At 42.9% G+C, this 121,896-nt stretch overlaps 1 protein-coding gene and 2 non-coding genes across 3 annotated transcripts; 1 reads left to right on the forward strand and 2 right to left on the reverse strand.

Annotated features, from left to right (window-relative positions):
* Window positions 1-28,962: 28,962 nt before the first annotated feature.
* Trnap-cgg (transfer RNA proline (anticodon CGG)) lies at window positions 28,963-29,037 on the reverse strand. Its single transcript has one exon. It is a non-coding gene; the product is annotated as a tRNA-Pro (tRNA).
* Window positions 29,038-54,183: 25,146 nt separating this feature from the next.
* LOC126474206 (facilitated trehalose transporter Tret1-like) lies at window positions 54,184-106,606 on the forward strand. Its single transcript, XM_050101670.1, has 5 exons — window positions 54,184-54,498; window positions 72,399-72,668; window positions 80,891-81,274; window positions 89,082-89,190; window positions 106,314-106,606. Exons 1-5 carry the CDS (start codon window positions 54,184-54,186, stop codon window positions 106,604-106,606), a joined length of 1,371 nt encoding a protein of 456 aa, XP_049957627.1.
* Window positions 106,607-109,001: 2,395 nt separating this feature from the next.
* Window positions 109,002-109,076, reverse strand: Trnaa-ugc (transfer RNA alanine (anticodon UGC)). The gene has a single exon. It is a non-coding gene; the product is annotated as a tRNA-Ala (tRNA).
* Window positions 109,077-121,896: the final 12,820 nt, after the last annotated feature.

A 121,896-nucleotide genomic window follows, 5' to 3' on the forward strand; every position in this document is an offset into this window, starting at 1 on the left:
TAGATTTACTTGTTCCGTGCATTCTACTTTGAATCAGTTTTCTTTTGTATGTATGACTCTACTCTTGTTCTTTACAGAAGTGTATAATCTGTATCTCATTAAACCATGTAAAGACTAGTAAATAGCAGTTAGGCCGATCTGCGTTTCTATATGCTCGTTACGATACGGGCACCACACTATTTCAATTCAGACATAAAGGCATACCCTACATCACGCATGAAACGTCTGCACGCGGTAGAGCAAGAAAACCCGTAATCGTGCAAAATCACTCCTGAGTTAAGTCAAAGCAAAGAAAAGCTCAAACATGGAGCATCACTGGACAGTGTACCTACAATCCACTTCAATAAAACGTTCGTCCACCAGATTCTACTAGTGTTTTACTCTACCTAAAGCTATCAGAATAACGCCTCGAATAGGTTCTGAAGTTTCTTAGAAAAATTACACAAGAACAAATAAGTACTTTTAGAATACTGCTTCAATGTAAAACGTTTACACAAAGAAAATTTCTTTGGTGCTCGCCATAAGAACTTACGTCATTTGTAACCATGGGCCTTTAGCAGTTTAGTCAGCACTACTCTGCATAGTAAAACTTATATATTAGAATGTACAACCATAGTCATACTAGTCTTCAACGTAAAGTCATAGTAGTCACTAAAGACAGTCTAACTCACGCCTCTTTTTCATAGAGCACAGTGGTCACGTATTACTCATACAAGTTGCTCCTATTGCTCAGTGTCCACATTGGTTGTACAGTAATACCATGGAAACAATAAACCTTTTTTCACATTCAAGTCTCGCTTCTCATCACAGTTGGTTTCACGATGTCGTAAATAAATAGTGAAACTGAGACTGATATCTCAGAACATAAGTCCATGTCTTTTCTTACTAAACAAAATAATAGAGGTAGAGAATAGACGTTTAGATATCACACTGCTCCTTACTCTTTCATATAAACAATTCTACTTCTTCAGTATACCGCCAATAATGACTTTTCACAGAATGTATAGTTATATGTAGAAAAACGTGAAGTTATTCGTAATAAATAGATATTTTTACGATGTTCCTCGTCTTGAAAACTTGGTGGCTAATTGCGTAAATATCTGTTCAGATCCTGGCGGGAATGTAAACGCTTAATTTTCTCTGATATTGCCAAAGCCAAAAAATTACTGCCAACGTTATGCACACTAACGATATTATACGGACAGGGCAGCGGAGCAGTTGCCATTTGTTATTGCGTTCATGCACTGCAGAATATTTCGGATGTGACCTCAGCAAAATTATTTGTCCGACAATGTATGACTGAACTCGTCCTAACGCTTTATCGTGTGTTTTCTTTCGAATTCCGGCGTGTCCTGCCAGGGAAATTAGTGTGTCTCTTACCTTTCCTTGTAGAGCGACTTCCTCTTTCGACAGACGTGGCAGTGGGTTTACCTAATCGTTTGTTTCTTTGTTGTTGCTCAGCAACTCAGCAGGCGTGTTCGGTGTGGTGTTAATTGGCAGTTTATTTACTATTTGCTCAAGAGATTGTATAAACTCTACCCAGCGTGTGTGTTACGTAATTGCACATGTTTTTATCAATCGGTTAAATTCCCTACAACTGACTTCGACGGGGTTAGATAACATTCCATGATAACATTCTGCTAATCTCGCGACATACAGCCTCACGTTTCGACCACGGGATGCGGTACGATTTCCTACAAAAATTATCATGTGGGGCCACGTCCATATCGTAGACGTAAGTGTTTGTTACTCCAGGTTTTTCATCGAATATGTATAAATGTGCCATTAGTAATTCTATCAGCTGTTGTTGTTATTGTTGCTCATCAAGATGTGGTGATTTAAGTACATCATCAAGCACATTAGTGTTGTCAGTATAATTACTAGAACATGAACCCGATGTATCTTCTACAGGTGCACTCTTAGTCTTTAAAAATCGTACTTCTATTCCTTGATAGCGTTTACCAGGTTTAACCGGAACTCATATTAAGTCGACTCCAACATGTTCACTCCCACTTAGAAGCAGCACTTATCTTGGCAGAAGCCTACCGTTGCGTCCTTATCCCTCAAAAACTCAATGCGTATCAAATAGTCAGCTACAAAATTCTTTAAAATTAGCAGTGGGGGTATAGTCAGAGCATTACCTATAGACCATTTACTTGAGTTTGCCATTTGACAGGCTGCGACCTTGAACCAAAAGCTCCTATTATCCGACAGTTCTGTACCATGCATGTTGGTACTTTGTTTATGTCTTTAATTCTATTAAATTGATTTTGTGATATGACAGTCACAGAAGCAAGGGCTCTAGAACTGTTCCTACAGTTGCACTTATAGCCGGCCGGGGTGGCCGATCGGTTATAGGCGCTACAGTCTGGAACAGCGCGACCGCTACGGTTGCAGGTTCGAATCCTGCCTCGGGCATGGATGTGTGTGATGTACAAAAAAAAAAACTAGAAACCCTCCTCGATTGCGAAAAAGCACCTAGTGTTAACCTAGGTTTCGGCGTATATAACTACACCTTCTTCAGAACAATAAAACCCACAGGTGCCGAAGAAGACCTATGTCAATGATTAAAAGAACACCATAGCTGTACATTCTTCTTCATGTGCCGTCTCCTCTAAGAAGGTTGGCTGTCATCATGGCAATTTCTGATCTTGATTTGGCTGATCTAAGGAGTTCTGACGTTGAACAGTTGTACCAATTTTTTAAATTGTCAATCCAGGATGTCCGTCTTCTACCCCTCGTTCTCTTCCCACAAATTTTCCCTTCTAGTATTATTTGCAATATTTTGTAATTTACTCCCCTAATAACATGGCCTAAATATTGTAGCTTCCTTACTTTAATAGTTTTAATTAATTCTTTTTCCTTTCCCATTCTTCTTAGGACATCTTGATTAGTAATCCTCGACACCCAACTAATTCTAAGTATTCTTCTATATGCGCACATTTCAAAAGCTTCTAAACTGTTCATGTCCTTCTTTTTCAATGTCCACGCTTCCATTCCGTATAATAATTTTGAGAATACATAGCATCTTAGCAACCTCATTTTTGTGTTTAAACAAATGTCTCTCGAACAGAATGCATTTTTCATCTTATTAAAGATACTTCTGGCCTGTCCTATTCTCGATTTAATTTCTTCTGAGCTTTCAATCTCCTCATTTACAATTGTTCCGAGATATTTAAATTTACGTACTTGATCGACTCTTTCCCTATTGATTGTAAGATTTTCTTGTTGGTGTGTTTTAGATATCACCATGAACTTAGTATTGCTTACGTTAAGAGTCAAGCCAAATTCTTCACTTTTTTCTGCGACTTTGTCAAGAAGTAATTGTAGATCTTTGAGGTTTCCAGCTAGTAGTGCAGTGTCATCAGCAAACCTAACATTGTTAATGTTTAGCCCATTCACTTTAATGCCAGCTATTTCATCTGATAGAGCTGCCTGGATTATGTCTTCTGAATATATATTAAACAATAAGGGTGAGAGGACGCAACCTTGTCTCACACCCCTCTTTATTTCTATATCATTCGATAACTCATTTTCTACCTTCACGGTTGCGGTTTGATTGTAGTAGAGGTTATATATAATGCGGATGTCTTTCTTATCAAGTGTTTTCTTTTCTAACAATTCTATGAGATGATCATGACGAACTTTGTGAAATGCTTTATTATAATCCAGGAAGCACACATATAGTGGCTGGTTAACCTCCATACATTGTTGCGCTAATATGTTAAAAGCAAACAATGCTTCTCTTATACCGAGGGAACTTCTAAAACCGAATTGTGTTTCACTTATACCTTCTTCTACTTTTTTGTATATTCGTTGGTGTATAACTTTTAGAAATATCTTTAAGGTGTGACTCATTAAGCTTATTGTACGGTGATCATTACAAGTTTTGGCATTAGCCTTTTTGGGTAATGTAACAAAGGTAGATGTCAACCAATCCCTAGGAATAATTCCCGAATTATAAATATCATTAAACAATTGTACAAATATATCTATATGGTCTATTCCTATGAGTTTCAGGATGTCATTTGGTATCTTATCCGGTCCAGGGGCTTTTCCTGTCTTTGATTTGTTGATAACATGTAATATTTCTTCTTTCGATATGCTTGGTCCTCGTTCTCCGATCATGTTATCATAAAATTTTTGATCTTTTCTTGTATCTTCAAATAGTTCTTTGACATATTCTGTCCACCTGTCCAGTTTACCTTTAACATCAGGAATTATTTTGTCATTTTTATCTAACAATAAACTTGTACTTTTCTTTTTATTAAGTCCAGCTAAATCATTAACTTTTTTGTGTAAGTTGAAACTATCATGTCTTGTTTCATAACTCTCAATTTCAGAGCATTGTTCCTTGTACCATTCTTCTTTTGCTCGCCGTGTTTCTTTTCGTATTTCTGCATGTAATCTTTTATACTCACTTTCATCTCTATTTTTAAGTATTCTTCTTTGTTCCATCAATTGTAATATCTTCTCTGTCATCCACTTCTTTTTCATGTTGTCGTGTTTGGTCGCCATTGTGTTTTTACATGCATTATTTAATGTGTCTTTTATAAGTTCCCATTTGCCATCAATGTCTTCTGTTTGATTATTCTTTATCCTAACTAATTCCTTATTAATCTCTTCAGAAGTCTTTTGTTTAGTCAAGGGGTCTCTTAGAATAGTTGTATTTATATAGTCCTTCTTTTGTTTCTTTTGTATGGCTTTCAGTTTCACATGGAACTTTGCTACTAAAAGGTTATGATCAGAAAACATATCAGCTCCTGGATATGTTTTCACACCATGAATAGAATTTTTGTACCTCTTGTTTATAAGTATGAAATCAATTTGATTTCTGCAAACTTCTTCATTACAGTCTCTTGGTGATTTCCAAGTATAAAGTCTTCGTTTAGGGAGTTTAAAAAATGTGTTTGTAATAGACAGATTGTTTTCCTGGCAAAATTGTGACAGCAAATCTCCTCTTTCATTTCTTGTTCCTAAACCAAAAGGTCCAATAAGATCACCTTCACTTCCTTCACCTATTTTGGCATTAAAATCTCCCATGATGATAATAATGTCTCTGCTTTTTGAGGTTCCTATTGCTTGTGTTAATTCTTCATAAAATTTTCCTATTTCTTCTTGGTCTTTGTCGGCTGTTGGAGCATAGATTTGGATTAAATTAATATTTGTTTGTTTCGTTTGTAAATGTAGACTGATTATCTGAGATTGGTAAAATGCTTTTGACAGATTTACTAGCATACTCATCTAAAATTATTCCTACCCCATTCCTGTGCTGGCTATCAGAATTTCCCGAGTAATATACTTTCATGTTGTCAATGGTCATTTCTCCTGAGTCAGGCCATCTTGTTTCACTTACACCCAAAATGTTAATTTTTAGGCGTTTCATTTCTTGTATAACATTATTTACTTTGCCTGGTTGGTATAATGATCTTACATTCCAAGTTGCTATTGTTGCATTATTTTTGTATTTACTTGTGGCATTGTTCAAGGCTCTCCCCCCCAGAGATCCGAGTGGGGGAGTTGAAACTCCGGATAATTTGACATTGAACCCTGCCATGATGAGTTTTCCTGGGGATATCCATTGGATCTTTAATGCTGTGGTTTCCCGTTGCCTTCAGCATCCTATGCCGTTGACCACCCTTGGTGATTCTTCCGTCTTTAGGAGTGATTTCTCACTCCAAGGACAAGAGGGTGCCCTTGCTCTACCAGCTCATCCGCCCTCTAGAAGGTCGTTGACTTAGTAGAGGGTTCTCCTTATCCCGGGAGAAACTCGGTCGCCAGAGCCTCGTTAGCGTAGCAGGGGATACCACGTGCCGGAGAGGTTGACATTTGTGTGGGAGAGGCTATTGGTGACGCATCCCACACCTTACACCTGTACATTAATAAACGAAAAAAGGGGAACACAAACAGTACATGTGTACAAAGTCTAAACCGTTACTTAACTTAATGGTGTAACCTCCACCTCACACCGGCCTATGTTCGATGGGTCATGACCCGCCATAAACTGCAGCTACCAAGGTGTAGTTATCTACGCCGAAACCTAGTTTAACACTAGGTGCTTTTTCGCAATCGAGGCGAGTTTCTAGTTTTTTTTCATATATTAACCAACGATTGGTGACGCGCTGCGATGTTGAAGGTTCTTAAATTGTGTGTGATGGCCTTAGGTTAGTTAGGTTTAAGTAGTTCTAAGTTCTAGGGGACTGATGACCTCAGAAGTTAAGTCCCATAGTGCTCAGAGCCATTTTTTTGCACTTATAGATGCTTGCACCATAACTTACATATGTGCGAATTTGTAAGCTGATCATTATACAATTCTTCTCAGATTACCTTCATTATAGCGCAACATGTAACATTGCACCCACCCTGCAATTCGACCAACATCATGATGCTTCATGAGATCGAAATTAGGCGTCTATGCAAATGGTTACTATTGCAATTCTCCGTCACGTAGAGCGGCCACCGGTGTGCAGTAGTATTCTTGGCGTTTGGTGTTGTTACCAGGCCAGGCAGGGTATATTAGGATGCGAATAGAGTCACGCGTTGAGTGTGATCGCAGTGGAGGACAGAGCGATATCCCGAACACTTACGAGTCAGCATAATCAGCAGCTTAAATCTAACTAGCCTAAGGATATCCGCAGCTCGTGGTCTTACGGTAGCGTTCTTGCTTCCCGCGCGCGGGGTTCCAGGTTCGATTCCCGACTGGGTCAGGGATTTTTTCCCTGCCTCGAGATGACTGGGTACTGTTGTGTCGTCTTCATCACCATCATTCATCCCCATTACGGTCGGAGGAAGACAATGGCAAACCACCTCCTCTAGGACCTTGCCTAGTACGGCGGTGCGGGTCCCCCGCATCGTCCCCTACGCTCCTCAGAGTATGGGACCTGATTCATCATCATCAATCAGCAGCTCACAAAGTTTGAACGGAGCAACATTTTGGGTCTCCTTTTGTCAGGCTGGTCAAATCTTGCAATATTCAAATCTCAGCCATTTTCACATGTGACGGTAGCTCGATGTCGGACTGCATGGGAACGTGAAGGTAGTGAAGTGGAACAAACGATGTACAGTTTGTGAGATACATAGGCGAGCGAGTGTGCCGGGACTTATCCCAGTTCACTGCTAGTAGCACCACGTCACCTTAATGCGTCTGCGCGTAGCGCACAAGTATTGTACCACAATTAAATATAAAATTAAAAGCCCAAATTTCTTTTTCAATCGTTATCAACATGTACTTTAATGTGATAAAGGTTTAAATGTCTCTAAGCCCTATGTGACTTAACATCTGAGGTCATCAGTCCCCTAGGCTTAGTACTACTTAAATCTAACTAGCCTAAGGACATCACCCACATCCATGTCCGAGGTAGGGATCGAACCTGCGACCGTAGCAGCAGCGCAGTTCCGGACTGAAGCGCCTAGAACCGCTCGGCCACAGCGGCGGGCCTTAAATGTCAAGTCTTGAAGTAATTAAATCAATAGTTTTCATAAAAACACCGTTTTAAGAAAGAAAAGTGGCACTAAATAATAAAGCTATAAAGCCAGAATTTAGTCATAATGTGCCAATGCATGTCAATAATAAATGGTGCAAGATTCAACAGGATAGAATAAACGTTATAGTAGGGAATCCACGTTTGTAAGAAAAATTGAAGGCGCTAAATATTACACTTAAAAATGTAAAAATTTGTATGATGCTTCAGTTCAACCTAAGAATAATAACTAAGAGACCACGTTAAGCTACCTCTGTTTTCGAATAATTTAATGAAAACCAGATTTGTAACTAAATCATACCCATTTGTAGTAAATTAAGTTCCCGTAATGTTAATGCTAGAAAAATTTGGTTACAGTTCATTAGAAAACTTATTAAGTCATAGAACTATAACAAATTTTAGGACCGAAATATTCTCGTAATTTTAATGCTAGAAAAATTTGGTTACAGCACATGAGAAAACTTATTAAGTAATAGAGCTTTAACAAATTTTAGGACCGAAATATTAATAACAACAAATACAAGGTCTTTTAAAGTTATAGTTCAGAGGTAACGATCTACTGTTAGCTCCACTATAAAGATTCTAGAAGGCAAAGCTGAAACCTTTTTTGTAATTTCAAACAACTTACCAGAATTATGTAAATTTAGGAAGATTCTAAATTAATTCATAACTTGGTTATTAAAGATTATGTGTGCGAGAAGGTGGTCGTTGTGAGGCTGCTGCCGTGTGCATAAGGCAGTTGACAGCAGATGTTAACTTGGCTGTCCGCTGCGGCGCATATATCAATACAGCCCGAGAGGCAGGAAGAAGGTTCACTTCGCACTCAGCCACTATAAGATCTGTGTCTGTTAAACGCCGGATTGCGCTCTGCCTCGCATGACGTCAGAGACGGACTGTGACAAAATGCGTATTTTCCGTAATAGCTGATAGTGAACTCGCGCGGAGTGTACATCGTCCTGGACCGCTTAGATCTGTGCTAAAGTACCTGTTAGTGTGCCGTCCGTGATAATTCTTCAAATGCGCGTGGCAAGTGGAGGCTATTATTTCTACTTTTGTGGCGAGCATTTATTTACAATATTTATTGGAGTAATAGAACTCAGGGCGAAAGACAATTTGGTAGGAACGTACCATAGAGGTTGCCTCTGAACTGATAATAGTGCTGTTTACGATAGAAAGATTTACAGTCAATTGAACATAGTGACTTGCAAATTGTTGTGCGTGAGATAGTTTACTAAATATAAATATGAACTGGAACTCTATACCTTCATTTATAATCGTAGTCCTGATCCCATTAAGCAGAAATGGAATTAAAACATTTCTTTCTTTGGGCTGGACAAGAATGTGGACATGCAGACTGGAAACTATTGTCAGAATGTTCTCCATCGCTTTCTGGCTGACCACAAAAGTAGTTGCCAGGCTCGCATGAGAAAGACGGCGAACTACAAACACTAACTAACTACATAAACTAACAACAAAACACGTTACAAATTGTACCCACCGCCCCACAGTAGGCATACTTGGGGTCAGGGTTCCTCTAGACCGTCACAGGACAGCATCACCGTACAATGCACCTGTAAGTAGGCTGTTTATGTTTTCTTATTGGCAACGTTACATAGCGCTCTGTATGAAAATCACTGGCTGTGCTGTGTGCAGTCTGTGGCTAGTTTGCATTGTTGTCTGCCATTGTAGTGTTGGGCAGCTGGATGTGAACAGCGTGTAGCGTTGCGCAGTTGGAGGTGAGCCACCAGCAGTAGTGGATGTCGGGAGAGAGATGGCGGGGTTTTGAAATTTGTAAGACTGGATGTCATGAATTGCTATATATATTATGACTATTGAGGTAAATACATTGTTTCTTCTCTATTAAAATCTTTCATTTGCTAACTATGCCTATCAGCAATTAGTGCCTTCCGTAGTTTGAATCTTTCATTTAGCTGGCAGTAGTGGCGCTCGCTGTATTGCAGTAGTTCGAGTAATGAAGATTTTTGTGAGGTAAGTGATTTGTGAAAGGTATAGGTTAATGTTAGTCAGGGCCATTCTTTTGTTGGGATTATTGAAAGTCAGACTGCGTTGCACTAAAAAAAATATTGTGTGACAGTTTAAGCACAGTCATGTATAATTGTTCAAAGGGGACGTTTCATATGGCGACCCTGCCAGGATACCTCACTGGAATCTTCTGATTTTTTTCTTGTAGTTTGTGTAATTAGTGTAGCTTTAGTTTATTGCTAGTGCGTAATTGTAGAGAGAATCTCCTTTGTGGTGCAGTCTTTCATTGTTGTACAGTAAAACAGTTGCAGCATGCATGTAAATTTGCACCAAGTATTTCGCATCTCCGCTTGCAATTAACTAGATATTTTTTTCAGTGCTATGTTAATGTGTTCTCTTATTTTTGCTCTTCAAACTGTGCTTTTCTGTGTTATTGTGTGAAATATTGTGACAATAATGGCGTGTGAAAAACGTAACACTAGGCTCCAAAGTAAAATGAGAAATAATAGTGACGACGAGCGTAGCTTATCAGCACCACTGTGTAATGAATTAACAGACATTCAAAGTAGTAATTTGGTAATTGTGCATAGGGAAATGGAGCGGTCGGCAAATAATGGTGTAGACAGTGAAACAATTAGTGAACAGGGAAGCATTATTGATCGATCGGTCGGCAACAGCACGCCTCAGGATTCCGAAATGACAGGACACAATATTGCAAATACTGTAGACTCAGGTTTTGGGTTCTCACCGTTTTCTCAAATGAGTCAAGACACATTTTCTGCTTGTCAAAATGTGAATGTTGCCAGTGCAAATTCACTGCCGAAAAGCACTGAAGAACATGTTTCAGACACCAGTGCATTGTTATTACAGTTAATGCAACAAATTGTACAAAGGCTACAAAAGTTAGACACAATGGAACAAAATCTTCAAAAGTTAGACCCAATGCTTGAACAAAATCAGAAGCAAATGGGACAAAATCTTCAAAAGTTAGATGCAATGGAACAAAATCTTCACACCATGCTTGAACAAACACATGAAGATTTAACTACTGAGTTACATAAAATCGAATCGAAATGTCAAAAAGTCTGTAACGACGTAAAAACACGAATTTGTGAGCATTTCCAACCTATTTTTTCGCGTCATGAAAATGCATTACAGAATCACGAAGCAGCCATAAAGGAACTGCAAACTATTGTTCATGAAAATCACGACATCTTGCAAGCTAAAATTGACTCAGCTGCATCTACCGATTCGGTTATGCAGCTTGCAAAAACTCAGGAAAACTTAAAAGACACAGTAGATACGATTTCAACACAAATGGACACTCTGAAACTTGGTTCAGAAAAACACACAGAGGAAATAATTTCACTAACGGATAAAGTAGCCGAACTTTCAGATCAGTTCATTAACTTATCTACAAAGGTAGATGATGATCTGAATGACACAAGACCTGTAGCCTTTACGGACACTGAAGAGTATGAACAAATTAGAAAATTCAAACAAAATCAAAATCAAATCAATACACAGTATAAAAGAGAAATCCGGGAAGTACAAGATCAGTTGGCACAAGTAATACAAGAATTACATATTTCAGAGGACACACACGCTCCAGTGATCCTCAGGGGGGTACACGTTTACTTTGTGTACCATGTGTTTGGCAAGCACAAGGAGCCTTAGCTAATATGGTATTTGCTTATACAACTTTACACATCGGTACCATATTTCTCTAACACACAAATTACACAGCTATCTGATCATTTAACTGAGAGATAAACATTTTTTTTACTACATCAGTGAGACATGTTTACGCAATTACACAGTTCGGTAACTTCACACTTATGAAATTGTATTTTGTCTGTACTTTATGAACTGTTCATATTTTTCGGAAGCATTGTGATACTATGAGAGCTTTGAACGATGTATTTGGTATGAGATCATGATTTTTAAAGTATGTTGGAGGTAGATGACACTGTTGAAATGAGCAGAGGTTTTTTATTTAGGTTTTGACATTATTTCAGAAAGCTACGACATTTTTGAGATTTGGCTGAGGTGTTATGATGTTATGATTATGATGACAATGTGTATTAAGCTGTTGAGGTATGTTTATGATTAATAAGCTGATATTATATGAGGAATTTGATTATGCTATGTACTTATTATGATGAAATATTGAAGAAGTGTCGAAAAATATGTATATGTGTAATAAGATAATGAATAATGAGTAGTGGTTAGGGACTCTGACTTGTGACAAAGGATGTTGGAAACCTAGAATCATAGTTTAAGAGTTATGAAATGTGTGTAAATGTACGAATATTTCACAATGCCAACTAAAACTTTTTGAACACTGTTATATTCATAGAATTTTGTTTCTACACATTTGCAACGCAAATTCTCGACCCATGAAATTTTGTATATGAGACTGCCACTGTAGTGCAAACTGGTGTTGTAAATATTTTGGTAAGAAAGTTAAGTGACCTTCACATAATGCGTCGTAGGCACGACGCATTACGTGGGTAGCTGTGCGACAGTCGCCTGGAAAAAAGCCATTAGTGTGTGCCTTTCAGAGGCACAGGTGGAGAAGAAAAAAAAAAAGGCCATTATCCTCGCTATTGACATTCCTTTGTAGAAAGCATTGTAAAGACGACACCCTCAAACTTGAAAACATGATTACACTGTAGAGTTCTTAATTTATGATATTTACTGAAGTGAAATGATGAGAAACATTTCATGTCTACTGTCTTGCTAGTTGGAAGATTGTTTACTGCATTATGAAATGCCATATGGCTAGTGAATGACGTTTCACGCCTTCCTTTGCCTATTTTGTTTAATATCTAGTTCCTAGGTGCACTGCAGCATTGGTTAAAATAAAATTTTGTAGATGTACTAATATAAATATTTTATGCCTACATATCCAGTAAATAATAACTTTACAAGCTACTTCAAAAAAACGAGGGAGCACAAAAAGACATTTCCCTTCACAGGAATTGCATAAATAATTTCTTAACTATTTGGTAACTTGTCTGCTAGAGTAAGTAATCGTGATGCATCACTCTAGTGTTAAGATGTGACATAGGTATTAAACATGGCCATTTTTACTGTAATATTTTTTTCTGCTTGAGCTTTCTCATGTTTAGATATAAGTTATTGCATTTGCTGCAGCTGTTTGCCAGGCATAGTGCTACTAAATTTCACTTTGTATTACTCTGTTAAGCTAGTTTTACTACTGATTTATTTTTCTTGTTGCTGCACATTGGCTCATATTAGTTGTAATGTTGTATTGCTTGGGAAATTTAGATTTACTACAGCTTGCTTTGACAATTTCCATTTTTTTATTGCTGTTTGTATTAATTGTTTTATGCTGCTGCATTGCCTCGTCCCTTAGTTTAGCATCTGAGCTCAGTAGATTTAAGTTAGCTTAAGAGAGGGTAGACTATATAAGAGAATGAGTTGCGATGAATTGGAAGAAATGCATTGAGAAGTTTTACAAAAAAAGTACAGAAAGCAGGTATAGATAGCACTTTTTGAAATAATGAAGAATGAAGGGAGATCTCCAAGAAGTAAAGAAAGTTTTGTTTGCAAGATACTGCAGTAAAACAAACCCTGTCCTTTCCCTTTCTGTTATTCCACTATGTGTTTGTGTACTCTTGTATATTTGTGTTCTTCCTGTCTTTATGTGTTTAGCTGACGAGAGTTATGTTGTAGAAATTTTCTAATACTATGTTATTTACTTTGTAAAGATGTTTAGACATTATTTATTCTATTTTGTTTTAAAGCTCATGTGTGAAGTTGATGTTTCAAAAGTTATTCTGATCTTTATGCATGTACTTATGTCATAATTCCTGTAACACTGATGTATCTGTTTATTTCTATTCTTTTGTAAAGCCTGTACTACTACAGATTTATCTGTATTGTTATGTTCTTTAATGATGTATTTTGTACCTTTGTAATTGTATTCTTATGTTATAAAATTGTAATTGACACCAGTTCATCATATTATTAACTTGTAAGTTCCATTTCACTGCACACGTTTCTGTGGTCATAGTATATGGACAATATGTGAGAAGTAGGGACTGTTAGTGTTTGCACGTGTGTTAATAATTCTGCAAGGGACTGGATAACAGCATTGCTGGTTCTAAGGACATTTCAGAAAATTTTTGTGAGTGCATAAGTGGTGTTTTATGGACTTGCTATATTCTCCGCAAGACTATTCAATGGTGATTGTGCACCTGCACAGTCACAACAGATGGCTGCTGGCCATCTCTACAAGGACTACAGTGGGTCTGCATCTTTGATGACCCACCAATACCATTATTTCTACAAGGACTACAGTGGGTCTACACCTTTGCTGACTCACCAATACCATTATTTCTACAAGGACTGCAGTGGGTCTGCACCTCTGGTGGTCCACCAATACCACAATCTCTACCAGGACTACAGAGGGTCTGCACCTCTGGTGGCCCACCAATACCGTAATCTTTACCAGGACTACAGTGGGTCTACTCTGTGATGACCTTCCTACCAATATTCTTCAAACCTTCGAATGACTCTGCTGTGGGTTTGCTCTGTTGTGGCCCATTACTGTCTGCATGTCGAGAGTCACCACTGTCTTTCCTTTGGAAGGACAACACTACTTCTTCAAGACTGCATGGAAATCCACTACTTCCGTGTGCATTTTCTTTTACTGCTCAGACTTTGAGAAAAACACTGCAATTTTACTGTGATGAATGATCAGGACTGTCTTTATGGACTGTGAGAAAATTTTAGCTTTTGACCAACATTGTATCAATAAGTGTGTGCATTTGATACCTTTGTTATTGTAATTATGAAAAATTTTATCCAATTATTACTGGCCACTGCCCAAAACAATTTGTAAAATTTTTTGTGGGGAGCATGGGGGCTATGTAAGTAGGCTGTTTATGTTTTCTTATTGGTAACGCCACGTAGCGCTCTGTATGAAAATCACTGGCTGTGCTGTGTGCAGTCTGTGGCTAGTTTGCATTGTTGTCTGCCATTGTAGTGTTGGGCGGCTGGATGTGAACAGCGTGTAGCGTTGCGCAGTTGGAGGTGAGCCGCCAGCGGTGGTGGATGTGGGGAGAGAGATGGCGGAGTTTTGAAATTTGTAAGACTGGATGTCATGAATTGCTATATATATTATGACTATTGAGGTAAATACATTGTTTCTTCTCTATTAAAATCTTTCATTTGCTAACTATGCCTATCAGTAGTTAGTGCCTTCCGTAGTTTGAATCTTTTATTTAGCTGGCAGTAGTGGCACTCGCTGTATTGCAGAAGTTCGAGTAACGAAGATTTTTGTGAGGTAAGTGATTTGTGAAAGGTATAGGTTAATGTTAGTCAGGGCCATTCTTTTGTAGGGATTATTGAAAGTCAGATTGCGTTGCGCTAAAAAATATTGTGTGTCAGATTAAGCACAGTCATGTATAATTGTTCAAAGGGGACGTTTCACACCTAGCACATTATACACTCCTGGCCATTAAATTTGCTACACCACGAAGATGACGTGCTGCAGACGCGAAATTTAACCGACAGGAAAAAGATGCTGGGATATGCAAATGATTAGTTTTTCAGAGCATTCACAAAAGGTTGGCGCCGGCGGCAACACCTACAACGTGCTGACATGAGAAAAGTTTCCGACCGATTTCTTATACACAAACAGCAGTTGACCGGCGTTGCCTGGTGAAACGTTGTTGTGATGCCTCGTGTAAGAAGGAGAAATGTGTACCATCACGTTTCAGACTTCGATAAAGGTCGGATTGTAGCCTATCGCGATTGCGGTTTATAGTATCGCGACATTGCTGCTCGCGTTGATCGAGATCCAGTGACTGTTAGCAGAATATGGAATCGGTGGGTTCAGGAGGGTAATACGGATCCCAACGGCCTGGTATCACTAGCAGTCGAGATGACAGGCATCTTATCGGCATGGCTGTAACGGATCGTGCAGCCACATCGCGATCCCTGAGTCAACAGATGGGGACGTTTGCAAGACAACAACCATATGCACGAATAGTTCGACGACGTTTGCAGCAGCATGGACTATCAGCTCGGAGACCATGGCTGCGATTACCCTTGACGCTGCATCAAAGACAGGAGCGCCTGCGATGGTGTACTCAGCGACGAACCTGGGTGCACGAATGGCAAAACGGCATTTTTTCGGATGAATCTGGGTTCTATTTACAGCATCTTAATGGTCGCATCCGTGTTTGGCGACATCGCGGTGAACGCACATTGGAAGCGTGTATTCGTCATCGCCATACTGGCGTATCACCCGGTGTGAAGGTATGGGGTGCCATTGGTTACACGTCTCGGTCACCTCTTGTTCGCATTGAGGGCACTTTGAAAAGTGGACGTTACATTTCAGATGTGTCACGACCCGTGGTTCTACCCTTCATTCGATCCCTGCGAAACCCTACATTTCAGCAGGATAATGCACGACCGTATGTAACAGGTCCTGTACGGGCCCTTCTGGGTACAGAAAATGTTCGACTGCTGCCCTGACCAGAACATTCTCCAGATGTCTCACCAATTGAAAACGTCTGGTCAATGGTGGCCGAGCAACTGGCTCGTCACAATACGTGTTGAAGCTGCATGGGCAGCTGTACCTGTACACGCCATCGAAACTCTGTTTGACTCAATGTCCAGGCGTATCAAGGGCGTTATTACGGACAGAGGTGGTTGTTCTGGGTACTGATTTCTCAGGATCTATGCACTCAAATTGCTTGAAAATGTAATGACATGTCAGTATAATACAGGGTGATTCAAAAAGAATACCACAACTTTAAAAATATGTATTTCATGAAAGAAACATAATATAACTTTCTGTTATACATCATTACAAAGAGTATTTAAAAAGGTTTTTTTTCACTCAAAAACAAGTTCAGAGATGTTCAATATGGCCCCCTCCAGACACTCGAGCAATATCAACCCGATACTCCAACTCGTTCCACACTCTCTGTAGCATATCAGGCGTAACAATTTTGATAGCTGCTGTTATTTCTCGTTTCAAATCATCAATGGTGGCTGGGAGAGGTGGCCGAAACACCATATCCTTAACATACCCCCATAAGAACAAATCGCAGGGGGTAAGATCAGAGCTTCTTTGAGGCCAGTGATGAAGTGCTCTGTCACGGGCTGCCTGGCGGACGATCCATCGCCTCGGGTAGTTGACGTTCAGGTAGTTACGGACAGATAAGTGCCAATGTGGACTCTCCATACAGTTGATTGTGGAATTTGCAGCTCTCTGCTAGCTCTGCGAGTCGATATTCCTGGGCTGCGAACAAATGCTTGCTGGATGCGTGCTACATTTTCATCACTCATTCGCGGCCGTCCAGAACTTTTCCCTTTGCACAAACACCCATTCTCTGTAAACTGTTTATACCAACGCTTAATACGCCACCTATCAGGAGTTTTAACACCATACTTCATTCGAAATGCACGCTGAACAACTGTCGTCGATTCACTTCTGCCGTACTCAATAACACAAAAAGCTTTCTGTTGAGCGGTCGCCATCTTAGCATCAACTGACGCTGACGCCTAGTCAACAGCGCCTCAAGCGAACAAATGTACAACTAAATGAAACTTTATAGCTCCCTTAATTCGCCGACAGATAGTGCTTAGCTCTGCCTTTTGTCGTTGCAGAGTTTTAAATTCCTAAAGTTGTGGTATTCTTTTTGAATCACCCTGTATATCTGTCAAATGAATACCAATTCATTACCTGCAATTCTTCTTGGTGAAGCAATTTTAATGGCCGGAGTGGCCGAGCGGTTCTAGGCGCTTCAGTCTGGAACCGCGTTGCTGCTACGGTCGCAGGTTCGAATCCTGCCTCGGGCATGGATGTGTGTGATGTCCTTAGGTTAGTTAGGTTTAAGTAGTTGTAAGGCTAGGGGACTGATGACCTCAGATGTTAAGTCCCATAGTGGTTAGAGCCATTTAGTAGTGTAGTTGCCAGGCTCTAATGAGAAAGACGGTGAACTACAAGAACAAAACACGTTACAAATTGTACCTGTCGCCTCACAGTAGGCATACTTGGGGTCAGGGTTCCTCTAGACCGTCACGGGACAGGATTATCGTACAGTGCACCAAGCTTATTGTAACTGCTTCATATCTGCGCATGCCTTTAGAGCACAAGTACTGGACTCCCCGCAACATGCAGTGTTGTTTCACAGCAATGGTCGTAATTAGCGGCAGCCGGATTAGGGGATTAGCGCCCCATGCGTAGCGACCCTCAACACAGCACATATGACTGCGTTTTGACAGACTCCGTGAGTGGGAAGCAAGGAGTGCTGGTGAACGGCGTCGAACTGTGTTCAGCGACGTGATGGTTCTGTACTCTTTGTATGGACATCGTCAGCTAGTATGCCGGCGACTTGGAGAGAGGTCACATTCTTCCAATGTTTTGGAGAGGCACAGAAGTGTTGCTTCTGGAGTCACGCTGTTTGGACTTCAGGCCACGGTGGTAGTGGATTAGGAAAGTGTGACTATACGATGGTGCGTCATCTATGTCCTCTACTCTTATCTCTCATGCGGCAGCATCATGTGCTCCTCCACACGTGGCATGTGTCTCTATGAACTGCCGGCATCATGTTGAGGTACGCCTATGGCCAGCAAGAACTCCAGCTCTGTAACTCATACAACATGTGTGGAACCAGCTAGAAAGTCAACTCCATCCTACCTATCCAAGATATCCACTATATCAAGGACCAGTTACAACATTAGTGGGCCAGCTTGCCTCAGGAGAGAATACAACGATTTTATGACACTCTTTCCAACCAGATCAGTGCATGCATCCAAGTCATACTAATAACTGGGGTCATAGTATCAAGTTATTCGTAAATATGACTCGATTTTGTAACCCTTTAATGATCATTTAGTTTTCTCCTCCCCTGTGGATGCGCCACTTTGTTGTCAGACAGCGTGTTTTTGGTGTAAAGCGTTCACACATCTATTGTTTTTTACAATAACTCCTTCAAGTAGTATTTACACACATCAAAAAAAGTTTTGCATCACTCCGGCTCCCAGATCTCCTGAAGATAGACGTTGCCTGTGACTTTTACAGCCCCTTTCACTGTTCAGAGATGTCACTAAACACTCCCCAAGATGTAAACAACGATGCATGAGCAGCGCCTACTAGACGGAGGGGGTCCGACACCCTATCACTTCGAGTCGTTCCACAAGGAAGGAGGTACATGGTTCGTGTTGTCTGTAGTTCAACCATGCCTAGACGGTCAATACCGCGGTTCGATCGCTTCCGCATTATTACTTTGTGCCAGGAAGGGCTGTCATCAAGGGAAGCGTGCAGACGTCTCAGAGTGAACCAAAGCGACGTTGTTCGGACATGGAGGAGATACAGAGAGACAGGAACTGTCGATGAAATGCCTCGCTCAGGCCGCCTAAGGGCTACTACTGCAGTGGATGACCACTACCTACGGATTATGGCTCGGAGTAAACCTGACACCAACGCCACCATGTTGAATAATGCTTTTCGTGCAGCCACAGGACGTCGTGTTACGACTCAAACTGCGCGCAATAGGCTGCATGATGCGCAACTTCATTCCCTACATCCAAGGCGAAGTCCATCTTTGCAAATACGACACCAAGCAGCGCGGTACAGATGGGTCCAACAACTAGACGAATGGACCGCTCAGGATTGGCATCACGTTCTCTTCACCAATGAGTGTCGCATATGCCTTCAACCAGACAGTCGTCGGAGACGTGTTTGGAGGCTCAACGCCCAGTGAGTGCTGCGAGGTGGAGGTTCCCAGCTGTTTTGGGGTGGCATTATGTGGGGCCGACGTACGCCGATGGTGGTCATGGAAGGCGCCGTAACGGCTGTATGATAGTGAATGCTGTCTTCCGACCTATAGTGCAAATATATCAGCAGCACAGTGGCGAGGCATTCGCATTCATGGACGACAATTCGCGCCCCCATCGTGCACACCTTGTGAATGACCTCCTTCAGGATAACGACATCGCTCGACTAGAGTGGCCAGCATGTTCTCCAGACATGAACCCCATCGAAAATGTCTGGGATAGATTGAAAAGCAAAATTTTCTACATGGCTGCATGTTCAGAGTCCAGGAATAATTACAATTGAAAGAAAACAGCCCTCGGTCACTATTTTTAACGAATTAACTGGGTTTCAACACTGCTAGGAGTGTCTTCCTCAGAATTTAAATCAAAGAATGGTCTATAACATGGTCACAGAATCATGACTAAAAACATACGATACAGAGTATAAGTACAGAATCATCGTGAAAGACTGGCAGTACTTATATGTCATTTATAAAATAATAAATATGCCGAAAGGGCATTAGTCACAAAGATATTTAAGATAAAAAATTGTGATGGTAAGCCACTGAGGGCTGGTCGTTACTTACATGGTTACAGGTTGCAAACAATTTTTTATCTTAAATATCTTTGTGACTAATGCCCTTTTGGAATATTTATTATTTTATAAATGACATATAAGTACTGCCAGTCTTTCACGATGATTCTGTACTTATACTCTGTATTATACGTTTTTAGTCACAATTCTGTGACCATGTTATAGACCATTCTTTGATTTAAATTCTGAGGAAGACACTTCTAGTAGTGTTGAAACCCGGTTAATTCGTTAAAAATAGTGACCGTGAGCTGTTTTATTTCAATTGTAGATTGAAAAAGGCTCTTTATGGACGATGTGACCCACCATCCACTCCGAGAAATCTACACCGGATCGCCGTTGAGGAGTGTGAAAATCTGGACCAACAGTGCCTTGATAAACTTGTGGATAGTATGCCGCGACGAATACAGGCATCCATCGATGGAAAAGGACCTACTACTGGGTATTACAGGTATCGGTGCTCAAAAATGGTTCAAATGGCTCTGAGCACTATGGGACTTAACAGCTGAGGTCATCAGTCCCCTAGAACTTAGAACTACTTAAACCTAACTAACCTAAGGACATCACACACATCCATGCCCGAGGCAGGATTCGAATCTGCGACCGTAGCGGTCACGCGGTTCCAGACTGAAGCGCCTAGAACCGCTCGGTCACACCGGCCGGCCGGTACCGGTGTGTAGACCCATCTGGACCACCACCTCTGAAGGTCTCACTGTATGCTGGTACAACATGCAATGTGTGGTTTTCATGAGCAATAAAAAGGGTGGAAATTGCGTTTATGTGATCTCTATTCCAATTTTCTGTGCAGGTTCCGGAACTCTCGGAACCGAGGTGATGCAAAACTTTTTTTGATGTGTCTAGTACAGGTCACAAATACTTGGGCTATATTTTACGACAGCTCGCGCAAATGTTTTTCAAGTAACTCCCTTTATAGGATGATTTCACTTACCCAGTAGCAAACCAGTGAGCCGAAGTCTGCCAATTGCTTTACTTCTGACTGAGCATATGTTCTCTTGTATCCCTACAAACTGTTACAACCTGGTATTCATATGAGCTGACCAATCCCATTTGTGACTTACTGATTTTCCAGTCAAGAGGTACCAGTTTTCTTCATTTTGTGAAGTACACAATTTTTCATTTGTCAACATTTAAAGCAATTTGCCAATCTTCGCAATACTTTGAATACTTATCAGGATATGACTGAACATTTGTGGAGCTTTTTTGAGACAGTACTTTGTTACTGATAACTGCATCCTTTGAGAACATTGTCAGGTTTCTATTAACATAGTCCACCAGATCATTAACATGCAACATGAACAGCAAGGGTTCCAACATACTTGCTTGAGGCACGACTGAAGTTAACTTCTGTATCTGATGGAGACTTCATCCGACAAATCATGCTGCGTCCTCCCTACGAAGAAATTCTCAGTTCAGTTGCAGATGTAATCTTATACCCCATACGATGGTATTTTCGTAAATAAACGTACCGAGTCAGGTATTTGGAAGTCAAGAAATATTGTATGTGTCTGATTTCCGTCGTCCAGAATGGCTTTCAGGATCTCATTTGAGAAACGCAGGAGTTGGCTGTGTTGAACTTTCATCTTCTTTTACTTCTTAGTCACTTTTCTGTATTTAAATCACCCGTCATAGTTATCTCTCATTTATAGATGTTAAGATCCATTACGCAGATTTGATTATCAGCTTTATCACTGAAATTCAGGATGTCTACACTACTGTTTCTATGGTCTTCCACTTGTTTGTTTTAGATACTTACCACAAACAATTTTGTAATCGCTTTCCGCTTCTGTATTACAGCAAAATTTGGATTGGATGCGATGAAAGTAAATTCGATGTCAGAAAATTATTTCTTGCACTAAATGAAATCAGATATCTACTAAGTATCTATTAAGTTTCCCAGTTTGTTTAGTTTGGAAATGATCATTGTTGTTAGTCTAGAAAATTAATACATTCACTGTCCATCCATCTATATCTACATCTACATCCATACTCCGAAAGCCACCTGACGGTGTGTGGCGGAGGGTACTTTGTGTATCTCTATCGGTTCTCCCTTCTATTCCAGTCTCTTATTGTTCGTGGAAAGAAAGACTGTCGGTATGTCTCTGTGTGGGATCTAATCTCTCTGATTTTATCCTCATGTTCGCTTCGCGAGATATACGTAGGAGGGGCAATATACTGCTTGACTCCTCGGTGAAGGTATGTTCTCGAAACTTCAACAAAAGCCCGTACAGAGCTACTGAGCGTCTCTCCTGCAGAGTCTTCCACTGGAGTTTATCTATCATCTCCGTAACGATTTCGCGATTACTATATGATCCTGTAACGAAGCGCGCTGCTCTCCGTTGGATCTTCTCTATCTCTTCTACCAACCCTATCTGGTACGGATCCCACACTGGTGAGCAATATTGAAGCAGTGGGCGAAGAAGTGTACTGTAACCTACTTCCTTTGTTTTCGGATTACATTTCCTTAGGATTCTTTCCATGAATCTCAGTCTGGCATCTGCTTTACCGACGATAAACTTTATATGATCATTCCATTTTAAATCACTCCTAATGTCTACTCCCAGATAATTCATGGAATTAACTGCTTCCAATTGCTGACCTACTATATTGTAGCTAACCTGGGAGCCTGGGAACCTGGGAACCCGTGTCTATGGTCCTCTGAGTCTCGTGGACGAATAGCGCGAGCTGGGTTTCACACGATCGTCTTTTTCGAAGCCCATGCTGATTCCTACAGAGTAGATTTCTAGCCTCCAGAAAAGTCATTATACTCGAACGTAATAAGTGTTCCAAAATTCTGCAACCGATAGACGTTAGAGATATAGGTCTATAGTTCTGCACATCTGTTCGACTGTGATAATAGATAAAACCAGTCTGTATGAACAAATATGACAATGATTATTTCAATGTATGAAGTATTAGCAAAGATTACGTTCTTTTCTTTGCCGTTCTCTGGCATTTCTAATTTATGGTAAGTAATTATCTTCCGACTTAAAGTGTTATCGAACGGTATTAAGTTGTTTGATGCTTTTTCGTCGTCATAGTTAGAATTTAATGAATACCTCATTAGCCTTGAACAGTTAGTGCAAATACCAGCTATTGTTCAGTCCTGCGCAAGGACGGAATTAACTGATTATCTTGGCTTTTGAGATACGGCAGATACCGTTTCTCTCGTTTATATACACTGAGTTGTAGTTGTTCGGTGAAAATCTGAAGAGACACCTGTTGACTGTTGTCAGACAGAGCCGGTGCAGACGCTACAAACTTTTACATCTCGTCATGCTGCTTGGGGGCCTACGGAGACAGCTCCTTGCTGTTGCAAGTAGTAAGTAAACACATATTTTCGTCATTTGTATTACTAATACTTTTGTATTCTAATTCGCGCTTGTTCAACAAGTTCGTGTTCCTTAACATAACTTCTCGATTTTAACTCTAATAACCGAAAAAATATCTTATTAAATTGTCAACAGATGACTTCTTAACCATCTTGCACTGTATTTTAATAGTTATTTTCTACCTTGTAGCATCCCGCAAAGCATGGGCCCAACCGATATTTCACTGCTCCTGACCAACCTGCCCTTTTTTCTCCTCTCTGGGAATATTCTCTGACGACACAGAATCGTCTTAACTGACGGAAACCTACACTATGTGATCAAAAGTATCCGGACACCTGGCTGAAAATGACGTACAAGCTCGTGGCGCCCTCCATCGGTAATGCTGGAATTCAGTATGGTGTTGGCCCACCCTTAGCCTTGATGACAGCTTCCACTCTCGCAGGCATCAGATGCTGGAAGGTTTCTTGGGGAACGGCAGCCCATTCTTCACGGAGTGCTGCACTGAGGAGAGGTATCGATGTCGGTCGGTGAGGCCTGGCACAAAGTCGTCGTTCCAAAACATCCTAAAGGTGTTCTACAGGATTCAGGTCAGGATTCTGTGCAAGCCAGTCCATTACAGGGATGTTATTGTCGTGTAACCACTCCGCCACAGGCCGTGTTTATGAACCGGTGCTCGATGGTGTTGAAAGATGCAATCGCCATCCCCGAATTGCTCTCCAACAGTGGGAAGCAAGAAGGTGTTTACAACATCAGTGTAGGCCTGTGTTGTGATAGTGCCACGCAAAACAACAAGACGTGCAAGCCCCCTCCATGAAAAACACCAGCACACCATAACACCACCGCATCCGAATTTTACTTTTGGCAGTACACACGCTCGCAGATGATGTTCACCGGGCATTCGCCATACCCACACCCTGCCATCGGATCGCCACATCTTGTACCGTGAGTCGTCACTCCTCACAAAGTTTTTCCACTGTTCAATCGTCCAATGTTTATGCTCCTTACACCAAGCGAGGCGTCCTTTGGGATTTATCGATGTGATATGTGGCTCATGAGCAGCCACTCGACCATGAAATCCAAGTTTTCTCACCTCCCGCCTAACTGTCATAGTACTTGCAGTGGATTCTGATGCAGTTTGGAATTCTTGTGTGGTGGTCTAGATAGATGGCTGCCTAGTACACATTACGACCCTCTTCAACTGTCGGCGGTCTCTGTCAGTCAACAGACGAGGTCGGCTTGGACACTTTTGTGCTGTACGTGTCCTTTCACGCTTCCACTTCACTATCTCATTGGAAGCAGTAGACCTAGGGATGTTTAGTAGTGTGGAAATCTCTCGAACAAGCTTCGACACAAGTGATACCCAATCAGCTGACCACGTTCGAAGCCCGTGAGTTCCGCGCTCTCACACGATGACCAATGACTACTGAGGTCGCTGATTGGTGTATCTGGCGGTAGGGGACAGCACAATGCACCTAATATGAAAAACGTATGTTTTTGGGGGTATGAAGACTGGCGTCTTTTGGTTTTTGAACTGTTTATGTTTTCCAGGTACCCTGGGGAACTTTGTCGCTTTTTTTAATCATAAATATATAATATCCGTTCCAAATCTCTGACGCCAGAATCAGTATCTCTGGAATCACTGACGTCATCATCATCATTCTTGGAAATCCTTCCCCTCCTCTCTCATTTCCCAGAATTCTGTCCACACTCCCCCTCTCCCCTCTCACCACGAACATGGCCAACAGCGTTATGCATATCATGCTCTCAGCCAAGGGCCTTAGGACTCTTGTGCACTAATGTTTCACCGAATGGCGCACGTATTCAGCCCCTCACCCTTGAGCAATTTTAATTTTTATAATTCGATTGCGTCAATGTCATAATTTGTGTTTGTGGTTCGAGGATGAAGGGTCCTTCTACCACTGGGAAATGTGCTCTCCATTGTAGCACAGTGCCTGAGTATTTGTTATAACAAAGTAGTGCATTATTATTAGGTGAATTTTGTCGTTCGCGGTAGTAATAATAATAATGACTGGGGGCTAGGACCTCCCGTCGGGTAGACCGTTCGCCTGGCGCAGGTCTTTCGAGTTGACGCCACTACGGTGACCTGCGCGTCGATGGCGATGAAATGATGATGATTAGGACAACGCAACACCCAGACCACTTAGCTACCGGGGGCGGACATTTGCAGTAATGAGATAGCGAGATACTTCGACACCACAATGTGTGTGATGCCGTAGCATATCCCGCAATATGTTAGCCTAGTGGCACCAAATCCAGAGAGAGGATCTGTGCCCAAAAGTATCTGAAATATCTGACAGTGTCGCACTGGCATCGTATTGGTGTCATGACAGCGTCACACACAGCGTTATGCTGGCGTTGCTTACATCACACCACCGTTACGCCAGCATCACACTGGCTTTGTGTTGGCATCACATTAGCCAAGTTCATAACGCATTGCTGAGGCCCTTGATTAACTGAGTGCTCACAAACACCTCTATTATTTATCAACCATGCACAGCTCCTCCCCATTAGAATCATGTGCTCTGTAGTTAGGGTATCACACTGGTTTTCCAAATACGCAGAGATTAAAAAATGGTGAAGTAAGATACTTCGCCATTGCAGTTTGTGTGACATAATAGCATATTCCACAAAATGTACGTCGAGTGGCATAAAATCTAGAAACTGGTAGTACTGGCTGTACAACTGGTAACCTGGTAGGACGCCAAATCTGCAAATTCGTAAAACTGGCTGCAACGATGGTAATTTTGTAGGACTCCAAACGCAGAAATTGACGGTTTGGAAGGACACCAAATCCGAAAAATGGCGAACTGGTAGGACAGCCCAAATTTCAGGTGTACCAGCCAATTAGGTTCCTTTCGGCGTATGCTGATGCATTAGCTCCATACTTAACAATCATATACAACCGTTCGCTCGACGAAAGATTCGGACCCAAAGACTGGAGAGTTGCACAGGTCACACCAATATTCAAGAAAGGTAGTGGGAGTAATCCACTAAATTAACGTCGATATGCAGCAGGATTTTAGAACATATATTGTGTTTGAACATAATGAATTACCTAGAAGAAAACAGTCTATTGACACACAGTCAACATGGGTTTAGAAAACATCGTTCCTGTGAAACACAACTAGCTCTTTATTCACATGAAGTGCTGAGTGCTGTTGACAAGTGATTTCAGATCGATTCCGTATTTCTGGATTTTCGGAAGGCTTTTGACACTGTGCCACACAAGCGGCTCGTAGTGAAATTGCGTGCTTATGGAATATCGTCTCAGCTATGTGACTGGATCTGTGATTTCCTGCCAGAGAGGTCACAGTTCGTTGTAATTGACGGAAAGTCATCGGGTAAAACAGAAGTGATTTCTGGCGTTCCCCATGATAGTGTTATAGGCCCTTTGCTGTTCCTTATCTATATAAACGATTTGGGAGACAATCTGAGCAGCCGTCTTCGGTTGTTTGCAGATGACGCTGTCGTCATCAGAAGATCAAAACAAATTGCAAAACGATTTAGAAGAAATATCGGAATGATGCGAAAAGTGGCAGTTGACCTTAAATAACGAAAAGTGTGAGGTCATCTACATGAGTGCTAAAAGGAACGCGTTAAACTTCGGTTACACGATGAATCAGTGTAATCTAAAAACCGTAAATTCAAGTAACTACCTAGGTATTACAATTACGAACAATTTAAATTGGAAAGAACACATAGAAAATGTTGTGAGTAAGGCTAACCAAAGACTGCGTTTCATTGGCAGGACACTTAGAAAATGTAACAGACCTACTAAGGAGACCGCCTACACTACGCATGTTCGTCCTCTTTTAGAATACTGTTAAGCGGTGTGGGATTCTTACCAGATAGGACTGACTGAGTACATCGAAAAAGTTCAAAGAAAGGCAGCACGTTTCGTATCAGCGCGAAATGTGGGAGAGAGTGTCACAGAAATGATACAGGATTTGGGCTGGAAATCATTAAAAGAAAGGCGTTTTTCGTAGCGACGGAATCTTCTCACGAGATTCCAATCACTAACTTTCTCCTCAGAATGCGAAAACATTTTGTTGACACAAACTTACATAAGGAGGAACGATCACCAAGACAAAATAAGGGAAATCAGAGCTCGTACAGAAAGATATAGGTGTTCATTCTTCCCGCGCGTTATACGAGATTGGAATAATAGAGAATTGTGAAGGAGGTTCGATGAACCCTCTGCCACGCACTTAAATGTGATTGTCAGTGTGTCCATGTAAAAAAAAAATGAGTTGATGGATGTTTATCTGACTACCACTTAATCGAAAAGAAAAAAAAGTCGCTGTGAATATTATTACGTTAGATACTGTAACACTTCTGCTACTAAATGTATCTGGATTTTCTCTTTTGATGCTAGTCAATTGTCAGGATGAGCATTACTGCAATGGGCATTTAATTCTAAAGCATTATGTCAGGGTGAAAATACTAAATAAACTAATTTTTCTCTCTTAACAACATGTGGGCAGGGTGGGTTCTTCCTTGGCTCGGGTATGAGGTAGAATGAAACAGCATTTTTACATAAGATCACTTTTATTGAAAGTTTGGTACAACTGTTTCCTTATTGGATCTTCTGGCTCGGAGAACGGCAGCTGTGTCCTTTGTGAAGTCTTCTGCTGCGGCAGCGGCGGCAGCGGCGGCGTCTGATTACGCGTGGCGGTGTGTATCTCGTGTCACCGTTTCGCCCAGTTGACTGGAGACGCGCCTCGTGCGGTGGTCCGTTTAATTATTGCGAGCGCAGTCGTGCATCGGATGGTGATAACTTGGATGTGGCGTCCCAGTGTTTGTTTCTCTTCTCTAAGCGGCGGCGTGTGTTGTGCGTCGGCCAGCGGAGCGGCGCGGCGGGGGAAGGCCAGTGTCCCGGACTCGAACAACGGACTCCCGCTTGCCACTCTTCGGCTGTCAGACCTTCATCCCAGCTCACAGGTGACTGCTGATGTGAGGCCGTCTCCTTCCCGTCCTCACGAGTCACCCGGGTACGTAAAAATCAGACTTCAAATACCTTTTAACTTCTGTCTTCTGGCGCCGAGGCTGCTGCTTGGTATTCCATTACGGCGGCGGACTTGGTGCGTCTGTGTATGATGTAGTCTCTTCTTGCATGACGGTCTTCAGCACCGAAACTGACCGAAAACTACTGCTACTCTTGTCGGGCCCAATGCGTCTCGCGTATTTATTCACTTCATTTCACTGGAGGTGAACGACTTCACGGTCATTGCCTCTTCTGTCTCGTTGGAAAGCTTCTCGAAGAATCTTCATAACGTCGGTCATTGGCTCTTTGAATGTAGGTCAGGGTCTTTGATCACATGTGACAATTGAGAAACACGTGAGCCGGTCGGGCGATGCCCTGACGGCTGAATCGACAGCGTCCGCTTATGTGGGGAGGGCGATGGCTTCACCTGAAAGTGCTGACTTCATGGTCATTGGCTCTTCTGTCACTAGTGCTCTGCTCGCTGTTTGCCCGTGTGTAGCTCTTCTAAACTAAACTAAGTTTTTCATTTATTTTCTAATTTCTACTTGACTTCACATTGATTTCACTAATTTATTCACCTTTCTTAAGTACCACTCAACATTCCTCCACTCTTCGGAGAAATTCGCCCTCGAATTTACCACTCAACAATATGTTTATACTGCACGTGTTTGTCATGTCACAGCATCTTCCACAAAAATGGTGCGAAATATTAACGTATGATGAAACTTCCTGGCAGATTAAAACTGTGTGCCCGACCGAGACTCGAACTCGGGACCTTTGCCTTCCGCGGGCAAGTGCTCTACCAACTGAGCTACCGAAGCACGATTCACGGCCGGTACTCACAACTTTACTTCTGCCAGTACCTCGTCTCCTACCTTCCAAACTTTACAGAAGCTCTCCTGCGAAACTTGCAGAACTAGCACTCCTGAAAGAAAGGATATTGCGGAGACACGGCTTAGCCACAGCCTGGGGGATGTTTCCAGAATTCTGGAAACATCCCCCAGGCTGTGGCTAAGCCGTGTCTCCGCAATATCCTTTCTTTCAGGAGTGCTAGTTCTGCAAGTTTCGCAGGAGAGCTTCTGTAAAGTTTGGAAGGTAGGAGACGAAGTACTGGCAGAAGTAAAGTTGTGAGTACCGGCCGTGAGTCGTGCTTCGGTAGCTCAGTTGGTAGAGCACTTGCCCGCGAAAGGCAAAGGTCCCGAGTTCGAGTCTCGGTCGGGCACACAGTTTTAATCTGCCAGGAAGTTTCATATCAGCGCACACTCCGCTGCAGAGTGAAAATTCTCATTCTATTAACGTATGATACTGTGACATTACGGTGTGAATTCTACAAACAATACTAGTCCTCAAGCTCAGGATTGGGCAACCTTTGGTGACCTGTGTGTCAGATTCACGTACTAATTTACGTTCACGGGCAGCCTCGTCACGACGCGACAGCAACGCTCCTAGTGAATAAAGTCACACCATAGTGTCTGTGACATTAATGTTTATGAGGTAATGCACTGATACAAAGGGCACTCCTTTCCAGACACGCCAGCTCAACAAATTAATCCTTAAAACACATATTTTTAAGAAAACAATCATTTTATGTTCACCCAGAATTTCTTGCTCGGGCCGAATTGAAGCCAATCGCAGGCCATCGGTTGCCCACGTGTGCTGTAGGTGAATTGTGTGTGACTAAACCTAAAACTGGTAGCCAATATCACCATAATTCATGGCATTTGTATCTTAATAACACAGCACCAGAGTATTAGACTTTTTTGTAAACACTATACACGTATCTGCTATAAGTACCAGACTGGACAGTACATTTGCATTCAATATTCGGGTGCTGTGAAACGGCCTTAGCGATCACGTATGTAAAAGCATTTGTTTGGCTAAAATGTTGATTACGTGGCGACAAATTCAAATTCGCATTTTTTGCAGGTCCTTACACACATGCATTTCTGTCAAGTCAGTCTTTGCAGGAAGTACCAAGTACTTTTACAAGCCCCATCTTTTCAGGATGAACACACTATCTGCTGGGCCTGCATAAATATTGTATTAAAGCAGCATCAAAAACTGGTTCAAATGGCTCTGAGCACTATGAGACTTAACATCTGAGGCCATGCCTCGGGCATGGATGTGTGTGATTTCCTTCGGTTAGACAGGTTTAAGTATTTCTAAGTTCTAGGGGACTGATGACCTCAGATGTTAAGTCCCATAGTGATCAGAGCCATTTGAACCATTTTGAGTACACCGGAAAAGGTGTCAACACAGCCACACGCCACCCTTATCGAGAGTGACCAACAGCAAAAAGTAGTGGAATAGACCAAAATGTAAGCGTTAGAAATTGGTATAATTAGGTACCTGACGTTAAGATAACACATCTCCGTTTGAGCAATTCCATGGCTGCCTTTAACATAATTAGGAGCACTGCCTCCAGTATAAAGTGCTCTAGAAAAGAAGGGAAACTTTCACTACTTACTGAAGAGTTAATACGTTGTCTGTAAGCACTACAAAGTATGACGACCACACATCTTTCTTCCACCATGTATTCATGCATTAATATGACACCTATATACATCATCACACAGTAAAGCGATCTCTATATCAAAAATGTTTCACGTATCTATAACGTTTTTGATGATTGTGACTCTCTGGTAAATTATTATTGTCCTGTGGCTGCAGAGTACTGGAATAATGTGCATCCCACATCTACATATGTACCACCACCGATTCTTAATTCACAGCTATAAATTAACATAGAGAGACTGTGCAGTTGTCACACAGCTGGTCATCCATATGCTGAGTGCATTTCACGAGGTGCAGCATCTCCCCTCTTACCTCGGCTAGCTGCTGCACCACACGCACATGTCCCTAGCCTTGACATCCGTATCAGACACCACATGCGGATGGTACACATCTTGATGCAGTGCACTCTCATTCCACTGTGTAGAGTACAACTGTTTGTATAGATGCTTTGGTAGTATTTCTGCGTTAAATAATTTAATGTGTAGATAACAGAGCATAGTTTTATAACCTGTTATAGGTCCTGAAACTTCCTGGAAGATTAAAACTGTGTGTCGGACCGAGACTCGAACTCGGGACCTGTTTACCTGGAATTGTGTACTTTTACACAACTCAACCTTCATCTTTTATGTATTTACATTAACTCTCCAGAAGGTGTTACTTTAGTTCCCACTTGAGTCTGTCGTATTTTTATACTTGCAGGACAAATATACCAAGGCGTTTTAGTATAGCAATGTAATCTGAATGGTTAATGCTTTCTTGCTGATGATGATTATTCCAATTGGTAGTAAAAATCTGTAGACCAAGGTGGTAACACTTCTGCTCACATGTTCTTCCTGTTATGTGGTTGTACTTGCGATCCAATTACATTATTGTGTGTGTGTGTGTGTGTGTGTGTGTGTGTGTGTGTGTGTGTGTGTGTGTGTGTATGTGCTGTGATATGCATACCAGTCAGGGCCGCTTTTCGTTTTATGGAGTTATTCCACTTGAGGCTGAATCCAAATATTTTACGAGTCCAAATTCTCGTTACTTGCAACTCGTATGTGCTGGTAAAGAAAACCACAGCATGTGGAATCCGAATACAAAGTATCTTAAAAAGTCACTCTACATTACCAATAAAACAACTTAAAGTAAGAAGACATGGTGCATATCAGCGAGCTTTTTTTCCGTATATTCTTATGTATAGAAAAGAAGATGAGCAAACAGATAAATGCCTACCTCTTTAACTCAGAACACAGTCTTTTAGCTGGGATCAGAATGAATTGTGTATTTCACCATGTCCAAAGATCAACAAACAGTATTTAAAATCTGCTCCGTGGTACTCTAAGCCAATCACTTCCATGTAGTATCAATTAGCAAATAACTATAAGAACAGCTGCTGCATCGTGTTTAACAGTGTACTGCAATTTGTTTGGTGCGGTTATAAGAACACCCAAAAATTGACTGGCGTTCAAGTAAGCCTTCCAAACACGCAACGAGCAAAGCATGTAAGTTACCTACCTCAGCAAACAATTTTAACTATCTACTTGTAAACCACATGGAGTATCTTAACAGGGGCTTAAGTATTATTGAGAAGTGCAATTTTAAACAGGCAAAATGTATTTTTTTCAGTCCAGGATATTATTCTCCAGGGTACCATTAAATATGGGAATTTCCGAATTGGGATTGATTCCTATAAATAATGTTATTCTATAGGTGTTAAGAACATGAACCAATGTGTCAAACAGACTTAAACCATTTGCCTGTGTAAGAAATTATTCCCACACGTATGATTAATGTGTTATGCTATGCAAACGAACAAGAAAACAGAATATGGTGAACATGAAAGTCAAGAAGGAAATCTGGAGAATATGGCGAAGACTACTGCCGTAGAGGAAGAATATAAACTACAAATGGAAAAAGAAGACTCTATTTCAGATGCACAAGCAAGGTTTACTTATTGCTGTAAACACAGAATATGGAGAAATTTGAATGCAACTGGGGAATACATGATATTAGCATTTACTGTAAATAGCAATGCTAAGTGACCATACATTGGAGTACTGGACGAACAATATCGGAATCAAGACTGCTTACCACATTAACGTATATACGAGATTTCGTATATAAAGCCCCAGTCACATCTGGATCTGCTTAAGAAGTACGGCTACACTGCTTTTAAATGTGGTGGACTTGATATTTTGCTCCTAGAAGTATAACAACCATTTGCATAGTTTAAAATCAATAGAATAACAGCTTTTAACGGTGAATCGTTTGCGAAAATTGTTAACTTGCTTTTAACTGTGAATCATTTGCTAAAATTAACAACTTAAATTTGCAAACGAAATTCCTCAAGAACGAGATATAAAAGAGCTGGCAGCGTACAGACGGGTCGATGTAGAGGGTTTTAACAACAGCATCATGCAAGAGATAAGAGGTAAAATAACATACCTTCTTGTCAAATTACTGGCTGGAGAATGAAATATATGATTGAGATGTACATTTACATTATAAGCTAAAAATAAATCTGAGTGTTGTTAAAACTACACCAAACAAAAATAAGTAAAAAATCGTTTTCACATGTTGACTCTCTCCATTTGCACATAAAACTAATCAGCAGCTGTCAGCCATCCTTTCATACTCTAAAGAACGAAGAAAAACGTACTTTGGCGAGTTACGGCAGGTTTTGTGACATTAAGGTGCTAGCACAACCATTTTAAGGAGAACATCTAACTCAGTTGTGCTGATTTGTGTGCAAGATGTCGGTTGCAGGGAGAGAGGCATAGGTTACAGGCAAAGGAAACTGTTTGGGCGTTTCCTCCAGGCTCTACGCACAGAGGTGATGAACAATCAATTCTGGGGATGTGTAGCAATAGTGCATCTCGTTCTTAGAGCAGATAGTTGTGGCGTTATTACTGAAAAATACCCAATACTTCACTGTTAAATGTATTAATTAAGATACCAAACTTGGATCCAACGATATTATGAACTACGAAACCATTACTTATAATAATAATAATTGCTACCATTTTTAAGTTAGATAGCTCCTCCGTTCACACACAATTCGTCTAGAGCACAGGCGCATGGCATTGCAGCAGAGCCCTCGTTCTGTGTACATGGTGGCAGAGTGGATGAATGCTTCACTAAATGCCACATAGCGTTTCGACTTCTAAGAACTGCACATACGACCCCATGTGCAGATGACTGCTATCACATATTAACACATGCAGTTGAAGATCGAAAGATTGGATGTGATGATGATACTGAGGAACTTGTTCATTTGCACTAACTACGACTGCCTAAAGCAGGGCTTCACAACATACGTGCTCGCGGAGCAAGCTGTGAGCAGCAAGGCGCGAGCACGGAGCAGCGCGAGCACGCTACCCCCACTACCGGACCAGAGCGGTGAGTGGGGAGAGTCACGTGGGGCACACAACAGCTGCCGCCAGTCAATGTAAATCCGCGGCCACCTGCAGGGATATCACTCACGAATTATCACTGCGACAAATGAAACAAATAAAGGAGAATGTACACATGCCACATAATTTTATTAGCTTAGTGTATGCCTCTACATTCGCATTAATTTGTGAACTGTTACACAATAAAAGGTGTCACTGAAGTGTGGGATTCTCGGTTATCTTGTACTTTTTGCCCTTTACAATTGCGTCTATGTTCGGAGTAATTGTTATTGTGCGTTGTAGGCGCAGCGTGCAGTTTAAATTTCGATCAGACAATGCGTTTCTCAGGCGCGTCTTGTTACTTTTCATTGCAGAGAACAGTTGTTCACAAACATACGTGGAACCGAACATTGATATTATCGTAGCCGCCAGTTTGTGCAAACGAGGAAATCTATATTGAGGGAAGTGTCTGTAGAATTCCAAAATGTTTTTCTTGTTCTGAAATTTGTCTCTGTATTCTCTGTCACACTGCAGGTCAATAATTTCTTGCTGCAGCTCAGGACGAATCTCTTAAATATTCGCTGAATATGGAGAGAACAGATCAAAATCACTGTCTAGTGCTGTCAGATTTTGAAAGTGCTGATCAACTAAACTATATGAATAACGTTCACAGTCTTTGTGAACATCTTGCATGGATGATAATTCAGGAAAATGAGCTAGGTTTCCTGTTTCCAGCTGACTCACCCAAAGTGTCAATTTCATTTTAAAAGCTCGTATTCGATCGATGAAATGAGTAATTAGCAGATCTTTACCTTGTAGTAAAATGTTCAAAGCATTCAGATGGCTAGTTAAATCTGCTAAGAACGCGAGATGACGTTCAAACGTGCGCGCGCATTTCCCCTCCCTCCCCTCCCTCCCCTCCCTCCCTACTCCGCCACCTTGCACCTGCTCGCGAGCACGTGCCTGAGCAGACGCGAGTACTCGCGCTCAAAACCGGCCAGTTGTTAAGCCCTGGCCTAAAGCACCCCTTTTCCAGAGGTTTTCTAAGAAAAACTAGTAAGACTCATTGTATCCGTAGTAGTAACTCTGAGAGTGCAAAGAATAGCTATAAATCTCTGCTAACAAAGGAGAGGCCTGACGGTCTTACTGGCGAAGACCTGTTTTTTGTCATCGGTCTTCTGACTGGTTTGATGCGGCCCGCCACGAATTCTTCCCTTTTTCTAACCTATTCATCTCAGAGTAGCCCTTGCAATCTATGTCCTCAATTATTTGCTGGATGTATTCCAATCGCTGTCTTCCTCTACAATTTTTGCCCTCTACAGCTCCCTCTAGCACCATGGAAGTAGTTCCCTCATGTCTTAGCAGATGTCCTATCATCCTGTCCCTTCTCCTTATCAGTGTTTTCCACATATTCCTTTCCTCTCCGATTCTGAGCAGAACCTCCTCATTCCCTCACCCTATCAGTCCAACTAATTGTAAACATTCGTCTGTGGCACCACATCTCAAATGCTTCGGTTTTCTGTCCCGGTTTTTCCACAGTCCACGTTTCACTACCATACAGTGCTGTACTCCAGACGTAAATTCTCAGAAATGTCTTTCTCAAATTATGGCCTATATTTGATATTAGTAAACTTCTCTTGGTCAGAAATGCCCTTTTTGCCATTACTAGTCTGCATTTGATGTCCCCCTTGCTCCGTCCGTCATTACTGCTTAGGTAGCACAATTCCTTAACTTCATCTACTTCGTGACCACAATCCTGATGTTCAAATTCTGGTTGATCTTATTTCTACTACTTCTCACTACCTTCGTCTTTCTTCGATTTACTATCAATCCATACTCTGTACTCATTAGATTGTTCATTCCGTTCAGCAGATCAAGTAATTATTCTTCACTTTCACTCAAGATAGTAATGTCATCAGCGAATGGTATCATTGATATCCTTCCACCCTGAATATTAATTCCACTCCTCAACCTTTCTTTTATTTCCATCACTGCTTCCTCGATGTACAGATTGAACAGTAGGGGCGAAAGGCTACATCCTTGTTTTACACCCTTTGTAATACGAGCACTTCGTTCTTCGTCGTCCACTCTTATTATTCCCTCTTGACTCTTGTACATATTGTATATTACCCGTCTCTCCCTATAGCTTACTCCTACTTTTCTCAGAATTTCGAAAATCTTGCACCATTTTACACTGTCGAACGTTTTTTCCAGGTCGACAAATCCTATGAACGTCTCTTGACTTTTGTTTAGTCTTGGTTCCACTATTAACCGCAACGTCAGAGTGTCCTCTCTTGTGCCTTTACCTTTCCTAAAGCCAAAGTGATCGTCACCTAGCGCATCCTCAAATTCTTTTCCATTCTTCTGTATATTATTTTTGTAAGAAACTAGGATACATGAGCTGTTAAGCCAATTGTGTAATAATTCTGGCACTTGTCAGCTCTTGATATCTTTGAAATTGTGCGAATGATGCTTTTCCGAAAGTCAGATGATATGTCGCCAGACTCATATATTCTACACACCAACGTAAATAGTCGTTTTGTTGCCACTTCCCCCAATGATTGTAGAAATTCTGATGGAATGTTATCTATCCCTTCTCCCTTATTTGATCTTGAGTCCTCCAAAGCTCTTTTAAATTCTGATTCTAATACTGGATTCCCTATCTCTTCTAAATCGACTCCTGTTTCTCCTATCACATCAGACAAATATTCCTCCTCATAGAGGCTTTCAATGTATTATTTCCACCTATCCGCTCTCTTCTCTGCATTTAACACAGGAATTCCCGTTGCACTCTTAATGTTATCACCCTTACTTTTAATGTCACCGAGGGTTGTTTTGAAATGCCGGTTCTCTAAATTTTCTCAGTAGAGTTTCTCGAAAAGAATGTCACCTTCCCTCCAGGGTTTCCCATTTGACTTCCTGAAACAGCTCCGTAACACTTCAGTGTTGTTCAAAAGCCCGCCTCTGAATAGCTTGGATGTCTTCCTTCAATCCGACCTGGTACGAATCCCAAAAACTCGAGCAGTACTCAAGAATAGATCGCACCACCGTCCTACATGCAGTCTCCTTAACAGGGGAACCATTCTTTTCCAAAATTCTCCCAATAAACCGAAGTCGACCATTCCCCTTCCCTACCACAGTTGTGGCATGCTCATTCCATCTCATATCGCTTTGCAATGTTACTCCCAGCTATTTAAACGACTTGACTGTGTGAAGGGGGACACTAGTAATACAGTATCCGAACATCACAGGTATGTGCTTCCTACTCATCCGCAGTAACTTACATTTTTCACATTTTGGTCTAGCTGCCATTCATCACACCATCTAGAAATTTTGTCTAAGTCGTCTTGTCATTAACTCCGATACCTTACCGTACACCACGGCATCATCAGCAAACAGCTGCAGACCGCTGCCCACCCTGTCCGCCAACTCATTTATGTACAAGGGCAGTTCAATAAGTAATGCAACACATTTTTTTTCTGAAACAGGGGTTGTTTTATTCAGCATTGAAATACACCAGGTTATTCCCCAATCTTTTAGCTACACAACACTATTTTTCAACGTAATCTCCATTCAATGCTACGGCCTTACGCCACCTTGAAATGAAGGCCTGTATGCCTGCACGGTACCATTCCACTGGTCGATGTCGGAGCCAACGTCGTACTGCATCAATAACTTCTTCATCATCCGCGTAGTGCCTCCCACGGATTGCGTCCTTCATTGGGCCAAACATATGGAAATCCGACGGTGCGACATCGGGGCTGTAGGGTGCATGAGGAAGAACAGTCCACTGAAGTTTTGTGAGCTCCTCTCGGGTTCGAAGACTTGTGTGAGGTCTTGCGTTGTCATGAAGAAGGAGAAGTTCGTTCAGATTTTTGTGCCTACGAACACGCTGAAGTCGTTTCTTCAATTTCTGAAGAGTAGCACAATACACTTTAGAGTTGATCGTTTGACCATGGGGAAGGACATCGAACAGAATAACCCCTTCAGCGTCCCAGAAGACTGTAACCATGACTTTACCGGCTGAGGGTATGGCTTTAAACTTTTTCTTGGTAGGGGAGTGGGTGTGGCGCCACTCCATTGATTGCCGTTTTGTTTCAGGTTCGAAGTGATGAACCCATGATTCATCGCCTGTAACAATCTTTGACAAGAAATTGTCACCCTCAGCCACATGACGAGCAACAATTCCGCACAGATGGTTCTCCTTTGCTCTTTATGGTGTTCGGTTAGACAACGACGGACCCAGTGGGAACAAACCTTTGAATATCCCAACTGGTGAACAATTGTGACAGCACTACCAACAGAGATGTCAAGTTGAGCACTGAGTTGTTTGATGGTGATCCGTCGATCATCTCGAACGAGTGTGTTTGCACGCTCTGCCATTGCAGGAGTCACAGCTGTGCACGGCCGGCCCGCACGCGGGAGATCAGACAGTCTTGCTTGACCGTGCGGCGATGATGACACACGCTTTGCCCAACGACTCACCGTGCTTTTGTCCACTGCCAGATCACCGTAGACATTCTGCAAGCGCCTATGAATATCTGAGATGCCCTGGTTTTCCGCCAAAAGAAACTCGATCACTGCCTGTTGTTTGCAATGCACATCCGTTACAGACGCCATTTTAACAGCTCTGTACAGCGCTGCCACCTGTCGGAAGTCAATGAAACTATACGAGACGAAGCGGGAATGTCTGAAAATATTCCACAAGAAATTTCCGGTTTTTTCAACCAAAATTGGCCGAGAAAAAAAATGAGTTGCATTACTTATTGAACTGCCCTCGTATGTAGGGAACAACAGTGGTTTTATCACACTTCTCTGGAACACTCCTGACGAAACCCTTGCCTCTGATGAACACTCGCCGTCGAGGAAAACATACTGGATTCTGTTAGTTAAGAAGCCTTCGAGCCACTCACATATCTGTGAACTTAGTCCATATGCTCCTACCTTCGTTAACAGCCTGAAACAGGACACCGTGACAAATACTTTCCGGAAATCTAGAAATGTGGAATCTGCCTGTTGCCCCTCATCCATGGTCCGCAGTATATTATGTGAGAAAATGACAAGCTGAGTTTCCAAGCTGAGTTTCGCACTAGCGATGCTTTCTACAACCATACTGATTCGTGAACATAACATCGGAAACTACTTTTCATGTGTCAGCTAACGAATTAAATGAATTCTTCTCTGCATCTCTGAATACCCGCGCGGCTGATAATTACCGTCCACAAGAATCCCCAAACAGGATAACTAACAACGATACCTTCCATCTAAAACATGTAACATCAAATACGGCAAGAAAAGCAATAATGAGAATCTCTTCTGATGCAATAGGCAACGACAGTATCGGTATAACCATGATTAAGAATGTTGCCGATATCTTAGTGCCTGTCTTAACTGACATATTTAATTTTTCCCTCGTGAACGGAATATACCCCACTGCATGGAAAAGAAGCATAATTCGACCCATCCCTAAGATCGAAAACCCGCAACTGCCTAGTGATTACCGGCCAATTAGCATACTGCCTGCTGTTTCCAAAGCACTTGAACATATTGTTCATGACCAATTCACTGAACACTTGCATGAATTCAACCTATATAACAAATTTCAATCCGGTTTCCGTAAACATCACAGCACAAACACTGCTCTAATTAAAGTAACTGATGACCTGAAATATGCCATCGACAATCGAAAGGCAACAATATTGACGCTACTGGACTTCAGCAAAGCTTTTGACACTGTTAACTTTGACATATTGCTCAGAAAAATGAAACAGCTTAATTTCTTTGATAGTGCAATGAGATGGTTTGAAAGCTACTTAAAAGACAGACAGCAATGTGTTTCCTATGGAGTGCCACAAGGATCAGTCTTAGGACCACTTTTGTTTTCTTTATATGTCAACGATATTTCGTCGGTTCTGTCCTCCTGCAAATATCATTTCTATGCCGACGACCTCCAGCTCTACCTAAGCGTCAGACCTGAAGTTGTAAACACTGCAATCGCTCAGATGAATGATGATCTGTCTTCAGTGGTGACATGGGCGAAAAACCTGGGGCTTAAACTAAATGCGAAAAAGACGCAAGAAATCTTAATAGCCCATCAGAAATTAATAACTTCAGATTTCCGCGAACGGCTACCTCCTATTCTGCTCGACAGTACTCCAATACCATATCAGAAAACAGTTAAGAACTTGGGTGTAACTTTGGATGAGCGTCTCAACTGGGCGGAGAATACAGTCGCAGTGTGCCGAAAGACGTCTGCTTGTCTCTATGCTCTCAAAAAGTTTCGGAACATATTTCCACAGGACTTGAAACGCCAGCTCGAGCAAGCACTCGTTCTACCGAACCTCCACTATTGTGATGTGATTCAACAAGGCATGAGTAGTGAAAAGAAAAGACGGCTAGAACTAACCATGAATGCCTGTGTGCGTTACACCTGCAACACTCGCCGATATGATCATGTTAGTGCTTCATACTCCGAGCTAGGGTGGCTGCGGCCGGACAAATTGCGTGACTCCCACACTCTATGTCTACTTCACCGACTCCTCGTCGCGCAAGCACCCCAGTACCTTGCTTCAGAGATTAAAAACCTGTCATGCCATCATAATCGAAACACGAGGTCACTATTATTTGGTATCCTAACTGTGCCCACTCACAAAACAAAAACTTTTGCAAACTCCTTCTCAGTTGCCGCTGTCCTCCTCTGGAACAAACTGCCCCTTACCTTGCGCAAAATTCAATCTCCTGCTGCTTTTAAGAAGAAGTTGAAGCTTTTCCTACTATCATCCTCATAACGTTCTCCACAAAATTAATGTACGAGTCCAATCCTCTAATCTGTCAAATAGCAAAGCTAGCGTCTCCTATCTTGCTCCTGAGGTGCCTTCTTCTTCATCTATCTCTATTAGCCACGCAAGCTTCTTTTCCTTTATATTTCCTTAATTATGTTTCATCATGTCTGACTATTCTTCTCCTCCCTTCACCATGAGTCTCCCTCATACTCCCTGCTGCTAGCACTCCTATCTAAAATCTGTCTCTTCAATAATGTCTAATTATAACAGTACTTATGATCTACGAATATAAACTCTATATGTATGTATTTTTCCAGGTGTACCTTTCTAATTGTTTATTTCACTTTTTGTACTAGATGTAGTTTAACATGCCTACTAAAACATATGAATGTAAAATAAATAGAATGCCTGGTTAGATGTAAGAGAGGGCCTGATGGCCCTAATCTTGCCAGGTTAAATAAATCAATAAAAAAATAAGATTCTCAGATTGAAGAAAACTTGTTATATTCGAACTGAGAATATGTTCAAGGATCCTGCAGCAGACAGAAGTTAGGGATATTGGTCTGTAGTTTTGTGGGTCCGTTCTTTACCCTTCTCATATAATTGAGTCACCTACGCCTCTTTCCAGTCGGTCAGAACTCCGTGCTGGGCGAAAGATTCACGAAAAATGTAGACTAGGTAAGGGCTCAATGGCGTAGAGCACTCTTTGTGAAATCGAACTTCGATTCCATCCGGACCTGGTGATTTATTTGCTTTCAAATCTTTCAGTTGTTTCCCTACACAAGGAATGCGTCTTACTGTATCGTCCATACGGGAATCTGTCCAACGGTAAAATGGCGATATGTTTGTACGATTCTCCTGTGTCAGCCATCTTTTGAACGTGAAATTTAAAACGTCAGCTTTCGTTTCAACTGGTATTTGGTGGTCACGGACTAGTCGTTCATGCGAGGGCTGTTGTTTGAAATGAACTTAATCAGGCTCCTCTCGTGGTATTTCCCCGAAGAACACTTGCCCCGCGTCTTGTAAAGATGTCCCTCTCGCTGCAGTGAATACACTTGGTCGTGTTCTCGGTTAGAAGTGGCGCTGTGACAATGGCAGTGGAAGCAAAGCCCTTACGTACTTTTCACTAAATAGTACGCAGTCATTATTCCAAGGATGCCTTTTATTAAGTGCTACGATTCTAAACAGAGTATGTTCATAATTACTCAGAACAATGGCCCACTAAGAGGAACATTTATAATGCTTCCCCCCGCACAAGAGAACTTCTAGCTCGAGCGTTTCAGCCAATCACGGCAAAAAAAATTTTATGCTACTATATATGGTGGAGCTTTGCTTACCCATTAGCGAGCGAAGATGCTGTTAAAGGATGGGTGACACCATGACACATCAGCAAACTGCCCTGCTGGGAAAACTACATTGTCTTTCTGCCCAGACAGTAGGTCTTGTGACTAATTGCACTATATTACGAATATTCGATAGTAATTTTAATATAAGTGTTATAGACGCTACGAGCAGCCAGTAACCCGTGTGCTGTTTCTAGGCTGGTAAGTTCTATAGCCTATCCCGCCACTTGAAACGAATCTCAGCTACTCTCATGGTTATTTAACAACACTTATTCTCTCTGTGGGGTTTTCCCCAGGGTGCATTTGAAACTCGAACTTTTTTGCTTCCTACGTAACCGTAATAGCTATTTGGTCTACTGCCATATTACAGTTCCGCTACAACATGCTAGAGGCTGGACCAAGCGAACTTCTCTGTCTCTTTAATACTACGAGGGCAGTTCAATAAGTAATGCAACACATTTTTTTTCTCGGCCAATTTTGGTTGAAAAAACCGGAAATTTCTTGTGGAATATTTTCAAACATTCCCGCTTCGTCTCGTATAGTTTCATTGACTTCCGACATGTGGCAGCGCTGTACGGAGCTGTTAAAATGGCGTCTGTTACGGATGTGCGTTGCAAAAAACAGGCAGTGATCGAGTTTCTTTTGGCGGAAAACCAGGGTATCTCAGATATTCATAGCGCTTGCAGAATGTCTACGGTGATCTGGCAGTGGACAAAAGCACGGTGAGTCGTTGGGCAAAGCGTGTGTCATCATCGCCGCAAGGTCAAGCAAGACTGTCTGATCTCCCGAGTGCGGGCCGGCCGTGCACAGCTGTGACTCCTGCAATGGCGGAGATTGCGAACACACTCGTTCGAGATGATCGACGGATCACCATCAAACAACTCAGTGCTCAACTTGACATCTCTGTTGGTAGTGCTGTCACAATTGTTCACCAGTTGGGATATTCAAAGGTTTGTTCCCGCTGGGTCCCTCGTTGTCTAACCGAACATCATAAAGAGCAAAGGAGAACCATCTGTGCGGAATTGCTTGCTCGTCATGTGGCTGAGGGTGACAATTTCTTGTCAAAGATTGTTACAGACGATAAAACATGGGTTCATCACTTCGAACCTGAAACAAAACGGCAATCAATGGAGTGGCGCCACACCCACTCCCCTACCAAGAAAAAGTTTAAAGCCATACCCTCAGTCGGTAAAGTCATGGCTACAGTCTTCTGGGACGCTGAAGGGGTTATTCTGTTCGATGTCCTTCCCCATGGTCAAACGATCAACTCTGAAGTGTATTGTGCTACTCTTCAGAAATTGAAGAAACGACTTCAGCGTGTTCGTAGGCACAAAAATCTGAACGAACTTCTCCTTCTTCATGACAATGCAAGACCTCACACAAGTCTTCGCACCCGAGAGGAGCTCACAAAACTTCAGTGGACTGTTCTTCCTCATGCACCCTACAGCCCCGATCTCGCACCGTCGGATTTCCATATGTTTGGCCTAATGAAGGGCGCAATCCGTGGGAGGCACTACGCGGATGATGAAGAAGTTATTGATGCAGTACGACGTTGGCTCCGACATCGACCAGTGGAATGGTACCGTGCAGGCATACAGGCCCTCATTTCAAGGTGGCGTAAGGCCGTAGCATTGAATGGAGATTACGTTGAAAAATAGTGTTGTGTAGCTAAAAGATTGGGGAATAACCTGGTGTATTTCAATGCTGAATAAAACAACCCCTGTTTCAGAAAAAAAAATGTGTTGCATTACTTATTGAACTGCCCTCGTATTTCAATTCAGATATTTCTTCATGTGTAACAATGCTATTCACACTGATAATCCGGTACAGTGGATTACTCGCTCCCATAACGGAAAAGCTGACGCAAATTTCATTTGTGCTGGAGTATACATCAAATTACATTAAATCCTCCTTTCTGATTCTTTTCTGTAGTCATCGTAACAGTACCGGTATATTCTTATGGCAATTTCGACAGGAACATCTGCAGTACGACCAGAAATCCGACGCTGCCACAGTCATGGTGACAGAATTTCTCTGATGCTAAGAAATTGCTTGAGAGTAGGGAATGAAGCAAAAGGCGACAAACAATCCTAGGTGTTACGCCTCAAGCAGTTTTTGATTTTTCAGGAGAGTAAAATATGTGGACGTTTGAAGAGATTACTTTTATTTAGGTTATTGTTTTGTTTTAAATTTACAATGAAATTATTTTTCCTAGTGCTTAGTCTTTCATTCCATTCAGTTCCATTCCAAGACACAGATGCAGATGAACAGATGGTGCAAAACATGTTTTGAGCAGTTTGTACACAGACTTTGTCTTTCAGTTTGAGGCACATAAACTTAAAAAAAGCCTCAACATGTCACTATTTCTACACCGTATCTTCCAAACTCCACAGGAATCTGTGCGTCAACCAGTTTTCGGACAATGGTTAAAGCTTAGTGTTTATCGTTACCACTGTCTCAAAAGCATCACTGCGAGCGAAAGCATTTAACGTCTGGGAAAGTATACAGTGCAGCGTTGATCTTTTCAGAGCACTCCTCCCAGAAATATGTATTCAAATCCCAATCGGCCACATACCTTACTGCAAATGGTCAACACAGCGAGCAATTTAATAATCGATTACTGAACTAAAGTCGATCGTGACACCTAACAACAAATTCCTCGATCCTAATCAAAACTTATAAAAAGTGAATTCCATTTCTCTATTACATAGACATATTTATGACACCATAACAATATTGCTGATCCTTTTTCAATTCATAGATGCTTCTGAAGTTGTATTTTAAGATTTGTGTAAGTAATCCATGTTTAGAATGTTGAAACCACTTTAATACATAATCCAGTATTTCGCGACCATGAATCGAGGATCTACAGGCTGTGAAGAACTGTTTACAACGTATCACAGTGACGCTGGGAAACTGCCTCAAATAGGACTACAAAAGCGACCTAAAGTTACAGCACATGTGCGCCATGAGAGATTTTAGATAAAGTCGTTCCTGAATATTAGAAACCTCTTGTTCTTGCACTTCAAAATGTACGAGTATCGTTTGCGTAAACTGTACCTCAAAATTTTTGAATTTTAACATAAAATTAACAATTAAATCGTTTTCCTTGTTTAGACTTCTTACTGTGAATCTATTGTGCTTCTGAGGGTTATTGAAATTAGTGTGTGCATAGCGTTTACAAAAGTCTTTTCCTTTCATTACCATCACTGCAAAGTTTAATAATTTTAACGAAACAGCTGACTAAAACGACCGGCTGTATGAACATCACCGATTGGAGATCAAATTTGACATTAGATAAGAAACTGAACTATGTTCAGGACTCAACTATATTGTATAACGCTAACCTTGGATCCACCGAAGTAGGTTCAGATTTGATCTCAGATAGCAAATAACAAACTTCCTGGCAGATTAAAACTGTGTGCCCGACCGAGACTCGAACTCGGGACCTTTGCCTTTCGCGGGCAAGTGCTCTACCAACTGAGCTACCGAAGCACGACTCACGTCCGGTACTCACAGCTTTACTTCTGCCAGTACCTCGTCTCCTACCTTCCAAACTTTACAGAAGCTCTCCTGCGAGACATGCAGAACTAGCACTCCTGAAAGGAGGCTGTGGCTAAGCCATGTCTCCGCAATATCCTTTCTTTCAGGAGTGCTAGTTCTGCATGTCTCGCAGGAGAGCTTCTGTGAAGTTTGGAAGGTAGGAGACGAGGTACTGGCAGAAGTAAAGCTGTGAGTACCGGACGTGAGTCGTGCTTCGGTAGCTCAGTTGGTAGAGCACTTGCCCTCGAAAGGCGAAAGTCCCGAGTTCGAGTCTCGGTCGGGCACACAGTTTTAATCTGCCAGGAAGTTTCATATCAGCGCACACTCCGCTGCAGAGTGAAAATCTCATTCTGGAAGCAAATAACAAGATTAGCAAGACGGCTAAAATTGGCTGTCGACACGAATATTTAGCTTCGACCTCAGATATTTATCGTGCATCGCAATACGCAGTAATGATTATCGAAGGTGTCTTGCCATAATGGGAGCAACTAAACAGAAAATGGAACGATTGTCAAATTTCTCTCAATAAGAGAAAGATTTGCTGCTGGAAATTGTGTTAGGCCAGTATAAACATAGAGCTGAATCCAAAAAACTGATTAAGTTACAGTAGCCAACAAAATAAAGGCATGGAGAGAAGTTGCTGTTGACTTTAAATCTCTCGTAAGGCCGATGCCTCATGGACAGCTCTGCAAGCTGTTGCTATGTCTGATTTAAGGAGATCACCAATCACTATTTGAGAGGTTCTAGTGGCGTAAAATCTTAAGGTTAACAGCAACATGCACATGTCAGTGGTTGGTTTCATCAGGTAGTCTCTAAGCCTTAGTTCCAACTGCTCTGCAGTACTTTTCTCCAAACGAAACCACAGTTTAAATAAATTGTTATGTAGTTCCAAGAGTGGGTTCGGACTTTCACAGAATGTACGGGGAACTCGTTAGGTCCAGTCATCGACATCCTCAGTGGATATATCTGAATGCTCAGATACTTGTAAACGACAGGAAACAACGTAATTCAGGTCGCGTAGCATTATTGCACCCAGAATTTTGCCCATTTTTACCATAACGCTCCGGAAACGGAGAGTGTGGTATGGTTTCAATGGTATGGAATGGTGTGCTAATGTTGTTATCATTATCTTTACGACCAGTAACTTAGATAAAGTAACAACAAATGGGAAAAAAATCAAGAATTGACGTGGTTTCGCACATGTGGCCTTCTGCACGAAAGTCCACAACGCAACCTCTGAGCAACAGAAATGAATGAAAGTGGTTTTGTTTAAGGATGAGTTCGGTAGTTAAAAATTTCATTCGAATTTCGTAGTTGCTGTTACTTGAGCAGAAAGAGAACAAATACAGGGTGTTTCAGAAGTGATGGTCAATATTCGGGGATATGGCAGGAATGACCATTTGAAACAAAAAAGTCAAGTAAGCATGGGACCTAAAACACATACGTTAAGAGCTATTAGCAATTCTTGATTTTTGATACTGTGAAGCAAATCTCTTCTACTGCAAGCTCTTTGCTTTCCATACTTTGAGAAATGGTAGTATGGACCAAAGCAAGAAAAAAATGTCCAGTAAACATGTGCTCTATAATGCACACGTTAACAGCTATGAGCACTTTTTCATCTTTGCTACTTTGAAACATAACTCTTCTAATGAACAAATGCTCATAACTTTTAAGGTATGCATTTTAGAGCACTTGTTTACTGGACATTTTTTTCTTGTTTTGATCCATACTACCATTTCCCAAAACATGGAAAGCAAAGAGTTTCCAGTAGAAGAGATTTGTTTCACAGTATCAAAGATCAAGAATTGCTCATAGATCTTAAGGTATGTATTTTAGACCCCATGTCTGCTTGACTTTTTTGTTTCAAATGGCCATTCCTGTCATATTCCTGAATATTGACTATCTTTTCTGAAACATCCTGGCTAAGTAATGTTGAATCGTTATTGGCTGCTGTCAAAATTCCAATGCTTAACTGTTCACTGCAAATATTTCGAAATCTCCTTTCTTACCCTGCTACTAAGTATCTATAAAATGTCTTTCATATAACCACATAAATTACCAGTCCTCTCCCAAGAGCTTTTATGAGACTAATAATTAAGTACACACGGAACCATCCAACCGCCGTGTCATCCATAGCTAAGAATGCAGATTGGAGGGGCGTGTGGTCAGCACACTTCTCTCACAGTTGTTATGACGGTTTTCTTTGACCAGAGCCACTACTATCCGGTCGAGCAGCTCCTCAGTTGGCATCACGAGGCTGAGTGCACCCCAAAAACTCTCAACAGCGTATGGCGGCCCGGATGGTCACCCATCCCAGTGTTGGTCAGGCCCAACAGCGCTTAATTTCGGTGATCTGACGGGAACCGCTGTAGCCACTGCGGCAATGCCGTTGCCATTACGTACATCCGATAGCTGCTAACTACCTTAACCTAACCTTCAGGATTGAAAAAAAAAAATGTATTTTAAGCATCAGCAGAGTGGAAATAGCGTAGTCACATATTTACTTGTCTTTTTTTGTGTTAATAACATATTTTTTATTATTCCCGTTGGTAACTGTTAAAAACAAAAGCGATGAATGGTAATGCCAGTAGGCTATAAACTGACGATTAGAGCTGAACCTGACTTTGAACTGCGAATTCTCGTCGGTCAAATATGATCCTACTTCACGGCGATATGGTCTAGAATTAACGTTTATGTAATGCAGATTTCCAGGCTAAGCTTGATCTAAGGTCATTTTCTGTCTTAACCTAAAGTTAAATGCTTTATACAATCGGCTCTAAGCCGGCGGTGAAAAACAGGGGAAGGACATTGAAAATCTCACAAGCCGCGAGTACGTTGTAACTTAGGTGGTTTTTGTAGGCCACATTCGGGTTATATCCTGGATTGATAGGCCACAAGGATGCTATATCAAATTGTTTGACTGCCCCTACACCCTTTTGGTAGATGGTGAGAAGTCATCATTTACACCCTGTATAGTAACCAGTTCATTGGCTAATTCAAAAGTTATCACACATCTGAACACAGGATGCTGCATAATATTCAGATTCAAATAGTTCATAAATATCAAGTTCTACAAGTAGAACTGCGTTTCAGACGCATCAGCTGGGATAATATTACTGAAAAACAAGCTTGAATATGAAATCCTTCATAACTTCTGAAATATGACACTCTGGAAAAATCTAAGAACAGTTGTGGAATCAGCATAGAAATTCCTTCGAGATGAGTCATGTTATAAAAAAAAAAAATCTTGCTCGTCGTAAGTTTCGTAAAAGTTCACATATTTTATTTTTTGTAGATTGAAAGTGGATAGGGAGAAGGAAAGGAAAACGGAAGGAACTGATGATATCATTTGCATCGCGACTTTTTGCGGAATCAGTGGTGACGAGTTAAAATGTGTGCTCGACCAGGATGCGAATCAGGGATGTCATGCTTAGTATGCTATCTTGATACGTTCATCGGCCGACTCACTCTCACACTCCCATCTAGCGCCACCTATCCGCAATCCGCAATACCCCTCCTTGTCCTCCACGCTCGCTAATTTTAGATTCCTGCTGGAGGTCGAACGTAAATGTGAATCCACACTGCAGGTTGTCGATTCATTGTTCATCAAGGTGAATCAATTATATGAATGCGTGGTGTCTGTTCTTCCAGCAGGAATCTAAAATTAGAGAGCACAAGCTGAATTTAGATTTAACACTGTGTCTATCTGGATAGTACAGTGGTTAATGCACCCACCTAGTAAGATGATGATGCCAGGTTCAAGTCCCAGTGTAGTACACGTTCACCCATTACTGCTGATTCGACAAAAATTCCCAGTGCATTAGTTCCTTCATTTTCGTTCCTTTCACCCCTCTCTACCTTCAGTTTCTATAAAATGTATCACGGCTGTGGATTCTGTGCGGTGTCTTTGCTGAGATGGCACATAGGTTTGTGAACATAATTGTGCATTCATACATGGTTGCTAAATTAATACTAATATAAATGAAAAACGTTCTAGCGTTCAGGCACTTAATTCTTTTATTAAACAGATTCTTATCGTTAATTTTGTGACATCACATTTCTTGATATATATTTTAAATACAACAGGCATCACTAGAGAGTGAGCTAATGTTGTGGAAGATGACAAAAAAATGTTCAAATGTGTGTGAAAACGTATGAGACTTAACTGCCAAGGTCATCAGTCCCTAAGCTTACACACTACTTAACCTAAATTATCCTAAGGACAAACACACACACCCATGCCCGAGGGAGGACTCGAACCTCCGCCAGGACCAGCCGCACAGCGCCTCAGAACGCTCGGCTAATCCCGCGCGGCGAAGATGACATAGACTTGCAAGTTCTGTGAATGTCAAGCAAATGTTGGTTCCCATGACTGATGTCAAGCATGACCATCTTTTGTGAGATTTTTACAAAATAAATCTGAGCTATGAAACCATGTTTTCATCTATCCATATTTACATTACACACATCTACATCTACATCCATACTCCGCAAGCCACCTGACGGTGTGTGGCAGAGGGTACTTTGAGTACCTCTATCGGTTCTCCCTTCTATTACAGTCTCATATTGTTTGTGGAAAGAAAGGTTGGCAGTCTGCCTCTGCGTGGGCTCAAATCTCTCTGATTTTATCCTCACGGTCTCTTCACGAGATATACGTAGGAGGGAGCAATATACTACTTGACTCCTCGGTGAAGGTAGGTTCTCTAAACTTCAACAAAAGCCCGTACCGAGCTACTGAGCGTCTCTCTTGCAGAGTCTTCCACTGGAGTTTATCTATCATCTCCGTAACGCTTTCGCGATTACTAAATGATCCTGTTATGAAGCGCGCTGCTCTCCGTTGGATCTTCTCTATCTCTTCTATCAGCCCTATCTGGTACGGATGCTGCACCGGTGAGCAGTATTCAAGCAGTGGGTGAACAAGTGTACTGTAACCTACTTGCTTTGTTTTCGGATTGCATTTCCTTAGGATTCTTCCAATGAATCTCAATCTGGCATCTCCTTTAGCGGCGATTAATTTTATTAGGTCATTCCATTTTAAATCACTCCTAATGATTACTCCCAGATAATTTATGGAATTAACTGCCTCCAGATGCTAACCTGCTATATTGTAGCTAAATGATAAAGGATCTTTCTTTCCATGCATTCGCAGCACATTACACTTGTCTACATTGAGATTCAATTGCCATTCCCTGCACCATGCGTCAATTCGATGCAGATCCTCCTGCATTTCAGTACAATTTTCCATTGTTACAACCTCTCGATATACTACAGCATCATCCGCAAAAAGCCTTAGTGAACTTCCGATGTTATCCACAAGGTCATTTATATATATTGTTAATAGCAACGCCCGGCCGTTGTGGCCGAGCGGTTCTAGGCGCTTCAGTCCGGAACCGCGCTGCTGCTACGGTCGCAGGTTCGAATTCTGCCTCGGGCATGGGTGTGTGTGATGTCCTTAGGTTAGTTAGGTTTAAGTAGTTCTAAGTCTAGGGGACTGATGACCTCAGATGTTAAGTCCCATAGTGCTCAGAGCCATTTGAACCATTTAATAGCAACCGTCCTACGACATTCCGCTGCTGCACACCTGAAATCAGTCTTACTTCGGAAGACTTCTCTCCGTTGAGAATGACATGATGCGTTCTGTTATCTAGGAACTCTTCATTCCAATCACGCAATTGGTCTGTTAGTCCATATGCTCTTACTTTGTTCATTAAACGAATGTAGGGAACTGTATCAAACGCCTTGCGGAAGTCAAGAAACGCGGCATCTACCTGGGAACCCGTGTCTATGGCCCTCTGAGTCTCGTGGACGAATAGCGCGAGCTGGGTTGCACACGACCGTCTTTTTCGAAACCCATGCTGATTCCTACAGAGTAGATTTCTAGCCTCCAGAAAAGTCATTATACTCGAACATAATACGTGTTCCAAAATTCTACAACTGATCGACGTTAGAGATATAGGTCTATAGTTCTGCACATGTTCGACGTCCCTTCTTGAAAACGTGGACGACCTGTGCCGTTTTCCAATCTTTTGGAACGCTACGCTCTTCTAGAGACCTACGGTACACCACAGTTGCGAAACTTCCCAGTGCAGGTGTGCTTCAGGACCAGGGACCTACACTACCGACTAGCACCATTTCACTGCCATGAGTCAAATCCACAGTGCAGATCACGTGACTACCTACATCGTCTAAATCACCTACAGTGCTCCAAGGCGACCAGCCCGTTCTTTTAGACAGATGATAGATATTTCGTCCAGTGACCCTATATTCGCTGTATTGCATCCGTTCTGTCAAACCGTCCATCCTTTCTCATCATAAGCTATACCAGTTCCCTGATCTTTCACCTGCGTCCACGTGTGGTCCAAGGCTTTGTCCTCTATCCTCTCCTGTGTAACCTGCACACCACCACGTACTTAAACAGCCTCCTCCTGGTCAGTGCATATAGCACGCCGTTAACATCACTCTCTCGCAACGGACACCCAAACCTGTTGTTAGCCTTCCAATTCAACCACAGGCTCATAAGTCCTAATCCTTCCAAAACCAAGGCCACATTTACAGAACGAACCACCCACTGCTTCCGTCCCTATGACTCCTGCCTAACCATTTAAGGATAACAGGTCCAAAGAATATAGGTGGAAGATGTGCAGGCACTGTCTTCAAGTGGGGCCAATCATCATCATCATCATCGTGCGACTGTGGTGTGAAACACCAGACAGTCGTTCATGTTGTATCAACATGTCCTACACGTGCCTACAAGGGTCGTTTCGAAAACTCCCTGACAGTAACGAGTGATGTGATAACATACACAGAAGACCTTGATATCCATATGTAGCTGTAGTCATTTGTGTTATACAGGGTGATTCAAAGAAAATACCACAAATTTAGGAATTTAAAACTCTGCAACGACAAAAGGCAGAGCTAAGCACTATCTGTCGGCGAATTAAGGGAGCTATAAAGTTTCATTTAGTTGTACACTTGTTCGCTTGAGGCGCTGTTGACTAGGCGTCAGCGTCAGTTGATGCTAAGATGGCGACCGCTCAACAGAAAGCTTTTTGTGTTATTGAGTACGGCAGAAGTGAATCGACGACAGTTGTTCAGCGTGCATTTCGAACGAAGTATGGTGTTAAACCTCCTGATAGGTGGTGTATTAAACGTTTGTATAAATAGTTTACAGAGAATGGGTGTTTGTGCAAAGGGAAAAGTTCTGGACGACCGAGAACGAGTGATGAAAATGTAGCACGCATCCAGCAAGCATTTGTTCGCAGCCCAGGAAAATCGACTCGCAGAGCTAGCAGAGAGCTGCAAATTCCACAATCAACTGTATGGAGAGTCCTACGAAAAAGGTTAGTTATGAAACCTTATCGTCTGAAATTGGTTCGAGCACTGTCTGCAGCTGATAAGATTAAAAGAATCGATTTCTGTGATTTTATCCTTGCTCAAATGGAAACAGATGAATCTTTCGTTTCAAAGATTGTGTTTAGTGATGAAGCAACTTTCCACACTAACGGGAAAGTCAACCGTCACAATGTCTGTATATGGGGCACTGAGAATCCGCGGGAAACAACTCAGTATGAACGTGACTCGCCTAAGGTGAACGTTTTCTGTGCCATTTCAGCCAATAAAGTTTTTGGTCCCTTTTTCTTCGAAGGTGCTACTGTAACTGGACTACAGTATCTGGAGATGTTAGAGAATTGACTGTTCCCTCAGCTCGAACAAGAAGCACAACAATTCATATTTCAGCAGGATGGAGCGCCACCACATTGGGACTTATCTGTCTGTAACTACCTGAACGTCAACTACCCGAGGCGATGGAGCGGCCGCCAGGCAGCCCATGACAGAACACTTCATCACTGGCCTCCAAGAAGCCCTGATCTTACCCCCTGCGATTTTTTTTTATGGGGGTATGTTAAGGATATGGTGTTTCGGCCACCTCTCCCAGCCACCAGTGATGATTTGAAACGAGAAATAACAGCAGCTATCCAAACTGTTATGCCTGACATGCTACAGAGAGTGTGGAACGAGTTGGAGTATCGGGTTGATATTGCTCGTGCGTCTGGAGGGGGCCATATTGAACATCTCTGAACTTGTTTTTGAGTGAAAAAAACTTTTTAAATACTCTTTGTAATGATGTATAACAGAAGGTTATATTATGTTTCTTTCATTAAATACACATTTTTAAAGTTGTGGTATTCTTTTTGAATCACCCTGTATTATGCTGGAGGGCTGCGCTTAAATATTGACATGTAGTAGTTTTCTATATATGTACCGCCATATCATTAATAAATACCTGCCTTATTGAGCGAGCTGTTAGACTATTCTTTTTATCAACCCCAAGTGTAGAATTCGAATTGCGTTGCCTCGCCATGAGTGTCAACCGTGGTGCCTCTTCTGGCAGTGAGCCTGGGTATCATATCGATGGGTGTGGTGCTGGCGTGGTCGTCGCCGGCGGAGCCCAAACTCCCCCACCTGACGCCCGCCGAGGCGTCGTGGGTGGGGTCTCTGCCTTCACTGGCGGCGGCCCTGGATCCCTGGCTGGGCGGCTGGGCGGCGGACCGCATTGGGCGGCGCACCACGGCGGTCCTGGGGGCGGTGCCAATCGCCGTCAGCTGGGCCGCGCTCATGTTCGTCGAGCACGCGCCCACCTGGCTCTGCGTCGTGCGCTTCATCTCGGGGCTCGGCATCGGCCTCATCATGCCTGCGCTCGGCATGTACGGCGCCGAGATCTTCCAGGTATGAGTGGCTACTCCGTTTGGGAGAGTCTATGAAATCATCGTGGTAATAAACAGGAAACTGCAGTGTCGCGGAATAGTAAAGAGTTGGAAACGTGGTATATTGTCAAAGTTTGGTTGCCTATGCCGAGAGCCAGAGGCAGTACGTTAGCAAAGAGGTAGGAGGGTTGCGTATGTATGGAATGTGTCCTCACGCAGGGGCAGTGACTTGGTTACACACAACAGGCGAGAGAGAACTTCTTAACACGCTGGTTTGTGTTAGACGGAGACTTTCGTAGAGTGTAAGACAGAGGTATAGCGTCAGCTGTACTGCATTTCACAACTTCGCGTAAGTCTGCCGTAACAACACGTAACTCTATCGCAAGAACACCTAAAGGGCGAGTACGACAGGTAAGTCAGCAGTATAAGTGGAACGAATGCGTTCATTACAAACGAGCATGACGTCAGGACGTCGCTCGTGCTTCCTTTAAATACACCAGCTTTGATAGCAACAAGGCACTCACAAAAAAAAAAAAAAAAAAAAAAAAAAAAATGGCTCTGAACAGTATGGGACTCAACTGCTGAGGTCATTAGTCCCCTAGAACTTAGAACTAGTTAAACCTAACTAACCTAAGGACATCACAAACATCCATGCCCGAGGCAGGATTCGAACCTGCGACCGTAGCGGTCTCGCGGTTACAGACTGCAGCGCCTAGAACCGCACGGCCACTTCGGCCGGCCAAGGCACTCGCAGTTAGACTTTCAGTTCGATGTGTACTGGGTCTCTGCATAGCGCTCAGCTCGGTGATTGACATGTTAATCTTTATCAAGGACATGTTGTAGGAAGGGCGGCCCATCCAGCAGTAGACGTGAGGGGACAGTACCAGCTCTGGTACTCTCTGCTGCCGCTGTCAATCATCGACCCAGGATTAGCAGACATCGCGGCAGACTCGCTCGTCGCCAATGCTGACCACATCAGTGAGCCGTCGTCGAGATCGTGCAGGGCCTAGGCCCTGTGCATCCGCCATCACAACCGGGTGAGCCGACGGCGCTGGGGGACTGCAGCCCGTTCCGCCCGTCAACCGCGGACGAGCCGCCAGGAGGAGCAGGGAAGAAGACGGGGTGGTACAGAGTACACTCCTCACTACGAGAACGCTTCTCGTGCCAACAGCGCCGGGATTCCAACCCGGAGCCTCCTACGCGCATCGGCCAGCCGGGCGCCACCAGCCACGCGCGTCCGAAGTACGAAGTAAGGACATTCCTCCGCTACGTCACAGCATGCGGCGCTGCGCTAGCAAGTCTGGTGCATCCCGTAGCTGGTGTCATCACTACGAGTCAGTGAGGACTTGGGGAAGGTCGTTGATATCACCAAGCTCAACCATCCTGTGTTATGCAAGCCACATTGTACTCGGCAGGAATAAAGGTGTCATCAATTAATGATGTTTCTTTGGCGTTTCTGACGCGTGCGTCCACAGTCATTTCCTAGCATCCTGTCAAATGGAGAGGTCACCGCTCGGCCTCCAGTCCACCGTAGGCGGCTGGGACCACCGGGGCGCCTACAAAACTAAGGATATCTTACACGACGACCAGTTTGGCTTTTGGAAGGATAAATGCATCAGAGACAGTTTTGACTTTGAATTTGATAATGGGAAGAGAAATCAGGAGCAGTGCACTTTGAAACGCATTTGAAAACGTAAAATGTACATATTTGAGTGGTGTCTGTTCTATTGTACATGTTCGACAGAACGGAGACCACTCAAATATGTACATTTCTGTAAGAGCGTGGCGGCTCCTTGATGTTTGTTTTGTGCCGATTTTCGCCACGATTGTGTTCTGGCCGCGAGTGTTAAGGTCGATATTGGCCTCGCCAGAGATACTGGGGTGCCGAGTTGGCGGCGAGTGGTCCTCTGGCGACGAAGGGTGGAGGATTGGACAGTACCGAGCGAGAAGGACAAAACGGCAGAGTGTTGTGGTCCAGATGGTCCAAATTGTGCATTTAATAATTTCGGCACTCTGTGGTTGTGGACTGATGGTGAATCCGAAACGCTTGGGAATTCAATTCAACGCTGCAGTGGAACGATAAGCCATGGGCTCTGCAATTGTATGGACGCAATTACGGCGAGCTGTGGCCGATGTCGTTTGTGGGTGTTTATCCACGGCAGATAAACATGACTGCGTGGGCCCAACCTGAACACGCTATGCTGTAGCATGTTCGCCCACAATAGGGATGTCATGATACTGGAGAATAAAGTAGTGGATTACGGTACATGTATTAGCCTTCAGTGACTTCTGCGGTGTTACTTTGCTTAACTGTGTGGAGACTGAGCAGTAACTGTCACTTTTCAAAGGAACTGTGGCCAATGCCAGATGGGTGTTGTCATAAAGTTATTATATTTCTTATTTGTGAATATAATTTTGTTATCAGTATTACTCATTGGATAGATTTGAAATTCAGTCCTGCACTGTAGTTCAGAGGGCTATAAATACTGGAATTTACCGTTTCTACTAACTGTGAGTTTTGTATATGTTTTGAGTCTGTAAGTTTTTATTTGGAGGTGATGTTGTTTGCTACTGTTATTGGTTGAGAATTTATTACCCAAAGGAACAATTATTTAATCAGTCTTTTATGAACTGTTTTAAGACTTGTTGTTTTTGGTGAACTATTAGTAATAAATTACGTAAATTAGTAATGTTGTGTAAGCAGTTATTGAAGGCACCCATTTCCATTAGCCAATCAACCATGGCCAGTTGGGAATGGGCATTGATGTAACATTAGGGAACTAGAGGCTATTTGCTAAGTTGTGGCAACGCTAATCCTGTTGTTTGTTGTTATTATGGAAGTGTCTAGTCGCCCCTAAATTAAATAATAATTCTGCACAGTTTCAGTGCAAATACAGTAGTATCGTCCGAATTCCTTCGGGAATCATTAAATTGCATGTAAGAGGTCAATGGATGAGGGACGTTGCGTTGCAGCATGCTATTAATTGGAAATCTGAGTCGCTCAGGGACCATGTCTGGATGGCCATGGTGGTTGAGGGAAGTGCTCGTGAAAAGCTGTTAATCCGGTTTCGAGTCCTAGTGCGACATAGATTTTCAATTTTCGCCATTGCTTTACCCCAACGCCCTGTGCAACTAGAAGTCACGAATTCCCAAACATTAATCCCTCCCCCCTCCCAATTTTCTCTGTTTCGTATGTAAAATGTTCCAAGATGTTAGAAAGTTTCAGACAGATAGCTGTATAGCATAGGAATAAACAGATAATATTCAATATCCACAAAAAGCAAGAAGGAACAATAATGTAATACTGCTTGGGATGTGGATACCACTAATGCAAGCATGCTCATCACAGGATAATGGTGTCTCCAGGACAGTGGGTTGCATATTATCAGTTCCATGGTGGTAGTGGAATCAGAAGAGCTCAATTAGCAACAAAAGACTTTATTCGGTAATACATTCATGTGGAGGTTGATGGTAGCAACTCATTGGTGTGTGTAGATACCCAGATACCGGCTGCTAGCCCAGCATAGCACATAACAGCTTGTTTGGCCATGGCAGCACAAGGATGCCAGGCAAGCATAGAGATGCCCTGTGGCTAGCCAAAGTCGCAGTAGAAGTAGTCTCCTTAGGGAGGCACCAGCTTGTGTCCCAAGAATCATCAGCTCTAGCAGCAACCTGCAGACCAGCAGGTATTGTATGACGTGTCTAGATGTAGGTGATGTTCATTGGCCGACATGGGGCTGATGCCTGACGTGGCCTTGGTGTCTTGCCTTGATGTCATAGTGCCCGCAGTAGTTGAACACAAGGTACTCGTTGGGTCTGGGCATTGACTGTGTACACTACATCTGCCCAGCTTTGTTGTGATAGGGCCCCACCAGGGTCATATAAATGACCAAGGCAGAGTTGGGCCCGAGTGTGAGAATATTCAGCTTGCCACTGTGGCAGACTGACCTCTTGCACCATGCTCTTTCAGCAATATTGTGGTCCTAGCAGCAGGACCTCATAAGCAGCTCGCTTCTCCATCTCACCACTGGTTTTGAAGTCTTGGTGGAGGGGTAGATTCACTCCGTAAATTAAAGGCTGCTGCTAAACCCATGAATTACTTAAGATGATATGGTACTATTTACATTCTCGTACATGCTTATTTACAGTTTCCACACTTGGTATCTTTCCTTATTTGCCCACTCTGTCACATGGTGTACAGAGGCTGGTACACTCATAACTACACAAGTCTTATGGGTGACCCATTCAATCAGTATTTAATGTAACTGAAGTTCAGGAGGGCACATGGCACTCTGCTGTTAAAAAGATAAGAATACTCTTTGCAAGAGAGGGACAGGTTTAACGTGGTACCTGAAGACTGGATTCCTGTTACCAACATCCTGTGCTGAAACCTGCCACAATATTGCAGAATTTGTTGGAACCTCTGTTCCACGCTAACGCTCCACAACAGTGTGGCTATCATTTCGTTGAGAGAACTGAATATTCTGGGAATCAGGGTTCATGCAGGTAGTCAGTTCCTGGCTAGCAGTATATCTAGAGGATTATTCTGCAATTGCAGTATGTATATATTATTAAAATTAAAATTAATTGTTGGTAAGGCGGGTACCAGGTTGAGATTCATTGGGAGAGTGCTTAGAAAATGTAGTCCATCAACAAAGGAGGTGGCTTACAAAACACTCGTTCGACCTATACTTGAGTATTGCTCATCAGTGTGGGATCCGTACCAGATCAGTCTGACGGAGGAGATAGAGAAGATCCAAAGAAGAGCGGCGCGTTTCGTCACAGGGTTATTTGGTAACCGTGATAGCGTTACGGAGATGTTTAATAAACTCAAGTGGCAGACTCTGCAAGAGAGGCGCTCTGCATCGCGGTGTAGCTTGCTCGCCAGGTTTCGAGAGGGTGCGTTTCTGGATGAGGTATCGAATATATTGCTTCCCCCTACTTATACCTCCCGAGGAGATCACGAATGTAAAATTAGAGAGATTAGAGCGCGCACAGAGGCTATCAGACAGTCGTTCTTCCCGCGAACCATACGCGACTGGAACGGGAAAGGGAGGTAATGACAGTGGCACGTAAAGTGCCCTCCGCCACACACCGTTGGGTGGCTTGCGGAGTATCAATGTAGATGCAGATGTAGATGTAGATATATGTTAATCCCTGTTATTGTTGCTCGAGGCTGAAACATTGGACCCAGTATGTCACACTTGTAACATTCGGTAGTAGCCCACTCCCCCATTGTCTCCTATTCCCTTTTAATGTCCCTGCCTGCAGCAAGTGGTGACAACTACAACTGGGTCATGTATTAAGTCTGCCCAGTGAAATCATGTCTTCTGGAACTGCAGTTGGGGTGCAAGGTTGTCATGTCGGCATCCTTCCATCTCAATCCCCGTAGAAACGTTCTCACATGTCTCCGTGAGTGTTTGGACCATCAGGAAGAACATGCCAGAAGCTGTTCTCTTTGACATTGCCGCAATCTGTTGACATGGTTTACTGCCTGATGTAACTAATAACATATTCTTCGTTCTAGTATGTACAAATTTCACTGAAGTTCACCATTTTACAGGATACAAGCACACAGAGGTAGGCATGTTCGGCACTAAATCCACTGACTCAAGCTAATGGTATAGAGGCAAGATTTCTTTCCTCTGGGGGTACAGTAAATTACAGGTCAGCTAGCAGCTTATCTTGTGCCTGGTGTAGACTGGCCAGAAACTCATTCGACGACTTCAGGACAGGAATTAGCAATCCATACACTGCATAGTATAGGACTTCCTCTGATACGCTGCATAGTATAGGACTTGCTCTGTCTCAACTAGTTCTACAAGTGCATCCTCCACACTTTCGGCAAGAGCACATAGGAGCCTTACCATGGTAAGAAGGCATTCAATAGATCCAGCTGGGCCTGTAATATGCTCAAATCTCGATTCACGGAAGTGATAGTCGCCTTTATGTAGCTTTTCAGCTCTGCCATTGGCCCCGAAACTGTCTGGTATTACATGACACCAGTTTTTTCAGCAGTTTTTTCAATTGGGTGGTATGCCATTCCTCTTGGATTTTGGTGCCTTTTGCTTCCCTTTGTAACCCTTATATCGTTGCCATCAGTGATTCAAACACAGTTTCTGAAAGCCGCATCCTGCATCTATCCACCCTTGCTTCTGTTTTTTCAGTGTTAGAAACAAAGCCTTGGTCTGCTGTAACGTTCCTCAAAAACGATAGTATTAGTCCTGCAACACCTGGTATTTTTTGTTGTGTTGGCAGAAGAGCCAACACCGTGTTATTAGTAGATGCCGAAATGCACGCGTTTAGTTCACGCAGGCTGGCGTGAGGAGGGAAGAACTATACTGACGTGAGGTCTGGAACATGACAAGGAATTAGAGTTCAGAAAGCGGACGTAATTAGTCAGATACTTAACTTTAATCCATTAATGATGAACGTCGCTCTTGATGGTACATGAGTCACAATATTATCTGTTCAGAAGACATAGTAACTGAATATGGCGCCTTGCTAGGTCGTAGCAAATGACGTAGCTGAAGGCTATGCTAAACTGTCGTCTCTGCAATGAGAGCGTATGTAGGCAGTGAACCATCGCTAGCAAAGTCGGCTGTACAACTGGGGCGAGTGCTAGGCAGTCTCGCTAGACTAGACCTGCCGTGTGGCGGCGCTCGGTCTGCAATCACTGATAGTGGCGGCACGCGGGTCCGACGTATACTAACGGACCGCGGCCGATTTAAAGGCTACCACCTAGCAAGTGTGGTGTCTGGCGGTGACACCACACTTTTCTCACACTTCGCTTAGTAATCCCTTCTCTTCATCTTCTTGATAAAGCCCATGAAATCTTCGCCCAGCCTCTGCACTTCATTCCTGAGCGTCCATGCATTGCATGTCAGCTTCAGCCCATCCTCTAGTGGTCATATCTGCAAGACGTCTACACCAACAAGGCTGTAGAAGTGCAGTGCTTTCAATGCCCATCTCCTTTTCTCTTGTTATTTGAAGCAGGGAAGCCTCATTCTCCTTTTGTAGGCCTTACGGCGTATGAAGAAAAGCGCACGTAGATTGCACAGACATGGTCTGATCAGCTGTCTTCACCTTCCTACCCCCTGCCCCTTTTTTGTGCTGGTAATTGTGGTAAAAGTCCAGAGCACACTGAAAAGGGCAGATACACCCACCATATGTGTAGTATGCAAAGGAAGTTATAGCTTCATGTTCATCCGTGGCGTTATTTAAATCACTTGGCAAATAGACCTTCCGTAACGAGTGGAGAACCTCATTGTGTTTCGCTTCAGGATGAACAGACTCGTTAACAATACTATACAATATACAAGTAAATTTGCATTCTGTGGTTCCTTTCGTTCCCTGACTTCCTGTACTTGTTTACATACCTCTTGCAAAATTGTTACTAAACTCCCTATTTTAGCCTTCACTATCTCTAATGGTGAAGGCCTTTTTCTAGTTATATGCTGCCTTGTGTAAAGACAGACCCATACTTTCATAGAGCTTAGATTTATATGATGTGACAATATACGGTAGCACAGTACCTCAGTCATTGCAAAGCGTATTTACATAGTGACTTAACATCTCCCCTGTTGTGTGATGAGCTCACTCTGTTATCCCGTTGATCAGTGAATCTGATGCTCTTGTCCTTAACTTAAGAATATGCAATAAATGACAAAGCTGTTTCATTATCTCTGATACGAAATTTGTGCTTTGATCTATATTCAGTTTCTCTGGAACAACAAACTTCAACAACCAGTCATTTACCAAAGCCCTAACTATTGCATTGTCTTTCTGATTTAGACAACCGCCATTCCCATATATCACAAAATGATATATTACTATCAGTATCCATTGATCCCTTGTCAGTGTTTGAGCAAAAGGACCAGTGATGTCTATACCAATCATTTAAAGTAGCTTACTAGTCTCTACTAAAGTGAAATAGGTCGATTGCTCAGTCCAGCCCAATGTGCATATGGTACACAGTTCTGCATATGTTCCACATCCTTCTTACCTCCACAGTTGCTCAGCCACATGCCATTCTGTGGTTCTTCCGCCCCCATAGCCCACTAACATGTGATCATATGCCTGTCTCAACACAGCATTGCTGGAACTTGTGGGACGGCGAGTACGTTACTTCACTAGTTTGGTTTTAGAGTTTTGATGCTGTCTTTAATCACGTGAGCCTGGCAACTAATTTGGTGGTCAGCCAGAAAGCGAAGGGAAACATACTGACCTTAGTTTCCAGTCTGCACAGCCACATTCCGGTCCAGCCCACTGAAAGAAAAGTGTCTATTTCCCATTTCTTTGCGGGATCAGGACTATGACTTCAGTAAAAGTTTAAAGTTCGAATCAAGATTTAATTTAATTAAAGTTTCTCACAAACAACACTTAAAATTGCACTATGTTCAATTGAAAACAAGTCTTTCTAATCTAACAGCACCTTTAGTAGTTCAGAGGCGACCTCTACGGTAACTTCCTACCAGAGTGTTTTTCGCCCTGACTAACATCACTCAATTGAAAGTTTGCAATAAATGTTCAAAATTTAATGCTCGCCATAAAAGTGGAAATAAATTCACCACTTGCCACGTGGAATTGAATTTCACACGGATGGCACACTAACAGTTATTTTACCGAATTCTAAACGATCCAGGACGGTGTACATTCCTCGCGAATTCACTATCCGTGTTCACTGCCAAATACGCGCTTGTCACAGCTCGGCTCTGACGTCATCCGAGGCAGAGCGCGACCAGACGTGTAACTGGCGTGGACCTCACAGTGTCTGAGAGCGAAGTTAACCTTCCTACTGCTTCAGGGGCTGTATTTATAAGGTGCCGGTGCGGACTGCCTAGAAAATATCTGCTGTCTCTGTCTATTTGCATACGGCGGCAGTCTACAAACGACCGCTATCTTGGGCACATAATCTTTAATAATATAGTTAACAATTACTTCAGAAACTTCTTAATTTTTGCTGGTATGCAGATAAGCAGTTTAAAAGCACGTAGATAGTTTCAGCTCGCTAGAATGGAAACGTTGCTCAATAGAATTTATTTAGTGGAACTAACGGTAGATTGTTACCTCTGAACCATACCTTTGCTAAGACTTATATCAGTTGCTGTTTATGTTACAAGTCTTAAACTTGGTGTAGCTCTATTATTTGATGTATTTCATCATCTGGTTTAACAAAAATCCTCTATCATTAAAATTTCAAGTACTTAATCTACAACACTTAGGTACATTTTAGTTACAAAATTAGTTTTTATTTAATTACTCAAAAACTATAAGATGTATATAAACGGGAACTCTCTGTTATTATTTTTGGGGTGTACTGAAGCATAAAACAAATTTTCAAGTTTCTAAGGGCATTATTTAGCGCCTCTGATTTTTCCGAAAAACGTGGATTCTGGCGTTAATTTTTGTTTTATTGTTTTGGAAACCAGCATCACTTATTTATAACTTCTAACTGCACCTTCTGACCAAATTCTAGGAATCCTAGCGTCATTATTTAGCGCCTCTGATTTTTCTCTTAAAACGGCATTTTTCCGTAACCTATTAAGTTTAGAACATCAAGACTTGGTATTTGGAACATTATTACACTAAACTATAATTTAACAAAGTTTTAAACATACTTTTTGATTTTTAATTTCATACTAAATTGTGGTGCAGTACTTGTGCGCTACATGCAGACGCGTTAAGGTTTACGTGGCGCTACTAGCAGTGAACTGGGGTAAGTCCCGGAGCACTCGCTCGCCTCTGTATCTCACACACGATACAGCCCTCAGTTTGCTTCAAACTGCAATGAAAGGTTTGAGTTTTGTGTTTTTGCGCAATACTCCAATGTGCACCATGAACTGTAGATGACATACTCTTGGTGACACACCAACTTACGGTATCAGATGGTCAATTACATCTACATCTTGACTCAATACACAGTCACCTGTGTTGTTGTTTTTATTGAATGACAAGATGAATTCCTTCTAATAATTCAGAAAGCACTGCACCAGCTGTCAACAACTCTTTTAATCTTCCAAGTACATCATCACACTATGGCGTGCAGTGGGATGCGAATCCCTCTTTAAATACTCGAGTGAAAGATCATGATATATCTGTAAATATTGGTACAAACTTAGTACGGTTATAGTTGTTGGGTGGTTTCTTATTCTATGACTGAACACAACTATGTAAGCTGTAACATTGTTTAATATTGCAATTTTGTCACGGAAATACACGTTTTTACACAGTTTACAATGTGACAATGTTAAGACAGTTGTCAAAATGACGCATCTCGGCCTCTGAAAGTGAACTAATTCTAAACACAACAGTATTAAACTGTAACTCTCAGAAAGTTAAATACTCCTAAACACTACAATATTAAATTTAGTTTCTTTACAAAATTATTCTTACGCTTACGTTATGACGTTGGCCAGTACTACGAAAAATCATCCGATTCCGGTTCAAAGTTCAGTATTATTTTTAGGATGACAATTAAATCTACGGAGGATGGTTAGTTTTGTGACAAGTAGAGCAAAAGATTACCCAAGGTCGCACATGTTAACAGTGGACGCAAGCTGGTGAACCAACAAGTTTACGCCTCTGCACGTGGTATCTACCTTAGCTGCGATGAGTTGTCGTATGCCTAGCTGCTCTCGCCCTCTGGAATTCCTATAAAACTAATTAAACCTTTGCTGAATTTTCCAGAAGAAACTCGCCCTATGTTTTTCGATATGCGAGAAAACATGAACTCATCCCTAGTCTCAGACTATGACAACACTTGAATTAGCAACAGCAAGCAAGTATTCCGCAATGTTATGAGATGAATGATGACTTAATTGTGGCTATGAGGAAGGTTGTTGCCAGAAAAAGATCCATCAGTTATATCTTAAGTGAAATTCCCTCACGAAAAAGGTCATTTACAAAAGCTCTTTTCAACCAATTCCTAAATACTGGTTCAAATGGTTCAAATGGCTCTGAGCACTATGCGACTTAACATCTGAGGTCATCAGTCGCCTAGCACTTAGAACTAATTAAACCTAACTAACCTAACGACATCACACACATCCATGCGCGAGGCAGTATTCGAACCTACGACCGTAGCGGTCGCTCGGCTCCAGACTGTAGCGTCTAGAACCGCACGGCCACTCCGGTCGGCTCCTAAATACTGCACATCCCAATATGATCATTAGTGAATCATACTCATGGAACTGAATGAGAGCGTACGAAGAAGAACTGTCTACTACTTAACAGAAAAGGTCAAGAAATTTCGGTGGGGAACGCCATAAGAAAACCGTTAAGTGGTGCGGAGAGCTTCATTCTCGAAAAGTTGTAAGCATGAGTAAAGAAATGTTTTATTTCCTCGAAAATGTACGGACGTGCACAGATACGAACTGACAATTTTTCTTGGCTTGAATGGAACTAGAATGGTTGGAGGAGGATAAGCGATTTTGGGACACTATTCACTGTCCGCCATACAGTGTACTGTAAATTGTGAATTGCAGATGATAATGTGGCTACAACAATTCAAAGTATTTCTTCTTGGAAATCATTGATATACCCGTAGAATAAAATCATCTATGAAGCTTCTTACTGGATAGAAGTAATTTACTTGCCTCACTGAAATGTCCTTAGATTGGTTAGGTTTAAGTAGTTCTAAGTTCAAGGGGACTGATGACCTCCGATGTAAGTCCCAAAGTGCTCAGAGCCATTTGAACCATTTGAACCATTCCAAATATCACAGAAGCGCTCCTGCGTTCCTTGCAGCTCAAAAGTGTAATAGAGGTACTGGTGGGAGTTAAGTTGGTAGGATTGCTCAAGAGTACTTCCCACGAAAGACGAGGTTCTACGTTTAATCTACACCTACGCTCTGCGAGCCGACTTACAAATGTGTAGCAGACTGTACCTCTGCTGCCACAGTGATTTTCATCCTTTTATGTTTCGTTTGCCAATAGTACGTCGGAGCAAGGACTGTCTTGAAACTTCTGTTTGATTTCCAATTACTCTGATTTTCTCGTCCGTCGAGGTTATTTACGAGCGAGTCGTAAGTGGGAGGAAGTATTACGTTGTCCGACTCTTCCTCTCGGTGGGAGGAAGTACTATGTTTCCCGACTCTCCTCGAACGTACACTCCCGAAATTTAAACAATGACTCCCTAGTTGATACACAACGCCTTTCTTGAAGCGTTTGCCACTGGAGCTTGTTCAGCATCTGGCGCCGACTAAATGATCCCGTGGTGAAAAGCGCCGGCCTCCGTTTCATCTTCTGTTAACACTTGATCCTGTATGATAATCGTCCTATACTGATAAACAAGACTCGATAATCGGTCGAACAAGTGTTTCACAAGCTGCTTCTTTCGTGCATGAATTACTTTTCCTTAATATTCTTCCAATTAATCTCAGCCTGTGACATGATTGTTCATATTTTTTAAAACTTTTTGTGTAAATATTTTATTGAAGCTGTTAACGCAGAAGTAGAGACATCTTGTTTGAAGCGAAATCGATACTGAAATTCTTTGATAAAATTAAAGTGAATGTACGTATTAAGAAAAAGGGTGTAACATTTACATTTAAATATTGTAAAGATATCTATTTTTTATAATTATTAAATGTAAAAAAGGTGCTATACTGTAATTATGTAATAGTTACTGGCACTAACTTAGGGCTGTATGAGGTACGTGTAGTATAAAAGATGGAGTAGTTCCGTCAGAAATGAAAAGCTGTGTAAGCGTAGGAAAAGGGTGTGAGCGGAAACGTTTGGCACGAACAAAGTCAGTCGGTGGCCAGTGATCTTAGAGGGAGCACGTACAGCGCCAGCATAGTGTGGAGTACGCCATATTGTTGCATCTTGCCTCGGTAGGAAACTGCAGTTTATTACGGCCTGGTATGGGGAGAAAAACGGGCTATTGATTACAAGATGGATCATCGCTATGAAGAGGAAATAAGTCCGACATGGATAACTGCTCTTGGCCGTTCTGATATTAATGCAGTTGTTGCCACCAACGCCACCGTCGCTGATCACAGCTTACAGGGTACGACATTTTAGCTATGTATTACAGTGTGTGCCAGGAAGTTGAAATGTGCTTTAAGAATAATAACCATCATCCAGATTAGCAATTGTGTCCACCTGGTAATTTATCCCGCTCATAAACCAAGCAGGATCCTAACCTGGTAAATGAAAATTCCGAGTGACCTGTATTCAGCCAAGACTGTCAAATCTTTAATATATTATTGGCAAATCAGTGATTAATCAGTGAAACAATTTATGGAGAGAATAACTGAGAATTTCATAGTTAACATTGCTATTATTTTCTGTGTTAAATGATTACGTAAGGTTACGCCAGATTCAGAGACCACATTAGATAAATTGTTTGCTGTTTTCACATTACGTGTTAATGAAAGGAAATACTAAGTTGATGATTAATGGTGATAAATAGTAACGTTAAACAGTTTATAGTGAATCGATGAAATCTTGAATACCAAATATGTTGATGTAGAAAGCCCCCCCCCCCTGTCCAAATTTATTTTGTTTTCATGAAATCAGTCTGTTTGATTAAGCAATTGGGTGCTGTAGTTTTGTTTCGAGCGGCTAAACTTTTCTTGTATTGCTGAACCATCTTTTATCTAAATCTACAGTGAAGTCTGTTAGGTAAGTAGGGAGTTGCAATCTTTTCTGCTGTCCTACTCTGCTTCATTACGTGTACCTAATTAGACTGGCGAATAATAGTGTACCACCCACCACATGTATCGTTATCGATGCAGAATAGTAGTCTAACTACCGTTATTTGCCATACCTCTGAACTAATGACTTATTTGAAGAAACGAGTTAAAGTCTGATGCTTATCCCTTAGGTTAACACACACGGTTATTACACCTGTTTTTGTGGTTTTGCTGTCCGGATAGGTAACTGTATTTCTGTTTGCTCCACTGCTTATTATTAACAGTATAGTATAAGAATATTACAGTTGGCTTTGCATGACAGCATGTTTTGGAAACCAATTCAGAGAATACAAAATACACGCAAGTATTTCATCTGGTTTTACGTATCAGGATAGTAAATAACACACACGTCATAAAAAGAATATTACAAGCCTGGCATCTTCTTTTCCTGCAATTAACTTTACGTGGCCGTTTGATACATTACATGATGCGATTCCTCCATCTGGTTTACTTGTTTTAATTTCTATTGTCCAGCATAATGTTCATAACTGAGGGAATAATTTCAACTTTCTTGATGCTTACCGCAGAATCTTTGCTGCAGCTGCAATGAGCTCGGATCATTATGACGACTTCTATTGCGTATTTTATTCAATTGTGTCATGTTTGTACATCCTTTAAAGTAGATTCCCTTAAAATGCAGTATCTGTCTTATACACTCCTGGAAATGGAAAAAAGAACACATTGACACCGGTGTGTCAGACCCACCATACTTGCTCCGGACACTGCGAGAGGGCTGTACAAGCAATGATCACATGTACGGCACAGCGGACACACCAGGAACCGTGGTGTTGGCCGTCGAATGGCGCTAGCTGCGCAGCATTTGTGCACCGCCGCCGTCAGTGTCAGCCAGTTTGCCGTGGCATACGGAGCTCCATCGCAGTCTTTAACACTGGTAGCACGCCGCGACAGCGTGGACGTGAACCTTATGTGCAGTTGACGGACTTTGAGCGAGGGCGTATAGTGGGCATGCGGGAGGCCGGGTGGACGTACCGCCGAATTGCTCAACACGTGGGGCGTGAGGTCTCCACAGTACATCGATGTTGTCGCCAGTGGTCGGCGGAAGGTGCACGTGCCCGTCGACCTGGGACCGGACCGCAGCGACGCACAGATGCACGCCGAGACCGTAGGATCCTACGCAGTGCCGTAGGGGACCGCACCGCCACTTCCCAGCAAATTAGGGACACTGTTGCTCCTGGGGTATCGGCGAGTACCATTCGCAACCGTCTCCATGAAGCTGGGCTACGGTCCCGCACACCGTTAGGCCGTCTTCCGCTCACGCCCCAACATCGTGCAGCCCGCCTCCAGTGGTGTCGCGACAGGCGTGAATGGAGGGACGAATGGAGACGTGTCGTCTTCAGCGATGAGAGTCGCTTCTGCCTTGGTGCCAATGATGGTCGTATGCATGTTTGGCGCCGTGCAGGTGAGCGCCACAATCATGACTGCATACGACCGAGGCACACAGGGCCAACACCCGGCATCATGGTGTGGGGAGCGATCTCCTACACTGGCTGTACACCACTGGTGATCGTCGAGGGCACACTGAATAGTGCACGGTACATCCAAACCGTCATCGAACCCATCGTTCTACCATTCCTAGACCGGCAAGGGAACTTGCTGTTCCAACAGGACAATGCACGTCCGCATGTATCCCGTGCCACCCAACGTGCTCTAGAAGGTGTAAGTCAACTACCCTGGCCAGCAAGATCTCCGGATCTGTCCCCCATTGAGCATGTTTGGGACTGGATGAAGCGTCGTCTCACGCGGTCTGCACGTCCAGCACGAACGCTGGTCCAACTGAGGCGCCAGGTGGAAATGGCATGGCAAGCCGTTCCACAGGACTACATCCAGCATCTCTACGATCGTCTCCATGGGAGAATAGCAGCCTGCATTGCTGCGAAAGGTGGATATACACTGTACTAGTGCCGACATTGTGCATGCTCTGTTGCCTGTGTCTATGTGCCTGTGGTTCTGTCAATGTGATCATGTGATGTATCTGACCCCAGGAATGTATCAATAAAGTTTCCCCTTCCTGGGACAATGAATTCACGGTGTTCTTATTTCAATTTCCAGGAGTGTATTTCGATCACTGCGGTTGCTACTGCGCCTTTCCCAGGCGCCTGAGTCATACATGCATTGTTACTGCCTGCGGTGAGTTTTCACCAATAGCGTAATCGTTGCGTAATGTACAGGGTGATTCAAAAAGAATACCACAACTTTAGGAATTTAAAACTCTGCAACGACAAAAGGCAGAGCTAAGCACTATCTGTCGGCGAATTAAGGGAGCTATAAAGTTTCATTTAGTTGTACATTTGTTCGCTTGAGGCGCTGTTGACTAGGCGTCAGCGTCAGTCGATGCTATGATGGCGACCGCTCAACAGAAAGCTTTTTGTGTTATTGAGTACGGCAGAAATGAATTGTTCAGCGTGCATTTCGAACGAAGTATGGTGTTAAACCTCCTGATAGGTGGTGTATTAGACGTTGGTATAAACAGTTTACAGAGAATGGGTGTTTGTGCAAAGGGAAAAGTTCTGGACGGCCGAGAACGAGTGATGAAAATGTAGCACGCATCCAGCAAGCATTTGTTCGCAGCCCAGGAAAATCGACTCGCAGAGCTAGCAGAGAGCTGCAAATTCCACAATCAACTGTATGGTGAGTCCTACGAAAAAGGTTAGTTATGAAACCTTATCGTCTGAAATTGGTTCAAGCACTGTCTGCAGCTAATAACATTAAAAGAATCGATTTCTGTGATTTTATCCTTGCTCAAATGCAAACAGATGAATCTTCCGTTTCAAAGATTGTGTTTAGTGATGAAGCAACTTTCCACACTAACAGGAAAGTCAACCGTCACAATGTCTGTATATGGGGCACTGAGAATCCGCGGGAAACAACTCAGTATGAACGTGACTCGCCTAAGGTGAACGTTTTCTGTGCCATTTCAGCCAATAAAGTTTTTGGTCCCTTTTTCTTCGAAGGTGCTACTGTAACTGGACTACAGTATCTGGAGATGTTAGAGAATTGGCTGTTCCCTCAGCTTGAACAAGAAGCACAACAATTCATATTTCAGCAGGATGGAGCGCCACCACATTGGCACTTATCTGTCCGTAACTACCTGAACGTCAACTACCCGAGGCGATGGATCGGCCGCCAGGCAGCCCGTGACAGAGCACTTCATCACTGGCCTCCAAGAAGCCCTGATCTTACCCCCTGCGATTTTTTCTTATGGGGGTATGTTAAGGATATGGTGTTTCGGCCACCTCTCCCAGCCACCATTGATGATTTGAAACGAGAAGTAACAGCAGCTATCCAAACTGTTACGCCTGATATGCTACAGAGAGTGTGGAACGAGTTGGAGTATCGGGTTGATATTGCTCGTGTGTCTGGAGGGGGCCATATTGAACATCTCTGAACTTGTTTTTGAGTGAAAAATACCCTTTTTATATACTCTTTGTAATGATGTATAACAGAAGGTTATATTATGTTTCTTTCATTAAATACACATTTTTAAAGTTGTGGTATTCTTTTTGAATCACCCTGTATTTCTTCGCCCGTTTACGGGTAAAATGTTAAATTTATTTATGTTCAGAGACAAGTGTACCAGTCACTGATCCTGAACACAACAGCATCATCTGCCTAAAGGCTCATGGAACTGCAACGTTATCTTCTAGAAAAAAAAAAAAAAAAAAAAAAAAAAGGTTCAATTGGCTCTGAGCACTATGGGACTTAACATCTGAGATCATCAGTCCCCTAGACTTAGAGCTACTTAAACCTAGCTAACCTAAGGACAGCACACACATCCATGCCCGAGGCAGGATTGGAACCTGCGACCGTAGCAGCAGCGACGTTCCGGACAGAAGTGCCTAGAACCGCTCGGCCACAACGGGCGGCTCCACTAAATCATTTACGTACATTGTGAACGGTAAATCGCCCTTTACCACTCCTTTGAGATATTCCAAAAATTAGCTTTACCACTGTAGACTTCTTTCTGTTCTGTACCGAGTTCGAGTAGCGGTGCAGCAAGCAGTTATAATTTGCCGGGGTGTTTTAAAATACCACACATTCTGCTACAAAGTTAAAGGTACACTCTATCCTCTTCTGTTATTTGTATTTAAGTTACCGACTCTAGTTTTAGACCTGACGTCACTTGCGCTAAATAAGTGCCATGCATACACAGCTTTCTCTACAAGTGTAGCTGTCGCTACAAACGCGGTACTTTCTGCCTACAGGCCAACATAAGGGGCGCACTGTCTATGGTACAACAGCCGTCGATAACCACGGGCTTCATGATCGACTACTGCATCGGCCCCTTCGTCTCGTACACTACCCTAGCAGCCATAGGTCTCAGTGCAACTCTCTTGTTTCTGGTGACCTTCTTCTGGGCGCCAGAGTCGCCCTACTACCTGCTGGCCAAGGGCAGGGATGAAGACGCCGAGAACTCTCTCCGGCGACTGCGAGACGACAACAGCGACATCTCCTCTGAACTTCAGAGGATGAAGGTACACGCTTCATATCATCAGTACTCAGTGCAATTCCAGCCCAATCATTTCTCCTCCACTGCAAGATACTGTGGTTACAATTTGCGCCTGAAACTTGCATAGATTTTCTTAATAGTCTTCAATTCAGCCTCCCCCCCCCCCCCCCCCGTCCTTTCAGATCCCAAAGCACACGTCATCCCATTGTATGCCTTGTTTTTTACTGATCAAGAACCGAAAGCTAAATCTCAGCTAAGACATAAGAAGTAAAATTGTACAAGACAAAAAGACTTTTAACAAGGTACTAAATTAACTGATGTGAGACAGTGCCGACTGTAAATTATAAGAAACCACCATCCTACAAACGCTACTACTGTGTCCACAGTAATAGACTCTTCCGTACTGAGACTGCAGACGATGTGGATCTTAATGCACCGGTAAAGATCTCTCTGTAAGTTGTACCGACTCCAAGCATTTCGCCCCAGCACTTGACAGGCGAGGCGTCGGTTCTAGATCAAAAAATGGTTCAAATGGCTCTGAGCACTATGGGACTTAACAGCTGTGGTCATCAGTCCCCTAGGACTTAGAGGATTCGAACCTGCGACCGTAGCAGTGGTTCTTGATCAATTACTGTTGGCTGATATGGATTGCTGCTGTATGTGACTCGTATATTCAGGTATAGGCACACTATTAATTAACACACCTGACACCATCTCAACGTTAATTAATGAGAGGACACACTCAATAGACCTTAACAAAAGGACTGAGTGACAACTTGAACATCGTTTGTTTCTTTAAAATAATATCTTCACAAATTTGTTACTACAATACAGCAAACCAATATATTACAAATTTACATAAGTTCATTTCTTTTGGCAATTAAAATTTGCTAGCTGCAATTATTTTTTTCTTTTTTTATTAAAACAGTGCAACATCAGAAAAGATTAACCACATTGAGAATCCATTTTTTGCATTATGTTTCAAAAGTATTACAAGAAGCAGTGTACCAATATCAGGCATTGAATCTTTTCTTACTAAAAGAGTGTAAGAAAATATTTAATGCCTGACATTAGTACACCGTCTCTTGTGATACTGTTGAAACATAATGCAATATATATATATATATATATATATATATACTTCCATAATTTCAACCAAACCAATTTGCTCAAAGAGATTCTGTGGGCCACTGCAAATTATGAGGGACCGACTTGATGTGAGATCAGGGTGCAAGCCCATTCACGGCACATTACACTTTGAGGTAGACCTCGGGCACCCACTCTACGGTGGCAAGACGTGAAGTTAACACTGGCTCCCTAAAACACACATGAAACCTTTCTTAAATAAATCGGGGATAAAACAATCGTTCATTGTCCCACGTGATAAAACACTGTCGTCGAGGCTAGAGCAGAAATTGGCGCAAGAAACTTTAACGCATCAAAACGCAAACAGTAATCTCCAAAATATTTCATACGCACCTACTACCAGTGAACAAATGCTGGATTAAAGAATTTGAGTTATGGGCACCATAAGTCCCAAGTGCTTCAGTACAGCTGAAGGACTGCTCAGGCAACTATTAAATAAAATTTGACAAGAATTTCAAATCACTAATGCTTCCTTTACAACTTGTTACTACTACCAGGGTGAGATCCCTTCTTGATAAACAAAAGCTGAACACTTGCAATAAAACAAAGAAGAGTTCAAGACGAATAACACTAAAAGACTTAACCTAAGTTGATCTCCCTGCGGTTTTTGTCTTTTTAGTTTAAGGGGAATTAGCCATAATAGATCCAGTAGTCCAGCTACGAGGAAGAGGACTGAGCACACACGACGAAAGTTCAGAAACAGATATTATCAACGAAGGGATGCGAAACGGATGGCTCCTAGTTGAACAAGCAGGCAATAAGCACTAAAGCAGAGCACCAAACGCAAGAACCACTAGCCACAACGAATGTCACAGAATGCTCACCATTAAAACAAGTAGTGGCAGATCCCAAACCATATCACGACCAAGCATGGCAAGCAAGCCAGGAAAATATCCGCTCAAACTGCTCATCAAATGTCTGGCACGCGGCAGTCACTGTCGCTGATTTCTATACGAGAGATGGCCAAAATTTTGGCTTGTGGGCCACGACCAGACCAGAGTGCCAAAGCGCTCAGCCTCACTTCACCTTTTCACCTTTGCCCCACCGCCGCCCCACTCCGTCTGAGCGTGAGGAGAGGGAAGAGAGGAAAACAGCAAATGCGCCGCATTTGAATGGCACTTCAGTCGTACCGCATATGAGTTGGTTGTATATGTCACATTTCTCAACAACGTAGATCACTAATAAAATAAGATTTTAGTATTAACTAATTATTTTTGGCGCGCTGAAGTCATAATACTGTATAATTCGTATATTTTACAGTGTGTCGGCTTATGGACAGACAGAGAAAATTTCACAGAGTTCTGCACTCAAGTTGTCACATAATCATGAATTATGTAGTTTTATAATCCAAAAATGGTCTTTCACATAAATACATTGAATTAGTGTAACCACATTATCATCTGCAGTCCACAATTTACAGTACACTGTATGGCGGCCAGTAAGTAGTGTCCCAAAATCAGTTACCGTCCTCCAACTATTCTAGTTCAATTCAAGCCAAGAGAAATTGTCAGTTGGTATATGTGCACATCTGTACATTTCCGAGGAAATAAAACATTTCTATACTCATGCTTAAAACTTTTCCACAATGAAGCTCTCCGCACCACTCAAAGCTTTTCTTATGGCGTTCCCCACCGAAATTTCTTGAACTCTTCTGTGAAGTAGTGTGCAGTCTTCATACGCTCTCATTCAGTTCCGTGAGTATGATTCACTAATGATGATAGTGGGATGTGCAGTATTTAAGAATTTATTGAAAAGAGCATTTGTAAGTGACCTTTGCCGTGGGGGAATTTCACTTACGATATAACTGATGGATCTTTTTCTGGCAACTACCTTCCTCATAGCTACAATTAAGTCATCATTCACCTCATAACATTGCAGAATACTTGCCATCTGTTGATCGTTCTAATTTTTTGCTCTTTATTGTCATTTAAAAGTTTAATTTCTTTCTGCATCGTAATGTAATGTCGTTTCGTAGCAAATATGCAGCAACGGTCGCCTTTGCAAATTGAGAATTTTCATTCGTCTCTTCTAACATTCCTATTCATTTTAAATGATTGTAACGATAGATCACTAGACTGCATCATCTCTCAGTGGAACAGTTTTCGAAAAAGATATTTAGTATTTCTGCCTTTTTTCCGTTATCTTTCGTTTCAATGCCATAGGGTCACGGAGGGTCTGGACAGACGGCTTTAAACGGTTTACTGATTTAACTTAAGGCCAAAATTCTTATGATTTTCTGTCAAGCCGTTAGATAGCGATACTGATAGGCTACTTCCAAGTACATGACTACGCCAGAGGCAGGAAACCACAAACAATTTCTTCGTCCTCCGACGAATGTCTTTCCACGTCGCTCCTTCTTCTCCCACGTAAACAGCTTCTCCCTTTGCCGATGACACAATTGTTATTGTGAAAGATGTTGAATGCATTGTAACTGACGCAGCTGATACGGTAAGTCAGGATGTGGTTCTCAGAAAAAAGATTACGACTTAGGTGCAACAACACATAATGCTTACTCACGAAACTCCTGTAAAAGCGAAGTCGTACTGTCAGAAGGTGATCAAACAGGCAATGAAGTCAATCGTATTGAATTCTTAGAACGGAGGGTATATAAAAAGCAAATACCACGTTCAAGAGCATCTGGAGAAACTGAATGCTTCTGTCTGCTCTATAAGATTAATCTCCACTTTGACTGATACTTAAGCGCAAAGACTTGTTTACTTTTATTCCTTTAACTTCATGATTTCTTGTGGTACGATATTTAGGCTATGCTCTCACCAACAATATTCTCAGCCAAAGAAAGACGTATCAGGTAGATCTGAGGTGTTATTTCGCGAACTTCATGAAGACCAAGACCGTTGCCCAGGTGTCACTGGATTCCAAATCCGCGATTCACGTACGCGCAAACACACACACACACACACACACACACACACACACACACACACACACACACACATCATAGTCATCATTATCAACATCATCATGGGATTTGTTGTTGACAATATTGCCTGATCCAGAAGAAACTGTAACGTTCGTTCATTGACCTCTAGGTGTAAAAACGATTTTCACGTGGGTAAGACTTGCTTGATTGGTTCAAATGGCGCTGAGCACTATGGGACTTAACAGCTGAGGTCATCAAAAAAAATGGTTCAAATGGCTCTGAGCACTATGGGACTTAACATCTGAGGTCATCAGTCCTCTAGAACGTAGAACTAGTTAAACCTAATTAACCTAAGCACATCACACACATCCATGCTCGAGGCAGGATTCGAACCTGCGACCGTAGCGGCCGCGCGGTTCCAGACTGAAGCGCCTAGAACCGCTCGTCCACAGCGGCCGGCAGACTTGCTTTATTATTGTACAGAATACTGTGCACGATTCAATAGTTTCCTTTTATAGCAAGTTTTCCGCAGAACTAAATAAAAATTAAGTGATAATCCACAAGTCTTAAAATATAACTAATTTGAAAGGTTCTCTTGTGGACCCACCTTAAATACTGTACAGGAGTTTCTCCCATTAGCAGAGGACTTTTCTGTGTAATACATTATTCATATTTATACTCTCCCAATATTTTGTACTGTTTTCTCAATTCTTTAATTCTTTTTCTTCATAAATTTTCTAATAATGAGTCTGTTGTGGTAGATTCTTTTATGTGTTTGTCTAATTTTTGTTTGTCTGTTGTCGATGCATTATGCTCGCAGTAAAAGGTCGGAACAACGTTATAAAATTGTCTCTGATGGTGCCTATAAAAGAGTTACTGTTTGTTGTGCGTATGAAGAGTCTTGGGAGAGACGGCTAGATATTTTTAGCAACTATTCATACATGAGATTGCAGGTTCGAGTGCCGTTGTCCACGTCTATTCCCGTACATGTCTCATTCAATCTGAAACAATTCTGCTATTTCAATACTTCCAAAAATACTAATAAAGGTCGTGACGCTCACCTTTGTTCTCATTAAATAATAACGGTTTATTGTGTCTCTTGTACATCAAAAGAAGCGAACAGAAAACCTTAGTTACGAGTAAACCACAGAGAGAGTAATATTCCGAGTCAACGGTATAATTATAATAGAGTCTCTCAGATAACGTCTTTGCCACTTAGCTTTCCCACAGTCGATTCAGTACATTACATGTTTATTACACTACACTGCCCGCAGCTAGTGGTCTTGCTCGCTTCCCGCGCACGGGGTCCCGGGTCCGATTCCCGGTGGGGCCAGGGATTTTCTGTGCCTCGTGATTACTGAGTGTTGTGTGTCTTTCATCATCATTTCATCCCCATCGACACGCAAGTCGCCGAAGCGGCGTCAACTCGAAAGACCTGCACCAGGCGAACGGTCTGCCCGACGGGAGGCACTAGCCACACGGCATTTCCATTTCCAGTACACTACACTGCAACCAATCTACAGACTCATTCCATGATCAAAAGTCTTTGAGTCATCTGGTCCCAAGGAACGTGACAAGTAAAAATAAAGAAAAGAAAATCACCGTCCAGATAGGTCTTGAAGGCCCAATGCCACCGACCGGCCGCCATGTCATCCTCAGCCTTGAGGTGTCACCGGATGCAGATACGGATGGCCATGTGGTCAGCACGCCACATTCCTGCCCATTGTCAGTTTTCGTATCTGGTGCCACTACTTTTCAATCAGGGAGCTCCTCAGTTGGCCTCACAAGGGCTGTGAGCGTCTCACTAGTGAACAGCACTCAGCAGACCCGGACGGTGACGCATCCAAGTTCTAGCCAAGCCGCCAACACTTAACTTCGGTGATCTGATGGTGGTGGTGGTTAGTGTTTAACGTCCCGTCGACAACGAGGTCATTAGAGACGGAGCGCAAGCTCGGGTGAGGGAAGGATTGGGAAGGAAATCGGCCGTGCCCTTTCAAAGGAACCATCTCGGCATTCGCCTGAAACGATTTAGGGAAATCACGGAAAACCCAAATCAGGATGGCCGGAGACGGGATTGAAACGTCGTCCTCCCGAATGCGAGTCCAGTGTGCTAACCACTGCGCCACCTCGCTCGGTTTCGGTGATCTGACGGGAACCAGTATCATCACTACGGCAAGGCCGTTCTATGTGATAGGTAAACATGTAAATGAGGAGATCGCTTGTTTTGCTATAGCTGGCGACGTTGCGCTTTTAAACAAATTCTGTATGTACCAGGAATGGGGTCAGTAGTATCTCTGTCCTGCATGCGTGTTTCAAAATTGCACTATTGCATTCTTTTTAATAGTAAGATACAGATTAGCCCGCCGGGTTGGCCGTGCGGTCTAACGCACGGCTTTCTGGGCGGCAAGGAGCGCCTGGTCCCCGGCATGAATCCGCCCGGCAAATTTGTGGAGAGGTCCGGTGAACCGGCCAGTCTGTAGATAGTTTTTAGGCGATTTTCCATCTGCCTCGGCGAATGCGGGCTGGTTCCCCTTATTGCGCCTCAGTTACACTATGTCGGCGGTTGCTGTGCAAACAAGTTCTCCATGTACGCGTACACCACCATTACTCTACCACGCAAACACAGGGGTTACACTCGTCTGGTGTGTGACGTTCCCTGGGGGGTCCACTGGTGACCGAACCGGACAATAACCACGGGTTCGGTGTTGGGCGGCGGAGGGGTGAAGTGAACTGCGGTAGTCGTCGTGGGGTTGTGGACCACTGCGGCTGCGGCGGGGACAGAGCCTCTCCATCGTTTCTAGGTCCCCGGTTAACATACAATACAAGACATAGCTTAGTTTTTGATGCGGCCTTGTACTCCAGGAAGCTCCACACTTGAAGCACGCCATTTGGTTTCGAAGCCTGCTGCTGGGACGATGTGGTGGTTCTCCAATCCCAGGTTCTCTATCTCAAATTGTTCAAGGGAGCATTCTCTGTGTCCTGTTACATTTTTGCACGCTCCTACGGAAATACCCTGTAGAACCGATTGTCAGTGACACAAGTGACCTTGAGGCGACGTCGTGGCACCCGAAATGGTGAGCGTAGACAGCACCCGTGGGGTCATACATAAACGCTAATACCAATCAACTTTTGAGCCCAACTCGATAACAGCATCGATCGTGTTCTTGCCATTCGCCACTTAGATCACCACTCGGGTTATACCAGGAACTACAAACAAGATCTGAGTGGCAAGACTGACAGAAACTCATCTGAAAACTAGTAAGGTTTACCTGTGATAATGAGTACAGGCCGAAGCAATCAGCAAGGGACGCGGCTTTCGAATCCAGGCATTGGTACAAATTTTATTTCGCTGCTTCGACCTGTATGCATTATCATTCATAAAATTTAGAATTTATGTATCTTTGTAACATACAAATTTACCTAACAGACAGTTTACGTTACTCATACTTGAACTCCGATTTTCCGTAAAAGAGCAGCAGGCACTAACTTTTACAGTAACATTATCAATAGAAATACCCCTCATATCTTCCGGGCCGGAAGGAGCGCCTGATCGCCGGCACGAATCCACCCAGCGGACTTGTGTCGAGGTCCGCTGAGCCGGCCAGTCTGTGGATGGTTTTTGGGCGGTTTTCCATCTGCCTCGGCAAATGCGGGCTGGTTCCCTTTATTCCGCCTCAGCTACACTATGTCAGCCATTGCTGTGCAAACAAGTTCTCCACGTACGCGTACACCACCAAAAAAATGTTCAAATGTGTATGAAATCTTATGGGACTTAACTGCTAAGGTCATCAGTCCCTAAGCTTACACACTACTTCACCAGAACTATCCTAAGGACAAACACACATACCCATGCCCGAGGGAGGACTCGAACGTCCGCCGGGACCAGCCGCACAGTCCATGACTGCGCGCCCTAGACCGCTCGGCTAATCCCGCGCGGCCGTACACCACCATTACGCTACCCCGCAAACATAGGGGTTACACTCGTCTGGTGTGAGACGTTCTCTGTGGGGTCCACCGGGGGCCGAACCGCACAATAACCCTGGGTTCGGTGTTGGGCGGTGGAGGGGTGAAGCGGACTGCGGTAGTCGTAGTGGGGTTGTGGACCACTGCGGCTGCGGCGGGGACAGAGGCTCTCCGTCGTTTCTAGGTCCCCAGTTAACATACACTACAACATACAATACAAGATACAGATTAGTTTTTGATGCGGCCTTGTACCTCAGGAAGCTCCACACTTGAAGCACGCCATTTGGTTTCGAAGCCTGCTGCTGGGACGGAGTGGTGGTGTCTGCTCACAGAAAGCGGTGGAGGAGTCCAAGGAGAACGAGGCGTCGGTGCTGGACCTGTTGCGGTCCCGCAGGTGCCGCCGCGCGCTGGCCATCTCTCTGGGCGTGGTGTGCGCCGAGCAGCTGGCGGGCATCAACGCGGTGCTCTTCTACACGCAGAGCATCTTCGACGCCGCTGGCGGCGACGTGGACAGCCGCGTGGCGCCCATCATCGTCAACGGCGCCATGCTGCTCGAGTCGTGCGTCACCCCCTTCCTGGTGGACCGCCTGGGCCGCAGGCCGCTGCACATCTTCTCCTCCACCGGCATGTCCATTGCCCTGGTGAGAACTCGTCTCTCAGAAATACCTCATTACTATGACCGTACATCCGATTCTTATAATACGTGTTTGATCTGTAGCTGTCCTACAGAAGTATGGAGTGGTGCACCGACTTTATATCCTAAAGAACACTCATAACCTCTACAGCATGTTAAAAAGAGTCAGTATTTTGAGAGAAGCTTAAGCAAAAGGTTTCGAACGCTTGGCATATTTTTTGATTTAACTAAGGCATTTGAATGTGTCGATCACAAAATATTACTCCAGAAGTTGGACCATTACGGAATACGGGGAGTAGCTCACAATTGGTTCACCTCTTACTTTAGCAACAGGCAGCAGAAGGTCATTATTCACAATGTTGATAATGGCTGTGATGTGGGGTCTGAGTGGGGTACTGTCAAATGGGGGGTGCCGCAGGGATCAGTGTTGGGGCCACTCCTGTTCCTTATTTATACAGGGTGTTACAAAAAGGTACAGCCAAACTTTCAGGAAACATTCCTGACACACAAATAAAGAAAAGATGTTGTGTGGACATGTGTCCAGAAATGCTTAATTTCCATGTTAGAGCTCATTTTAGTTTCGTCAGTATGTACTGCACTTCCTCGATTCACCGCCAGTTAGCCCAAGTGAAGGAAGGTAATGTTGACTTCGGTGCTTGTGTTGACATGCGACTCATTGCTCTACAGTACTAGCATGAAGCACATCAGTACGTAGCATCTACAGGTTAGTATTCATTCCGAACGTGGTTTTGCAGTCAGTGCAATGTTTACAAATGCGGAGTTGGCAGATGCCCATTTTATGTATGGATTAGCACGGGGCAATAGCCGTGGCGCGGTACGTTTGTATCGAGACAGATTTCCAGAACGAAGGTGTCCCGACAGGAAGACGTTCGAAGTAATTGATCGGCGTCTTAGGGAGCACGGAACATTCCAGCGTATGACTCGACTGGGGAAGACCTAGAACGACGAGGACACCTGCAATGGACGAGGCAATTCTTCGTGCAGTTGACGATAACCGTAATGTCAGCGTCAGAGAAGTTGCTGCTGTACAAGGTAACATTGACCACGTCACTGTATGGAGAGTGCTACGGGAGAACCAGTTGTTTCCATACCATGTACAGCGTGTGCAGGCACTATCAGCAGCTGATTGGCCTCCACGGGTACACTCACGGTTCATCCAACAATGTGCCAATCCTCTTTTAAGAGCAAATGTTCTCTTTACGGATGAGGCTTCATTCCAACGTGATCAGATTGTAAATTTTCGCAATCAACATGTGTGGGCTGACGAGAATCCGCACGCAATTGTGCAATCACGTCATCAACACAGATTTTCTGTGAACGTTTGGACAGGCATTGTTGGTGATGTCTTGATAGGGCCCCGTGTTCTTCCACCTACGCTCAATGGAGCACGTTATCATGATTTCATACGGGATACTCTACCTGTGCTGCTACAACATGTGCCTTTACAAGTACGACACAACATGTGGTTCTTGCACGATGGAGCTCCTGCACTTTTCAGTCGAAGTGTTCGTACGCTTCTCAACAACAGATTCGGTGACCGATGGATTGGTAGAGGCGGACCAATTCCATGGCCTCCACGCTCTCCTGACCTCAACCCTCCTAACTTTCATTTATGGGGGTATTTGAAAGGCCCGGTACCAAATGTAGAGACTCTTCGTGCTCGTATTGTGGACGGCTGTGATACAATACGCCATTCTCCAGGGCTGCTTCAGCGCATCAGGGATTCCATGCGACGGAGGGTGGATGCATGTATCCTCGCTAACGGAGGACATTTTGAACATTTCCTGTAACAAAGTGTTTGAAGTCACGCTGGTACGTTCTGTTGCTGTGTGTTTCCATTCCATGATTAATGTGATTTGAAGAGAAGTAATAAAATGAGCTCTAACATGGAAAGTAAGCGTTTCCGGACACATGTCCATATAACATATTTTCTTTCTTTGTCTGCGAGAAATGTTTCCTGAAAGTTTGGCCGTACCTTTTTGTAACACCCTGTATAAATGACATGCCCTCTAGTATTACGGGTAACTCTATAATATTTCTGTTTGCTGATGACACTAGCTTGGTAGTAAAGGATTTCGTGTGTAACATTGGTTCGGTTTCAAATATTACAGTACATGACCTCAGTTCATGGCTTGTAGAAAATCAACTAACGCTAAATGACAGTAAAACTCAGTTTTTACAGTTTCTAACACACAATTCAACAAAATCTGACGTTTTAATTTCATAGAATGGGCATATGATTAGTGAAACTGAACAGTTCAAATTTCTAGGTGTTCATATAGATAGTAAGCTGTCGTGGAAAGCTCACGTTCAGGATCTACCGCCATTTTTGCTATTCGAACGCTATCAGAAGTGAGTGATCGTTCGACACGAAAATTAGTCTACTTCGTTTATTTTCATGCGCTATAGTCATATGGTATTATATTTTGGGGTAACTCTTCCCATTCTAAAAGGATATTTTTGGCTCAGAAACGGGCGGCTCGGGCAACAAGTGGTGTTAGTTCGCGAACCTCTTTTTAACCTCTGTCCACGAGTCTGGGTATTTTGACATTGGCCTCTCAATACGTATATTCCTTATTGTCGTTTCTTGTTAATAATATTAGTTTATTCCCAAGAATAAGCAGCTTTCACTCGGTTAACAATCGGCAGAAATCAAACCTGCATTTGGGTCGGACTTCCTTAACTCTTGTTCAAAAAGATGTGCAGTATACTGCTGCATCCATTTTCAATAAGCTGCCACTCGAATTCAAAAATCTTAGCAGTAATCCACGCGCTTTCAGATCGAAACTGAAGGGTTTTCTCGTGGGTCATTCCCTCTATTCTGTCGAGGAGTTCCTTGACAAATTAAGCTGATTTTTATTGTATTGCTGATAGCGTGTACTTAAACTTAAGGACTGACTTTTTTTTTAAAGTTCATGAACAATTATTTATATCTGTTATTACGTTTATGTTGTAATTTCATGTACTGACACGTTCCATGACCTTGGAGGTTTGCTCCTTAATTTGGTCCTACGGAACTTGACGAGTAAATAAATAAATAAATAAAACCATCAAAACAAGAAAAAATGAGAATAAACATGGTCTCCAAAAAGCATACCTTTAGAGCTGTGGGCATTTCTTCATCTTCGCTACTGAGAAACACATCTCTTCTACCGAACAAATGCTCTTAGCTCTTAAGGTATGCATTTTATAGCCCTTCTTCGTTGAAATTTCCCTCTTGTTTTGATGTTTGCTACCATCTCTCAAAGTATTCGACAGTTTACCAGGCAGGTTTCGTGGCCGTTGTCACTGATGACAAGATCTGAGTCGTTAGGTCGCGTCATACTCTCCCTCGCAATTCTTCAGTGCTCGACATTTAGAACTCTCTCTTTAAACTTCTACAGAATTCCACAGGTGTCGCTGGCAGGCGGAACTCTATCGAAAAACAGTGCCATGTTCGCCAAGGCTCTTTTCCTTCGCTTTTTTTTTCGAGAAGTGGAGATCTTGGACAAACATTTTCAGGATACTATTGGTGGCCCGCCGTCATTGCGTAAACGTTGTAGCCACATACTTAAAAAAGGAAATATAATTGTCGTTCCGCCACATCGTTTGTTTCTTTACTGCTCTTTACGGTCCTCGCTCTCCATGTCAGTGTGTTTACTTCCGGAATACCGGGAAGCCATACAGATGGAAGCCTGTAACAGTCCTCTCTATTAAAATTGTACACATTCTTCGATTTTTCGACTGCTTCACAGACTTTCCTTCTGTGTTTTTGGCTACCACGTGTAGCCCTCTATTCTTAAAATCCACACCTTGCCACTGATTTCACATTTTGTCTTAAACGTCTGTGGTGTTTGTGTTCTTTAACGCGTTCTTTGTTGTCGTATCAGTCGACATACACTTTTCCACAACTGTAAGTCGCTTCCTAAACCTCCACAGTGTGGAAAAGGTCACACACGTTCATTACAGGTCGGAAAAAATCTTCAACCTTGTAAATTCATTCCTTACATCACTATTACGAAAGATTTTGACTGAATATGCCATCGTCGTTCAGAGATCTATTTGTAGTGGTCGGCCTACTAAACATGTTCTGTGTACTACAGTATTGTCAGGTCTTCTGTAGATCAACACATTTAAAAACGGGAGACCGATCTCAGTCTCCAAGGTGAAGCTTATTAGCGGACGAGTGCTGTTTAGAAAGTCTTGGAATTTATGAAATTTATGTAGCTCTTTTCCCTAGTGTGGCCGTACACGGCAAAATGGCTTTTTATCAGTGAACGCGCCACTATTTTTAGACAATGTTCAGCCAGTAAGTGGAATTCTGAACAAGATCCCAGCAGAGGGACCGAAACGTCAAATGAAGGCTGTCGCAGAGTGTCACTGTGATAAAAATTTCCCGTTCCCCCCCCCTCCCCCCCCCCCGCAACGATTTGTTTCCCTTTCAGTCATAGCCACCTTTTCGAACATTCAGGATAATAACTGAGACGAAGAGGTTAGCACAGAAAAAGTATTGAGGGTTCATCAAATGAACTTGTCGATGTTGCTATATATGAGCGGATTTTCACTGTCTCGTTTGGTGTGCACTTACGAGGGCTGGTGATCAAGTTTTACTTACCGCTTGAAAAAAGGAAAAAAAATCGAGCTGTGTCCATGAAACCTGGCGATATTGCTGATCACCCTCTAGGTAGTCAACCTTCAATACGACACATTTTTCTCAACGATTCGTGACTTAGTGGGGACACTGGCTGTAGATGCTAGCATTCTGTTGAGGAAACGTTTCATCTGCGAAATCCCGTCATCGTCAACGAGAATGCTACGCAATGAATGCCTGCTACGCAACGGTTTCTTCATCTGATAAAAAAAGTCAGAGGGTACCACGTCAGGAGCATAGGCCAGGGTGAGATAAAATTTGACGTATTATGCAAGTTCCATGTGTGACTGTATGCATGCAGGACGAGCCACACTCTGTAGCAACCCTATCATCATTTTTTTCTGTTCTCAAGTAGAGTGTCCTCTACATTTCTGTATTCATGAGAGTCTAGTCCCGTCTGTGAACTTGTGTGATCTTGCTTCGACTTTGTCTATCTTGCGTAGCTTCAAATTTCGGACATGCGAACCGAACCAACAATATTGACACTTTGAACACTATGTTATTGTATCCTGTATTCCTTGAGTAACATTTCATCAGGTGTTTATGTGACTGAATTTTAATTCAGCTATCGAACTTCTTCTGATACATTTAGCGGACCTATTACTGAGCATTCTGTATACACTCGTGTTCAGAAAAAAAAGAACACCTTGAACTACTACATACGGGACATTCATATTGAAAGGTGGCGACCCTGCCAGGATTCGAACCTGGAATCTTCTCGTGCATGGGGGCTTAATTAGATAAAATGCAAATATTTTTAATTTTAGTAGCTGTCTGTCCGGTTACGCAGTCTCATAACCGGTTGGCCCTGACTGGTATTAGTACGCAATCTGACTGCATAGAATAACAACAAAGAATGAAAGAAAACTTCCGTTAACACAATTAATTAATTAAGTCCCCAGCAACTATAAAACCTATGAAACAACAAAACACAAGTGTAGCTGTTCTGTGTGTGGAAGTGTGATTCAACGTACACATCTGGCATGGTTCCTCCTCAATAAGACCAGATATTTTAAACACCATTTATACTGAAGTAATCAAAAAAAAAACCAGAAATACTATAATTGCACATAGAAACCAGAAATACAGTCTAATACAAGAACACGAGCCAGATACTTTGTTGACTGAACCTGTGACCAAGAGGCATTATTGTTTAAGATATTGAAATAATAAAAAAAAAGAAATTTTTTACCTTCATAAATATTGACGAAAAGCACACTCTGATCATTACAGCATCCCCAATCCAACAATATCTGGTGTCTGGCCAATCAAAACAATATGACAACATCTGAACAAGCACTCTCCATGGGAACTTCTCAACAACGACTCACCACTGCTACATCTCAACAAGCACTGCCTACTGCTACTTCTCAATAAGCACTGCCAGTGGAGGCGGCTGAATAATACTCTTTGGCGCAATCTTTGGCGTGTGGCTCAGTGTAGCCACCTTTCAATATTCACAGGATATGTACATTAGTATGTTATTCAGAAATAATAGCTTTCGAACCATGTTGGTCTGCAGGTTCGAGGTTAATATCGATATCGCGGTCCTACACCACCTACCGGTAAAATGTGCCTGCGGCTCTCGTTGTGGCTAGAGACCGAAGCTAATGGATCAGTGTGAGTTGAGCATACGTGCAGGATGCCCCACAGAGGTATGCGTGCGCCGCACCATCAAATTAGTGTGTTTGAAAGAGGGCGCTTTATTCGCATGAGAGAATGTGATACATCCATTCGGGAAAATGCTACTCACGTGGGACAAAGTGTTTCGGCGGGGTAACGGGTGAGTGCAGAATGGTTCATGGAGGGCCGCAGAACACGGCGAGGTGTGTCAGCTCGCGCCACCCGGACCCCTCCCCACTCCAAATGGTCAAATGTGTGAATTCTTAAGGGACCAAACTGCTGAGGTCATCGGTATGTAGACTTACACACTACTTACACTAACTGAGAACAACACACACACCCGTGCCCGAGGGAGAACTCGAACCTCCTGCGGGAGGGACCGCGCAATCCGTGGCTGACGCTCAAACCGCGCGGCTTTGTCATTAGTTACTTCTAAGCAGTCACTCATCCAAAGTAATTTCGCCCTTTTTTAGATGTGTCTGTACTGGTAGTTCTTCGTTCGTTCAAAATGGCTCTGAACACTATGGGACTTAACATCTATGGTCATCAGTCCCCTAGAGCTTAGAACTAATTAAACCTAACTGACCTAAGGACATCACACAACACCCAGCCATCACAAGGAAGAGAAAATCCCTGACCCCGCCGGGAATCGAACCTGGAACCCGGGCGTGGGAAGCGAGAACGCTACCGCACGACCACGAGATGCGGGCTCTTCGTTTGTTTCATTTTGTTATTCTTATGTGCTCTATCTGAATTTTACGGATTGTCTTGTATGGTACTCCTGATGTCAGTGCCTGCTTCCTTGTTGATGCAGAAGTGGTTTTGTAATGTATTATTATTTTTACAGATTTTCATCACTCTCTTCTCTATGTACGAGGGACGCTGCGAAAGTACGTTTCGTCATTGTTTTTCACACTGAAACATCATTGCCAAAAGCAAATTTCCACGTGCCCATTCATGGCGGATAACAGCGCGCACTTCCATTGGCGACCACATTGTCAGCACATGTCTGTCTGCCATCGTGAGGTGTACTCGAATAACTTCGGCCACGCCGATCTGTTGTTTCCTCTTCTTCGGCGCTCTGCGCATGCGTCACTCCTCTTCCGCTGACGCCACTTCCGTCACTAAACTATCGACGAGTGTGGACTCATAAGGTGTTTGTGCCACTTAGTGTACCATCTTCTCTTTCAAAAACAATGACGAAACTTTCTTTCGGAACGACCCTCGTGTTTCATGTAAGAGCGTTGATGATCTCGCCGTTTCGCACCCTGGAACACGAATCACATGACATCACTTCTAAAAGTCACTAATCACGTTCACTTATTCCGTTTGGAATACTCCATTTTTCTTGTTCTGTGATTCTGTGTTAATATAGTCATCTTATGAATGTCTTTTTGAATCATTTCTTGCAGAATTCACATCTCGTTACGGCGATTAGAGAATTTTATAGAGTCTTAAAAGAGCATTCACTGTTGTGCAACAGTCCTGTCAGAAATCTTTGATGTTTTACTAACCCTTTTACCGTGCATTTACTTTTCAGACTGTTCTGGCTGTGTATTTCTACCTGAGTGACACAGGGAAAAGCGTCGAGGACATCGGCTGGCTTCCGCTCACTGCTCTCGTCTTCTACATCGTCACCTACACCGCAGGTTTGTTCTTCTACCTCTGGTCACTACACACGCTCATTGTTGGAGTCCAGAAAAAGCCTACACATCTTTTGTACGTAGACAAGGTGTATCAAATGGCTCTGAGCACTATGGGACTTAACATCTACGGTCATCAGTCCCCTAGAACTTAGAACTACTTAAACCTAACTAACCTAAGGACAGCGTACAACACCCAGCCATCACGAGGCAGAGAAAATCCCTGACCCCGCCGGGAATCGAACCCGGGAACAAGGTGTATCAACTGAAACAGCTGAAACAGCAGTTTCAGTAGACAATGTTCAACGAATGAGAATTGAAACTCTCATTAATTTGAAATGTATCATAAAGCAATTTTTCCATGTTAGTAAATTAAGCTAACTGTCCGGGACTATTAATTAGTTAAATACCGGTTTTCGGCTTCGTTCTTTAGCGCAGTGCATCTGTCTGACTGCTGCCTCACGATATCTATTCACCAAAACTCAAATAAGCAGACATTATGTTACACTATTAAAGCTCTAGCAGTTAGTCTCCTGTGTAGAACACAGATTTCGGTGATACGCGGCCACTGCAACACTTCCCTGTCTACACCAAAATGTTCCCAAGTTTGTATTTTTATCAGGATAAGGATACAAAAAAAAATTTCATTATGAACAAACGCTACGTCATTACTTCTGTCCAGTTTATTAACGTATCTGAAATGTTGTTTTCCAGAAATATACACGAAAGCCGACAGTTTTGTCTGACTTAAATACGAAAGGACCATTCAGCCTATAATAGCAGTTACACTACTGGCCATTAAAATTGCTACACCAAGAAGAAATGGAGATGATAAACGGGTATTCATTGGACAAATATATTATACTAGAAATGACATGTGATTACATTTTCACGCAATTTGGGAGCATAGATCCTGAGAAATCAGTACCCAGAACAACCACCTCTCGCCGTAATAACGGCCTTGATACGCCTGGGCATTGATTCAAACAGAGCTTGGATGGCGTGTACAGGTACAGCTGCCCATGCAGCTTCTACACGATACCACAGTTCATCAAGAGTAGTGACTGGCGTATTGTGACGAGCCAGTTGCTCGGCCACCATTGACCAGACGTTTTCAGTTGGTGAGAGATCTGGAGAATGTGCTGGCCAGGGCAGCAGTCGAACATTTTCTGTATCCAGAAAGGCCCGTACAGGACCTGCAACATGCGGTCGTGCATTATCCTGCTGAAATGTAGAGTTTCGCAGGGATCGAATGAAGGGTAGAGGCACGGGTCGTAACACATCTGAAATGTAACGTCCACTGTTCAAAGTGCTGTCAATGCGAACAAGAGGTGACGGAGACGTGTAACCAATGGCACCCCATACCATCACTCCGGGTGATACGCCAGTATGGCGATGGCGAATAAAACGCTTCCAATGTCCGTTCACCGCGATGTCACCAAACACGGCTGCGATCATCATGATGCTGTAAACAGAACCTGGATTCATCCGAAAAAATAACGTTTTCCCATTCGTGCACCCAGGTTCGTCGTTGAGTACACCATAGCACGCGGTCCTGTCTGTGATGCTGCGTCAAGGGTAACCGCAGCCATGGTCTACGAGCTGATAGTCCATACTGCTACAAACGTCGTCGAACTGTTCGTGCAGATGGTTGTTGTCCTGCAAACGTCCCCATCTGTTGACTCAGGGATCGAGACGTGCCTGCAAGATCCGTTACAACCATGCGGATAAGATGCCAGTCATCTCGACTACTAGTGATACGAGGCCGTTGGGATCCAGCACGGCGTTCCGTATTACCCTCCTGAACCCAACGATACCATATGCTGCTAACAGTTATTGGATCTCGACCAACGCGAGCAGCAATATCGCGATACGATAAACCGCAATCGCGATAGGCTACAATCCGATCATTATCAAAGCCGGAAACGTGATGGTACGCATTTCTCCTCCTTACACGAGGCATCACAACGACGTTTCACCAGGCAACGCCGATCAACTGGTGTTTGTGTATAAGAAATCGGTTGGAAACTTTCAACATGTCAGCACGTTTTAGGTGTTGCCATTGACGCCAACCTTGTGTGAATGTTCTGAAAAGCTAATCATTTGCATGTCACAGCATCTTCTTCCTGTCGGTTAAATTTCGCGTCAGTAGCACGTCATCTTCGTGGTGTAGCAATTTTAATGGCCAGTAGTGTACTTCAAGACATTCAGCCATACAAATCTTTGATTTTAAAATAGGTTATTTCGTGAATCACGTAGTTTAGTTGCAACTAGCTGTGATAAACGTCTCAAAACAAACAAGTTTCCATCATTGGCAGTTTCTCATTCCCATTCTATTTTTATTTTGGTAGTACGACGTTACTGCTGTACAGCCATTCTCAAGTGAAATCATTAACCCATTAACTGTACATGTTTTGTACACATTAATAACCGCGGAAATAAAGTAATAGAAATTCTACCGTAATTTTAACTGATACCACAAATTACTGGAATGTTCAATTCGTTTCACGGGACGTGTATAGGAGTAATAGAAATTTTGTTATCAGCTGCTTGCAGTACAGTTCGTCTGGAATAGCTCCTGTCTTTCCCGCTGTCACCCGGAAGATGGTCGGCTCATTCTTTATGGTTATATCTGCCTTTCCACATAACCGGCAGCTTTCGTCAGAATCGCTGATCAACTCAACCAAGCTGCAAATGTTACTTGTGCTCAAAGAGTTTCCTGCTTCAGGAACATCGATCCTGTCAAGGAATCTTTGGTTCAGCTGATACTTCGTCAACTGAAGGTTGACAAAGTACTATAAGCGCCATGAAAGTTACGTATGAGTAATGTTTATTGCCGTACATACAGACAACACAGCTAATTTTGAAGTATCTTTACTTATCTGTTGTTTTCTGTATTGATCGATTAGTTGGGTTTTATCTGTATCGCCGCTTCTTATCAGAGACCATAAAATATTTTCGATAGGCAAAACATTGGAGAAACAAGAATCAGTTTGCCTGTGTTCTGCCTGTGAAACTGCATGTATGTAACACAGAAATATATGTGTGCAATGTGCAATATTTTATACAAGTATTCGATATGTACTGTGTGATCAAAACTCTATAAAAAAAAAGAACTATTGTTCAGAATGGCGTCAAATGTTAATGGAAATTTATTGAAGAAGGGAGAAACCGTATAGATATAAAAACGAAACAAAAAATATCTACATCTACATCCATACACAGCAAGCCACCTGACGGTGTGTGGCGGAGGGTACCCTGAGTACCTCTATCGGTTCTCCCTTCTATTCCAGTCTCGTATTGTTCGTGGAAAGAAGGATTGTCGGTATGCTTCTGTGTGGGCTCTAATCTCTCAGATTTTATCCTCATGGTCTCTTCGCGAGATATACGTAGGAGGGAGCAATATACTGCTTGACTCTTCGGTGAAGGTATGTTCTCGAAACTTTAACAAAAGCCCATACCGAGCTACTGAGCGTCTCTCCTGCAGAGTCTTCCACTGGAGTTTATCTATCATCTCCGTAACGCTTTCGCGATTACTAAGTGATCCTGTAACGAAGCGCGCTGCTCTCCGTTGGATCTTCTCTACCTCTTCTATCAACCCTATCTGGTACGGATCCCACACTGCTGAGCAGTATTCAAGCAGTGGGCGAACAAGCGTACTGTAACCTACTTCCTTTGTTTTCGGATTGCATTTCCTTAGGATTCTTCCAATGAATCTCAGTCTGGCATCTGCTTTACCGACGATCAACTTTATGTGATCATTCCATTTTAAATCACTCCTAATGCGTACTCCCAGATAATTTATGGAATTAACTGCTTCCGGTTTCTGACCTGCTATTTTGTAGCTAAATGATAAGGGATCTGTCTTTCTATGTATTCACAGCACATTACACTTGTCTACATTGAGATTCAATTGCCATTCCCTGCACCATGCGTCAATTCGCTGCAGATCCTCCTGCATTCCAGTACAATTTTCCATTGTTACAACCTCTCGATACACCACAGCATCATCTGCAAAAAGCCTCAGTGAACTTCCGATGTTAAATAACAAACGTTTTCCCACTACGTGGCTCCGTAAGCGTCGTAACGTAAGTGGGTTCGCCCACAAATGACAGATGAATCCCAAATCGACTGCTGTGACGTGAGCTGCACATTAAACCAACCGCGCTGTGCAGTGTGCACAGCAGCACAAGTTGGGCATTCAACAGTTGTGGCTCTCCGAGTTAGGTAAGGGCGTCCACCACGGCTAGGTCGTACCACGTGGATCGAAAAAATCGGTCTGTAATAGTCCTGAGGTCAAAAACCAAATAAAAACCGACAATGAAATCGGGGTTTAAATGTCCTGAGGCTGTCCCAGTGTGCTCTCCACCTTCTAGGCGCTTCAGTCTGGAACCGCGCTGCTGCTACTGTCGCGGGTTGGAATCCTGCCTCGGGAATGTATGTGTGTGATGCCCTTAGGTTAGTTAGGTTTAAGTAGTTCTAACTTCTAGGGGACTGATGACCTCAGATGTTAAGTCCGACAGTGCTTAGAGCCATAGAGAAACAGCGTGTTCCACAACAAATTGGAATATCTCGAGGGTCACGTTCAGACTGCGCAGCTCAATGTGAGCATTCAATTCAGCTACGTATGTAGTGAGAACACTGAACACAGCATCTTTCTAACAACCCCACAGACAGAAGTCACAGGATTAACCTCAGATGACCAGAACTGCCAAGCTGTAGGGAAATGATGGCTGACAATTCTACCATTTCCAAAATGCCTCTGCAGCAGCTGTTTCACTGGCTGTGCGGAGAAACGCCGTCTATGTAAATAAAAATGTAAATGTTCGTTTGTCGAGAATCGTTATCTCCGAAAGTCTTTGACCGATTGCTTTGAAATTTTGACAAAACGCTGAACTCTGCTACAGGAGCATCTAAATATTCTATAAATCTCAATGCGGTAGGGTCCCCAGCTGCGATGAATTTTTTGAATGATTTCTTGATGCCTTCGGCTGCCATTTTCTTTATTTCCTGTACGATTGTACAATTTTGGCCTTAGTCCATTTTCAAGTACAGACTTATACGTTCGTTTATTCGAAAACTCAATTCAGTGAAAATTCTTTATGGTTTGCTGTGAAATTCTGACACAAAGTTTCATTCGAATACTCAAGTGTTTTTATATACCTACTGAGTGTATGTAATAAAAGGCGAAACGTTATAAAAATGTGAATGTTGATTTGTTCAAAATCCTTATCATCCGAAAGTTCTAAACGAACTGCTTTGAAAATATTTGACACAACGTTGAATTCTAATACAGGCTAGTTTTTGGGTATCTAATTTTTTAAATAATGGCGAAAACATTGTTACCAAAAATCTCAAAATGTACCTTTCCGATTTACTTTTAATTTTTACACGTTACTGCAGTAAAATTTTGCACAAACATAGACAACATATTTTACAATAGAAAATATTTATGTATAAAATATACAATTGTGAAACGTTAATAACAAACGGGAAAGTTGTATTTACGGTTTATTTGTGTATGATAAGAATAGAGAGGATATAAAATGAAGACTGGCAATGACAAGGAAAGCGTTTCTGAAGAAGAAAAATTTGTTAACATAGATTTAAATGTCAGGAAGTCGTTTGTGAAGGTATTTGTATGGAGTGCAGCCTTGTATGGAAGTGAATAGTTTGGACAAGAAGAGAATAGAAGCTTTCGAAATGTGGTGCTACAGAAGAATGCTGAAGATTAGATGGGTAGATCACATAACTAATGAGGAGGTATTGAACAGAACTGGGGAGAAGAGCAGTTTGTGGCACAACTTCACTAGAAGAAGGGACCGGTTGGTAGGACATGTTCTGAGGCATCAAGGGATCACCAATTTAATATTGGAGGGCAGCGTGGAGGGTAAAAATCGTAGAGGGAGACCAAGAGATGAATACACTAAGCTGATTCAAAAGGATGTGAGCTGCAGTAGGTACTGGGAGATGAAGAAGCTTGCACAGGATAGAGTAGCATGGAGAGCTGCATCAAACCAGTCTCAGGACTGAAGACCACAACAACAAAACGACAAGAATACTACTATAGAATCTGAATTTTCAATAACAACGAACAAGGTTCAAGGTGAGAAAGGGAGGAGGAGAAGGAGATTGACAAAGAAAAGTGGAATCGGAGATGGACAGACAGAGGGAAGAGAAGGAGGTTAGGACGTATTTCCAAATTTTATAAATACTAGAAACGTGTATTTTCTCTTTTCTTTCCATTTAAGCGGTCTGAGCCAGAGCAAAGCGTGGCCAGACACAGCTAGTCTTGCGTAAAATTGATCATACTCATAAATACACGTTGCTCAAGGGTTGGAATGATGCTGGTGTGGAGAAGACTCTCACAGCGGTTACCAGTGACGGTACAGGCATCAGGAACTGCAGGATCATGTCCTAGAAAAATATGGCCATATCATAAACGATGTCGTGAACACACACCACACATTTATCTTGGCAGAATGAAGCGGTACCGGTTAATGGCCGACCGTTGTGGCCGAGTGGTTCTAGGCGCTTCAGTCTGGAACCGCGCGACCGCTACGGTCGCAGGTTCGAATCCTGCCTCGGGCATGGATGTGTGTGATGTCCTTAGGCTAGTTAGGTTTAAGTAGTTCTAAGTTCCAGGCGACTGATGACCTCAGATGTTAAGTCCCATAGTGCTCAGAGCCATTTGAACCATTTCTGAACTGGTTCATAAGTGAGAGGATTTTCCGTTGCCCATATTCTGCAATTCTGTATACTGAGACCACCTCGGAGATGAAAATTGGGTTCGTCTGTCCACAGAATGTTCTGTGACCATTCATTGACCAATTTCACGCGAGCAAGAAAACTGGCAGATCAGCATGAAGCAACTCTTGAACATAGGTAATTTTGTATGCAGTATGTTCCGTAAAATTTTATGCTTTGTCCTCACAGGCATGTCCAAATTTCGAACAATTCCAAGCGCACTGCATGTCTGCACACCACCGCTCGGCCCTTCCTGTAACGCTGAGGCCACATCCTCTACTGATATTGGATCACTTGCCACACTGCACTTCAAAAGAAACTGTCATTTCGGATTTCGTAACTATTTGCGCCGGACCTTCGGCAGACATCCATACGCTTCAATGTGTGGAACTTCTGCAGAGCTACTGGCGCTCCGTCATCGTTCTTGTGAAAGCGCTTTACCAGCAGCGCACGATCCTGCATTGATACAGACATGCCGAGCAAACTGAGGAACAGACGCATGCCCCGCGTCTACTACGACGGTTGGAACTTTAACAGTGGCAACTATTTATTCACAACCGATACAAAAGAGTTACATGTTTTCACCTGTTACTGTCCTTCAAAGTAGTCACCAGCATGGTGTAGAACCCGTTCCCAGCGATGTGGAAGGTGTAGTATACCGTTAGCAGAGCCTGTTCTGTTGATGGTGCGAATGGAGCGGTCTACAGCCTGTCGAATCTCTGGAACAGCTGTGAAGCGAATGCCACGAAGCCAAAACTCAAACGCCAATCCAACGAATGGCGTCATTAAGGATCGCCGCGAAAGTCGAAAGTGCGTCAGAATCCAGTATGGTGAAAGTTATGGTGATTCTCGTGTACGACTGTCATGGAGTTATCCTAAAGCATTACGTTCCTCCACGGCAGACCGTCAGTGCAGAGTACTGATGTTCGTTTTTGGAGCATTTCTTGTCTCCCCAATTCTATTCAGTACTTCCTTATTATTTACATGATTGACCCACGGTAATCTTCAAAATTCTTCAGTAGCCCCACATGTCGGAAGTTTCTATTGTATTGTTGTCCAAGCTGTTTATCGTTGGTTGCTGTTTATCGTTTCACTCCCGAACATGGCTACACTCCAGACAAATACCTTCGGAAAAGACTTCTGAACACTTAAATCTATACTCGATGTTAACAAATTTCTCTCCTTCAGAAATGCTTTTCTTCCCATTGCCAGTCTGCATTTTATATCCACTCTACTGTGGCCATTATCAGTTACTTTGCTGCCCAAATAGCAGAACTGATTCCCTCAGCATCACCTGATATACTTTGACTACATTCCATTATCCTTCTGTTTCTTTTGTTGATGTACATCTTATATCCTCCTTCCAAACCACTGTCCATTCCGTTCAGCTGCTCTTCCAAGTCCTTCGGAGTCTCTGACAGAATCACAATGCCATCGTCAAATCTTAAAGAGTTTTTATTTCTTCTCCCTGAACTTTAATACCTTCTGCAAATTTTTCCTTTGTTTCCCTTAATGATTGTTCAGTGTACGTATTGGATAATATCGTGGAGGTTACAACCCTGTCTCACTCCCTTCTCAACCACTGCTTCCCTTTCTTTCCTTCTTATATCTACCATCTGGTTTCTATACAAGTTGTAAATAGCCTTTCACTCGCTGTAATTTACTCCTGCTCCCTTCAAAATTTCCAAAAGTGTATTTCAATCAACGCTGTCGAAGGCTATCTCTAAGTCCGCAACAGCTAGAAATGTACGATTGTCTTCCTTGATCTAAGACAGGTCGAAGTGTCAGTATTACCTCGCGTGTTCCTACATTTCTCCGGAATTCAAACTGATCGTCCCTGAGGTCGGTTTCTACCAGTTTTTCTATCCTTCTGTGGAGAATTCGTGTTAATATTTTGCAGCCTTGACTTGTTAAACTAATAGTTTGAAAATTTTCATATCAATCAGCAACGACTTTCTTTGGAATCGGAATTAATATAGTCTTCTTGAAGTCTGAGGGTATTTCGCCTGTCTCATACTTCTTGCACCACAGACGGAAGAGATTTGTCATGGCTAGGTCCCCCGAGCTGTCAGCAGTTCTGACGCTGTATTGCCTACTCCCTATTCCCGGCGGCTTGTTTTGACTTAGATCTCTCACAGCTGTGTCAAACTATTGTCGCAATTTCGTATCTTACATCTCATCCTCATCTCCGTCCATTTTCCTTTCTGCAGTATTACTTTCATCTCCCTTGTACAGACCCTCTACACACTCCTTCCACCTTTCAGCTTTTCTTTCTTTGCCTAGGACTGGTTTTCCATCTGAGCTCTTCATATTCATACAGCTACTTTCTTTTTCCCCAAATGGCTCTTTAAGTTTTCTGTAGGCGGTGTCCATCTTTCCCCTACTGAAATATGCTTCTAAATCGTTATACTGCCCTCTAGGCATTCCTGATTTGTCATTTTGCACTTGCACTTAATCTCGTTTTTTAAACGTTTTTATTCGATTTTGCCTTCTTCATTTGCCACATTTTTAAATTTTCTCCTTTCATCTGTTAAATTCAATATCTCTTGTGTTATCCAAGGGTTTCTTCCGGGCCTTGTCGTTTTACCTGGTTGATCGTCTGCTGTGTTCACTGTTTTATCTCTTAAAGCTACCCATTCATCTTCTGCTGTATTCCTTTTCCCTGTTATAGTCAACAGTTGCCTAATGCTCCATCTGAAACTCTCACCAACCTCTGGTTCTTTTAGTTCATCCAACGCCCATCTCCTTAATTTCCTATCTTTTTGTAATTTCTTTAGTTTTGATCAAAATTTCATAACCAATAAATACTGGTTAGAATCTACATCTGCCCCTGGAAATGTTTTACAATTTAAAATCTTGTTCCTAAATCACTGTCTAATCATTATATAATCAGTCTGAAACCGTAATGATTAAATTATGCTCCGTGCAAAATTCTACCAGGTGGGTTCCTCTTTCGTTCCTTACTCCCCCCCCCCCCCCCCAGTACATATTCATCTGCCCTATTTTTCTTCTATCGAGTTCCATCCCCCACCCCAACCCCCACGACTAAATTTTCGTCTCCTTTAAGTATCTGAATAACTTCTTTTATCTCATCATACATTTCTTCAATCCTTCCATCATCTGGGGAGCCAGTTGTCACGTAAACTTGGCACGGATCCACCCGTCGGAGGTTCGAGTCCGTCCTCGGGCATGGATGTGTGTGTTATCCTTAGCATAAGTTAAAGTTTGGTTAAGTGGTGTGTAAGCCTAGGGACCGATGACCTCAGCAGTTTGGTCCAATAGGAACTTAACACAAATTTCCAGTGTAAACTGGTATTATTGTGGTAGGCTTGGGCTTTGTGTCTATCTTGACTACGATAATGCGTTCACTACGCTGTTCGTAGTAGCTTACCCCCATTTCTATTTGCTTAGTCATCTTTCAACCCACCCCTGCAGTACTCGTGTTTGACTTTGTGTTTATAATCCTGTATTCACCTGACCAGAAGTCCTGTTCCTCCTGCCATCGCACTTCAATAATTCCCCCTATACCTAACTTCAACCAATCCATTTCCCTTCTTAAATTTTCTACCCTACCTGCCCGACTGAGGAATCTAACATTCCAGCGCAGTGGTTAGCACACTGGACTCGCATTCGGGAGGACGACGGTTCAATCCCGTCTCCAGCCATCCTGATTTAGGTTTTCCGTGATTTCCCTAAATCGTTTCAGGCAAATGTGCCGGGATGGTTCCTTTGAAAGGGCACGGCCGATTTCCTTCCCAATCCTTCCCCAACCCGAGCTTCCGTTCCGTCTCTAATGACCTCGTTGTCGACGGGACGTTAAACACTAACCACCACCACCATCTAACATTCCACGCTACTATCCGTAGAATGACACTTTTGCTTCTCGTGATGACGACGTGCTCGTGAGTAGTCCCCGCCCGGAGGTCTGAATGGGGCACTATTTTACCTCTGGCACATTTTACACAAGATGACACCATTATCATTTAACCGTATAGTAGAGCTGCATGTCCTCGGGAAATGTTACAGCTGTAGTTTCCCCTTGCTTTCAGTCGTTCACAGTACCAGGCCAAGGCTGTTTTGGTTGTTTTTAGAAGGCCATAACAGTCAATCATCCAGACTGTTGACCCTGCAACTACTGAAAAGGCTGCTGCCCCTCTTCAGGAACCACACGTTTGTCTGGCCTCTCAACAGATACCCCTCCGTTGTGGTTGCACCTACGGTACGGCCATCTGTATCGCTGAGGCACGCAAGCCTCCCCACCAACGGCAAGGTCCATGGTTCATAAGGAGCGAATACCGGTATGGCTATTAAATATTTGTACATGAAGCTCACGGTGTACAGCAAGATGTCTTTAAACTGATTTTCCTTCAATAATTATCGTTTGATTTTAGTATCCTATGTTAATTCAGTGAACATCAGATTTGCCAAATAATTCGAACTCTACACTATGTACATGATATCTCACATGACGGTTTAAGCATCGAAACGAGGTTTTCAGCAAATGATCTTACGCAAAAGTCTTCATTTGTGTGGCCATAGTGTCCGTAATTGCTTTATAATTCATAAGAGTATTTTTGTTCTGTCGTTCCAACTACAAAAACGCGTGAATTTTTTTCATCAGATGCGTTTCGATTAATTGAGGTGAAGCATCATCAGTGGTCTGTAGTTAAGTTATTTACATTTTGATTTGATTTTAGATCGAAATATACTTCGTTACGAATAAATTGATTTGTAGTTACGTGATTTTCGGTTGATTTCTCGCTTACACCGGGAAATGCCGCCTGCTAGCACATCGTTGATTTTCAGCATTAGACACTGAAAATTTTGGTCTAATTTTTAGATGTTCTGCAGCACTATACATTTATCATGTTTTTGACAACGCACTTTTATGCACACCACTGTATTCTGTTTGTTTTTGTACTTCAAGTATGTGTTGTGGTTTGTGTTTTGTAGTGTTGCCAACATAACCTTTTCACTACTTTGTCTTTTTAAATTACATTGTTGTATGTGTGTAATTCTAGTATGTTTCTGTGTATTTATGCACTGTGTAAGAGTAGAGAAGGAATAGAGATGGAAGGATCTTTTTGTGGGGGTAGGGGAGGGGGAAGCGTTGATGAGCAGGCGTAAGTATACAGCAGTGTGATGGACTGTGAGTTTAAAGAAGGTGAGGAGCTTGAAGTGAAATGAAGAAACTGTGAATGGTGGGGAGGGGGGGGGGGTTGTGGGAGAGTGGGAGGTGGTGATGGAAGGAAAAGGCTCTTTTCTTTTCCATGCAATTTCATCAATCACTATATATAGAGTCGGGTTTTCCCATATTTATTTCATCATTGAGCAACTGTTTATTTTGTGTTAACGCTTTTTGTATGTGGAAATTTTCTTGGAAAGGGAGGAGGTGTCTGTCTTCTCTGATTTTTATGATATTCATATCGTTTTTTATATTGTTTTGTCTATGGTGTTCTTCTTTTAGATGCTCCACAAATGTTGAACGATTTGTACCGTATTTGAATGCTCTGATGTGTTCTTTATATCTTGTGTCAAATGTCCTGCCAGTCATTCCAATGTATATCTTCTCACAACCTCTGCAACTGAGCGTTGTGAAAAACATAAGAGATGCGTAGTGTTGCAGAACATCTAAAAATTAGACCAAAATTATCAGTGTCTAACGCAGAAAAACAACGGCGTCTAGCAGACGGCATTTCCCAGTGTAAGCGAGAAATCAACCGAAAATCACCGTAAGTACAAATCGATTTATTCGTAACGAACTGTTTGTCGATCTAAAAGCAAAAAAAAAAAAAAAAATGACAGAACAAAAATACCATCAAAATTTACGTAAATGGGTTCGTTATTTTCTTTCACGTTTCATTCTCTTAACTTTTGCGGAAATCGAATATGGCTTTTTTTTTTCTTTCTGTTAATGGATCGATAATGTTGACGCTGGACCATTTTTGCAAAAATATACGAGAAATGCGCTCAAATTGAAAAGCAAGGCTGCCGAATTTAGCAATCGCGATATAAGTATCACCAGATTCCAGTTCCGTCGTTTTGCGCAGCAAGAAGATAAGCCTAAGCTGCTTGGATAAAACGTATTTGCTCTCGGCTTTACTTTGCCTTGTAGTAACAGGATCAGCTACGATTTTTGTAAACGGAACTGAATGTGAGTTTTAAGAGCATTAGAAGAGGTTTAGGAAAGCTATTTCAAAAGTTTGTACGTTCTCATGTTTTAGTGCGCACCTTTTGTGGAAACAAGTAAATAGTCGTAAAGTTTGATACACCGATGGAGAATGACAGGAATGCCGCACATGGTGGTGTTTACGACACAATAGCCTGTTCCCGCCGCTCCTCCTTTCAATTTTAGCACATTTGCCAGATAGTGTTGTGAAAAGTTTCAACACCATCTCTCTTCTTCTTAAAGTACTTACTCCCTTCGGAGGTTGGCTATCATTATCACTAATCTTGTCTTTGACATTGTGGACAGAAACACTTGTACGGAAGTACGTCAGATTCTGGAGTCATGACGCTCGTCTTCTTCCTACTGATCTTTTCGCCTCAATATCCTCTTCCATTATTAGTCTTGTAATATCGTTATCTTTCACTTCCCTTGATATAGCCAGTTTTCTGATTTAGATTTTGCTCCCCAATACCTTATCCTAATCGATTCGCCTTAGAACGTCTTCGTCGGTAATTCTTTGTATCCAAAGTATGTCTCCGTGGTTGGGGCAGCCAGTCGTCAAACGCTAAATGCCCAGACTACTTGGTCATATGGACAGTTGTAACAAGTACGGTCAACAACCTGTGTACCACAGAGATCCATATCAATTTCAACATCGTACAGATTTCATACCTAACACATCGTCATCTGACAGAGACGCAAACGGTATACAAGGATATTCGGAAAGTAAGATCTGACCGGGTGCAACGTGGAGGCCACACTCAAAATCCTATGAAAATTTTCACGGATGTGTTGGGCAGCGTCTCTAGTATGCCCGTCCATCATAGCATTGTAACTGTAAACGAGATAGCCGGCCGGAGTAGCCGAGCGGTTCTAGGCGCTACAGTCTGGAACCGCGCGACCGCTACGGTCGCAGGTTCGAATCCTGCCTCGGGCATGGATGTGCGTGATGTCCTTAGGTTAGTTAGGTTTAAGTACGAGGGCAGTTCAATAAGTAATGCAACACATTTTTTTTCTGAAACAGGGGTTGTTTTATTCAGCATTGAAATACACCAGGTTATTCCCCAATCTTTTAGCTACACAACACTATTTTTCAACGTAATCTCCATTCAATGCTACGGCCTTACGCCACCTTGAAATGACGGCCTGTATGCCTGCACGGTACCATTCTACTGGTCGATGTCGGAGCCAACGTCGTACTGCATCAATAACTTCTTCATCATCCGCGTAGTGCCTCCCACGGATTGCGTCCTTCATTGGGCCAAACATATGGAAATCCGACGGTGCGAGATCGGGGCTGTAGGGTGCATGAGGAAGAACAGTCCACTGAAGTTTTGTGAGCTCCTCTCGGGTGCGAAGACTTGTGTGAGGTCTTGCGTTGTCATGAAGAAGGAGAAGTTCGTTCACATTTTTGTGCCTACGTACACGCTGAAGTCGTTTCTTCAATTTCTGAAGAGTAGCACAATACACTTCAGAGTTGATCGTTTGACCATGGGGAAGGACATCGAACAGAATAACCCCTTCAGCGTCCCAGAAGACTGTAACCATGACTTTACCGGCTGAGGGTGTGGCTTTAAACTTTTTCTTGGTAGGGGAGTGGGTGTGGCGCCACTCCATTGATTGCCGTTTTGTTTCAGGTTCGAAGTGATGAACCCATGTTTCATCGGCTGTAACAATCTTTGACAAGAAATTGTCACCCTCAGCCACATGACGAGCAAGCAATTCCGCACAGATGGTTCTCCTTTGCTCTTTATGGTGTTCGGTTAGACAACGAGGGACCCAGCGGGAACAAACCTTTGAATATCCCAACTGGTGAACAATTGTGACAGCACTACCAACAGAGATGTCAAGTTGAGCACTGAGTTGTTTGATGGTGATCCGTCGATCATCTCGAACGAGTGTGTGCGCTCGCTCCGCCATTGCAGAAGTCACAGCTGTGCACGGCCGGCCCGCACGCGGGAGATCAGACAGTCTTGCTTGACCTTGCGGCGATGATGACACACGCTTTGCCCAACGACTTACCGTGCTTTTGTCCACTGCCAGATCACCGTAGACATTCTGCAAGCGCCTATGAATATCTGAGATGCCCTGGTTTTCCGCCAAAAGAAACTCGATCACTTCCCGTTGTTTGCAACGCACATCCGTTAGAGACGCCATTTTAACAGCTCCGTACAGCGCTGCCACCTGTCGGAAGTCAATGAAACTATACGAGACGAAGCGGGAATGTTTGAAAATATTCCACAAGAAATTTCCGGTTTTTTCAACCAAAATTGACCGAGAGAAAAAATGTGTTGCATTACTTATTGAACTTCGCTCGTAGTTCTAAGTTCTAGCGGACTGATGACCTCAGATGTTAAGTCCCATAGTGCTCAGAGCCATTTGAACCAATTTTGTAAACGAGATAAATTCACTTGCTGTGTTATTTGAAACGATGAAACGTACTTTAACTATTCGTAAAATATGGCTTAAGAGATAGTAAAGTTAGCAGATATGCGTTCTACTGAACTACGATTGTATTTCGAAAAAGTCCGCCCCTGGTAGCTGAGTGGTCAGAGCGACGGAATGTCATACCTACCGGCCCGGGTTCGATTCCCGGCTGGATCGGAGATTTTCTCCGCTCAGGGACTGGGTGTTGTGTTGTCCTTATCATCATTTCATCTCCATCGACACACAAGTCGCCGAAGTGGCGTCAAATCGAAAGACTTGCACCAGGCGAACGGTCTACCCGACGGGAGGCCCTACCACACGGCATTGCTATCCAGAAAAAAAAATGTAAACGCTGTTCTTACACATAACTTGCCATAATGTGTATGTTTTGAGATGCTTGGACACACAAAGAGCTACATCACAATTCGGACACCACCACGACGTTTCTTTTCGGCAAGTTTTTCCCTTCTGGCTCTTACTGACAGACGAAAGTAGAATGGACGCAGCACGATGCAGAAACATACTCTGACTCAGAGTTCGAATACTACTTGATAGCACAAAGTAGTTCTCTTCTTGTGTTGAGTACACGGTTAAAGATTTAGGCAACAAATCGCAGTGGCAGCTACGAAATATTACACAATGCACGGACAAGACTCGGGTAAGGCCGTCTGACTAACTGACGTTGCTCGAGTCCTACTCGGGTTCCGTTGTGAAAGTGCTGACACTCGTCAATACAGTCACATCTCGAATGCTTCAGACGTCTTCATTGTGGTGTCATTAACCGTGCTTGCCCTACCATTTGAAAGAAGAGTCTCATCTCATGAATGACAGTGTTAAATTCTGCTGTTAATTCCCTGGGTGTTATTAAGTATGTCATTGATCCAAGTACCGAGATGTTTATATTTGAACATCCTTTCGTTGGGTATGGCATTAATCAAGGAACAAAGGAATTAAAGAAATTTTCTGCCTGTGGGCGTTGGTATATATAAATGGAGAAAGTTGAAAACTTATCAAACGCTTACAGGAATCGGCGAGATGCCGTTAGTAATGAGGTTAATGTGCAGGGGCGCTACATCAGTAGTGTGTGGTATTACTTGAGAATGAGTCCGACGGGAGCCGTGCTAAGAAAGTCCGTGCAGGTATGCTGACCACTGTGTACAGACTACGACATCTGGACAAAGTGGTCAGCACAACTGCCTTGTAAGCAGGAGACCTGGGTTCCAATTCTGGTCTGGCACAAATGTTCAACTTGCTCCGTTGATGTAACTCAGTGGCCACCGGCAGCTAATGTCTTTAATTCTTTGTGTCTTGATTCATAAGTGGCTGCAGAATGAGAATGGTGTCTGTTCTTTGTTTTTTGTAACTTAAACAAACAAAAAATAATAATAAAGCCAAGATTATTGCAGCAGATTATTCAGAACTTAAAACTTAAGCCGGTCGCGGTGGTCTAGCGGTTCTAGGCGCTCAGTCCGGAACCGCGCGACTGCTACGGTCGCAGGTTCGAATCCCGCCTCGGGTATGGATGTGTGTGATGTCCTTAGGTTAGTTAGGTTGAAGTAGTTCTAAGTTCTAGGGGACTGATGACCACAGATGTTAAGTCCCATAGTGCTCAGAGCCATTTGAACCATTTAAGACTTAATTTGAAAATATTAACAACTCAAAGTCGAAAATTTTCGACAAGAGGTTCCTCTTTGCTTTCCGCCTCACAGATGATGATGTCTTTGATCTGATGTGCGTTGAGCATTACCCAGAAAAGCTTATCTGCTACATCTTTGTATTGTTGCAGGATACGGCGGCCTACCGTTCACCGTTACAGGGGAGATCTTCGCGCAGAACGTCAAGTCTGTGGCTCTACCTGCAGCTGCCTGTGTTTCGTGGACCATGTGCTTCCTGGTGACGAGGTTCTTCGAGGACATTTCCATCGCCGTTGGCAACTATGGGCCCTTCTTTCTGTTCGCAGCTTGCTCCTTGCTCGCCTCGCTCTACGTGTACCTGTTACTGCCTGAAACGAAGGGGAAGACTTTAGAAGAGATACAGGTTCTGCTTGAAAGCGGTAGGACTATCAGAGCATGTCGCTGAAGAGATACGCGATTGTTTGTTTTGGAACGTCTCCGCATCTGGTGCTCATTGTATTCCTTCACGACTGACTCGGAAGCAACAAAACGTAATGCTTCACATCGAGCATAATTCTTACCTGAGAACTGATCCAGCTGGAAGAAATGACGTCGAATGTCATTCACTTTCATTTTGTGAGAACTCGTTACGAGTGCACTGACCAGTACTACTCTCTATTTATGATTTGTTGACCGAGATTTATATGAGAAAATTAACCTTAATACTCATTGATTATAGTGACAAGTATTCTCTTTTCGACCATCGTGACGAAGAACGCCAATATATAACTCATTTTTAATTGGTCTCCAGAATACGAAACCGTGTGAATAATGAGATATACCTTTGATTAAATGTGTTGCCTGTCAATCACATTCTGTTACCTATTTCGAAATAAAATATAGACTAAGGGTAATGTAATGGTAATGCTTGTGACAAAGTTTGTGACTAATTTTATCTGAGGAATCTTTGTCAAAAAATGACATTTTCGTTGCAATTACTATTACTGTATTTGAAAGTTGTATTTAAAAATAAGAAAGAAAGTCATAGCCAACCAGTACGGAAGAAAGAGATGGAATCTTATTTTTAAGTTTGGAGTGCTTCTACCAGTAATTTATTTTGAAGCAGATATCCTGCAAAATGTTCAAACTCAAAACGGCCTTCTCCGTTACTAATTAGTAGCACAAAAGATTATTGTTGCCCTCCTGTTAGCAGTAAACCTGATCTGCACATTGATCCCTTCTATCAGAAGTCATTACGTTCTACGAGAAGGTAATGAGGACACACACACACAAAACTGGCATTTCCTGAATTCCATACATTGATCGCTAAATTTATTATGATATACAGGGTGTAGAAAAAAATACCGCACTTGCGATCGGCGTCCCAATTCAAGACAAAATTGCATCTAGAAGGACTTAGTCCTGTCTGTAGGTTTAATAGAAAGGCTGTTTAAGAAACGAGCTCTGACAACACTATAACTGCGTACAGCGTGGCCAAGAACAGGTAGCGAGAAGTCTGCACTCTGTTCGAGCGGTCCCATTAGGCCAGTGAGATGAAGGAATGCTGTGGAGAGTGACTGAGCAGACTCGCTAATGTTGGAGTCGCGTTCGCCAAACACTTCTTTTTTTTTAAGTTAAAGCATCAAATTGTATCCAGTTTACATCTCCTCAACGCGGTATCTTGTGTATTTTTTTCTGTTACTGTGACCTTTATTTAACCATTAAGATATAACATGACACTCACAGACATAAACGACCACTTTGTTTCATCCGTGACACAAATAAAGCCAATAGAGAATGATAGTGGATACAATGACATCGTTTGCATCCAATGAGGTTAAAAAAACAAAATAGGCAGGCTACATTAGATTGCACATTATTCTGAGCACAATAATTTCATTCTGTACGGTTGACGTCCTGCCTTATGTTCACAGAGCCGGTACATACAGGTACAAGCAACGTTCACTTTAGAGATAATGTTCAGAGGGACCTCCTTGCATTTGCAAAGACTTCACCACTCGCTGGATCATAATTTGATGGACTATAGGCAACACACGAGCATCCAGCATTGCCCAAACAGCACGCACACGAACTTCACTGAAGCGCCAAAGAAACTGGTATAGACATGCATATTCAAAAACGTAGATACGTAAACAGGCACAATACGCAATGGTCGACAACGCCTGTGTAAGAAAAGTGTCTGGCGTAGATCGATTACTGCTGCTACACAGGCAGGTTATCAAGATGTAAGTGAGTTTGAACATGGTGTTCTAGTGAGCGCACGTCCACCTCTTAGGTAGCGATGAAGTTGGGATTTTCCCGTACGACCATTCCACGAGTGTACCGTGAATATTAGAAATCCGGTAAAACCTCAAATCTCCGACGTCGCTGCGGACGGAAAAAGATCCTGCAAGAAAGGGACCAACGACGACTGAACATACTTCCGCTCTGCAGCTCTAATGAAAAAAATACGAGCGTATCCACTGTCAGACCAACTGTGTGACTGAGTGAACAGTTTCTATCAAACACAACACGTCATTGTCAACCGAGAGATGTCTTCAGATACACAAGTAGCTTTGGCCGCTCCCCGAGGGAGTGTTACAGGACCACTACTTTTCACAATATATACATGTGACCTAATACGAGGGGCGTTTAATAAGTAATGCAACGTTTTTTTTTCCTGAAAGTAGGTTGTTTTTATTCAGGATTCCCCACTCTTTTGGCTACAAAACCCTTATTTTCAACATTCTCTCCGTTCAATGCCACGGCATTACGACACCTCACTGGGAAGTAGAATTACGTTAATAACTGCAGCTGCTAACAGGCGTTGATATACATCAACGGGGACAGGTGAAATTGCGTGCCCCGACCGGGACTCGAACCCGGGATCTTCTGTTTGCATGTCAGACGCTCTATCCATCTGAGCCACCGAGGGCACAGAGGATAGCGCGACTGCAGGGACTACACTCCTGGAAACTGAAATTAGAACACCGTGAATTCATTGTCCCAGGAAGGGGAAACTTTATTGACATATTCCTGGGGTCAGATACATCACATGATCACACTGACAGAACCACAGGCACATAGACACAGGCAACAGAGCATGCACAATGTCGGCACTAGTACAGTGTATATCCACCTTTCGCAGCAATGCAGGCTGCTATTCTCCCATGGAGACGATTGTAGAGATGCTGGATGTAGTCCTGTGGAACGGCTTGCCATGCCATTTCCACCTGGCGCCTCAGTTGGACCAGCGTTTGTGCTGGACGTGCAGACCGCGTGAGACGACGCTTCATCCAGTCCCAAACATGCTCAATGGGGGACAGATCCGGAGATCTTGCTGGCCAGGGTAGTTGACTTACACCTTCTAGAGCACGTTGGGTGGCACGGGATACATGCGGACGTGCATTGTCCTGTTGGAACAGCAAGTTCCCTTGCCGGTCTAGGAATGGTAGAACGATGGGTTCGATGACGGTTTGGATGTACCGTGCACTATTCAGTGTCCCCTCGACGATCACCAGTGGTGTACGGCCAGTGTAGGAGATCGCTCCCCACACCATGATGCCGGGTGTTGGCCCTGTGTGCCTCGGTCGTATGCAGTCCTGATTGTGGCGCTCACCTGCACGGCGCCAAACACGCATACGACCATCATTGGCACCAAGGCAGAAGCGACTCTCATCGCTGAAGACGACACGTCTCCATTCGTCCCTCCATTCACGCCTGTCGCGACACCACTGGAGGCGGGCTGCACGATGTTGGGGCGTGAGCGGAAGACGGCCTAACGGTGTGCGGGACCGTAGCCCAGCTTCCTGGAGACGGTTGCGAATGGTCCTCGCCGATACCCCAGGAGCAACAGTGTCCCTAATTTGCTGGGAAGTGGCGGTGCGGTCCCCTACGGCACTGCGTAGGATCCTACGGTCTTGGCGTGCATCCGTGCGTTGCTGCGGTCCGGTCCCAGGTCGACGGGCACGTGCACCTTCCGCCGACCACTGGCGACAACATCGATGTACTGTGGAGACCTCACGCCCCACGTGTTGAGCAATTCGGCGGTACGTCCACCCGGCCTCCCGCATGCCCACTATACGCCCTCGCTCAAAGTCCGGCAACTACACATACGGTTCACGTCCACGCTGTCGCGGCATGCTACCAGTGTTAAAGACTGCGATGGAGCTCCGTATGCCACGGCAAACTGGCTGACACTGACGGCGGCGGTGCACAAACGCTGCGCAGCTAGCGCCATTCGACGGCCAACACCGCGGTTCCTGGTGTGTCCGCTGTGCCGTGCGTGTGATCATTGCTTGTACATCCCTCTCGCAGTGTCCGGAGCAAGTATGGTCTGTCTGACACACCGGTGTCAATGTGTTCTTTTTTCCATTTCCAGGAGTGTATCTCGCGCACGCCTTCCGCGAGACCCACATTCTCACCTTGTTTGTCCACGCACTGCTTATATGCTCGCATGGTACCACTCTACTGGCCGACGCCGGAGCCAACATCTTACTGCACCAATAACATCCCCATCATCGTCGTACTGCTTCCGTGGAGTGCATTCTTTTTTGGGTCAAACAGATGGGAGTCGGAAGGTAGGAGTTCCGGGCTGTAGGGTGGATGAGGGAGAACAGGCCAGTGAAGTTTTCTGAGGGTCTCTCGAGTGCACAGACTTGCGTCAGGCCTCGAATTGTCATATTGAAGGAGAATGATGATGATGATGATGATGATGATGTTTGGTTTGTGGGGCGCTCAACTGCGCGGTTATCAGCGCCTGTACAAATTCCCAACTTTTGCTCAGTCCAAATGATGAGGACAACACGAACACCCAGTCATCTCGAGGCAGGTGAAAATCCCTGATCCCGCCGGGAATCGAACCCGGGACCCCGTGCTCGGGAAGAGAGAAAGCGACCGCGAGACCACGAGCTGCGGACATAGAAGGAGAAGTTTGTTTCCATTTTTGTAGTGACGAACGCGATGAAGTAGTATGTTCAATTTCCTGAGGGTAGCACATTACACTTCCTAGTTAATTATTGCACCATGAGGGAAGATATCAAACAGAATAAGCTTTTAAGAATCGCAGAAGACCATCACCATGACTTCACCGCCTCAGCGTGCGGCTTTGAATTTTTTCTTCAGAGGAGAGGTGGTGCGGCGCCACTCCATGGATTGCCGTTCTGTTTCCTGTTCGAAGTGATGAAGCCGTGTTTTATCACCTGTGACGATTTTCGACAAAAATTGACACGATCAGCCCCGTAACGTGCAAGCAATTCCGCGCAGGTGATCCTTCGTTGCTCTTTATGGTGTCTGTTAGGCGACGAGGAAACCAGTGGGCACCCACCTTTGCTTATCCCAACTCGTGGATGAGAGTATGCATGGGGGCTTAATTAAAAAGAAAGGATAAATCCAGTAGCTTTAGTAGCTGTGTGGCCGGTTACGAAGTCTCGTAACCGGTTGGCCCTGACTAGTATTAGCACGCAATCTGACTGCATAAAATAAAAATAAAGAATGACAAGAAATTTCCATTAACACAATTGATTAAATAAGTCCCCTGCAACTATAAAAGCTACGAAACAACAAAGCACAAGTGTAACTGTTCTGTGTGTGGTAGTGTGACTCAACGTACATGTATCTGGCTCGGTTCTTCCTCAATAAGACAAGACATTTTAAACACCACTTACAATAAAGTAATTGAAAAACCAGAAATACTATAATTGCACATAGAAACCAGAATTATAAGTCTAATACATGAACACGAGCCAGATGCTTTGTTGACTGAATCTGTGACCAAAAGGCATTGTCATTACAGAAATCTGTAATACTTTTTTTTTACCTCAATGTGTATTGACGAAAAATACACTGTGATAATTGCAACATCTTCCACCTATACATTACACCAACCGAACAGCATCTGCTCTCTCGCCCAACAGAACAACAACTGCACTCGACATCTTCTGAACTACTACTGCCCTCGACAACCTGTGAACTACTACTGCACCAGTGGAGGCGGCGGAATAATAATCTTTGGCGCAATCTCTGGCGCTGTGACTTAGTGTAGCCACCTTTCAAGTGTCAGCACTACCAACAGAGAAGACCAGTTGAGCAGCGAATTGCTTGATTGGGATCCGTCGATGATCTCGAATGAGAGTGTCCGCACGTTCCAGCATTGCAGGAGTCACAGCTGTGTGTGGCTGGCTGGTATGCAGGACATTGGACAGGTTTGCGCGACCTCGTTGCGATGATGACAGACGCTTCGCCCAACGACTAACCGTGCCAGGACTCTGAAGACATTCTGCAAGCGCTTATGAATACCTGCAACGCTCTGGTTTTCCGTTAAAAGAAACTCAGTGACAACTCTCTACTTGGAACGCAACTCCGTTATAGGCGCCATTTTGAAGGCTACACATAAAAACGTCACTTCTTGGAACATCAGGGAACTATAGGGGCTGAAGCGTAATATTCCTCGACGTCGCACAGCAAATTCCGCCTTTTTCAACTGAAACTGGTCTCAAAAAAGCGTTGCATTAGTTACTGAACGCCACTCGTACAGAACCTCGGAAAGTCCATGAGTCCTTGCGCGGTTGATGCTGTTGTATACGCGCAAGTCGCAACGCTAGAAAATTGTGGCTTAATGCAGGAAGACCGTTTATTGTACGATTATACGATTGCAGAAGAATCGCTGAAAGAACTCACTTACAAAAAGTATCTAGCAATATGTATACGGAGGGATTTAAAGAGGAACGACCACGAAAAATCTAATCGCCGCACACACCGGCAAAATGACCACTTTAGGCGGCCAAAATTCAAATATGTTAAATAATATGTACATTTATACGTAGAAAGGTTTCTGACCTTAGGGTTGATGTATGTTCAGACTTGACAAGATTCTGAAAGTACCTACCAACCTAAAACGTGATTTATAGGTAGCTAAAAATGAAAAAGTAGACTGAAAATCGAATTAGTATATTTTACTTAAAGTTTACAGACATTAAGACAGTTAGTATATCTCATCATAATCATCCATTGTTCCGTCGTCGTCGTCGTCATCATCATCATCATCATCATTATCATCATCATCATCATCATCATCAACATCATCATCATCATCCATTCGTCACCATTATCTTCAAGCATTTTCACAACAGATTCTTCTAACATTAACAGTACCTCCTTAGGAAAGGGCTTTCTTTCTTTAATGTGGCTCCTCCTCTTGGACGCAATGATAGGATCTGAAGCTATCCGCATCCAGTGGACAATATCGGTATTGGTATGCATTCTTGAAGTTTTCCTTGCATGGAAAAGTCTTAAACCTTTATATTATTTCTGACTAGATTCCAAGACATCTTCTGAAAAAAGCCCCACAGGCAAAGGTAATTCCTTTATTATGTCTGCAAAAATGGTTCAAATGGCTCGGGGCACTATGGGACTTAACATCTGTGGTCATCAGTCCCCTAGAACTTAGAACTACTTAAACCTAACTAACCTAAGGACATCACACACATCCATGCCCGAGGCAGGATTCGAACCTGCGACCGTAGCAGTCGCGCGGTTCCGGACTGAGCGCCTAGAACCGCTAGACCACCGCGGCCGGCTATTATGTCTGCGCCATGTATTAGCAGCTTATGCACAGATGCACTCATTTTGTACCACTTGTACGTTTCTAAACAGAATTTTGCTGTTTCGAGGCAATAATTTTTAAATTCCTGTAATTAACATAAAATCCGCAAGATAAAACGCTTAGTATGTTTGCAAATCTTTGTATAATTTCGAGCTCTAGACCTGTTAAACTCGCAGATTTCGTGGGCTCTGCAAAAAATTTTCTTGCAGTATTCCCGTCATTGGAGTTACCTCCTCCTTGCATGGGCTGGTCTACCACTAATCCCATTTCACGATAGAATTTTGTGGTTATTTCTTCTTTTTATATTTTCTTTGGCTTCTTTACCACTTGCTTCCCACTGCTTCAGTTCCAATTTATATGATATATGTAACAAGTACTCGTAACATCTGAGGTATCAGTGTAAAACAGGTATCCCAAACTTAAATGAACTAGTCGTAGACTACTGTTTTTGCAAAAGTAAGTCAAGGTTGTTGAGTTCTTTGGGTGTTGCCTTGCACACATTACACGCTTGTGTTGACAAAGTGTCTGTGAGCACACTACACGTTTTCCCGTCCACCATTTTACGTACAGCACGATGCTTAAATGTGTAAGATTTATCCTAAAGGGTCACCTCAGTTGGCTGCAAACTTGATATTTGTTCCTCAAGTGCTTCCTAATGGAGTTTTACTGATTCCTTTGTCTCCTTTTCAATCTGCAGGCGAATGATGCGATTATATCTCGACGAAGAAGGACTCGGGTTTTGCCAGAAAATCTGTTTACCATTCGTTGTGACCTCTGATTTTTGCAATGGAACTATAGCACATAGAATTATGTTGGTCTCTCCATACAGCGAGTTGCTGGCAACACATTGTTTGTAAATGGAATGTCCACCACTACCGTCAAGGCTCCACTTGTAGATGAATTCAATCGCTGTGTTTGCTGTGTGATCGTGGTGTAACAGAAGTACATCCTGCTGTACATGAGCAAGTCGTTTGATTGTGTGCTCCAAAATATCTTGAACTGCAATTTGCACTTCGGTGTCCGTGATTGTTATGTGACTCGGGTAACATTGCTTCTTTGTTTGTGCTATGACATTATAAGGTGGATAGATGTTCGCGCCTCGATATTTCGCCCCTTTTTGCCAATGAATGTAATCTTCTTTTCCCATGTCAGAGTCAATGATGAGCGCTAAGGCTTCTTCGGGTGGGTAAGGCTTCATAACCGAATATCATGGCTTTTCGTGCATGTGTTTCATGCGTTTGTATCTGCGAGGGCTTGTGGTTAGGGCTAAGTTTACTACTTGTGCAGCTGTTCTTTTCCCACGCTTATTAAGGCTGCTTTGAGCAGCAGTACACAAAACCTCTGGGGTTGACTCAGAAATAATTGGTTGCACTATTCTTCGTTTTGATCGTTGAGAGCTCTCTTCAAAAGATATTGCAGGTCTTCCTCTGGGTTTTTTCACATGTAAATCTTTGTTTGAGGTTGTAGTGCTTAGAGCTGGCAAGACCAAGTCGTTTTTTAACCATTCTGAATTGGATTTGGTAAATCTTTCCATATTCCAATTGGATTTTTTCCACTTTTGTAGCAATTTTGAGACAAACACTTTTAAAATTGACTTAATTTTACATACACTGTCTTTTGACTGTTTATATTCACTAAATTTATCCAATATGTGAGTCATTAATCGTTCTATACACTTAGACTGTGATTGTTCGTAGAAGTTCTCCTTTTTTCACACTAAAACTAGATCCATTTTCGTCATATTTAATTCCGAGTGACTTCGTCCACTCCGACTACCTGTAAAGAAAAGAGTCTAGTGTCACAATGCGTTGGTTTGAATTCCTAGAATTTACAATACTAATAGTCAACAAACGCACAAGTGCACGTAAATATATAGGATAGAAAGCGGTACTAAGCGGAACTTTTTTTGAAAGTCTAAGGAAAAATATTTTTTTATAAATTCGTCATTTACTATTAAGAAGGATAAAAAAATGAATTGTAACGTTGTCTATTCAATGAACACACCTGTGGCTTCCACCTCCATGATAAATATCGAGATTTTCGCATGAGACGATCAAAAAATTCACGTTATCATACTTTCGAGTTTCGAATGCAGCTTTCCTGTCAAACCCTCACACGCCTTTATTATTAAGGATATTTTACGGCAGTGCTATGGACCAGTTACCTGAGGTGAAGAATACAAGGACGTTTAGACCTAATCTATAAGTGTGAAAATCGATTTTTTGCCGCCTAAAGTGGTCATTTGGCCGTGTGTGCGCCGGTAAGGCAGATACCAGACTGAAATACATTGAAAGAATACAAAGAATCTCGTTCGTCGCAATACTTGAATATTGCTCGCCAGTCTGGGATCTGTACTAGACAGTACTGATACAGGAAATAGAGAATATAGAAAGAAGAGCAACACTTTCCGTTACAGGTTCATTTAGTAAGTGCGAAACTGGAACAGAGTTGTTCAGTCAACTCCAATGAGAGACGGTGCACGAGAGGCGCTGTGCATCAAATTGTTCAAATTATGATAGCATACGATCCTAGAAGCCAGTATATTCCGTGCTACTACGTACACCTCGCGTACAGTTTAAGAAGTTTAGAGAGATTGGAGCCCACACGGAGGCTTACCAACAACCGTTCCACCCACGGACCATTCGAGACTCTAACAAGAAACTGGGGAAATGACTGTGGTTCGCAAAGTACCCTCCACGACACACCGTGAGGTGCCTTGCAAAGTATATGGATGTAGATTTAGATCACTGTTGTTAATTTAAAAATTTTATACCTTCGCTATCTAGTCAGTCTGGTTGTTACGACGGTTCGAATTACGAGCAATGATCACATTGCTTCCTTTTTCAATGAGCCGCGATGTGAGCAATATTGTTCTTTCCTCCGATGTTGTTGGTGCCTTTCTGTTTTAAGGTATGCACGAAGGTCAGTCCAAAAGAAACGTAAAACATTTTTTCAAAAAAAACAACTTTTGCTAAGCATCTTTGTTATTCACTGCGGTCATAGAAGCATTTTTCCTGCTTCTATTCAAATTTAATTCTATCTTTCTCCGCAAGTCGCGCTGTCGCAGCACTCCGTCAAGATGGCTGCTGCCCCTGATGTTGTCTGGAGCAACGTGTTCGTAAAGTGTTTCTGTGTTATGTGAATCTGACACACATTCACAAGCGACTGAAGAAGGTATACGGGGATGACACAGATGATTTTTGTGCAGTTAGTCGTTGGGCCAGCAGATTATCTGATGAATGTGGGCAAGTGCAGCGGCAGAACGAGACAATGCGCAACGTACTGACAAAGTGATTTTTGGCTGACACACACATAACAGTGAAGGAACTGTCAGTCCGAGTGGGAGTAGCAGGTGCGAGTTTATGCATAATATTGAAACATTGGGAGCTGAGAAAGGTGGGTTCGACGTGATGAACTTCTTTTCCAAGATCGCTAGTAATGGAAGCTGAGAAAGGTGGGTTAGACATGATGAACTTCTTTTCCAAGATCGCTAATAATAAGCCTTATTCTCGATAACCGGTCTTCAGATCTCGACAGACAGGTTATAGCATTTTTCTTAAAATAGCAGCAAGAACACTGTTTCTCAAGAATTAGCGGGTACGTGACAAACTTGAACGATGATGCATCGGCGTGTCAAAATTAAAACATATAGCCCACAGGGTGGTCCATTGATCGTGACAAGGCCAAATATGTCACGAAATAAGTATCAAACTAAAAAATTACAAAGAACGAAACTTGTCTAGCTTGAAGGGGCAAACCAAATGGCGCTATGGCTGGCCCGCTAGATGGCGCTGCCATAGGTCAAACGGATGTAAACTGCGTTTTTTTAAATAGGAACCCCCATTTTTTATTACATATTCGTGTAGTACGTAAAGAAATATGAATGTTTTAATTGGACCACTTTTTTCGCTTTGTGATAGATGGTGCTGTATTAGTCACAAACATATGGCTCACAATTTTAGACAAACAGTTGGTAGCAGGTAGGTTTTTCACATTAAAATACAGAACGCAGGTACGTTTGAAAATTTTATTTCGGTTGTTCGAATGTGATACAAGTACCTTTGTGAACTTATCATTTCTGAGAACGCATGCTGTTGCGACGTGATTTCCTGTATATACCACATTAATGCAATAAATGCTCAAAATGATGTCCGTGAACCTCAATGCATTTGGCAATACATGTGACGATATTCCTCTCAACAGCGAGTAGTTCGCCTTAATGTACGCATTTGTATTGACAATGAGCTGACGCATGTTGTCAGGCGTTGTCGGTGGATCACGATAGCAAATATCCTTCAACTTTCCCCACAGAAAGAAATCCGGGGACGTCAGGTCCGGTGAACGTGCGGGCCATGGTATGGTGCTTCGACGACCAATCCACCTGTCATGAAATATGCTATTTAATACCGCTTCAACAGCACGCGAGCTATGTGCCGGACATCTATCATGTTGTAAGTACATTACCATTCTTTCATGCAGTCAAACATCTTGCAGTCACATCGGTAGAACATTACGTAGGGAATCAGGATACATTGCACCATTTAGATTGCCATGGGGGCCAGTTATCCTTCCTCCCATAATGCCGCACCATACATTAACCCGCCAAGGTCGCTGATGTTCCACGTGTCGCAGCCGTCGTGGATTTTCCGTTGCCCAATAGTGCATATTATGCTGGTTTACGTGACCGCTGTTGATGACTGACGCTTCGTCGCTAAGTAGAACGCGTGCAAAAAATCTGTCATCGTCCCGTAATTTCTCTTGTGCCCATTGGCAGAACTGTACACGACGTTCTAAGTCGTCGCCATGCAATTCCTGGGGCATTGAAATATGGTACGGGTACAATCGATGTTGACGTAGCATTCTCAACACCGACGTTTTTGAGATTCCCGATTCTCGCGCAATTTGTCTGCACCTGATGTGCGGATTAGCCGCGACAGCAGCTAAAACACCTACTTGGGCATCATCATTTGTTGCAGGTCGTGGTTGACGTTTCACACTTGGCTGAACGCTTCCTGTTTCCTTAAATAACGTAACTATCGGGCGAACGGTCCGGACACTTGGATGATGTCAATGGTTCAAATGGCTCTGAGCACTATGGGACTTAACATCTGTGGTCATCAGTCGCCTAGAACTTAGAACTACTTAAACCTAACTTACCTAAGGACATCGCACACATCCACGCCCGAGGCAGGATTAGAACCTGCGACCGTAACGGTCGCGCGGCTCCAGACTGTAGCGCCTAGAACCGCTCGGCCACAGAGGTCGGCCTATATTCGCTTCAGACAGCGCGGTTTTGATATGGGTCTCTGTTACTTCTATACTATTTTCTCCGCTCGGCCGGCTGGATGATGTCGTCCAGGATACCGAGCAGCATACATAGCACACGTCGTTGGGCATTTTGATCACAATAGCCATACATCAACACGATATCAACCTTTTGAAAAATTGGTAAAAGGCCCATTTTAACACGGCTAATGTATCACGAAGCAAATACCGTCCGCACTGGCGGAATGTTAAGTGATACCACGTACTTATACGTTTGTGACTATTACAGTGCCATCTATCACAAAGCGAAAAAAGTGGTCCAACTAAAACATTCATATTTCTTTACGTACTACTCGAATATGTAATAAAAAATGGGGGTTCCTATTTAAAAAAAAACGCAGTTGATATCCGTTTGACCTATGGCAGCGCCATTTAGAGGGCCTGCCATAGCGCCATTTGGTTTGCCCCTTCAAGCTAGACGAGTTTCGTTCTTTGTAATTTTTTCGTGAGATATTTGGCCATGTCACTATCAATGGACCACCCTGTATATGTTTTAATTTTGACACGCCGAAGCATCATCCTTGAAGTTTGTCACGTACCCGCTAATTCTTGAGAAAGAGTGTTCTTGCTGCTATTTGAAGAAAAATGCTATAACCTGTCTGTCGAGATCTGAAGAGCGGTTATCGAGAATAAGGCACCACATACATCTGTTTTGTTACCGAAACCGGTAATCTAGAATAAAGGTAATTATTAGCGATCTCGGCAAAGAAGTTTATCTTCTCTAATCTGCTATCACAGAACGCCCCTTGCGGCTCAAAATGACTAAACTAAAAGAGAAAGGCGGGGTTACAGACAATTTTGACCGATGCTCACAAAGAAACGTGGAAGACAGTGAACAGCGAAAATTTGGCACAGTGTCAGTAATCTGGAGATGACTTCTTTGTAAGAATTATGACGGGAGACGCTACATGGTGAAATCACGTTGAACCGAGACGAAACGGCAGAGGATGGAAACGCATCATGCAAACTCGCCAAACGAGAAGTAATTCAAAACTGAGCCTTCAGTAGGAAAGGTATGGCTAACATGTTTTTTGATGCAGAAGGCGTGTTGCCTACAGACGTCAACCACTACCGATTTTGACGCGTATGTGGGAAACCTTTAAAATCTTCATACTAGAATGTCTCCAGATCGACAACATCTGTAAAAACATAATGTTTTGATTTTGCTTTTTAAAGCCTGGCCCCACTTCAGTGACAAACCCAGCACAGTGCTGTGTCAGCACAGCATGGAATTCAACTTTTACACAACGACACAAGCTCAGCACAATAGGCTGTGGGGTGGTGGGACTCGACCAACTGACACATCAGGCAATCACCATCGACAGATGCACTGAACATTTATTTGGCACATTTAAACAAGACAAATAACAAATAAAACCATTAACACATTTTTAAAATTATCATTTATGTGAGAGCAGTTTCAAAATTTAAATATTCATAAACCACGGCTCTTATGGGCTATTACACATTTAGTGAAATGAGTTAAAAATTACTTACTCAAAAACTATGACCAACCTGAAGAACACTTTACTAAAATTTAACGAGGAAATGTAGCCTTTCGTTACTGCCGTGATTGGTATTACCAAGGTGATTCAGAGTACAGGCAACAACAAATCAGATACCATGACACACAACCACGTTACTTAAATGGCAGGCACCCTACAATGTAGGATGTAAAATATAAAATTTCATGTGACCAAGAAACCTCGTGGGATTCAAGAATATTACGCCTAGAAGTGGCCGCCCGCCCACTCAGCTGTTTCCAATACAGGCTCGGCAAGCACCCCCAAAATGGAGCAGCAACGGTCACGAATAGGCACGAAAAATCCCAGAACTAGTGGCTATCTACAACAGATTGACATCTGCCTTAAGTAACTAGAAACATAACGATTCATTACAGTATTCATTAATAGACTCAGTTTCAAACTATTTAAACACACAATAACAACTGGCCTCTCAGTAACTTGTAAGAATTTATGAAACTACTCATTCAGAGTTAGACACGTGTCTCTCAGACGCACGCCGTGGTCCCGCGGTTAGCGTGAGCAGCTGCGGAACTAGAGGTCCTTGGTTGAAGTCTTGCCTCGAGTGAAAAGTTTAATTTTTTATTTTCAGACAATTATCAAAGTTCAGGCACTCACACATAATCAACTTCGCTCCTCAAAATTCCAGGACATGTTCAGATTTGATTGGACATATGCAGGGTTTGACGGTCTACACACGGAAAAACTTGAAAACGTAAAAAACATATGTTTTGACAGAGCACAGGGAAAAGTGTGCGAATGAGAGACTTTTGGATTCATTTGTTGCAGTTTATGTGACAAACTCTTATGTTTTCATCACTTTTTTGGGAGTAATTATCACATCCACAAGAAAACCTAAATCGGGCAACGTAGAAGAATCTTTTTACCCATTCGCCAAGTGTACAAGTTAGGTGGGTCGACAACATATTCCTGTCATGTGACGCACATGCCGTCACCAGTGTCGTATAGAATATATCAGACGTGTTTTCCTGTGGAGGAATCGGTTGACCTATGACCTTGCGATCGAAAGTTCTCGGTTCCCATTGGCGAGGCACGTCCTTTCGTCTACTAATCGCACGGTTTTGCGGTGCGGCCGCAAAACACAGACACTAAACTTATTACAGTGAACAGAGACGTCAATGAACGAAAGGATAGATCATAACTTTGCTAAAATAAAGAAAAGTTTTTCGCTGCTGCTCACGCTAACTACGGGACCACGGCGCTCCTTGTCTCAGTATGTCCATGATGTTGCATATCTTCGCGTGGACTACTCAGTTTGTATATTTTGCTTTTTTTTCATAGTTC

Source organism: Schistocerca serialis, chromosome 4 (genome assembly GCF_023864345.2).
Source record: "Schistocerca serialis cubense isolate TAMUIC-IGC-003099 chromosome 4, iqSchSeri2.2, whole genome shotgun sequence".
Classification (NCBI taxonomy): Eukaryota; Metazoa; Arthropoda; class Insecta; order Orthoptera; family Acrididae; genus Schistocerca; species Schistocerca serialis.

Excerpts from the sequence above, each read along its gene's own strand:
- LOC126474206 (XM_050101670.1), top strand. The coding sequence starts at position 54,184 with ATGGGTGTGGTGCTGGCGTGGTCGTCGCCGGCGGAGCCCAAACTCCCC. Across the intron at positions 54,499-72,398 it reads ACGGCGCCGAGATCTTCCAG|GCCAACATAAGGGGCGCACT; the intron begins GTATGAGTGGCT and ends TTCTGCCTACAG. Across the intron at positions 81,275-89,081 it reads CCGGCATGTCCATTGCCCTG|ACTGTTCTGGCTGTGTATTT; the intron begins GTGAGAACTCGT and ends TTTACTTTTCAG.